We start from the raw sequence: 144,179 nt of genomic DNA, 5'->3' as shown, positions 1-144,179 counted from the left end.
ATGCTTCATACAAGCTAATATACAGATATAACATATGAATTTAATCCAGAAAATTAACCACATACACTCAATATGCGAACCATTATGCCAATATTCATCCTCATGCATAATAATGTTATTCAGCATGCATTAATCTCAACATGTAATAATCAAGGGCTAGGCCCTAACAGTATCTCATGCATATGTCAACTCAGTTCTCATGCCCCATATAAATAAGCAGGCAAACAGGGCATTCAAACATATATTCAAACATGTCAATCATTCATACCAACTAACCCTGAGTCGAGCTTGTCACTGACAGCGAGCGTACATGTTCGGTCATTCTCTAGAATCAATAAACCTTGGCTCGCTCTGATACCAAGTTGTAATGCCCTACTTCCTTAGAGCCGTTACTAAGTGAGTTTTTTAAGACAAAACAGTGTGCAATGAACTCGCTAACTCAGGTTTTGAAACAAAAGTGTGACTAATTAAAAGTTAAGGCTGTAATCTTTGAAAATGCGTCGTTTCATTAAAACTTCTATTATTAAACATTTTGGATCCCAAAATAAGGTTTGAAAACTAATTACATCTTGAAATAAGGTTACAGTTGAGAAATCATAAAATCGTAGATTATTACAGCCATTTTCGAATAAACCCCCCAACCAAAGCAGTCGGGCAGGCCAAACATGTACGCGTCGCTTCACGCTCTCCGTACTCATGGTTGGTTGACTCAGTCATTGCCCTTACCTGCAACACAGAGCACCCGTGAGCCGAACCCCAGCAAGAAAACTCATGCAGAACATAACATATGCAATGTATACAGTTTATCATAACAGATAATCCACAAATAAACAAGTCAACCATTAGACTAAGCAAACACGGCCATGCCGCCCCAGAAACCTTACCAAAGCCCTGGGGTATCAGTTCTCACCGCGAGGATAACTCATGTATCCCTTGGGTCCCACCCTGAATATAAGCATCCCATGTGCTGTGAGTTACTTTCGGCCCCACGGCCGTACCCGGCCTACGCCGCACTCGGCCCTTGCCGTTCATTTCAGTACAATCACACATATAGTACATTCGAAATAATCATTCACACACATCATGAATCATTTAAGGTTAAACATTTGCACCTAATACAATCTGGGGCCATGCCCTGCAATCACACAGTGGGGCCATGCCCTAATCTCGGGTGTTACGGTTTTCTTACCTGTATTCCGAGCCTCCTGATGCACTAAAGCCGCGAGCACGGTCCTCTAGCACGAGCCTCACCAATAACCTAGTCACAACACACAAGAGACATCCCTCATCACTAATCAAATCAAAGACCGCTTCCCAGGACCAATCCCACACTCTCGGGACTCCCAAATCCCTAAAACAGTTCATCGGAAACACCCCCCGAACCCCCGGAGCAAAAGCTCAAAATGCAAATTTCCAACCCCTGAAAATGGCCTAGCGCCGCGGCGCTGCCCTATAGCGCCGCGGCTCCCAGCAAGACATAAAGCCACCCTCGCCTGGACACAGCCTCGCGCCGCAGCGCTCCTTCGCGAACCCAGAAAACTGGGTTTTCTCTTGCGTTTCCACCGAGCTAAAACCTTCCCAAATCAAACCAAACCAATACCCAAACCCCAAAATCAATTTCAAACTTCATATGAACAACCTAACAACCTATAGGCACTAGATACAAGACCAAAACATCAACACACTCAAGAATCCACCCCTTGATTCCTATTTTTAGCAACTCAAACCAAAAACTCAAACACACTAACTCAAGCTTTAGATTCACAAGTTAAAACAGAAATTAATCATAAAATATGCACAAGATCCTTACCAAAAGTGGAGAACCCACACAAAGTCCTTGATCTCCTCCTAGACTCCCACTTCTCCTTCTCTTCTTCTTCTTGCCCTAACCTTCTTTCTCCTTCTCTTTCTTCTCTTCAATTTCTATCAAGCCTCAAGTGACATAAATGCCCAAACCGAACCCCCCTAAATCCCAGCTGAATTTTGTCTATAACCCTTGCCAAAAGACCATTTTACCCTTTCCTACTAATCCTCCTTGGCTAAACCTCAAAGGGCACTTAAGTCATTACACTTCATTCCAATTCTATCACTTTTTACCTTAAAACTTGTTACCCACAGCAGTAACTAATGGTTACCCAGGTTACTAAATCTCCAATAACCATTACCCGCTAAATCTCAACTTAACCATAAAATTCCCAAAGTACCCCTAGGCTCCTCCCGAGCCGGGTATAGAAATCCCGTTGTGACTCTTAAGTTAACTAGCTCTCTAGGACCGTCTCGGCACGTGCATCACAATAATAAAACCACACCCACGTGGTACAATTCACAGAATACAATTATCACATACCAACACAGTTATGCCCAACATAGCCAAAATTACAATTACGCCCTTCTAACACGATCCGGGCCTACATGCATACTAGTAAACATAGCCATGCATCTCAGTTAAACAAATAGCCAAATAACATGCTTTAAATCATAACCATGCATTTAACTCATAAAATCACACATAAATCCCAACCTGCCCTCCTGGCACACTAATCAAGGCCCTTAAGCCTTATTAGATAATTTGGGTCGTTACATTGATTATGTAAATGTGGTCATGGATTGATTATTGAATGCTTAGTAAATCTTGCTCACTTGTGCATGGTACTGACTAATTAGTCAGAATTGGTAAAGGTTTCAATATCAATTGTGAAGCTGTGACTTATTAGTCAGGTTCAGCAGTGGTACCGGGCATTGGCCACACAGTGCTGACTCATAAGTCAGGACGGTCTTAGCGGGTTCAACGCAAGCCAATAAATATTATATCTAATCGACATCTGCATTATATGACTCAGAAGAGCGTTAATGCTGGACCGACCTCAAGTTCGATGAAAACTAAAAGCGATTGTGTGACTTACCCATCAGTCTCTCATCTGTTTAAGCAAGTGACTTACCCACCAGTCACTCATCTGTTTAAGCTAGTGACTTACCCAGCAGTCACACATCTGTTTAAATTAGTGACTTGCTTGTCAGTCACTCATTATGGTTTACAAGAACCTCAAGTGTTGAATCACTCATCTTTTAAGACCTATAAGCTCTGTGTGATTATAATTATAATCAGTTGTTAATATCTATATTCATTACTGTATTTTCTCGCTGGGCCTTGGCTCATGGGTGCTATGTGGTGCAGGTAAAGGGAAAGAAAAACTCACCCAGCCTTGAGTGGAGTGCTTAGGCGGTGATGTGTACATATGCGGCCGCTTGACCACCACGGCCAAGGAATTCTCAGAGGAACTAGGGGGTTTACCCTATTTTTGCCGCTTAGGTCGGAGGGTTTGTAAATTTAAAACAGTAATGACCATTTTGAGTTGTAAATAACTTGTAAAAGATTTTATGCGCCCATGAATAGTTTTATGTATTTAATAAAATATATCATTTCCTTTTTATTGGTTTTCCACCTTAGCCTGTTAATAACACTTAGATGCACGTTTTTAACCAAAGGACTAGGGTAGCGAGTCAAATTTCTGGTTCACCGTTCACCATAACTATTCTAGGGTAACCAGGGCATTACAACTTGGTATCAAAGCATGCCAAGGTTAGGGTTCCTGTAGAGCATGTACACACATCACTGAAATCATGCTCAACTCATGGTTTGGTAACTATTTATGTAGTTATATGTATAACTACTTAAGTATGGTATATATGCTTTACCAGTATGCATGAGACACCATGTTAAACCTGTGCCCTGAAATACTACATCCTCAGCAAATGTGTGCTAATTAGTACTGAGATTGCTGGAACATACTTATCTATATGGTTGTTTATGAATTATTATGCGATACATGCTAAGTGCTAAATGCTATAAACATGTATCTGCCTGCATAATTGAATGACTGTGGAATATGATAATTGTTTGCTTGTTCTTGGACCGTAAGGTGGCAAGAGGTTTAGTCATTACTACCTGACTGATCATTATAATATGATATTGATCATTGTTTCAGCAAGGTAACAGATAAGAATGAATCCAGGGCAGACAGATACTTCAGCTGGCCAGAGTGATCAGGGCCAGAATAATAATAATAGTCAGGGTCAGAAGAATGACCAGTCACAGATTCCATAGCCAGCTCCTGTAAACTGGCAGCAGATAATCAGTGATTTGTAGGCAACTGTGTTGAGACAGGGAGAAGAGCTTCATCTCCTGAGACAACAGCAAGTGCCTGTAGTGGCCAGTGTATCAAAGGCACCTCCTGTGTCGATGTCAGTGGCAGAACAGCTGCCTGAGGTTGGAAATAAATGGGAGCCTCTTTATGAAAGGTTCAGGAAGCAACAACCTCCAGTTTTTTAGGGCAGTGCAGATCATGCCAAGGCAAAATTATGGATGAGTATGATTACCACTATCCTTGACTTCATGAGGGTAACTGGTAATGAGAGGGTGGCCTTTGCCACTTATATGCTTCAGGAGGATGCCCGGATTTGGTGGGAGGTGATTACCCAGACCAGAAATGTAAATGCCCTGAGTTGGGAAGAGTTTCAAACTCTATTTAATGAGAAGTATTATAATGATGCTATCAGGGCAGCTAAAGCTGAGGAGTTTATTGGGCTACTTCAGGGAAGTCTGTCAGTCACTGAGTATGCCATAAAGTTTGATCGTTTGGCAAATTTTGCCATGCAGCTGGTGCCCACTGATGGGACCACGAGAGAGAGATTCCTTCAGGGGCTATAGCCCAGATTAGCCCATGACGTATGTATCACCACCGTGGCTGGGGTTACTACCTATGCACAGGTGGTTGAGAAGGCACTCACAGCTGAGAGTGCAGAGAACAAGATCTGGCATGACAATGCATCCAGGAAGGATTTCAGGAGGACAGGTCCTCCATTTGTGGGTTCTGGTAGGGGTGTAGGCCCCAGTGAACAGAAGAGGAAGGTTCTTGACACCTTCCCAGTTCCAGGTCCTGATAGACGGCCTTGTGGTATTTCTATGGGTCGTCCAGGGGGTAGTGAAACCTGGAAGACTCGTCCTGAATGCCCTAGATGCAAGAGGCATCATTTGGGAGAGTGTAGGGAAAAGGCCTGCTATTAGTGTGGAGCAGTACGTCATTTTAAGAAAGATTTCCCTCAGGCAAGAAAAGAAGAACCCAGGAAAGTGGACAGCTCGGCCCCAGCCTGAGTGTTCGCATTGACACAAGCAGAAGCTGAGGCTTCTCCCTCAGTTGTTACAGGTCAGCTTCTTAGTGTTGGAACCCCTTATAATGTATTGATTGATTCTGGTGCTACACACTCTTTTGTTGCTAGTAGTATTATTGATAGATTGTGTAGACCCTGTGATTTTTATGCTGTGGGGTTTGGAACTTTGTTACCCACTGGTGAGTTAGTGGTATCCGGGAGATGGGTCAGATCTTTGCCAGTGACAATGGAAGGCAGAGAGTTGTCAATGGATTTGAGATAGTTGGTTATGAATGACTTTGATATGATATTGGGTTTGGATTGGTTGGCAAAGTATGGGGCAACCATTGATTGCAGAAGGAAGGTGGTCACCTTTGAGCCTGAAGGTGAGGACCCTTTTGTGTTTGTTGGTACTGTGCACGGACCTCGTATACCTATGATTTCTGTGTTGAGGGCTAGGGATCTATTGCAAGGAGGTTGTGTTGGATTCTTAGCCAGTATGGTTGATACCACTCAGGTCGTGCCAGTGAAACCAAAAGAGACCAGACTTGTTTGTGAATTTCTCGATGTGTTTCCAGAAGATTTGCCAGGGTTGCCACCACACAGGGAAATTGAGTTCGTGATAGAACTGGCACCTAGGATGGAGCCAGTGTCTAGAGCACCTTACAGAATGGCCCCAGCTTAGTTGAAAGGATTAAAAGTGCAGTTGCAAGAACTGTTAGATTTGGGTTTTATCAGACCTAGCTTCTCACCTTGGGGTGCGCCAGTTCTGTTTGTAAAGAAGAAGGATGGTTCTCTGAGAATGTGTATTAATTACAGAGAACTGAATAAGCTAACAATTAAGAACAAGTATCATTTTCCAAGGATAGATGATCTGTTTGATCAGTTGCAAGGTAAGAAGGTATTCTCAAAGATTGATCTTCATTCTTGTTATCATCAGTTGAGGGTCAAGGAAGGAGATATACCGAAGACTGCTTTTCGTACCAGGTATGGGCATTATGAGTTTTTAGTTATGTCATTTGGATTGACTAATGCCCCTACTGCATTCATGGATCTGATGAATAGAGTGTTCAAGGATTATCTGGACCAGTTTGTGATCGTCTTTATCGATGATATTCTTGCATATTCTCAGACTGAGTCAAAGCATGAGCAGCATCTGAGGTTGGTTCTACAGAGACTGAGGGACACAGGTTGTTTGCTAAGTTCAAGCAATGTGAATTCTAGTTATCTCAGGTATCCTTTCTTGGGCACATTATCAGTAAGGAGGGGATTAAAGCAGATCCAGTGAAGATTGAAGCGGTCAGGGATTGGCCAAGGCCAAAGAATTCTTCTAAGGTTAGAAGTTTCCTTGGATTGGCAGGTTATTATAGGCGTTTCATGGAAGGTTCTCAAAGATAGTTAGTGCTTTGACTAAGATGACACGCAAGAGTCAGAAATTTGTGTGGTCAGATAAATGTGAGAACAACTTCCAGGAACTGAAGTAGAGGTTGATTACAACTCCAATTCTGAGTCTTCCAACATATCAGGAGAAGTTTGCGATTTATTGTGATGCTTTTCATCAGGGTTTGGGCTGTGTTTTGATGTAATTAGAGAAGGTAATTGCTTATGCTTCTCGTCAGTTGAAGGAGTATGAAAGGAGATATCCCACTCATCATTTAGAGTTAGCGGCTGTGGCTTTTGCTTTAAAGATATGGAGGCATTATCTCTATGGAGAGAAGTGTGAGATTTATACAAACTACAAGAGCCTGAAATACTTCTTCACCCAGAAAGACCTGAATATGAGGCAAAGGCATTGGCTGGAGTTAGTAAAAGATTATGACTGTGAGATTTTGTATCATCTGGGAAAAGCCAACGTGGTAGCTGATGCTTTAAGCCGGAAGGGTCCGTGATAGATTCATGGTATGAGGCTGATAGCCAGAGAGTTAGCAGACGATATGACCAGAGCTAGTATAGAGTTGCTAGTGGGACAGTTGGCTAATATTACGCTATAGTCTACGCTGTTGGAGAGGATTAAGGAGGGTCAGCTGAGTGATCCACAGCTGATCAAGATTAGAGAGGATGTTCTGGCTGGAGCATCCAGAGATTATACAATGTCTGAGTTAGGCTTGTTGAGATACAAAGGGCGGATATGTGTTCCGTTAAACACTGCTTTGAGGCGAGAGATTCTGGATGAATCTCATACTACACCTTACTCTTTGCATCCAGGCACCACGAAGATGTATAAGGATGTGAGATCATTGTATTGGTGTCCGGGGATGAAGAAAGATGTAGTAGAGTATGTGGCTAAGTGCTTGACATGTCAACAGGTCAAGGTTGAGCATCAGAGGTCGGCAGGGTTATTGGAGCCTCTGGATATCCTAGAGTGGAAGTGGGAGGACATCACGATGGATTTCGTGGTGGGCTTACCCAGGACTGTTGGTCAGCATGATTCTATTTGGGTGATAGTAGATCGCTGCACCAAGTCAGCTCACTTTCTGCCAGTGAGGACTACTTATACAATTGACCAGTATGCAGATCTCTATGTGAGAGAGATAGTGCGCCTCCATGGAGCACCGAGGTCGATCGTGTCAGATCGAGACCCTACTTTTACTTCCAAGTTCTGGGGGAGTTTGCAGAAGGCCATGGGGACACAATTGAAGTTCAGTACTGCTTATCATCCTCAGACAGATGGGCAATCTGAGAGGACGATCTAGATATTGGAAGACATGGAACGGGCATGTGTGCTGGACTTTGGTGGAACTTGGAATAAGTATTTGCCTTTGATAGAGTTCTCCTACAACAACAGTTATCAGTCTACCATTGGAGTTGCACCTTATGAGATGTTGTATGGTAGGAAGTGCAGATCTCCCATTCATTGGGATGAGACGGGTTAAAGGAGATACTTAGGTCCTGAGGCAGTTCAGAGGACCAGTGAGGCCATTGAGAAAATTAGAGCTCGGATGCTCGCTTCTCAGAGTAGACAGAAGAGCTATGCAGATCCCAAGCGCAATAACATGGAGTTCCAAGTGGGAGACTATGTCTTCCTTAGAGTCTCGCCATGGAAAGGGGTGAGAAGGTTTGGGAAGAAGGGCAACCAGAGCCCTAGATTTGTAGGTCCATTTGAGATCCTGGAGAGGGTTGGTAAAGTGGCTTACAGATTGGCTTTGCCTCTAGCGTTGTTGGCCGTGCATAATGTGTTCCATGTTTCAGCTCTATGGAGGTATGTCTCTAATGCAAGCCATATTTTGAGTTATGAAGATCTGGAGCTTGAGCCAGATCTCTCCTTTGAGGAGCAACCAGTTCAGATACTTGACAGAAAGGATAAGGTCCTCAGGAATAAGGCGATACCTTTGGTTAAGGTATTGTGGAGGAACAGCAAGGTTGAGGAAGCGACCTGGGAGCTGGAGTCAGATATGCAGAGTCAGTATCCCGAGCTGTTCAGGTAAATTTCGAGGACGAAATTTCTGTAAGGAGGGGATAGTTGTAATGCCCCGAAATCCTTAATGCAGTTTAATGGCTGGATTAGTAGGTCGGGAGGGCCATAACTGTTTAATTATGCCATTAATTGATAATATGCATGTTTATGTGAATTATATTATAATATGATGTTAAACGCATGCATGTGGGTCCACATTTCATGACAGGGGTGCTTTGGTAATTTGGTCCGTTGAGGGCATAATTGTATATTTGAATGCATGTCGGTGATACATTGTTGAGGCCACATTATAATGTGGATTTGTTCGAGCAATCCGGCATGAGACGATCTTGGAATATTGATTAGCGGTCTAGTCATAACGGGTTCAAGTTCGGGGCTCGGGATGAGTCTCGGGGTGATTATAATGATTAGAACGTTGCCAGAAATTAAAGGGTAACGAGATATGAATTATTGGTGTTTGATATTATCGAGAATAGCGGGAATTGGAGAGCGTTAATTATGACTAACGAGATAGGTGGGAAATACCAATTTTGTCCTTGGGAGCCTTTGGAAACCCTTTATTGACCTTGGGGTATTTTGGTCTTTTTACCCCTAGGATAGATATAAGCCATTCATGGCTGTAGAAATGAAGAGAAACAAAGTATATTCAAGAGCTTACCCGTACCTTCCTTCTCCTCCATTCACTTTGTGATTTTTGAGCCCTTGTTGAGGATTCAAGCTTGGGAAGTAAGTCTTCGGAGTTGGGAGAGTTTTCTACCATTGAACAGCATCACAATCTGAGTTTAAGGTAAGTTTCTAGCCACTAGTTCCTTGGTTTGCTCTGTTTTAGTTTTAGTTTTCAGCTTATGGTTTTGATGTGGGAAGTTGGAATTAATGTAAGTTTTGGTTGGTGTTTAGCTTGGGTTTTGATGAGGGTGTGATGTAGATCAAGTTTAAGGGTTGTATTGGACGTTTGGGTGGTGTTTTGGTTTGGTTTGGAGGGTTGGTTTCAAGGACAATCACAAGGGAGGAAAAACCAAAGTTTTGGCTGAAGTACAGGTTGGGCCGCGGCATGGCCAGGGAGGGTCGCGGCCCTTAGTGGCATTTTGGCCAGAAATGAGTTTTTGGCTCGGGGATTCTAGCCTTAGGCCTCGGGATCGATCCTACTACACGGCTTAGTAGGATTCGATGTCTCGGAGGCTAGGTTTTGGTTTGGGAACCTTTGTTATTCATTTTATTTATGGAATCCCATAATTGGTTATGACCAGGTAACCGCTAAGGGACAAAAAGACAGGTCGTTCTTATATTAATTTTTGCTCGAACTAGAGGTAAGAGACATGCACCCCATATGTGACATGCATGGTTGTTCATGAAGCGCGTTGATTATGTAAATGTGGTCATGGATTGATTATTGAATGCTTAGCAAATCTTGCTCACTTGTGCATGGTAATGACTAATTAGTTAGAATTGGAAATGGTGTCGGTATCAACTGTGAAGCTCTGACTTATTAGTCAGGTTCGGCAGTGGTACTGGGCACTGGCCACACAGTGCTGACTCATAAGTCAGGACGGTCTTAGCGGGTTCAACGCAAGCCAATAAATATTTGATCTAATCGACATCTGCATTAAATGACTCAAAATAGCATTAATGCCGGACCGACCACAAGTTCGATGAAAACTAAAAGTGCTTGTGTGACTTACCCATCAGTCACTCATCTGTTAAGTTAGAGACTTACCCATCAATCTCTCATTTGTTTAAGCTAGTGACTTACCCACCAGTCACTCATCTGTTTAAGCTAGTGACTTACCCAGCAGTCACACATCTGTTTAAATTAGTGACTTGCTTGTCAGTCACTCATTATGGTTTACAAGAACCTCAAGTGTTGAATCACTCATCTTTTAAGACCTATAAGCTCTGTGTGATTATAATTATAATCAGTTGTTAATATCTATATGCATTACTGTATTTTCTCGCTGGGCCTTGGCTCATGGATGCTATGTGGTGTAGGTAAAGGGAAAGAAAACCTCACCCAGCCTTGAGTGGAGAGCTTAGGTGGTGATGTGTACATATGCGGCCGCTTGACCACCACGGCCAAGGAATTCTCAGAGGAACTAGGGGGTTTACCCTATTTTTGCAGCTTAGGTCGGCGGGTTTGTAAATTTGAAACAATAATGACCATTTTGAGTTGTAAATAACTTGTAAAAGATTTTATGGGCCCATGAACAGTTTTGTGTATTTAATAAAATATATCATTTCCTTTTTATTGGGTTTCCACCTTAGCCTGTTAATAACACTTAGATGCACGTTTTTAACCAAAGGACTCGGGGGTAGCGAGTCAAATTTCTTGTTCACCGTAACTATTCTGGGGTAACCAAGGCGTTACAGAGAGGTTCAGGGAACACGAGGAGCAACCCTTCCTGGGCACAAGACACCTATTATGGCGCAAGACGTTGGATGTGCCAGGCGCTGGTTGTGCCGCGAGAGGCGAGCCTCATGAGGTGTGGCCTGTCCTGGGCGCGAGGCATGTTCACTAGCGTGAGGTGCAGGCTTCGCAAGACGTTCCCCTCCTGGGTGGGAGGCGTTTGTGGCTTCAGTGAGGAAGGGACCTCGTGGGGCACTTAGGAGTGCTGCCTAGATTGTGGCCTCATGAGACCTATAAGCGCGAGCCCAATGGAATGACTAAGTGACCCTTAGCCAGTTATTTCTATATGGGGTCAGACCTTTTCTGTATAGACACTAGAATGGCATAGTCATCACAAGTCATAGCTATTGTGTCTAAACCTATCCAAAACAATGCCTTCATCAAACCTCTGACGCCATTGTACTAGTGCTTGTTTTAAACAATATAAATATTTAACAAGCCTACACACCTTATCTTCATTTCCTCTTAGAACAAACCTTTCCCGTTGTTCTGACAAACCTTTCTCTTCATCGAGGTTACAATTTAGGAATGTTGTTTTGACATCCATTTGATGAAAATATAGGTTTCGTATTGATGATAAGGCAAACATTAGTCTTCTTGAAGTTGTCCTTGCTACTAGTGCATAAGTATCAAAATAGTCTATACCTTCCTTTTGTCTATCCCTTTGGCCACCAACCTTTCTTTATAGACTTGGATGGTCCCATTAGTATGATATTTTCTTCTGAATAACCACTTACAACGTATTGACTTTGATCTTTGTGGTAGATCAAAAATCTCCTAAGTGTGGTTAGAAATAATTGAATCCATCTCATTATTTATTGCCTCCATCCAAAAAGTGGAATCCCTTGAAGACATATCTTCCTAGAAGGCTTTAGGATCATTCTCTACTTGAAGTACCATCAGATAATTCCAAGTTCCTCCCTTGTGATTTCTCTCTACTAAGTAAAGAGTCTCAACTTGTGTGCTTTTATCTTGTGATTATATCTCTTTAATTCTTTGGCTTCTTCTAGGCAATAGTTGTTGATCTACAACCCTTGAAGGTAACTCCTCTTGATTTCCTTCTAATGAGATCATTTCTTAAGGTTTATTGTCACTATACAATAAGTTCTCAAAGAACTCAACTTCTCTTGATTCAATTATGACATTAGATTCCAAGTATAATATCCTATAGGCCTTGCTATTTGAGGCATAGCATAAAATACACACTTAATGGCCCTTGGCATTACACACATACCCTTTCCCCACTAGGATAGCTTTGATGCCCGATTTCCTTAACATGTTTCCACTTATAAGATTTCTACTCATATTTTGAACATGCAACAAATTTGTATGAAGAACTTTCTTTCTGGATTTGAAGTAGAGTTCAACATTTCCCTTTCCCATCACCTTGGATTTATGCTCGTTCCCCATTTGGATTTCATGCCCATCCTTTGTTTCTTCAAATTTCTTGAAGATCTCTCTATCATAAGTTACATGAATGGTAGCACAAGTATCATACCACCATCTTTGAACTTTTCCTTGGATAGAATTCACCTCACTCCAGGTTGCAACAAACTCCTCTTTGGTTTTGTTGATCTTGGATCCAAATTTGGTAGGTTTTCATAACATGCATCCTTGCCAAGTGACCACTTTTGATATAAACAAAACAAGGGCCTTTCACACCCTTGAATTTCCCTTCATTCTTCCTTGGGGCTAGGTAATTGTTCTTCCTTAATTGGGGCTTCTAGGCCTTCCATTTTGATTGAAAGGTTTTCTCTATGGCATTTTCCTTGGATGTCCCTCAATTATACTCTTCCATACACTTGTCTCTAGAATGAGACTCGTCTTTAATCCTTAGGTGCATAAGGATTTCTTCCAAAGATATCTCCTCATTCTTATGGAGAATCTTCTTACTATAGTCCCTCCAAGATGGAGTCAACTTGGCTATTCTACAACCCACTATAAAGGACTCTGACAAGGTTATCTTAAGAGTTTATAACTTGTTCACAATTACATGCAATTGATGTACTTAAGGGGTTCCCATCAAGAAATTTGAATTTCATATATTGAGTTATGAGGAATTTCTTAGTACCTTCTTCTTCAGTTTTGTATTTCTTGTCAAGTGCTTCCCAAATTTCCTTTGTCGATGTAGTGTTGGAGTAGAGATCATAGAGGAAATTCGAGAGAGTGTTAAGAATTGGCCTCGGCATATGAGCTCATCTTCTTTGCGCTTCTTCCTTTCTTTCATCACTTCTTGAGAATCATCATTATTTGGTGCACCCAAAGTCTTCGAATCTTTGTAAAGTATGTAGAGAACCTTCAAAGATGTAAGAAGGAACTTTGATCTTGTCTTGCCATCAAACAAAGATAGTACCATCGAATCGATCTAGTCTCACTAGATATTACGACATGAACTTGAGGGATGAAATTGATGAACTTTCCTCCATAGTGTTTAGGTTAGAGAAGAATCTTAAATATAAACAATCTTTCAAGATATAACTATGGTTTGGGAATAGAGATTTTTTATTGTTGGGGATAGTCATTTTGCCTTCTAGAAAGGATTCGCAAACTGGAAGAGTTCAAACATATAGTTCCCACAATGGTCCATCTTTTGCTAACCAGTTTTTTCTACCTAGACCAATATGACCTAGTCTTAGATGCCATATATATGTGTCATCCTCTTTGGATACTTTTTGTCTTTTTGACCTTTTGGTTTAGCTACCTTAAATAACTCAGAGTTATCAAGTGATCGTTCATTTGGCTTGAGCATATACAGTCTATTTGTTTGTTTATCTTCACAAATTTTGAAACCTTTCTTCGAAATAAAAATCACATTATTATCAAAAGAATCATCAAAACTTAGTTTATGTTTCTATTAAATTCAGGAATAAAATAAAAATTATTCAAAATAAGAATATTGTTCCCAAAAACTAAACTGATTGATCTCAATGCTCTTACTAACACGAGCGCTCTACTTCCAACTCGCATAGTCACCTCGCCATCAGCATGTTCCCTTGATGAGTCAAGTATTTGCATTGAAGAATAAACATGGTTAGTGGCTTTTGAATCAATGATCCAGGATGACATATCTTCTTCCACTATACAAGCTTCAAGTACAAGTAAATTAGATTTACCTTCCTTTTTCAGCTGAGGGAGATACTTGTTACCATTTCTCTTCCAATGACCTACAACTCCAAAGTGGAAACATTTTCCTTTTGGTTCCTTCTTTTTGGACTATTTTCATTCTTGTTCTCCTTGCCCTTTGGTGTCTTCTTTCCTATCTTGGACTACTTTCCCTTACTCTTGTCCTTGTCATTGTCATTTTTCTTCTTCCTCTTCTTGGTTTTATCCTCAGAGGATGAAGGTTTTCCTTCAGTGACATTTGCCTCTGCCTCTTTAGTTATAGTTTTGTTAAGAGACTCAAATGTGTGTAGTTCATTCATCTACTGGGTCATGTTGAATTCCAACTTATTTATAATATAGTTTGTTGTGAACGCAGAGAAAGCAGGAGTGAGCGATTCAAGTATGATTCTTACTTGAGTACGCTTATCAATGTCAGCCCCATGTATTTCTGCTTCATGCATCACGTTGACAATGCTCAAGACATGTTCACGCAGATAAACACATTTCTTCAGCTTAGTATTCATGTGGTGCTAGTAACCTCATATCTACTTTGATCAGAGTGTTTCCCAAACATGGCTTACAGAGACTCCATGATCTCAAAAGCAGTATCCATGGGTTCATGTTGTTTTCAGAACATCATTCATACTCATAAGCATGTAACACTTGTCATTGTTTTTGGATTGAATCCAAGCATCATATTTGTCCCAATTATTTTTAAGGGCATTGGCAGCGGGCTCTTCAAGACATTCCTCGGTGAGGAAAAATTTATGATTCTCACAAGTCAACATCAGATTTAGATTTTATTTCTAACTTATAAATTTATCACTATTAAGTTTTTTTTTAGCAAGAACAGAAATTATTCATTAACTAAAATCAAAAGATGGGTACCATAAGAGGGCGTCTGTCCCTCTGAAAAATAGTGGAGATTTGGCTAGAGATTCTTGCTTATTTTGCCCAACCATCGGTTAAACTATTGTCTATTCTACTAACATAATTAAAGCTACAATAACTAAAACTAAAAATTAAATTAAATGTCTTTTCACATACTTTTTAAGGCACCAACCCTAACAGTTCCTGGGGCCAAAAGGATCTGGAGTTGTCATAGCATTATTTTCTCCATCCTCCTCAGCTTTCAAAAGATCTTTGCAAACTTCCTAAAACTTTGGCTCTTCCTCATCGAGATAGCTAAGATCCAAATCAGGATTTTCCAGCTACATAGAAAACATGGATATGAACCCAACAGAGTTGGCCAGTTTCCAGTTGGCCTGGATCTCCTTAGCTAACTTGGCCACCCAAATAACCTGGTAGGTGATGCATGCCTAATGCTCATATTCTTGGTGCATCAGGTACATTTTTTCCTCCATTAGCGAGACCACCACCTTCTTGGCATCCTTCCGTTTGTCGAGAAGTGTATCCTTCTCAGACCCAAGAAGAGCTAGGGTAGACTCTTTCTCGACCAATTCGATGCGCAACTTCTGCGGGTCCTTCGAAAAAATGGTCTGCTCCCACTTATGCTACACGAGCTCACTTTAGCTTTATTCAAGAGCTCCGAGTAATGAAGAACCTCCTGGTGAAGCTGCTTGGTGTCCTACATCAAGCCCTTGATTGCCTTCGTCTACTGGAGAAATAAACATGTGAATTCTAATAAAAACTAATGTAGGAAATTGATTGAGAGTAAGACCCTCACTAGGACAACAGTCTGCGATGAGTCATTTCCCCGCACCTACGAGGGGCAATGCAACCCATAATGTCCCCCACCATGGAAAGCAGCCCACCTACAAGGGGGAATGCAGCCCATATTGTCCCCCACAATGGAATGTAGCCCTGACGCCAAAGGTCTGATTTCCTCGCCCAAACCTTGGATGTATGTTTTCTGACCCACTTGGACTCAAGGCACCAATAGGAGGTTTCCTCTTCTACTCTAACAAGGTGGGAGTCGTGGCAGCCGCAACCATTTCCCTATCTCCATTGAGCGGATGAAATTTTCTTGGGCCTAAGGCATCTGGGCCACATCCAAAAGATGGAGCAACTCCCACTCAGTGTCAGCGGTAATCAAAGCTGAAGGCGAGCTAGTAGCAGGAGCTAGGGGTACCTTCTCAGCCACCCCAGCAGAAGGAACGGAAGAAGCTAGTTCGTCAGGGTGACTTTGCTTAGCAGCTGTCTCACCCAATGACCCCCTAGCGAGAAATAAAATATTTTTCATCTCGATGACAGCCACGGTGTCCGTAAGGGCTCCGAGCTCATGATGGTCTAGCAATTCATCGACCCAATCGAGGTAATCTATATACTTTTCTCTGTCCACCAAAAGGTCGGATACCCTGTGGATGTCTCCTCAATGATGGTGAAAAATATGTATGGTTAGGATTTTGACGCTCGTCAACATTCCTGGGAACAAGTAAGGTAAAATCATCACCTTCCTCTGCAACCTCCACTTGCCCCAAGTTATGTAGTGGCCGTCAGGGCCTCTCCACACGAACAAAATCAAGGGCCTCTAAGGAGTCTGCAACAATTTCGATGTTTCGCTTATTAACCCCGTTTGCCCTTGGCTACGATGAATCATCCCAAATTAAAATCTTCTTCAGCCTCGCTCATAAAGGGAATATCGGTAGAGAGTCTGGTGGCTTCATCCAACCCATCATTCGAATGGTCGTCGTCATCTCCATCCAAGTCTGCAACACCCCCCTCAACTACAACGGGATGGATTATACAGCTCCTCCTCTGCAGGTGTACAAGGCCCAACATGTTTAACATTTCCACTCATTGATGGGGACCAAGAATCCTACCCCCTCAAGATGGATAGTAGTGGTCAACTCCATAATGTCTCTCTCTTCGTGGGCAAAAGAGATATGGCCTTGGCCCTTGCCAAGTACTCGTCAGACCGCGCGTAGGGACATATCACAAGGCAATGCATTCACCAGGCCATTAGAAAACCAACACAAAAAAGCAAAGTCTTATATGGGAAAGATAACCCTACCTACTCTGTTGAACGATAGACGCAAATCAAGGTTGCCTTGGCGATGGTGAAGAAAAACTAATTTTTGGCCTTCTGGGGATGATTCATTTTGTTGTGCAAGGTCTGATAGGGACTGTACCACTCCTCCAAGCTGTAAGAACCATCCTCCTCCCTACCTTTCTTTCTCTTGGGGTGGATTTAAAATGAAAGTGGTAGTGAATCTCCTCCGGACTGAGCATATCAAATCTTTCTCCTTGCACAGCCAAAACAATGCAGCAATGAGTTGGTATGCATTCAGGATAAGCTAGAAGGGAGCAATCCAGAACCATACGAGCACATCAATGAAATATTGATGTAAAGGAAGGGTGGCCTCTGCTTCCAAATCGGTTGACTCTATGCTCCATACCCATTGTAGGAGTAGCATGCCTACTCTATTCGATCGGCAAGCCAATTCATGAAGCCCTGGGGTCCCACCCTAAAATGCTTCTCGATGGATTCAAGAGCCTAGATAGGTTGTGTCTGAGACACCAGAAACTCATATTTGAAATTGGTCACCAAGGACGGGGTAGCCCACATGTCCAACTTAGGATCTCGTACCTCCGCAGGACACGAGGACTCCCCATGTTCTGTTCTTGAATCCATCACACCTGGGATAGCTGGATATTCCCACAAAGGTATATGGTTGTTCGAAAGTCATGATGACTCGGGTGCATTCAATGAAACCTCGTTTTCTCCCCTACCATAACTTTTGATATTCCCTAGCTGCGGTCACCTCTGATTTCCTAATGGCTGCCCTTTCCCACGATTCATACTGTAGTTGAAGGTTCTACATTAATGGGGATTCCTCAACTATGAGAACCTTGAGGTCTTCACCCAAGAGAAAAAGGAACACTGAGTCAAAGGAATAGTATCCCTACTGATGTAGCTCCTCGAGTACGGGATCACGGAGCATCTGGAAAGTAAAAATGAGCAGGTAAGTACTTGGTCAAAGAAAGTAATACCAAAGTACCTAGCGGAACGTAAAGGTATTTTTCTTGCTCGTGAGGATGGGGAACGAAATCCCAAGTCACGGGGTCAAAAAAGGATTCCTCAAGTTCTCACAACAACAAGCTCTTATATGGAAAACTTTAATATTCACAAGGATAAGTAAAACCCTTACTCACAAGTAACCGAAATCTTGGAATCGAGGCATCTAATGTGTTATAAGTTATTCTATCTACTTAGGAATGTTCTACTCACACCCAGGACAAAAAGAATCTCATATACATTTAGAAAAGAGGGGAAACAGAAAACTTAAGTAGTAAATATCTCAAGAAAGTTTAAAAGGTCGTCCTCACCCGAAAAAACTCCATTCGCAACCTGTGAATCACCTCGCAAAGGAATGAAGAAATCCAATGGCCTCCAGACTGAGAGTTGAAAAAGGCTATCACGGAAAAAATTTCTCTGCTGGTTTAATAGTTGTAATGGTGAAAATAAAAGTTATGAACTGGAGAATGAAAACTGAAGAGGCTAGTATGCATAAAGGTTCCCTTTTTTGGTCAGAGAAGTTGTAGAAAACAAAAACCATAATTCTGAGTTTGCATTGTAGCGCCCCTGCCCTTGTTTCGAGTGCCCCTGCGATATGCAGGGGGATTTTTGGGTGCCTCTGCCTATTTGGGTGCCCCTACGCCATGCAAAGGAAATTTTTTGGAGCCTCTATCTTGTTGGACACCCCTGCCCTATAACCATTTCATCATATGTCATTTTTAGGGCATGGGAAGAGCTTGGTGGCTCGGGGGATGATTCCACCACCCCGTTTGGTGGAATTCGGGGTCTCGAGGGCATGGGATTGGTCTTGAATTCAGTAATTGGATTTTATTCTTAACGGGATTACTGTTTATGGTTGTGACTAGGTATACCGCTAGGCTTGGGGAAGGATCATGCTCAGGGTCATACCATTATTTGCATAGGACCTTAGGTAAGAAAACTACACTTGGGTTGTGATTAGGGCTTGAGCCCCGGTTATTGAACATGATTATAATCATGCCTTTGAATATCTATTAAAATATGAATGACTATGTTATGTCCGAATTGCATACTTGATTAAATCTGATTGAAAAGCTCAGCTTATAAGCTGTGGTAGACATAAGCAGGCAGAATGTAGGCCATTATGGTTGGACCACCTTTGGAAGTGCGATATGCACTTCTCTAGTTCTGAAGCCGCTTGAATAAATGAAGTGTGGTATACACTCATGTGACTCTATGGTTGCATAATTGAGTTAAATGTCTGCTTGAGTTTGGTTATTACTCCTAAGCATGCTATATATGATCTGTTAATTATATGTATCTGCTTGTTTAAGTTTTCTTGTTGAGCCTTGGCTCAAGGGTGCTATGTGGTGCAGGTAAGGGTAAAGAGAAGCTAGAGCAGCCATGAGTTGGAGAGCTTCAGGGGTGGTGTGTACATATGCAGCCTACTCGACCACCACGGTCGGGATTTCTATTGCGGAGCTAGGGTTGAGTCCTATTTTGCCGCTTAGGTCGGCCTTTTTTTTGTATTCTTTTGAGATGTAATTAAATTTTAAAATATTTTGGGATCCCATGTACATACTTGAACTTTTTAATGGAAAATGATTACTTCTTGACCAAAAATTCTAACACTTGAGCCACTAGTTAATTTTAATTAAATGTTTCAGTCTAAATGACTCGCTTAACGAGTCTAGCACTATTTTAAATATACAGTGTAACAGTCTCGAATTAGTAGGGTGTTACAATAAAAAAATTCCACACTATTATGGCTAAACATATCTGAAACATTGGCTGCATCAAAATTTTCATGACATTGTTTTGATGCTTATTTTAAACCATATAATGTTTTAACAAGTCTACATACCTTATGTTCATTTCCTTTTAGAACAAATCCTTTCGGTTGTTCCATGTAAACCTCCTCATCGAGGTTACCATTTAAAAATGTCCTTTTGACATCCATTTGATGAATATATAGGTTGTGTATTGATGATAAGGCAAACAACATTGTTATTGAAATTGCCATTGCCATTTATCCATAGGTATGAAAATAATTTATGCATTTCTTTTGTCTAAAACCTTTAGCAACCAACCTTACTTTAAAAGTTCTGATATACCCATCGGTGTTACATTTTCTTCAAAATACCCACTTACAACCTATTGGTTTTGATCCTTGTGGTAAATAACCAATTTCTAAAGTGTGTTAGATATAATTTAATCAATCTCATCATTTATTGTCTCCTTCAAAAATATGGAGTCTCTTTAGGACATTGCTTCTGGGAAGGTTTCAGGATCATCCTCTACTTGAAATACCATTGGATGCTTCCAAGTGTCTCCTTTGTGATTACCCTCTACTAAGTAAAGAATATACACTTGAAAGCACTTGTCTTGTGATCCTACCTCTTTAAGCCTTTGGCTTCTACAAAATGAGATAGGTTTTTGAGGTTTGTTGTCACTATTTAATAAGTTCTCAAAGAACTCATCTTTTCCTTATTCAATTATGTCATTAGACTCCAAGTCTAATAGTCTATAGGCTGTATTATTTGAGGCATAGCCAAGAATACACACCTTATCGCCTTAGGATCCAACTTGGTCTTAGTAGGTTCAATGCGCTTTTAATAAGCGGGCACCCCCACATTTGAGATACCCTAGGTTGGGTCTCTTTCCTTTCCATTTCTCATATGGTGAAATTTTATTCTTCTATAGATAAATCTAGTTTATTATATGACAAGAAAATAGCAAGGCTTCTCCCCATAATACAAAAGTCAAATTTGCATGCAATTGTTCTATTCACCGCTCCTATCACTTCTTTTTACTTTGATTTTCTTTTCCAATTGGTTTTCAACCTAGGCTTTAAAATTTTAAACATGCTAAAGGCTTCATTTTTATTCTTAAAGTAGGTAAACATATGTGAACCTTGAAAAATCATCAATAAAGGTAATAAAGTATCTATGTCCACCTGTAGTTATCATTTCTTTTAATTCACATAATTCACTATATATCAAATCTAACAACTTAACTTTTCTTTCCACACTAGGACAATGTTTCATAACCATTTTAGATTTAACACATAATTCACCTTTATCATGCTTAACACTATCACATACAATAAAACCACATTTAATAACTCTTTCAATTATCCTATAACCAATATCACCAAGTCTATTATGCCATAAAGTAATAGAATATAACATGAAGAGCTAGAAATATTATTGTCAAATTTAGTGTCTTGAATACACAACTTAATCATCCCATCACAAACATACCCATTTCCCACAAAGTAGTTTCCCTTGGACAAAATGAGCTTATCGGAATCAAACATCGCTTTGATACCCGATTAGCTTAACAAGTTTCCACTTACAAGAATTCTATTCATATCTGAAATATACAAACATTTGTAAGACTTACATTCTTTCCGGATGTGAAGAAGAAATGCATATTTCTCTTGATCATCACCTTGGATCTATACTCCTTACCCATTTGGATTTCATAGCCATCTTTAGTCTCTTATAAGGTTTTTAACATTCCTCTATCATAAGTTACATGAATGGTGCACAAGTGTCATACCACCATCCTCGTACTTTTCCTTGGATGGAATTTACCTCAATCAAGGTTGCAACCAACTCCTCTTCAGTTGTGTTAACCTTGGATCCAAATTTGGTAGACTTTAGGAACTTTTATTCCCTAGCCAAGTGACCACTCTTTCCAAAAACAAAATAAGGGCCTTTAATACCATTGAATTTTCCTTCATTCTTCCTTGAGGCTTGGTGGTTGACCTTCTTCAATTGAGACTTCTTGTGAGTTTTCCCTTTGATTGATAGGGTTTCTCTATGGAATTAGCCTTGGATGTCCCTCCATTGGAATCTTCCATACGCTTGTCTCTAGATCGAGACTCATTTTCAATCCTTAAGTAAATTAGGATTTCCTCAAAAGATATCTCCTCATTCTTCTAGAGTATCTTCCTCCTATAGCCCCTCCAAGATGGAGGCAACATAGCTATTATAGCACCCATTATAAAGGAGTCCGAAAAGGTTGTCTTTTGAGTGGATAGCTTGTTCACAAGTACTTGCAATTCATGCACTTCAGGAAATAGGGGTTTTGCATCAAAATATTTAATTTCCATGTATTGAGTTATAAAGAATTTCTTAGTACCTTCTTCTTTGTCTTTTAATTTCTTGTAAAGTTCCTCCCAAATTTCTTTTGTCAATGTAGTGTTGGTGTAGAGATCATATAGGTGATCCGAGAGAGCATTGAGGATGTGATCACGACATATGAGTTCATCTTCTTCACACTTCTTCTTCTCCTTGATGACTTCTTGAGAATCACTGTCCATAGGTGGACCTATTGCCTTCAAATCCTTGCCCAAGATATAGTAGACCTTCAAAGTTGTGAGGAGAAACTTGATCTTGACTTGCCAACGAACAAAATTAGATCCATCAAAGTTATCTAACCTCACTAGATCTTAAGAAATTAACATAAAGATTGAGATTGAGGAGTTTTCTTCCTTGGTGTTTGAGATTAGGATTTATAAAAAAATTGAACCCTTCGTATAAACAATTTAGGAATAGAGAACTCTAGGGTTTGGGAAATAGAGATTTTTTATTGTTTAGATTTTATAAACACAAATTGAATACTGTAATTTAAGAGAATTAATAAAAATATAACAATATACACAATGGAAGAATAATACAAATTAAATCAAGAGAAATAAAGGACCTTTGTAGAGAGAAACCCTAGTTACATAAAATCGTAAGGTTTTGATTTTATGTGATAAGCAATGGAGATGACAAAAAAGTTTGACGCAATTGGAATAATTGTCCAAAAATCTCTATTTATAGCCTCCCATATGAGATTGCTTGAAACTACTACAATGGTGGAATGAGATTTGGACTAACAAGTCTTGGTCTTCAAATAAGTCAATCTTAATTGATGAAGATCTAGGAGAAATCTAGTAATCTTGATAGTTAGAGAGATAGTAGGTTTTAGAGAGAGAGTGGAGAGTGATCAATTCATCAAAATCTCATAGGAACCCCTTAAATAGTGTATGAATCATCATTAGTGTTAACCAATAAGATTATACCATGTTGAAATGGGTTCTGGAGCCAAACCACGTAACTGTATGGCTCCGTATGGACGGCCCATGCGATGTGTTTCCTGCATGTAGGTGATGTATCGCCCTCATACAAGTGTTGTATCTCATGTCTGGGCTTTCATTAGACAGGCGATGCAAAGCCATTGCCACTCACTTTTCACCACATACATCACCCCAAAACACCTCCAAATTCCTCCAAAAGTTTTGGGTACTCTTATATACTTCACAAAAATACTTAGGACCCGAAAAGATAATTTTTAAATGCCTACAACAAAAGTCAACTCGCACATGTTGACTTTAGTGAAACTGTAATGGTTTTCCACCTCTTTGTGCCCAATTTCCCTATATATTTAACCAAACAAACAACAAAGATTATGAACAGTAAACTATTCCAAGAACATCAAAAACAAACAAAGAACAATGAAAACTCTTCTGGGCTACAAGAAAAGAAAAAGAGTCACTTGCCCGAAGTTCCTCACCACACCACTTGATAAATTGAAGAAAACAAGTGAAAAGTTGAAAAATATTGGACCCCCTATTTGACTTATATAGAGCACAATTAGTGTATCTACAAAAAGCGGAAAGTTTAAATTTAAACTAGGAACAATATTGCAATCCTAGAATTGAGAGTTCAAGGGATATATGCTAACAGTCAACCTTGCTTCCAAGAGGCCTATCCTTGCATCCGAAGGTCGGCCATACAACCAACCTCTCTACATGAAAACCCAAAGGCCTAAAAAAATGCACAAAAATCCCATGGCGCTTAGGGGTAGACATCAATTAGGAATCATAGAATGCTCGACCAGGGTTGAACGTTGGGTTTTGTCTCCACACTAAAACAAAGCTTAAAATTTTGCATAGGGGCCCTCCACCTAAGGTCAAGTGTTGGGTCTTGTCCCACGTACAGGGGCACTTCACCCAAGCAGAGCACATGCTGTTGTCCCCACACCGAGACAAAAGCTTAAACCCTCATACAGGGAGTGCTTGGCCCAATATGAGCCATACTTTTGTCCCAGACAGGGACAAAGCCTGATCCCTTGTATAGGGGGTGCTTAGCCCAAGGTCAAGTGATGGGTCCATGATTCTATATAGATATGCTCTTACCAAGGTCGATCGCGGGCTTTTGTCCCCACGTAGCGACAAAGCTTGTGGCGCCTGTACAAGAGAGCTCAACATTGGTTGAGCGTAGGCTTTATTGGAGCATTTTTATCCTGTCACGAGGCAATTAATTTTGCAGGACTTGCCTCTATCTTTCCTAAACAAAGCACTTGACCCAATACCAAATATAGGCTCTTATACTCCTTGACGCCCAACTTCTTAATCATGCCCATGCATTTCAAAAATGACAATTAGACTTTAGTTATACCACTCAACCCTATCATACTTAGAGGATCTCAACTCTGCTAGTTGTTAAAACTCAAAATTATTTCACACTTGATTGGAACACTCAAATCATACTAGAAAAACACAACCACGTGTTCCAATTTGAGACTCTTAAATACAAGCACTTAATGCTCTTCAACTTGAGTAAAACCCAACTAAAAGAGCAAGGGACTAACTATAATGACCAATACTTGGCTTAGGCCCAACACAAAGCCCCACTAGCAAAACATGTCTAGGTCCATATGTACTAACTAATCAAGTCAATAAAATAAAGACCGAATGCTATAACAATCACATCCATATTGGGCCCCAACCATGCACCTTGGATTGTAATCCAAATCGAACTATTAGATAGGCTCAACATGTATTTGGATCTAACAACTAAATGAAAGGTGTTGTTAGTTGAAGGTACCGAGTCCTTAATTGAACCTAGAAAGTAGCGGTCTTTCTAAAACAGGGAGGGAAGACAACGTTTACAAAGGCCAAAATTGGAAAAGTACATATAGTGTTGGGAATTTATAGCTTTACACTTTCTTAATCAACTATAAATAATGGGAAAATGTAATATGACAAACCCTAGATGTTAATCAAGATCCTAATTGAAAGTATGAATGCAAATCTTGATAATAAAATAAACATATTCAATGTATGAATGCAAATCTTGATATTTAAAGATTATATGATTAAATGATTATAACATAGATCTAGAATCATTTAATCATCAAAACTAACAATAATGAACACAATTAAGGAAGTAAAACACAATGGAAGAATGTAATTACAAAGTTAAGTGTTAGAGAGATACAACCTTGCTTTGAGTACTTGAATCTTCAAACATTGGGGAACAACTAAGGCTTATACATGAATTGGTATCACTGTTGAAAACCTCTATTCCAAGCCTACCTTTTCTTCTTGAAGCTTCTCCAAGATAGAATGAGATTAGCAATTGAAAAATTCTTTGAAACTCACCAATTCAAGCAATACTTAGTGAGTTTCTTGGAGAAAACTTATAATATTTGAGAGCTAGAAAGAGAGGTTAGAGAGAGAGTTGAAAAGTGTGATCAAGACTTTTCAACTCTAATAACCCTTATTTGTAGTGTAGGCACCGTCGTTAAGTCCAACCAATAGGAATAGAGCTTTTAAACACATCATTTCGAGTTAAGTCACACATCTGTATGGTCTTGTACTAACTGCCCAGGCAATGTGTCGTAAGAGGTTTTGTAAATGGATCTGCCAAGTTCTCACTTTCTTAAGATATGAGATCGATATGATTCCATCTTGAATTAATTGTCTCACATACCCATGTCTTAGACTTATATGTCCATACTTCCCATTATATATATGCCATTACAGGGACTAGCTAATGTGGCTTGACTATCACAATGTATCAAGATAGTCGATATTACCTCATCCGTATAAATTGGGATATGCAACATGAGATCCCTAAGCCACTCAGCCTCTTTCCTGGTTGCCGCTAGAGCTATAAACTCGACCTCAATGGTTAAGTGTGAAATACATGTTTGTTTCTTGGAACCCCAAGAAACCGCTCCCCCTCTGAGCATAAACACCCAACCAATTGTGGAGAGATTATCGCCCACACTTGATATCCAAGATGCATCAGAATATCCTTCAAGTATCTTCGAGAACTTTGAATATTGGAGGCCTAGCTTCTTGGTCCTCTCAAGGTACCTTACTAACTGCATATGCAATATTTGCTCTTGTATAATGAGCGGCGTACATTAGACTCCCTAATGCACTTGCATACTCAAGTTGAGCCACTACTCTACCATTATTCTTTTGAAGCTTTATGCTTTAATCAAATAGTGTGTTTTCCTCATTGATTATGAGATGACTAAACTTGTCAAGAACTTTCTCAACATAGTGTTCTTTACTTATGGCATAACCCCCACTATTTCTTCTCACTTTTATACCTAAAATGGTATCGACCTCTCTAGGCCTTTCATCTTAAAAGTGGAAGATAGAAACCTCTTTGTTTCTATTATGACTTTCATCTCTCTACTGAAAATCAACATATCATCATCATATAGACATGACAAGATTAGATAGCTATCACAAGTCTAAACCCATTCAAAATTATGGCTTTATCAAACTTCTCATGCCATTTTTTCAGTGCTTTTTTTAAACCATATAATGATTTGACAAGGCTACACACTTTATGTTCATTTCCCCTTTGAACAAAACCCTCTGGTTGTTCCACATGGATCTCCTCATCAAAATATCCATTAATGAATGTCATTTTGACATCCATTTGATGAACATAAATGTTGTATATTGATGATAATGCAAATAAAACTCAGATTTTTGTTGTCCTAGCAACCTATGCATACGTGTCAAAATAATCGAATCCTTCCTTTTGTTTAAACCATTTGGCAACTAATCTTGCCTTGAAGTTTTGTCATGTACCATTTGTGTGATATTTACTCTGAAATATCCACTTCCACCCAATTGGTTTTGAACATTGTGGAAGGTCTACCAATTATCATGAGTGGTTTGACATAATTGAATCCTTCTCATCATTTATTGCCTTGTTCTAAAAAGTGGAGTCTCTCGAAGACATTACTTCTTGGTATATTTTGGGAACATCCTCAACTTGAATAATAATAATAGGAAATTTCCATGTGACTTCTTTAAGATTTTCCTCTACTAGGTAGAGTGTCTCCACTTGAGAACATTTCTCATTTGATCCCAATTTTTAAGCCTTTGGATCTTTCCCTTAATGAGATTCTCCACCACGTAAGAGTTCTTAAAAGTTGTTATCTGTGAATATGGGACATTATCCCAAAAACCATCAAACACTAAGCCACGAAGTTTGGCCTCGCTACGCCTAAGGGCCTCGCCATGCGAGGCCGAGTGCATAAGGCACCCCGATGTAAGGGTCGCCAAGGAGTTACTTGAGGCAAGGTGCGCAAGGCACCCAAATGTAAGAGCCTCACTATGTGAGGTCGGGTGCACAAGGCACCCTCGTCTAAGGGTTTTCGAGGAGCTACGTGAGGTCGGGCGCGCAAGGCACCCCAATGCATAAGTGCCTCACTATGTGAAGCCTAGCAAGGCCCGAGGCACAAGGCACCCTCGCCTAAGGGCCACTGAGGAGTTGCGCGAGAATGGGTGCACAAAGGTCTTTGCATGAACAAGGGCTTCTCATAGCAAGGCCCGACACACTTATGCGAGGTTGACGTCAACAAGGGCCTTTGCGTGAACAAGGCCCTCGGATAGCGAGGTCTGGCACACCTATGCAAGGCTAGCATAAACAAGGAAGGCCTTCTGCATAAGCAAGGGCCTTGCTATGAGAGGCCTAACTCACTCATGTGCCTAGCTGCCAAGACGCATGCAAGCATCCCACCATGAGGTCCCTTTGAACAAGGGTGAGGCTACATTAAAGAAACCCATGTTGCCCTACTGAAGTGCCCATAAGTTCTCCAACATTTAGGGCAACTAAAAGATACTTAGAGTAAAGGCATATCTTGTAGATACAAGAACAACCATCAAGTACGATACATACATACAGGTACAAATGTACTAGCTTGAAGTTTTCAGATTCGTGGCCATGACATTAGTATCAGAAAAATATTGGTGGTACAAATGAGTATAAAGAGCGGTGGCATTACATGCATGCCTCTAACCATGTAACATGACCGACACCACAACCCTCTACATCATTACCTTGTCCCCAGGGACCACCATGTATTAGAGGCCATTAGAGCTCAACTATAAATTGATCTTCCCCCCTTAGACAAAGGGGTTGGAAAATTCATTATATACTCAGGCAATTAAGCAATATACGAGTTCTTGCTCTATAGTTGTTCTGCATTTTCTTCTTCAAGCTCTTTCTAAGTTCCTTCTAAGTTTTTTGCTTACTAAGATTTGAGTTTTTTGACCTAACATCATTGACGAGTTCTTACCATCAACAACGATGCCTAACCCTTCACATTTTTGAGCCCTCCTTGGCACCCGTGCTCAAAATGTTGAATGTCTAATGTAGTTCCACTAGTAAGACTTTCCTGTTTTTTGTAGTGAATCAAAAAGGTCACCTTCTTTGACCTTCTAATGTAGTTGTAAGTCCTCCTTGCCTATATACTTACGAATCAAAGAGGTTGCTTAGTTTTCCTTATAATGTAGTAGATGAAATATTGTCATATGTGCCCTTGTACTCTACTCGTTATGAATGAATATGTTTCCTATCTTCCATATTATATTTTTTTCTTTATACAAGCACGTATCTAACTCTTGTGCACCATTGCCAATTGATATTGTCAAAGTGTATACAAAAGTATAGTGATCAAAGTGTTGAACGAGATGAATCCCGCCAACCACTTGTGGGGCATAATACATAACAAAAGAAAAAAAAATACTTACAAAGTATCTCTCAAATTCATGAGGATTAGCTACCCTTATGGATATCAAGGGAGTCAAAGGGTTCTACAAGGACAACCTTGTGATAAAGGCTAATACTTCCACGGGAGGTAAGGCCTCAAGGAGGACGTTCACCGATAAGCCTAGAGTTGCCACCAAGTCTGCAACGACCCAAAATTACTAATGAGGCTTAAGGGCCTTGATTAGTGTGTCGGGAGGGCATAATTGGAGGTTAAGAGAATTAATGGTAAGAAAGCATGAATAAGGGTATTGGATAAGCAGTGCGGGCCCTGTTTGGCCGGTAAGGGTATAATTGTAATCTTGGCCCGTTAGGGCATAAACATGATTGTGTGTGTGTGTGATAAATTATTAAGACCACATTATTATGTGGAAAGGTAGATATATATATGTATGCATGTGTGTTTGTAGCTTTCGACACGAGGCGATCCTAGGGCTAGATAGCGGGAAAAGTCACCACGGGGCTTAACAGATGACTTTGGATAAGTCAGGGGTATTTTAGGTATCGGGTAGTTATTTAGACTATCGAGTTATGAAAATAAATATATGGAGATATAGTTGAGGCTAGGAAGTATAAGCAGGAATATTGGGGAATTTTACTGTTTTTCCCTCGGGGACGGTTCCGGCACCCCGAGCCACGAGTTTGACCTAAATGATAAGGTTAGACTTAAGAAAACAGTAGAACACAAATAAACCAACCTTTTTCTTTCTTCTCAGCTCTTTTCTCTCTCTCTCTCAAGGAAACTAGGCAAAACCACAAGGAAAGAAAAAAAAAGGGAAAACCAAGTGGATTGAGCTGGGAATTGCTGAGAATTCAGTGGGGATTTAGAAGCTCAGTTCAAGGATTATCCAAGAAATCTTTAATCAAAGCCAAGGTGAGAATTAAACTGTGTTTTGAATTTAGAAACTTTGAGCTTTTGGCTGAGTAGTAAGATGATTGTGTTATTGATGATTTAGAAGCTTAAATTTGAGTTTTGTTTGGTTGGTTTTAGTGTTTGAAGTTCTTGAGTTTCAGAGATTGAAACATGGATATTAATGAGTTTTAGGTTGGGTTTTCTGTTGAATTATGCTGTTAAAGTTATCTTAAAAGTGTTGGGAATTATTGATATTGAAATAGGGAGCTTTGGGATGATTTTGGGTAAGGTTTAAAGGTTGGAAATGGTGGAAATTCTGGGCTCGAAGGGAAGGGTGGCGGCTCTGCTCTAGAGTGCTGCGGCCCTAGGATGAAGATGAGCCAGGAGGGCTCGGCCAGGGGTAAGCGTCGCAGCGCCCAAAGCAAGGGTCGCGACGTGTGTCTTCTTCCAGGGAGGGATTAGGTTCTGTTTTAGGGCAGGGCCGCGGCTAGGCTTCAAGGGCCGTAGCCCTAAGATGTATACTTGAACATTTGGGGTTTTAAAGCACGGGAATCTAACCTAAAGTGCTCAGGATCGATTTCACCACCGTGTTTAGTGGAATTCGATTTCCCGAAAGATAGTTTTGTACTCGAAAACCTATATTTGAATATTAATGGAATCCATTTTCTTGGTTATGACTAGGTGATAAGCTAGGGCTCGGGAAATGGATCGTGCTCGGGGGTCGTCCTTTCTAATTAAAGCACTTGGAATTAAGGTAGGAAAACTGCACCTATATAGGTGGATAGGATGGGACTAAGTGTTCCCTATATTTGTATGTGTTGTTATGTGATTGTGGTAAACCATGTGAATATGTTGGAACTAAGAGTTCCCTATAATTGTATGAATGTCATGAGGTGGTATTAAGCCACTGGGACATGTGATAAATAGCCTAAGGGTGCCGAAATCAATACTTGCGCACATGGTGCGGCTTAGACACTGGTATCCGAGGACAGCTTATTAATCACTGAGCTCAGTTAAGCAGGCCAGAGTCAGTGGGTATGTAACTGGGCTTGGCCTAAGCGAGCCAAAGACAGTGAATTAAATAGAGGGTGCGGCCTGCGGGCATTAACCCTAGTTATTTCTTAACATATGTTCTATTGTTGATTATTGTGTATGACTTGATGAGTATCTGGAGCTGAATTATTGGTTATTGATCAGTGTGCTACCTTGAATGTATTTTATGGCTTGCTGGTAACTGATTAATGCCTTGTAATTATTGGATTATGCTCTATGAACTGTTTAGCTGCTAATACTGTTATGTTATGATATTATGTTTTCTTGTTGGGCCTCGACTCACGGGTGCTGCATGGTTCAGGTAAGGTAATTTGACCATGGGTTGGTGAGCTCTGGGGGAGAGGTGTACATGATCAGCTGCTCGGCCACCACGGTCGAGGAATTGTACAGGGATGGGAACCTAAAACATATATTTTGCCATTAGAGTGGCTTGGTTATTTATTTGTTATTGAGAATTTTGTATTTACGTTATTTAAACCTTGTCTTGGGATCCCATGTATCAAACATGTATTTTAATAAAATTTAATTGTTTATAACCAAAATTCTTTTTAACCTAATTTGTTTATGTAATTAGATACACATTTTGATTTAAATGACTTGATTAGCAAGTCTTGCACTATTTCAAACACACGGTGTAATGGTCTTGGTTATCCAGGGCGTTACAACTTGGTATCAGAGCGTCCTAGGTTTAAGGGTTCCTGGAGAGAGGCTGGACATGTACACTTGCCGCTAAAGACAAGCTCGACTCAGGGTTCTATAATTGAATATATGAGATGGTATGTTTAAGCTTTTGATCGAAGTATGAATGTATTATGTTGTATGACCATAGGGAGCATGAGAACTGATAGGGCCTGGCCCTTGACTATTATTGCATGATGAGATGGAGGCATGCTGATCAGCATTGCTGTTACATGTGTGTGAATATTTGAACAATGGTTTGCATATTTTGAACAATGCTGAATTTATATGCTATGCTTGTCTATTGATTTATAGGAAGCATGAGAAGGTGTGAATAAACATGGCAGCAATAAATTTTGTAGCTAAGTGCGTAGAAATGTGAATTAATGTCTATTATGTTCTATGTGTGTATGAATATTGTGATTACTTGGACCTGGATGTGGTTTGGTTCGGAGTGTGAACCTCAGGGTTGAGAAGTTTAGTTAGCAGTGGCGGATGAACTTAGATTGTTTGCATCCAGGATGGTTAAGTAGACCTAACATCGTAATACAGGAGGGTTATAGATGATAATTGGGGTTGGAAACCTCCATCTACCCTGAAAGTCGCAAAGATATTCGCTAGCATATGAGTAAATGGTGTTGGTTTAGTATAAGGATACAGACAGATAAAGGATATTAAATGGAAGGCCTAAAAGGCACTATCCTCTGGTTTGAAGAGGAAAGTTTGGGTTTGCCTAAAAATTATTTAGTGGATGGGCAAAGCAAATTCCATTCTTGGTTATATAAAGGTGAGAGGTCATAACTAAGGGATTATGCTAAGTACTAGTGGTAGGAGGATGCTAGGAAATGGTATTCAGATTGAGATATTGGCATGATGGATTGGAAAGAACTCAAATGGGGATTCAATAAAAGAAGTTATAAGGACACAGTCTGAGCTGTGGAGATTAATAAATCTATGAGCTTGATTTGAAATGATAAGACAACGACAACATATGTTAATGAGTGTTAGGAGTTGGATACTTCATTTTGGAAATTTATACAAGCGGTGGTAGTTGGGAATAATGACCCATGTAAAGGTTAAATTCTGAAATGGTTCAAGGTGACAGGGCCGGTCCAATGTATCAGATCTTCGGTTGTATTTGAGCAGCAGAGAGGGCCGTGTTATTTGAGATCTGTGGAATGAGGTATCAAGCATGAATGCTACAGGGCAAGGGATGCAAAAGATAGTACTTCTATTGGTAGAATTCAGTAAGGACAGATTCTCAATTATCGAGGTAGAAAGACCCTAGACAAAGCTAGGGCGCCTAGCTTGTGATAGGAAAGGGGTCTGATTGAAAAGGTAGTTGTCAAGATGGTGACGGGAACCAGGGAGGTTATTTGGTATGCACCTGAGGCAGAGGACGCCACCTGAGAGAATGTCAGGTGAAGGCACAACTTCTACATGAAATAATTCGATATGTTATGATTGATTTCCCATGGTGAGGGAACGGAAGACTAGAATGCCTTGTTACATTCGATGTTCGAGGCTGGTTCCTCGAAGATGAGTATTTAACTGGATAGTCTATGTTTTAGTCATGTAACGAGTTGGAAGAATTCAGTGTTAAGAATGTTCCGAGAGAGAGTTAGACATAGAGAATTTGCCTCATGGGTACTGTGCGAAAAGCTGAAGATAGTAGTATTTATTGAGGAGGAATTAGAAACTTCTGGCAGATGAATTGGGATACAAGTAATCAAGAGGTCCGTAGTGAGATCAATAGAGTTCATCATAAGGAAGCCTCAACATGAGTCAGAGTGAAAGTGAATCTGTTAAGAGACAACCATGGATTGTAGGGGATATCATCTGGAGTATTTTAATTGGACTGAATGGAAACTAAGCTGACCAGTGGAAAATTTAGATGGGTATATAAGGAAAGATTGGATGTACTTCAAGGTCGGACTACAGGTAGGTTTGGTATCAAGAATGTTGTGGAAGACGGTACTGGTTGACAGAAAGAATTACTGAAGCAATTAAAGAAATTTGACCTTGGATTAGACAGAGAATCATACTGCAGGGATTGTTAGCATTGTCGGTTAGGAATGAAAAGCTTTAATGTTGGGTACAAGACGGGACAATGTCTCCAGGAATTGATCTACGATATGGTTATTACCAGCTGGAGATCAAGGAAAGAGACATTTAAGGAATCACTACTTGTAATGAGTAGGGTGTGAGGAAATTGGTAAAAATGGTTCTTAACTGGTTCAAGCTTCAGCTACACAGGTAAGTCTTCTTTAGGTTTACATGCGGTATGTCAGATTACTCTCCAGTCAAAGTGAGAAGCAAGTGACCATTATGTTGAAGACGTTAGCACTAAGGAAGCAGGGTCACAGGTAAGGTTCTATGAAGTGTCAGTTTGGTTTCGCCTGGGGTACTCAGAGTAGAGCTACCAGAAGAAGGGACAGGTATGAGGAGAATTGATCTGAAGCCACAAAGAAGCTACTGAATAATGGTTGAAGAACAGGAAGCACAACGAGATTGGCAAGCGCGTCATCTATCACATAAGTATCTTCGCAGACAACTACACCAGAGATTGGAGGAACGGTAAAACTTGAAGTTAGACTGAATGGATAGTGTCAAATCAGAGTTCAGAAGACACGGTAAGAATTGATTAGCACTTGGTGATGCAGGAATACACGTGTTATGGTTGGATATGGAGGAGTAGCATAAATAAGCGAACTTCTGATAAAGATATAAAACTGTGAGGGTGCACCACAGGTTGGGGCACGCCCAGGCTCAGACTGACACGAGGATGGATCAAACCTCGCGGGAGGTAAAAGAATGGGAACGTGGTGGATACACATGGAACGTTAAATTGACAGTTTATGCGTAGTGTAAGGTACTTGAGTGTTTGGTCATTGGTAAGAAGGATAATCTTGAGACTAAAATTTAATGGAACGCAGTAGATGGATGGTTGATGTTAGAAGTCCTCGACTGTACAAGGAGGAGATTTAATTGGAGGCGGATCTCTTACCTGAAAGGTATGTGTCAGTTAAAAAGAATGCCACAAATTACAATGGAATGGGCAAGGTAACGATTGAGATGGGTATAGTATTAGTGTGTGGTGATGAACATATACGTTTTCTTTGGATAATGGAATCCAGAGTTTTGGTTTTGTGGAAACGGGGAAGAACCCTATGAGTATAATACAAGATAAGGTACAAGGATCGGATGAATGGTCCAATGAGAGGTTGATGTGGAGATGAGAATTATAGGTGGGTGTCATTCCACCTCCTAGGGTTTGATGTACCAGGAGGTTTTAGCGAATGGTAGAATTTGGTATACTCGAATATTGAAAAGTAAAATAATATGATGATGGATCATAAGAATGGACCACATTAGACTGTAAATAAGGTGATTGAACACGGGAGGAGTTGTAACTCAGCTGAATGAGATAGCATAATTTGGTTTGTATAAATTAGTAATGAAATAGAGCATTGGTAATGTTGAGTTGAGACCCTATAGTTTCTAAACTATAGAAAGGGACCAGAGAGCGAAGAAAACAGAGTGGGAATCTGGAATTACTGATTGATTGCAGATAGGATAGCAATCTGAGGGCTTAACAATTATGTTAAGGGATTAGGCATTGAATGTGCAACATTTGGGATATCAAGGAAAGTATATTCTTTGATGAGACAGTCACGGTATTGGATGCTGGAGTACAACTAAGGTGACACGACATAGGACATGAAAAGATAGAAAGCAAGGAGTACTATATAAAGTAGAGAAATGAAAGACAATGGATACTACAGTTTAGTATTGGTTCAGGGAAAGACCAAAAAGGATGTTGGAATCCTTAAGGCAAGAGTTTCTGATTTTCTTAAAGGACATAAGAACTTGAATGTTATTAACTTTAAAATACAAAGTTCCAGGAGGAGAGATTTGTATCTCTCTAAGTATGTGCAGACAAGGGAAGTTCTGACTTTCGATTCAACAAGAATTTTAGGGTTGTATTAAGGTTTAGGTCGGGGGCCTATAAGCTGAGCTCACCTTGGTAGGGGTGATGACTCATTAGTATCTCTGGTAATGAGAACAAATCAATGAAGTGATTGTTGTGAACTAACAGACTCTCGGGATTCAACAGATCTAATGTGTAAGTAAAAGTTAAAGAAAGTATAATTTTCAGACAAGATCATGTGAAACAATATTGTTACTCACGTTTGAGTATCATCAAAGATTAAGAGTAAAGGCATTGGACCTTGGGAATTATAGTCAAAGGTGTGAGGTTTACTGTCTGATGTGTTCAAGTAAATTTCGAGGACGAAATTATTATAAGGAGGGGATAGTTGTAACGACCCAAAATTACTAATAAGGCTTAAGGGCCTTGATTAGTGTGCCGGGAGGGCATAATTGGAGGTTAAGAGAATTAATGGTAAGAAAGCATGAATATGGGTATTGGATGAGCAGTGCGGGCCCTGTTTGGCTGGTAAGGGCATAATTGTAATCTTGGCCAGTTAGGGCATAAACATGATTGTGTGTGTGTGTGATAAATTATTGAGACCACATTATTATGTTGATAGGTAGATATATATATGTTTGCATGTGTGTTTGTAGCTTTCGGCACGAGGCGATCCTACGGCTAGATAGCGGGAAAAGTCACAACGGGGCTTAATAGTTGACTTTGGATAAGTCAGGGGTATTTTAGGTATCGGGTAGTTATTTAGACTATCGGGTTATGAAAATAAATATATGGAGATATAGTTGAAGTTAGGAAGTCTAAGCAGGAATATTGGGGAATTTTACTGTTTTTCCCTCGGGGACAGTTCCGGCACCCCGAGCCTCGGGTTTGACCTAAATGATAAGGTTAGACTTAAGAAAATAGTATAACACAAATAAACTGACCTTTTTCTTTCTTCTCAGCTCTTTTCTCTCTCTCTCTCAAGGAAACTAGGCAAAACCACAAGGAAAGAGAAAAAAAAAGGGAAAACCAAGTGGATTGAGCTGGGAATTGCTGAGAATTCAGTGGGGATTTAGAAGCTCAGTTCAAGGATTATCCAAGAAATCTTTAATCAATGCCAAGGTGAGAATTAAACTGTGTTTTGAAGTTAGAAACTTCAAGCTTTTGGCTGAGTAGTAAGATGATTGTGTTGTTGATGATTTAGAAGCATAAATTTGAGTTTTGTTTGGTTGGTTTTAGTGTTTGAAGTTCTTGAGTTTAAGAGATTGAAACATGGATTTTAACGAGTTTTAGGTTGGGTTTTCTGTTGAAATATGTTGTTAATGTTATCTTAAAAGTGTTTGGAATGATTGATATTGAAATAGGGAGCTTTGGGATGAGTTTGGGTAAGGTTTAGAGGTTGGAAATGGTGGAAATGCTGGGCTCAAAGGGAAGGGCCGTGACTCTGTTCTAGAGTACTGCGGCCCTAGGATGAAGATGAGCTAGGAGGGCTAGGCCAGGGGTGAGCGCCGCGGTGCCCAAAGCAAGGGCTGCAGCGCGTGTCTTCTTCCAGGGAGGGCTTAGGTTCTGTTTTAGGGCAGGGTTGCGGCTAGGCTTCAAGGGTCGCAGCCCTTAGATGCATACTTGAACATTTGGGGTTTTAAAGCACGGGAATCTAACCTAAAGTGCTCGGGATCGATTTCACCACCGTGTTTGGTGGAATTCGATTTCCCAGAAGCTATTTTTGTACCCGAAAATCTATATTTGAATATTAATGGAATCCATTATCTTGGTTGTGACTAGGTGATAAGCTAGGGCTCGGGAAACAGATCGTGCTCGGGGGTCGTCCTTTCTAATTAAAGCACTTGGAATTAAGGTAAGAAAAATGCACCTATATAGGTGGATAGGATAGAACTAAGTGTTCCCTATATTTGTATGTGTTGTTATGTGATTGTGGTAAACCATGTGAATATGTTGGGACTAAGAGTTCCCTATAATTGTATGAATGTCATGAGGTGGTATTAATCCACTGGGACATGTGATAAACAGCCTAAGGGTGCCGAAATTAATACTTGCGCACATGGCGCGACTCGGACACTGGTATCCGAGGACAGCTTATTAATCACTGAGCTCGGTTACGTTGGCCGGAGTCAGTGGGTATGTAACTATGCTTGGCCTAAGAGAGCCAAAGACAGTGAATTAAATAGAGGGTGCGTCCTGCGGGCATTAACCCTAGTTATTGCTTGACATATGTTCTATTGTTGATTATATTGTATGACTTGATGAGTATCTGGAGCTAAGTTATTGGTTATTGACCAGTGTGTTGCCTTGAATGTATTTTATGGCTTGTTGATAGCTGATTAATGCCTTGTAATTATTGGATATGATCTACGAACTGTTTAGCTGCTAATACTGTTATGTTATGATATTATGTTTTCTTTCTGGGCCTCGGCTCACGGGTGCTACATGGTGCAAGTAAGGCAAGTTTACCATGGGTTGGAGAGCTCTGGGGGCGAGGTGTACATCATCAGCTGCTTAGCCACCATGGTCGAGGAATTGTACAGGGACAGGAACCTAAAATGTATATTTTGCCATTAGAGTGGCTTGCTTATTTATTTGTGATTGAGAATTTTGTATTTAAGTTATTTAAACCTTGTCTTGGGATCCCATGTATCAAACATGTATTTTAAAAAAAATTAATCGTTTATAACCAAAATTCTTTTTAACCTAATTTGTTTATGTCATTAGATTCACATTTTTATTTAAATGACTTGATTAGCTAGTCTTGCACTATTTCAAACACACAGTGTTACGGTCTTGGTTATCAAGGGCATTACAAAGTCATCTAGCCAAAAAGGGTCCTAAAGAGATGCTTGTAAAAATGAGTCAAAAGGTTCCACAATCTCGCCTAACTGTCTCGCGAGGTGTGCTATCAAGGTGTGGCCTCGCACAATGTCCTTGTGAGGTGAGGTCTTGGGACATGATCTTTAGGGGCTTACCAAGGTAACACCAAGTTGCGACCTCTAGAAAATAGGCCTCGTATGTTCTCATGTAGACCTTTAGCATAAGCCCATCGCATAGAGGTTTCGCGTAGTGTATCTCTCACGTAGATGTCTCTTGCAATGTACCTCTTGCACGGGGTATCTCTCGCGACATGGATCATGAGGCATGTGAGTCTTGTAATGCCATCACCAGTCGAGACCAATCGAAATAGGGTCTCGCATAGGAGCCTTGCATGGCAGACTCAAGAAGTATTGCGAGACATGACATTGTATAAGGGTGCTGCAAAAATTAGTCCTGCATAGAGGTATGTTTTTTCCTGAGGTACGATCTTGCATGGAGGGGGTGACCCTCACGCAAGGAGTGTAGTTATTCTTTGTGAGATAGTTTTTCTCTTCACTTGAGGTGATCTGAGTGTTAGAGTGTTCATCATATTTTTCTATTGTTCTTATGTCATTCTTTTGTTCTTCTTGTTTTTATTTTATTTGTCTTGTTATTATTTTCTTGAGTTTATAATCTCATTCTCTTCTACTTCTTCGTATATCTATTTTAGTTGTATTTTGTGCATTAGAGTTGTAACTTTATTTTATCTATTCTATTGTTTGCTTTCTAGAAGGAGACTTTTAAGTGTTCTTGTAGACTTATTGTGATGCTACACTTACTACTCTCTGGCAGTAGTGTAGTGGGCTTTCTTTTAAACTGAGTATAAGGGAAGTGTAAAACATTTTCCCTTTCTCTCATTGGTATGAGACTTTTAGAAGTCCGATTTGTTCTATAGTTTGGACCTTTGAGAAGCCAAATTTTTTTTAGTGTGGGACTTTGAGAAGCCCTGTTTTCTTTTGTGAAGAATTTTCGCAAGTCCTCTTGGACATAGTGCCTATAGTCTTAGTGGTGCACCCTAACTATTTTATAAGGACATGTTAACCCTTTGGGTCTTTTCCATCCTTTTATAATTTTGGCGTGCACGTTTTATTTTCTTTCGAGAAGCGTCCTTCTCGTTGTTGGGCATAGAACTATTTTCGCAAGTGTCTTCTTTCAAACCCTTTTTGTCCAGTCGACTCAAGTCGATCTAGACTTATATTAAGGACCCTTCTTGGGGTTACCCTTTTTTTTATGAGCCAACGGCAATAAGGCCGAGGCATGTCTCACAGAGCCAAGGGTCATGAGGTTAGGGCATCGTGTAAAGTGGTCATCCTTTATGGTGACTACCCTTGTATGGATGTGCCACTTTTGAAGCTTCCCTTTTTTATATACTCTTATGACGTCTATAAGGGTAGCTACTCCTTATAGACACCATGGGCTCTTTTTTTTTTACTAGCGCTATACCCCGAGGTGGTTGGCGGGATTCATCTTGTCAAACACTTCCATTATTCTACTCTCATGTGTATCTTGGCAATTTCAATTGACAATGACTGTGTATGACTAAACTAAATGATTTGAATAAGATATATGATTCCTATTACACTAACGATGAGTAAAGTGCATATACGTGTATGGACGCCATGCACGTATTTTGTCATGAGGTCAACTATGGTGACCTCTTTGGCTTAGCACATACTAAGCTAGATAGGGATGCTTTACTACTGCATTAGGAGGCTAACTAGGGTAACTTCTTTGATTCATTATATCAAATATGAAACCTTACTAGATATTCCCACCCAGATGTGTATATTAGCGGGAATTACTTGGGTTACATCATAGGTATTTTCCCCTTCGCAACTATTGATATCATGAGCTTTCAAAGCTTGGTGCATCTTCATAGCGGGATGTTGTAGCGTTCTTTAGTTTCTTAGAGTGCTCGTGGGTGTTTATGAATGGTGGTTTAAAATGAAGTTCCGGTCATTCTATCCTCAAATCATCATGGCCATCTTCCACTCGGATGTACTTTAGAGCTCTTTCATAAAAGTCACCTAGGTCTTCTATCTCTCTCTTGATCATGATATCCCACAATCTGCTCTTCAGATGTACCCATACAGTGATGGAAATTTTTATGTAGTCCTTAGGTAACTTTCCCACGTTAACTACTTATGTGTTGAAGCGTTGAATGTACTTTCTCAAACTTTCATTCTCACCTTGTTTTACATTGGCGAGGCTCGTGGTGAGTGTCATGTATTCCTGCAAGGCACAGTGCTGCCGAATGAATTCCGCTATGAGTTGCCTCCTTGAGGAAATTTTCCCTGGACCTAGCTCTTTGAACCACTAGTAGTCGGCTCCTCTTAATGTGATTGCAAAACATTGGCATCTAGCCTTCGCGGAGACTCCTTTCAATTTCATAAGTCATTAAAGGCATCCAAGTTACATTTTGGGTTTCGTAAGGTGTCATACACAGTTCATTGAAGTGGGATGGGAGAGGTTCTGCTTGGATCTCTCTTCAAAATGGAGATTTCTCGTCAAATTTATTGTCACCTAGCTGTCCTTTTGGCATAGATGCTATTTTGCTTCTAAGATTCTTCATTCTCCTGTCTAGCGCCTTCCTCCTTCTATTTAATGAGTTCAAAAGGTCGTTGGTGAACGGGGCTTGTGTTTTTTCTTTCTTCTTTGTTGGGACATGTCTCTCTCGTCCATCGATGTCTTCTTGGGGGCGAAGGTGTTTGCACCATGTGGTTGCTCCCATTTTCTTGACCACACCATTTTCTTGAAACCTCCAAGGAGTTTTGAATGCGGGGGATTGCTCCTAGAAATTTGGGTCCTCCCACCATCAACGGGGAAGGTTGTTTCCTTCCTTCTCTATTCCTCCCTTGCACGCATGGCGGGAGGTACATCAGACTTTGCTTGTGTTATGCACTTGATTACCTCCAACATTTTTTCAATTATTTCTTCTAACTTTTGGTTCTTTTTGTGTAGCACATCTATCTATCTTTCACAGGTTCGAGTTCTAGAACTTGAGCTCGTCGAGTACACCTGGTTTGTGTTTTTCTCCGGTTGGCAAGTTGAGGGGTCAAGACCACATTGGCCTGAGCAGGGAACCATAGATGACCTAAGCTGAGGTGACATCTCAAAGTTCCTGCCAGGAGCGACTGGTGGTGCTGGAGGAGCCACAGAACGTGGTATTACTGGAGAAGATATTTCTTTCTCACCATGGAACTATTGAACTTCCGACACACCTCCATTTTCCAGTGGCGAAGGACTTCTCATAGACACTTTCAGCCTGATTCCGTCAAGATGAACATATACGACCTGGAGGCGTTTTGGCTTCCTTGGCATAACTCTTTGATGGAACATATGGAAGAACAACTAATTGGCACTTGTTATTCCAAAAGAAGGTGCCAAACTATTGACGGTGAGAACTTGTCAACAAAGTTAGGTCAGAAAACTCAAAGATTGATAAGAAAGTAAACTTAGAAAGAAAACTTGAAGTAGAATTGCAGAGAAAAAATGGAGAAAGCTTGTATATTTCTCTTAGAAAAGTCTAGTGTTACAAGAATTTTCCAACCCCTTTGTTTGAGGGGTGATGATCTATTTATAGTATAGCTCTAATGGCTCATGATACATAGTGGTCTCGGAGGAAAAAATAGTACAAGGTTACACCATCAATGGGCTGGCATAGGTAGTAATGGTGCATACAGTCGTGGTGTTAGCTCAAGTACATGGTCAGAGGCATGCAAATGGTAGTGGTGTTGTCCTTAGTCTTTGTACTAATTCGTACCATCACTACTTGTCTGATACGAATGTCAGGGATGTGGTAATGGAGGTTCCACGAGGTACTATGTAATGCCCCACATCACTATGGTTGCTTCCTAGAATTGCGACTGACCCTACAAACCAACACGAGTCTTTCCACTCGCACGCTTCCTGGGAAAACATCCCAGGAGGTCTTCCACCATGAAACTACTCTAGATCAAGCACGCTTAACTTTAGAGTTTTCAAGTGATGGGCTACCGAAAAGAAGATTCATCTTGTTTGCATAGGTAGTACCTACCAATCCATTTAAGCCTTCTTCAACTATGTAGTCCCATAGCTACACAGTCTTAGAATCATCACACTTAACCTTCCCCAGGCGGTGTGGGATTGCATAGCTTTACCCAGTCTTTCACCCTACGGATCACGAGATATTGACTGTCACAATCACCCACCCTTAGGGATCCTACGTCCCCATCGGCCACACTTCCGGCTGGGTCAAGACTCCGATACCATTTGTAATGCCCCACGTCATTATGGCTGCTTCCTAGAATGACGACTAACCCTAGAAACAAACACAAGTCATTCCAGCGTGCTTTTTCCTCACTCACACGCTTCCTTGGAAAACTTCCCAGGAGTTCACCCATCATGAGACTACTCCAGGTCAAGCACGCTTAACTTTAGAGTTCTCAAGTGATGGGCTACCGAAAAGAAGATGCATCTTGTTGGCATAGGTAGTACCCATCAATCCATTTAAGCCCTCTTCAACTGTGTAGTCCCATACTTACATAGTCTTAGAATCATCACACTTAACCTTCCCCAGGCGGTGTGGGATTGCACAACTTTACCCGGTCTTTCCCCCTACGGATCACGGGATATTGACTGTCACATACTATTCATGTACTGCCAGTACTTGTCTAGCATGGATGCCTTGTTCGTATTGTGTGCACCTCAGACCCATACATACCTTATTTGATATCCTTCGTACTCAGGCTTTGTCCTCATTTGTCTTCCTTGGGGCTGGTTTGGCCTTTTAATCGTACCTCTCCACACTTATCAAAGCTGATGTGTGGCTTCCTTCTTGGGAGCCTACTATGAACAAGCAATTGTGTTTTAGCAAGATTGATAAAAGTGCCCTCACTAGATGTTAAGCAAGTTGTGCCTAGCCTGTGGCACATGGGTCATGTAACACGTCGTGGCCTCAATAGTGAGGAATACATCTCAAAGGGGGTACTCATGAGGTGATGGGTGAAGTTGCTTGGCCTTGCAGGAGAGGATTGTGGAACAAGCGTCTCAAGAGATGGGCAAGGGGAGCAAGCGCCTCTCGTTACGGGCACGCAGAATAGGCGTCTTGTAAGATGGGCACGCGGAGAGAGTGCCTCGCGAGATGGGCGCACGGGACAGGCGCCTCGCGAGACATGCGCGAGGCAAGTGCCTCGCAAGAGATGCACGCAATGCATGAGGTTAGCGAGATGAATGCGAGAGGGGTGTGCAGAACAGGCACTTGAGGGCCTCGCGACAGGCCTCACACCTCGGCCTCGCAATGCAATTGGGATCTCGCGACATCACCCTTGAGGGACTCGTGACATGGGAGTGTTTCGTAGACTATGGTTTTGTGAAACCCGTAGGCGTGACCCAATGGAATGACTAAGTGACCCTCATCCATTTATTTCAACAAAGGATAATGATATATTGCTTGGTGGATTTTCGACATCCACACAAAGGCCTTGGGGCCAAGATACGCTAGAGGCTCACTTTTCATAGACACAAAGACCCGCGTGAAACATGGTGTCGCGTGATTATCTAGGAGCTTTGGACATGACTTGCGGTCTTTAATTGGTGTGAATTTTTCCATCCACAATTATCATTATCAAGAGTTCAAAGTTTGATCATCCCATCACTTGAATAACATTTTCCCACATAAGTGCTCAATTTAGTCAAAATGAGTTTACCAGATTCAAACTCCATTTTGATACAAGATTTACTCAATAGACTTCCACTTACAATGTTTCTAGTGACGTCAGGAACACAGAAAACAATAGTTAGGGTCACTTTCTTTCCACTATTGAAGAACGCATTAATACAGCCCCTTCTGAGTGCCTTGGATCTCTTTTCATTTCCCATTTGGACTTCAAGTCCCTCCTCTGGTCTTTCAAAGATTTTGAATAGATTTTTATCATAGGTCATAGGTTGCATGAATGGTGGCACAATTATTATACCACAATCTTTGCACCATGACTTGGGTTGCATTAACTTCACTCAAGGTTGCAATGATCTCAACATCAATTGCATTGACATGTTAACCTTCTCATAAGGTTGCATTAGTCTCATCACTACATGCATAAACTATGTCAATTCTCTTTAGGGATATGATGCATTCCTCATTGAATTTCATTAAAGTCACAACAATCTCGTCATCAATTAAAGTGACCCAATTAAATTCATTTAGTAATGTAGTGATCTTAACATCAATTGCCTGAACCCTAATCCTAGTATGATTTATTTTATAATTACCATATCTCACATGATGATCAATAACTTTACAACCAAAACATGTATAACAATATCCCTTAAATTGTTCATTAACATTCACCATTGTACTCTTAATATAAACAATAAACTCAAACTCACAAAAATATGGCAGCAAACACATTTCATTCAAATTGTTGGAATCTACTCATTTAGAAATAAGGAATTTCATTAAACCAATCTCCTTGAGTATGTAATCCCATTGAGTTCTCTCATCCTTTTTTGATTAAGACTTTGAATCCATATGCACATAGAACTTTCTTTCATATCTCATGGTTATGTGTTCAACACAAAACAAATCTTGAAACCAGGATTTAAAGATTGTAGAAGATGAACCAATTTCCATTATTGTTGTTTATACAGAATACAAAAAAAAAAAGTAATTAGAAAATAAAGATTTTGATTGTTGAGAATTTATATCTTTACACTTTCTTAATTAACAATGAATAATGGGAATAATGCAATATTACAAACCCTTGATGTTAATGAAGATCCTAATTCAAAGTGTGAATGCAAATCTTAATATTTAAAGATTTTATGATTAAATAATTATAAAACAAATCTAGAACATTTAATCATCAAAACTAACAATAATGAACACAATTAAGTAAAACACAATGGAAGAACACAATTACAAAGAGTGTTAGGGAGATACAACTTTACTTTTATTATTTGAATCTTCAGACTATGGGGAACATCTAAGGCTTATACACGAATCAATATCGTTGTTCAAATACTCTATTCCAAGCTTTTTCTTGAAGCTTCACCAAGATAGAATGAGGTTTGGGAATGAACAAGCCTTTGAAACTCACCAATTCAAGCAATAATTAGTTATTTTCTTGGAGAAAACTCATGATCTTTGAGAGCTAGAGAGAGAGAGACAGAGAGAGGTTAGAGAGAGTTGAAAAGTGTGATAAAGGCTTTTCAACTCTAATAACTCTTATTTGTAGTGTAGGTACAATCATTAAGTCCAACCAATAGGATTAGAGCTTTGAACACATCATTTTGCACTAAGTCATGCATCTGTACGGTCCTGTATGGATCGCCCAGGCGATGCATCGCTTGCTAGGTGGTGATGCATCGCTTGCTAGCGATTTTACCTCCTAGGCACTTTTAGGCGATGCGTCGCCCCCCACAGGTGACGCAACTCGGATGCCTCTGTATTAACGCCGTAAGCATGACTCTAAAAAGCTTCCAAATGCCTCCAAACTTTTTGGGAATGTTTGGATACCCCAATGTATCATTTTAGACCCATAAAATTCACTTTTAGATGCCCACTACACAATCTCATATTTTCACTTCAACTTAAGTAAAAATTCGTTAAGTATTTCGCACATCATTGTGTAAACAACTTAACTATTATATTTAACCAATACCAACATATAGTCCTCAACTAACTAGAGCAATAATAACTTTCCCTTCGAAAGTGGGGGAAGACCACTTATCTAGGAGCACGTCTGAGGGGTCAACCATTAGTGATGCACACAAGGCGGGGAATTGGAGGGGCGTCCTGTCCCTGTCCCCATCCCCATTCACAATTTTAATCTTTTTCTTTGCCACCATCCTCGCTTATTCCTTATCGGGGGCAAACTGGGGAATTCTTGTTGGGGCAGGGAACCCATTTATTTAAAAGATAAATTTTTAATTAAAATTTCATAATAAAATATTGTGGATTATATAAAAATAAAATTATTAACCAATATTTATGATTTAAAATACTAAGATGTGTCCCAAATAAAATTTAAAATCTTTAAAATGTTACTAATATGTTGTTGGGATTTGTGCCATTAAAGCATATTTTCGTGTGAACGATTATTGTTAATTAAATAAAGTTAATGTTTTACACTCATATTTGTTTTTAATTATACAAGCCATTTATCATGAGGATCCAATATTATTGATGTAGTCTTGACTTAAGTATATGTTTAATGATATACATATATATATACAAGAGGATTTAATTCAAGATAATAATATAAAATTGTCTGTAATTGCTAAATAAAGTGAGAGATTTATTTAATAAAGATTATGAGTACGGTCTATCTTCTATTTAAGATAGAGTAGTTTATCCTGATTGTTAAGTGTAGCGACACAAAGAGACAAACATACTGTATACAATATAGATTGTATAAGATTGGGACACGATAAAAGAAATAACTTTTGATAATCTCCATTAAAATATAGAAGTTTAACATTCAAAAATCAATGTTCGTTTGAGACTTGACCTCAATCCTAAAGTGAGTACTGGACTCATGTTTGTGCTTTTATGACTTTTGACTTATCGAGTAAGATTTAACATTTTTACAACCGAATTCTTGATATCTTGGAGTCATAGAATATCAAGTGGTCGGAAACATACTTTATAGATATGGAATCTGCTCCTTACTTTAATAAAAGTAAATTAGTTTTTCCTTTTAGTGTTGATTTGGATCTTGAACAAAGAGCGCTCAATTTCTATTCGAGAACACAAATTTCATTCTATAATTAAATGTATACAATAATGTTCATTAGAGGATGAATGGAAATAATTGATAAAGACATAATTTGAGAGGCTAATGGACATTAAGACTTAATTATAATTATGAACAACTAGCGGAGGGTCATAACTCATGTAAATCATTTGACAGCTTAATAGTTATGGCTTCTAATAATATAAGACTATAGTTTTGACAGTTCAACTATGAAATTCAAGAAGAATAATTCATAGTTAATAAATTAATTATTAGAACTAAGAGTTAGTGAAATTAATTAAATTATTGGAGCTTAGAACTACGGTTCAATACTGTCCTCATACTAGCTCGATATCACAGAGGTAGGATTTTGGTATTAAAAGGTGTTGACCCTCGATTAGCCAATGACACAAAGTCAAGAATATGACCTACGTCCCCAGTGATTGGTAATGACCTACGTCCACTTAGTGATATTGTTAATATTGAATCTTAAATTCGTGATCAAAGAACTAGGGTTCTTGAGTTTCACAAACCTTAGACGTAATACAATAAGATGGTAACAACCCACTTTAGCTCTTTTCTCTTAATCTTAAGCAAAAAAGCTAATTAATCCCCCCCCCCCCTTCCTTGAGCTATTTCATGCATATTTATAGACTCAAAGAGGGTTACACATGCTAACGTATCCTATCTTTCCTTAATAATCGTGTATCAAGGATAATTATGAAGAAATATTCAAATGCAGTTAATATTAGATTACAAATTAAGAAGGAAATAAATCAGGCTTCACGACCATCCTGGTCGTATAAAAATTAACACTGACGATGAGGCGCGCTTCTGGTCGATAGTCGAACAACACCTTTGCCCTTTAATTCTGCCACGTGTCAATCTATGTGTAAATAATCTTTGCCACGTCATCAAAAACCATTTTTGGGTAAACAAAAGGAAATAATTAAAAATAATAAAGTATTATTTTTAATCTCACAAATGTATAATATTTGAGAAATAACATTTAAAATATTATTTATGAAATAATATTTAATGGCAAATAAAATTATATTGATAATTTTGTGAAATTAATTTTGATAAAAAATTAATTTAATCATAATAAATTTTGTGGTATAATTGTACATTGCATAAAATAATATGATAAAGACCCAACAAATAGCATTTTATAGAGATAGAATACCACAGGGCCCAAAGCCATGTTATTGGCATCAACCACAATCAAAATGGATTGTGACCCACGCATAGGCCCAATGAGATTAAGGCTAGGTCTTCTCTTGATTGTTCTATAATTAGAACATAAAATTAAGGAGAGAAGACAGATGATGATTCACGTTATTTTTCCAAGAGAGAAAAATAGAGAACTTTGTTCTCTCTATTTTGTGAGAAGAACATTTTTTTCATGTGTTGAGATTCAAAGTGTATTCTCTTGTATCTTACCGAATAGCATAGACCTCCACCTATCTCCTTCTCTTTGTGTGAGCAATAGTATGGAAGATGGTTGGTTAGGAGGCTAAAATGTTATTTGATCTACACGTGTTCTACATCTAGAAATTGTATTTGTAATTTTCTATCTTATTCAGATTCATGTCTCATGAGAAAGATCTCATTCCAGTTATGGTTCCTAGAATGATTGACCCCATGCTTTAACTAATTGTTATTATCGCATATAAATGTTATCACATGCTTCCGCAGCACTATCAATCACATGATCAAAATCTAACAATTGGTACCAGAGCCAAGGATGAGGTCATGTGTCATGAATCTGATCAGTTCTTACTTTGAATGTATGAACACGTAGAGTACATGTTTTATGAGTGGGCTTAAGGGGTTCTTATTTCTATTATATTTTGAATATGTTAAATGAATGTGTTGAATGGGATTGATTGTTAACTGTATGATTCTCTTTGAATTTGGTTTTATTCTTCATATTTTACTTAGATTCAATGTACACCTATACTGTTTTATTAGGTATAGGTTCTTTATAATTCTTTAATTTTAAATGTTTTAGAATTCTATTTATGTTCTTGAATGAGATGTTATTCAATTAGATTGGATAGCATCAAAATTGTTTTGGATTTTTTTAATTAAAAAGGAAAAAGTGCACATGCAATTCTGAGCGCCGCAATGCTCATGCGATTCCATGCACAATCGTGGCAATGAGCACCACGATGCCACTTGCACAACACCGCAAGGCCCCATCCGAGTCGGCAACTTCAAAATGTAGTTGTCGTGATACACAATTTGTGCAACAAAAGGAGCTTAGTTTTATTTATATTATTTAATTAATATGATTAATTATTTAATTTTAAATCAAATATATATTTTAATATTAGATATTAATATATTTGTCAGAAATATTTGTGTAGTTGACTTAGTCTTTTTGTTTAAGAAACAAAAAGAATATTCTCATCCTTAAAATTTGGGAAGTTGGTGATGGTTACCAAATTTAAATTAATTGATTATTTTTTAATTAATTAATTTTGAAATTATTAATATTGATTAATTAATTTAATAATATAATTTTGGGAATCAAGATATTAATGTTGTCTTGATACCAAACTAAGAAAGTCAATTTTCATTTTTCTCATAATTATATTAATGGGAACATTTGACTAAGGGTGAACATTGAGCTCGAAAAATATTCCCGGCCTAAACCCTACAAGCCCGAAAAAATGAAAAACCCATTTCTGGCGGGTTGAATCTGATCTGAACCCAATTATATTCGGGTCGAGTTCAAGTTTTAAATATTCATTTTTCGGATTTCGGGTTTAAACCCAAAACCTGAAACCCAGTCAAAAGTCGATGTCACTTAGTTTTCTTATATAATATATATTAATACACTCATATATATATATGTTCTTTTCCAAACCCTATACCTAATTTTCCATGTCGTGCAGTACTTTCTCTCTCTTTTCCTCACTTTTTCTCTCTAAACGCAGATTTCAACCTTTGTCATTCCCTCAAAAGATTTTTTAACTAATAACTAGGGTATAATATTTTTGGGTTTTTTTTACTCTTTCCTCTTGATCTTTGATCTGAAATTTATTTTATTCCTTTGAGTTTTGCTTTATGCTATAAGTGGTTTATGTAGAGTTTGCCTACCATTTAGGTTTTATAGATTTTTCCTAGGATTTTGTTTATATATGTCACTGTAACATCCTCCTAATCAAGGATCGTTACATTGTGTATTTTAAATAGTGCTAGACTCGCTAAACGAGTCATTTGTCTATAACCATGTAACTTAATATGATTAATGATTTGGGGTTAAAAAGTTTTGTCAAAAGGTATAATCATTTCACTAAAACGTTTACTTCCATACATGGGATCCCAAACTAACATTAAAAAGGTTAGTTAGAATCGAAAAGTTACAACAAGGCGACCTAAGAGTGAAATAGGGTTTGACCCTAGTTCCTGTGAGAAACCCCGACCGTGGTGGTCGAGCAGCCGCATATGTACACATCGCCACCGAAGCTCTCCTACTCATAGATGGTCCAGCTTCCTTTTCCCCTTGCCTGTACCACATAGCGCTCTTGAGCCAAGGCTCAACAAGAAAACTTTAAACATGCTCATAAGAAGTTAATAACACGTTACCATATCATAATAAGCATGCCTAGTAGTAACAAACCCTACTCATGCATGCATACCATTCATATAAATGACTACATTTTCATATGGGGGTCAGTTTCCCTAGGTAAATGATTAATAAATCATGCTAGGACTCATCACCCAAGGAAATGGGACTAATAAGTCACCCCAGAGCCTAACCAGCCTTGGATCTAGCCCAGCATACCTAGCGCTAAATTTTCCACGACCATTGGGTCGGACAAGCATATGATACACTCCTGATTAGGCCAAAACCATTTCGACCAGATCTCAGTGCGCTATTGCCACCCTTGACTTATGAGTCAATGCTTTTTGACCAACACTCAGCGCACTCTCGCTTTTCTTGACTTATAAGTCAAGTCTTTTCAATGAGATAATGCAAAGACAAGCATATATCATTTAATCATTTACCCAGATACAGAGCATTCAACATGATTAATCAACAATCACAAGCATAATCATAATCACGTTCATTCCCAGGGGCCCAAGCCCTATTCATATCCCTGTTTAACAATCGAGCTGAGCCCTAATCACGTACATCACGTATTGGGCGCAGTTTTCTTACCTTTGGTCCAAGCACAAGTAAGATATGAACGGCCCTCGAGCACGATCCTACCCCGAGCCGTAGCGATAACCTAGTCACAACCATAAATAATAACCTCATTAAGATTCATTCCCTAAAAACAAACTACGGGAGCACTCCCATACTCTCAGGACTTCCAATACCACCCAACGGGGTGGTGGAACCATCCCCCAAGCCCCCAAGTCCTCCCAATCTCTAAATATGGGTTTTCCTGAGATTGGTCCAGTGCTGGTGCATCAAAGGGTAGCGTTGGGGCACCAACCAAGTCAGAGTGCCCCTTAGGGCTTCCCTTGCATAGCGCAAGGGCGCCCAATTCCTGCACAGGGGCACTGCCCTGCGAACCCAAAATCCCAGGGTTGTCCTTTGCTTTTATCCTAAATTAAAGCCACCAAAATCTCACCTAAACACTACCCAAACTCACAATTCAACCTCAGAACCTCATCAATACATTAACAACAACAAAACCCAAACTCACACTTGATCAAAATCCCATCAAAAACTCAAAACACGTACTTGAGCTTCAAGGCTCAAGAACACCTCATGAACATGAAGAACTTACAGCAAAACTCAGAGAATTCCTACCTCAAACTAATGGTGCCCAAGCTGACCCTTAGCCAAACTCTTGCTTCAACCTTCTAGTCCTTCAGCTTACCTCCTTCAAAAATCCAAAAATACCCAAGGTGCTAAGAGAAAAAGAAAGAAATCGTATTGAGGGAGAGAGAAGGAGCTAGAGTGTTGGATATACTTTGTTTTGGGGTTTCCTTCAGCTGAAGAAACCAATAACTTAAGTCTCTATTTTGGCACAAAATGATCTAAATTACCCTTAGCCTAAGCCTTGCCTCCATATGCCCCCAAGGGCAGATTTGTCCCATTACCCGTTATCCCGATAATGTACTAAATACCCAAAATACCCCTTGACTCATCCCGAGTCAGGTATTCGGTCCCGTTGTGACGTTCCCGCTAAATTTCTCTCTAGGATTGCCTCATGCCGAGTAACCTAAATATATCAACATAATGATGTGTTATTACACATATATCACACGTATGCACATATACTCCAAATATACCCGTATCGGGCCAAATTACGACAAAAATTCCTTCCGATGAGAAACGGGCTCACATGCATATTTAATACATATACACATGCATATCTAGTCATATTATAATATAACTCACGTAATCTTATAATGATACACTTATATATCACATAAATACAAATTTTCTAATTAAATCACATAATTTCCATAATTTGGCATCCTGGCCCCCTAATCAAGGCCCTGAGCCTTATTAGGAAATTTGGGAAGTTACAACGATCCCCTCCTTACAGGAATTTTGTCCTCAAAATTTTACCTGAACAGCTCAGGATATTGATCCCGCATGTTGGACACTAACTCCCAGGTCGCCTCATAGACCTTGTTGTTCCTCCATAATACCTGAACTAAAGGTATGGTTTTCTTCCTCAGGACTTTATCCTTCCTATCTAGTATCTGGATTGGATGTTTCTCATAGGAAAGATCTGCCTGCAGCTCCAAATCCTCATAACTCAACACATGAGTCCCATCTGATACATACTTCCTCAACATGGAAATATGAAATACATTGTGTACGGCCGACAATGTCGGAGGTAAGGATGACCTATAGGGCACGTGATCAATCTTCTCCAGGATCTCAAACAATCCTACAAATCTAGGGCTCATCTTTCCCTTCTTCCCAAATTTCTTCGCCCCTCTCAGAGGTGAAACCCTAAAAGAGACATAGTCTCCCACTTGGAACTCCACGTTCCTCCGCTTTGGGTTTGAATAACTTTTATGTCTATTCTGAGACACAAGCATCCAAGCTCTAATCTTTTCAATAGCCACAGTGGTCCTCTGAACTGCCTTAGGACCCAAATATTTCCTCTCACCCATCTCATCCCAGTGAATGGATGATCTACACTTCCTACCATACAACATCTCATAAGGTGCCACTCCAATAGTAGATTGGTAGCTATTATTATAGGAAAATTTTATTAGAGGCAAATATTTACTCCATGACCCTTCAAAGTCGAATTTACATGCTCTCATCATGTCCTCCATTATGTGGATAGTCCTATCTAATTGACCATCAGTCAGAGGATTGTAAGCTGTACTGAACTTCAATTGCATACCCATCATCTTCTGTAAACTTTCCCTGAAACTTGGAAGTAAAGATAGCGTCCCTATCAGAACCGATAGAACTCGAAGTCTCATGAAGGTGTAATGTCTCTTTCACATAGAGATCTGCATATTGGTCAACCGTATAGTTCATCCTCACTGGCAAGAAGTGAGCTGACTTCGTATACTGGTCCATAATGACCCAGACTAAAACATGCTGGCCCGCTACCCTGGGTAACCCCACCACGAAATCCATCGTGATGTCCTCCCACTTCCACTTTGGGATACCCAAAGGTTGTAGTAGCCCCATTGGTCTCTGATGCTCTGCTTAACCTACTAACAGGCCAGGCACTTTACCACTTACTTAGTCACGTCCCTCTTCATCCCAGGCAAGCACTACAAAGCTTTCATATTCGGGTACATCTTCATGGTGCCTAGATGTAGAGAATAAGGGGTAATATGAGATTCATCCAGAATCTCTCTCCTGTTCCCAGTGTCCATCAGAACTCAAATTCGATCCTTATATGTCAATAAACCCATAGCTAACACTGTATACTCCTTAGCTACTCCAGCTAGTACAACCCCTCTAATCTTTCCTAACTGTGGTCACTCAATTGTTTCTCCTTTTGATCCTCTCTAAAGGAGTATATTGAAGTGTAATGTTTGCTAACTGTCCCACCAGTAACTTTATTCTAGCTCTGGTCATATCCTCTGCTAACTCTCTGGATATCTGTCGGAAGACTCAGAACTGGAGCTTTAATCAATCGCCGCTTCAGTTCCTGGAAGTTGTTCTCACATTTATTTGACCACAAAAACTTCTGATTCTTGCGTGTCAATTCCGTCAATGAGGTAGCAATTCTTGAGAATCCTTCCACAAAATGCATGTAATAACCGGCCAATCCAAGGAAACTCTTGATCTCTGAAGAGTTCCTTGGCCTTTGCCATTCTCTAACTATCTCAGCTTTAGCTAGGTCCACCTTGATCCCATCCTTACTAACAATGTGACCAAGAAAAGTCACATGTGGTAACCAGAACTTACACTTTTTTTTAAACTTCGCAAACATTGTGTGCTCCCTCAGCCTCTGTAGAACCAACCTGAGACGTTGCTCATATTCTGCCTCTCACTGAGAATGTAACGCCATACTTCCTTAGAGTCGTTACCATGTGAGTTAAAAATGTGCCATTAGTTTGCTATTCAAGGTTTTAGGCTAAAAGTGAGACTAAACTTAAATAAAGCTCATTTAACAACATTAATTATAAAATTTGGACATTCATTAAAATTACAGAAAGTTATACAGATGGGATCCCAAAAAAATACTATTTAGAAAATTTTATTACAACTCAAAATATACACACAATCTACCTAGGCGACAAAACAACCATTACAGTACATTTTCCCAAAATAACCCTGGTCGTGGTAGCAAGGTATGCCGAACTTGTACCCGTCGCTCCACGCACTCCGTACTCATGGTTAGTTGGCCTTCCCTTTGCTCTTACCTACACCATAGAGCACCCGTGAGCCGAAGCCCAACAAGGAAACTCAACAAAAGCATATAACATATATATAACAATCGACAGTATACAACAAAACAGCAACAGGCTAAACACATAGCGGCTAACGCTGTCTTCACCGAGAGGGTGGACACAACACCCTAGGAGGGTCTTGCCCTAATGACCTGCACTCAACGTGCTCAACGCCAATCCCAAACCCTTGCTGTACCCGGCTTCTTGCCGTTCTCGGCCTTCGTCGTTCCCTGACTTCACCATTCACTCACAAACATGCATATTATAGCATAATAATCACAGATATTCACAACTATATTAAGCATAAATAATAGGGTCGTGCATAGAAATACAAACAATAGGGTTGTGCCCTGCTCTACGGGTACAATAATTTTCTTAACTCTATCCCGAGCTATTGAGTACCGTGATCCCGAGCACAGTCCTCTAACCCGAGCCTCGTTGAAAACATAGTCACAATGCATTCATAACAATCATCCATCAAACCTTAAACCAATAAATAACTTCATAATATTAATCTAGCCTCCGGGACCTTGGATTATACTAATCCGGGTAGTAGGATCCTTCTCGAGCCTTAGCATTCAAGTACCTAAGCAAAAAACCTTATTTTTTTTCCTTTCTTTCAATTTAGGGTCGCGACCCGCTACTTAGTCAGAAGCAAGGCCCTCCCTGCTGGAGACACGGGTCGCGGCTTGCTCCTCAAGGTCTGCGGCGCCTGGGCAAATCAGAGGCTTCTCTAGCCTCTTCGAGCATGTGGGTCGTAGCGCCTGAAGAACAAAGCTGCAGCGCGATCCCAAAACCCAAAAATTCTAGCTATTTTCTGCATTTTTCCTCAAGCCTAAACCCTAAATTCATACACCAATCATCAACCAAACATAGAATTAAGCCTAGAATTCTTATCCTTATAGCCTAAACATTACAATGAATCCATAAGAAACTTCATACACTCATCAAACACCCACAACCAACCTTAGAATCCATTTCACATGCAAACCTATAATTCTAGAAAAATTCAGCAGAAACTCAAACAATTCAGTGCCAGATTTCTTACCTCTGAGATGAGTTCAATCCTTGAGCTACTCCCCAAGCATTACAAGTCCAATTCTTCAACTTTCCTTAGCCTAAAGTCCCCAAAGTTCATTAGCCACCAAGCAACAATGAGAGGGAGAGAGAACCGAGAGAGATAGAGAGAGAGAGAAACTGAGAGAGACTTCTGTTTTTTCCTAAATCATTCTAGAGTCTCAACATCTAAGCCATGTTTATCCCTTTGCAAAAAGTCCAAAATGCTCTTAAGCTTATCTTAATCCTCAAGTTCCATAAAGGGAAAATTTGTCACATGCCACATCCCGCTATGTCCTCGAGTATTCCTATAAATCCCCAGTTAATCCTGACATGTCCAAATAATTGCTAAATTACTACCCGTTACCCGATAAATTTCGAACACTAACTGTGTTCCCAAAATACAACCCTAGGATCCTCCCGAGCTGGGTATTCGACCCTATTGTGATGATTTAGCTAAATTGCTCCCTAGGACAATCTCGGACCGTGCATCACAAATATATCACCACTCACTCGTGGTATCAATCATGATAGCCAAATATATCACATGTATGCCCTCAACGGGCTAAAATTACAAATATGCCCCTGATAACCAGATGGGTCCCACATGCATATTTAATTCACATAAACATGCATTTCTAATCAGATAATCATTAAATTCACATATTAGCATAATTAAATCAATTATTGCCCTCCCAACATGTTAATCAAGGCCCTAAGCCTTATTAACAAATTTGGGATGCTACAACTTTCCCCTCCTTACAGAAATTTCGTGCTCAAAATTACCTGAATAACTCGAGATATCAATCCCACATATCTTTCTCAAGTTCCCAAGTCGCCTTTTCTACTTTTCTATTCCTCCACAACACTTTCACTAAGGTGATGGTCTTGCTCTGCAATACTTTATCCTTTTGGTCTAGAATCTGAGCTAGCTTCTATCATACGATCAATCTTGATCTAGCTCCAAGTTTTCATAACTCAGCATGTGCGTAGAATCTAATACATACTTCCGGAGCATGGATAAATGAAACACATTGTGAACCCCTGATCGAGCTCGAGGCATCGCCAATTTGTAAGCTACCTCTCCAACCCGTTCTAGAATCTCAATGGGGCCAATAAACCTAGGGCTTAACTTGCCCCTTACTCCAAACCGTTTCACTCCTCTCAATCGCCTCATTGGTCCTCTGAACAACCTCAGGACCTAGATATCTCCTCTCACCCATCTCATCCCAAAGGATGGGTTATCAACACTTCACCCCATATAACATCTCATACAGAGCCACTCCGATAGTCGCCCGATAACTGTTATTATACGAAAACTCAATCAAAGGGAGATACTTACTCCAAGATCCCTAATTATCCAACACGCAGGCTCGCAACATATCCTCCAATATCTTAATCGTCTTCTCAGACTGTTCATTTGTCTGAGGATGATAAGCGCTACTAAACCACAACTGTGTGCCCATAGCCTTTTGCAGGCTCTCCCAAAACTTGGAGGTGAAGGTGGGGTCCCTGTCAGATACTATCGACCTTGGATCCCCATGTAGTCGTACAATTTCCTTCACATACAGTTCAACATACTGCTCCATAGCATAAGTTATCTTAACAGGAAAAAAGTGGGCTGACTTGATGTACCTATCCACAATCACCCACACTGAATCATGTTGTCCCATGGTCTTCGGTAATCCAACCATGAAGTCCCTGGCGATATCCTCCCATTTCCACTCTGGAGTCCCTAGAGGCTGCAGCAACCCTGCTGGCTTCTAATATTTAGCCTTTACTTGCTGACAAGTCAAACACTTGGTCGCATAATCCCCCACATCCTTTTTCATTCCTGGCCACCAATATAACCTTCTCAAATCCTGGTACATCTTTGTCGTACTCGGGTGTAAGGAATAGGGAGTGATATGAGACTCATCTAAAGTCTCTCGTCGGATACCAGAATCCATCGAAATGAAAATCTGACCTTTGTTCCTCAATAAACCCATCTCTAAAATGGAAAAGTCCTTAGTTTCCCCGGTTAAGACTCCCTCTGTGTGTTCCCCCAACTGGGGATCTTCCCCATGTGCTTCCTTGATCCTCTCAAGGAGCATAGACTGAAGAGTGATGTCAGCTTGTTGTCCAACTACCAACTCGATACGTGCTCTAGTCATCTCTTTAGCTAACTTATCTGATATATGCCTCGAACTGAACAACTATCCTGGGCCTTTCCGACTCAACGCATCAGCCACCACACTGGCCTTCCCGGGATGGTATAGAATATCGCAGTCGTAATCCTTTACCAATTCCATCCAACGCCTTTGGCACATATTCAGATCCTTCTGAGTAGAGAAGTACATCAAACTCTTATGGTCAGTGTATATTTCGCACTTCTTGCCATATAAATAATGTATCCAAACCTTTAGTTCAAATACCACCGCCCCAATTCCAGATCATGTGTGGGATACATCTGCTCATACTCCTTCAACTGTCTTGACATGTAGGCTATCACCTTTCCAACTTGTATCAGTACACACCCGAAACCCTGTCTAGTAGCATCATAGTTGACTACAAACTTCTCATTGTGTGACAGCGAACTCAATACTGGAGCAGTGATCAGTCGCCGCTTCAACTCCATGAAACTATTCTCACACCTGTCTATACATACATACTTAGTCTTCTTACTCGTCAGTTCGGTCAATGGTGTGGCTATTCTGGAGAATCCCTCGACGAACCATCAATAGTACCCTACCAATCCCAAAAAGCTCATAACCTTTAGTACAATGCTCGGCCTAGGCCAATCCTTTTCTGCTTCAATCTTACTTGGGTCAACCAGAATCCCCTCCTTACTAAAAATATGATCCATAAATGTTACTTAGGGTAGCCAAAACTCACACTTGCTGAACTTAGCATATAACATATGCTCTCTCAACTGCTGTAATACTAGGTGTAGATGTTTCTCATGCTTTGTCTCTAACTGAGAGTACATCAGTATGTCATCAATTAATATGACCACAAACTTGTCCAAATAATCCTTGAAGATCCTATTCATCAAGTCCATAAAGTCTGCTGAGGTGTTGGTTAATCCAAAGGACATGAATTCATAGTGCCCATACCTCGTGCAAAAAGTGGTCTTTTGTATGTTCTCCTCTTTAATCCTTAACTGGATGTAGCCTGACCAAAGGTCAGTCTTAGAGAACATTGTCTTCCCTGTAACTGATCGAATAAGTCATCGAACCTAGGCACTGGTTACTTATTATTAATGGTCAACTTGTTCAACTCTCAGTAGTCAATACACATCCTTAAGGATCCATCCTTCTTCTTGACGAACAACACTAGAGCACTCCACGGCGAAAAACTCAATCTGTTGAATCCCGAATCTAGTAACTCTTGCAACTGAATCTTCAGTTCCTTCAACTGTATCGGAGCCATTCTATAAGGTGTCTGAGATACTGGCTCCGCCCCTGGTGCCAATTCAATGATGAACTCAATCTCTCGGTGTGGTGGCAACCCAGGCAAGTCTGTGAGGAACAAATCAAGAAACTCACAAAGGAACAAATCAGGAAACTCACATACCAGTCTGGTCTCATCTGGTCCAACCGGAACAACTCTGGAAGTATCCACAATGTTTTCAAGGAATCCAATGCAAGCCTCTTGCATTAGGTCTCTAGCCTTCAGTGCCAAAATCATATGTACTCGCGGTCCACTCACTGTTCCCATGAATACAAAGGGTACCTCCCCTTCTGATTCAAAGGTCAGCATCCTGCGCTTGCAGTCAATCATTGCCACGTACTTTGATAGCCAATCCATCTCTAGGATCATATCAAAATCATCCATTGCTAGCTCAATCAGATCCACAGAAAATTCCCTAATGTCTATCTCTACTGCAATGCTCTAACCCATCTCCTAGAGATTTCCAGTTCCCTAGTCGACAACAAAGTCTGAAATCCCCTGGCATACAAAGCACTAGGTCTACAAAGTTGATTTATCACTATAGCAAAAACAAATGAATGAGTAGCCCTTAAGTCAATCAATTCAGTAAAAGAAGAACCAGCACTAGAAATCTGACCTATCACGATCGAGGGGCTAACCTCGGCCTCAGTCTAGGTCAAGGTAAATACTTTGGCAAGAGTGAGAATGTCACTCTGTTTCGGCTCTTCCTTCCTGGCTTGTGGGCAGTCCTTCCTCAAATGACTGATGCTCCCATAAGTAAAGCAGACCTTGATCCTGCACTCTCCCTGATGTCATCGTCTACACCAAGGACACACTGGAAAATTCCTCCAGTTGTCTCCCCCGCCCTGACGGCCACTGAAAGCACCCCTTGCCCTCCTATTCGAGCCAGGAGGAAGAAAAGAATCTGGGGCCTCTCTCTTCTATTTACTGGGGCCACTACCCCAGCTAGATCAAGTAAAAGGAGGCACCATCCTCTGAGCATCACGCCTAGCAGTGCCCTCTCTCCTAATCTGATCCTCGGCCCCCCCAGTTGTAAGGGCCTTCTCCACTACCTGAGCATAGGTGGTAGTTACCGGATCCAAAGTTATCTTGACATCACGGGCGATCATCACATTCAATCCCCGCACAAACTGATATCTTTGTGCTATGTCAATAGGCACCAAATCCGACACAAACTTTGCCAATCGGTCAAACTTCAAGGCATACTCATTAACTGTCATCCGGTTTTGAGTCAGGTTCATAAACTCATCTACCTTCGCAGCTCGGACTACGACACTGTAATATTTATCATTGAATATATTTTTGAATTTGTACCAAGTCATGACTGCATTATTCCTTCTCTAAGACACAACATCCCACCAGATGCGGACATCTTCTCTCAACATTTAGCTAGCACAAGCTACTCTCTCATTCCCTTCCACCCTCATGAAATCCAAGATTGGAGAAATCATGTTCATCCACTGCTCTGCCTGCAGTGGATTTGTACCACCCTCGAAGGTGGGAGGTTATTGCTTCCTAAATCTCTCATACAAAGGTTCCCACCTATGCTCCACAGCAGGCTGGGCTGGCACTGGTATCACAGCCTGTGGAACCTGTAATCCAATGCCCTGAGGAGGGGTCTGCCGCCTCAATTGTCGAAGCTCTTCTTCTGTCCAGTGAAGTCTAGCTTCCATATCGGCATATAACTGTTGCCAATTCAATGGGGTAGGTGGAGGGTCTTGACCCTGGTTTTCATCCTCAACCCTATTGCTGCAGAGTTTGATTGATCGCCGAGGCATTATTGCAATATGCCTGCAATCAATGATGCCACAAATTAGGCATGAGAACAACATCCAAAACCACCTCCCAATCTCATCAATCAGCCACAACCAGCTAGCCTAGAAGTCACACATAGCATAAAATAATCAAGGGGGCCATGCCCTAGCATCATGTATATATCAACACATTCATCATGCTCTATCTATCTATACAGGAAAACTCAAGCAATCAATTAAGCATATAATTCATTAAATACCAACAAACCCTGAGTCGAGCTATTCACTGACAGTGAGCGTACATGTTCGGTCGATCTCCAGGAACCATAAACCTTGGCATGCTCTCATACAAAGTTGTAACACTCTACTTCCTTAGAGTCATTACCATGTGAGTTAAATGTGCCATTAACTCGCTAATCGATGTTTTAGGTTAAAAGTGTGACTAAACTAAAATAAAACTCGTTTAACAACATTAATTACAAAATTTGGACATTCATTGAAATTATAGAAAGTTATACAGTTGGAATCCCAAAAAAAATATTGTTTAGAAAATTGCATTACAACTCAAAATATACACACGGTTGACCTTGACGACAAAACAACCATTATTGTACAACCCTTGCCGTGGCAACCAGGTAGGTCGAACATGTACATGTCGCTCCATGCTTTTCGTACTCATGGTTGGTTGAACTTCCTTTTGCCCTTACCTGCACCATAGAGCACCTGCGAGTCAAAGCCCAGCAAGAAAACTCAACAAAAAAACATATAACATATACATAACAATCAACAGTATACAACAAAACAACCAACGGGATAAACACATAGTAGCCAACGCCGTCCCAGGTGCTTTACCAGCCCTGGGTTCGCAGTCTTCATCGAGAGGGTGGATACAGAACCCTAGGAGGGTCTCGCCCTAACAACCTGCATTCAGCATCCTCAACACTGATCCCAGCCCTTTACCGTACCCGGCTTCTTACCATTCTTGGCCTTCTACATTCCTGGTCTTCACCGTCCACTCATAAACATGCATATCATAGCATAATAATCTCAGATATTCACAAATATATTAAGCATAAACAATAAGGTCACGCCCTGAAATACAAACAATAAGGTCGTGCCCTAGTCCATGGGTACAACCGTTTTCTTAACTATGTCCCAAGCTATCTGAGTACCGCGATCCTGAGCACAGTCCTCTAACCCAAGCCTCGTTGAAACCCTAGTCACAATGAATTCATAACAACCATCCATCAAACCATAAACCAATAAATAACTTCGGAATATTAATCTAGCCTCCTGGACCTTGGATTCTACTAATCCGGGTAGAAGGATCCTTCCCGAGCCTTAACATTCAAGTTCCTAAGCTAAAAACCTAATTTTTCCCCTTTCTTTCCATTTACGGTCGCAGCCTGCTACTTAGTCAGAGGCAAGGCCCTCCCTGCTAGAGGACACAGGTTGCGGCTTGCTCCTCAAGGGTCGAGGTGCCTGGGTGAATCAGAGGCTTCTCCAACCTCTTTGAGAATGCAGCCCGCGGCTCTTGAAGAACAGGGCCAAGGCTTGAGCCCCCAAACCCCGAAATTCTAGCTATTTTCTACATTTTTCCTCGATCCTGAACCCCAATCATTAGCCAAACTTATAATTAAGCCTAAAATTATTATCCTTATAGCCTAAACATCACAACAAATCCATAAGCAACTTCATACACTCATCAAACACCCACAACCAACCTTAGAATCCATTTCACATGCAAACCTATAATTTAAGTAGAATTCAATAGAAACTCAAACAATTTAGTGCCAGATTTCTTACCTCTGAGATGAGTTAAATCCTTAAGCTACTCCTTGAGCATTACAAGACCAATTCTTCAACTTTCCTTAGCCTAAAGTCCCCAAAGTTCATCAGCCACCAAGCAACAATGAGAGGGAGAGAGAAAATCGTGAAAGATAGAGAGAGATTCTGAGAGAGACTTCTGTTTTTTACTAAATCATTCTAGAGTCTCAACATCTAAGCCATGTTTATCCCTTTGCCAAATGTCCAAAATTCCCTTAAGCTTATCTTAATCCTCAAGTTCCACCAAGGGCAATTTCGTCATATGCCACATCTCGCTAAGTCCTCGAGTACTCCTATAAATCCCCATTTAATCCCGACATGTCCAAATAATTTCTAAATTACTACTTGTTACCCGATAAATCCCGAACACCAACTATGTTCCCAAAATAACCCCCTAGGCTCCTCCCGAGCTGGGTATTCGACCCCGTTGTGACGATTTAGCTAAACCGCTCCCTAGGACCATCTCCAATCGTGCATCACAAATATATCACCAATCACTCGTGGTATGAATCACAATATACACATATATCAAATTTATGCCCTCAACGGGCTAAAATTACAAATATTCCTCTGATAACCAGATGGGCCCACATGCATATTTAATTCACCTAAACATGGATTTCTAATCAAGTAATCATTAAATTCACATATTAGCATAATTAAATCAATTATTGTTCTCTCGGCATGCTAATCAAGGCCCTAAGCCTTATTAGAAAAATTGGGACACTACAGAGAATAAACCAGAATATCATCAATGAAGACGATCACAAACTGATCTATATAATCTTTGAACATCATCTTCATTTGATCCACAAAAGCAGTTGGGGCATTAGCCAATCAAAATACATGACTAAGAACTCGTAATTCCCATATCTAGTATGAAAAGCAGTCTTTGGTATATCTTCCTCTCTGATCCTCAGCTGGTAGTAACCAGATCGAAGATCTATCTTGGAGAATATCGTCTTACCTTGTAACTGATCAAGCAGGTCCTCAATCCTTGGCAAAGGATTCTTGTTCTTGATAGTTAACTTGTTCAGTTCTCTATAATCGATACACATCCTCATAGAACCATCCTTTTTCTTTACAAATAGGACTGGTGCATCCCATGGTGAGAAACTGAGTCTAATAAAACCCAAGTCCAACAGTTACTAGAATTATACCCTAAGTTCTCTCAACTCTGTTGGGGCCATTCTCTATAGTGCCCTAAACATTGGCTCTATCTCTGGTGTCAGTTCAATAACAAACTCAATCTCTCCGTGGGGTGGAAATCCTGGAAAATCTTTTGGAAACACATCCAGAAACTCACAGACTTGTCTAGTCTCATTTGGTCCCACTGGCACGACTTAAGTGGTATCTACCACACTGGTTAGGAATCCTATGCAACCACCTTGCAATAGATCTCTAGCTCTCAATACTGATATCATAGGTACACAGGGTCCATGTACAGTGCCAAAAAATACAAAGGGTTCCTCACCCTCAGGTTCAAAGGTTACCATCTTCTTCTCGCAATATATTGTTGCCCTTTACTTGACTAATCATTCCATATACAAGATCATATCAAAGTCGGTCATAACCAACTCTATCAAGTCAACTGATGAATCTTTTCCCACAACAATCTAACCCATCTCTTAAAGTTACCAGTTCCTTAATAGAGGATAGGGTTCCAAATTCTCATCACAACATAACCATGTAATCTAGACACTAAGTCTATGCCTCTACTTGATCCAACAAAACAAAGAAAACACAACCATAACCAATTTGCATAATGTAAGAATCCGAATTAGGAGGCTGATCTGTCACTACTAAGGGACAAGCATCAGAATCTGACTACGTCAGAGCGAACACTCGAGCTGGAGTCAAGTTGTCCGCCCCCTTTAGTTCTTTCTTCCTCAGCCCTGGGCAATCCCTCCTGAGGTGCCCAAAAATCCCACATAAGAAACATGCCCTTGCTCGGTATTCCCCCAGATGGTGCCTCATTTACCAAGCGCATTCCGGGTACAGTTTCTAATCCTTGCCCTCACCCTAATGGCCAATCTGAGCATTTCGGAACCTCTTTTCTAGTCCAAGGGTACTGAATATGTTGATAACTTTTCTTTTCTAATCACTGGGCCTCTGCCCCTGCCAGATCCAATAAACGGAGGTATCATTGCCTGAGCTCCGCGCTCTCCGGTGCTCTCCCTCCATATCTCATTTCCTGTGCCCTCAACAAAAAAAGCCCTCCCTACCATCTAAGCATATATAGAGATCTCATGTACCGGGGCGATTCTAATGCCCTGAGATATCCCAGAATTCAATCCTTAGATAAATCGTTCCTTCCAAGCCATGTCCTTGGGTACCATATCAAAAGCAAACTTGGCCAATCCATCAAATTTGTTAACATTCTCTGTTACTATCGTATTTCCCTAAACCAGGTTCAGAAATTCATTTGTCTTCGCAGTCTTAACTGCATCACAATAATATCTCTCATTAAATAACTGCCTAAATTCCTCCCAGTTCATCGTAGTTGTATCTCGCATCTCGGATACCACTTCCCACCAAGTTCTGGCATCCTCTTGCAACACATACGTAGCACAGACCACCCTATCGTGACCTACTACCCCCATAAATTTGAGGACGGTACTGATCATGCCCATCCATTGTTCAGCTATACATGGATCTAGGCCTCCCTCATAATTTGGAGGGTAATGTTTTTGAAATCTCTCATACAGTAATTCCCACCTGTTCTCAACCCTGGGTTAAGCCAAAGCTTGTATCACTCCTAACACAATGAAGGAAGAGGAATTCTCTGACCGAAACTGCTATTTCAACCACCTGATCTCTTCATCTTGCCTTTGCAATCTTGCTTGCATGTCTGTAAACACCTGCTGCAAATTCTGATGGGCAGGCAGAAGGCTCTGGCCCTGGCTATAATTTACAGCCTCAACATAAACATCGTCGAGTCCCATTAACTGCCTTGGGTACATAACCTCTATGTTCGTCTACATTCAATGACTTGACCCATTAGGCATGATGATCACATCCAGAAGCCTTCCCATGGAAGAACCAAACAACACCATAATCACATATAACTATAGTACTAAAAAACACGCTCATAAAATTCATGCATCAATCATTAGGCGCTACTGTTCCCAACATAAATATCATACTCTCTACTCTAGCATGCAGGCAAAGCATCCATATATAAACTGAGTAGGAAAGCATAAAATCATATCAACAGTCAAGGGCCAGGCCCTATCAGAATATCTCATGCTTCATAATAAGGCATGCAGTTAAGGCATTTATATCATATTTAAGTAGTTAAACACATAACCACATAAATAGTTACCAAACCCTGAGTCGAGCTTGTCTTTAGTGGCCATTGTACATGCCCAGCTTGTCTTCAGGAAACCTTAACCTTGGCACGCTCTGATACCAAGTTGTAACGTCCTCCTAATTAAGGGTCGCTGCACTATGTATTTTTTAAAAGTGTTGGACTCACTAAACGGGTCATTTGGCCATAACCATGTAACTAAATATGATTAATTGTTTAGGGTTAAAATTTTTGGTCAAAAGGTATAATTATTTCACTAAAATGTTTACTCCCATACATGGGATCCCAAACTAACATTTAAAAAGGTTAGTTAAAATCGAAAGGATACAACCAGCCAACCTAAGCGGAAAAATAGGGTTTGACCCAAGTTCCTCTGAGAAACCCCGGCCGTGGTGGTCGAGCAACTGCATATGTACACATCGCCACCGAAGCTCTCTAACTCATGGATGGTCTAGCTTACTTTTCCCCTTACTTGCACCACATAGCACCCGAGAACCAAGGCTCAGCAAGAAAACTTAAACATGCTCATAAGCAGTTAATAACACGCTAAAAAATCATAATAAGCATGCCTAGCAGTAATAACCCTACTCATGCATGCATTCTATTCAGATAAGTGACTGGAGCGCCACATCGGGGCTCGTTGCACTAACTAAATGACTAATAAGTCATATAGTGGCCCAATGCCCTAGGATATGGAACTATGGAGTCACCCTGGGGCCCATTGCCCTATCCTCTGTATAACCAGCCTTGGAGCTGGCCCAGCGTACCTGTTGCTGAATATTCTATGACCATTGGTTTGGACAAGCGCATGATACGCTCCTAATTAGGTTTATCATATCAAGACCCAACTCTAGGATATGGGACTAATAAGTCACCCCAGAACTAATAAGCCTATGATGCGCTCCTGATTAGGCCTAACCATTTTGACCAGCGCTCAGCGTGCTATTGCCGCCCTTGACTTATGTGTCAATGCTTTTTGACCAGCGCTCAGCGCACTGTTGCCGTTCTTGACTTATAAGTCAAGTCTTTTCAATTAAATAATGCAGACAATCAAACAATCATAGGCATAATCACAATCATGTTCAGTCCCAGGGGCCCAAGCCCTATTCATATCAATGTTTAACAACCGGGTCGAGCCCTAATCATATACATCACGTACTGGGTGTTGTTTTCTTACCTTTGATCCAAGCATAAGTAAAATATGAACGACCCTCGAGCACAATCCTGCCCTGAGCCCTAGCGGTAACCTAGTCACAACCATAAATAATAACTTCATTAAGATTCAAGCCCTAAAAACAAACTACAGGACCAATCCCGTGCTCTCGGGACTTCCAATCCCACCCAACGGGTTGGTGGAACCATCCCCCGAGCCCTCAAGTCCTCCCAATCTCTAAAAATAGGTTTTGTTGAGACTGGTGCAACACTAGGGCACCAAAGGGTAGCGTTACGGCACCAACCAAGTCAGAGAGCCCCCATAGGGCTTCCCTTGCATAGCGCAGGGGTGCCCAATTCCTCCGCGGGGGTGCTCCCCTGCGAACCCAGAATCCCTGGGTTTCCCCCTATTTTTATCCTATATTAAAGCCACCAAAATCTCACCTAAACACTACCCAAACTCACAACTCAACCTCAGAACCTCATCTATACATTAACAACAACAAAACCCAAACTCGCACTTTATCAAAATCTTAAAACCCATATGTGAGCTTCAAGGCTCAAGAATACCTCAAGAACATGAAGAACTTACAGCAAAACATAGAGAATTCTTACCTCAAACTAATGGTTTGCAAGCCCAAGCTGCCCCTTAGCCAACCTCTCGCTTCAACCTTCTAGTCCTTTAGCTTTCCTCTTTCCAAAATCCAAAAATCCCCAAGGTGCTAAGAGAAAAAGATAGAAATTGTATAGAGGGAGAGAGAAGGAGCTAGAATGTTTGATATACTCTGTTTTGGGGTTTCCTTTAGCTGATGAAACCAATAACTTAATTCTCTATTTTGGCACAAAATGGCCTAAATTCCCCTTAGCCTAAGCCTTGCCCCCCAATGACATATTTGTCTTTTGTCTCATACCCCGTTAATCATAATTAACGCCTTATAATTCATGTTACTTCCAATATCCTTGAATAATTACCAAACAATTTCCCATTACCCGATATCCCGATAATGTACTAAATACCCAAAATACCCCTTGACTCACCCCGAGTCAGGTATTCGGTCCCGTTGTGACTTTCCCGCTAACTTGCTCCCTAGGATTGCCTCGTGTTGAGTAACCAAAATATATCCACATAACAATGTGGTCTCACACATATTTCACATATATGCACATATCCTCCAAATATTCCAGTAACGGGTCAAACTAAAAAAAATTGTCCTTCTGGGCACACATGCATATCTAATCATATTATAATATAACTCACGTAATCGTATAATGATACACATATATATCACATAAACTCATATTTCAAAATTATATCACATAATTTTCATAATTCGCCATCCTGACCCCCTAATCAATGCCCCAAATCTTATTAGGTGATTTGGGACATTATAGTCACTAAGTAGGGAGTTATATATATATAAATCTATATATGTGTGCTATTATTTATATTTTGTTTGTTTGTTTTCCTCTGATATTGATATTATTTCTCTTTCTTTTTTGTCTCATTTTCTCATTTTTTCTCTCTAAACTCAGGTTTCAACCTTTGGCTTGATCAAAGGGCATCGGTGGTCCGATCTTGCTGAACATTTGCAAGCAGCTCACGACACAAGGATATTCATTCTAAATAGTGGAGATTGGATTTGACTCACTTGTTATTGAGTTCTGGGTTTGTGAAGTCTATCTTTTTTTTTGGATTTTGTTTTGATGTTTGGTTAGATTTTGGTCTTTCCCTCTAAATATTTTTTTTACTCTTTTCTCTTGATCTTTGATCTGAAATTTATTTTGTTACTCTGAGTTTTGCTTTATTATATAAGTGGTTTATTTAGATTTTGTCTACCATTTTAGTTTTTATAGATTTTTCCTATGATTCTCTTGATTTTGTTTATCTGTGTCACTGAGTAGGGAGTTTATATATATATATATAAATATATATATGTCTATATTTGTGCTATTATTTATATTTTATAAAGTTTTTTCTCTCATAATTATATTAATTATATTGTTTCTTTTCTTTAGATCATTTTTTATCTTAACTTGGAATTTCCTAACATTAACTTTTTTTCAATTTGGTTTTGTGATTTCATATCAAATTAGATTATTCCTTATGCCATTTTTCTTTACTCATGAAATCTTGAATTTTTTTGAGACTTACTTGCCCTTATTTATTATTTATTCTATAGTTGCTGAGAAAATTATATTGGTTGTTGAAAGACTATTTGATAGATGGAGACTTGAAGAGTTGAAGTTGTAGAGGATAATGTTAAAGATGTTTGAAGGATAAGAGAAAAGATTATGTTATTATAATTTGTATTTTTGAACTTTATACTATATTTTCCTTGTGTTTTATGGATATTTACAAGTTTTGTGGACATTTAAAAGTTTAGTTTGCTACTTTGTTGTATGAATTAAAACAAAGTTTTTATAATATTGTTTTATAATTCGCACTAAATTGTATTAAAAAATGTACAACTTATCAAGTTTGTTTTAGGGGAAACAACTTGTCACATTAAACAAAAACAAAGAAATCAAGTTGTCGTTTTAGAATTTCCTCTTCTTATTTTAGTAAAAGAACTATTAAAAGTAAAAACAAATTAAAAGACCCTATCTGATCAAACCCAAAATCTGAAACCCTAAAAATAGAAAAATCTGAACAAGCGGGTGCGGTATCAATTTTTCACATCCGAAACCCTCAAAATCTGAACCCAATACACACAAAACTTGAAAATTCAACCTGTGTGCACCCCTACATTTTACTATTAAATTAGTCAAATACTTTGTTTATGAAACAAGAATATTAATATTCATTTTCAAATGAAAAATGGTTTGTTTATTGAAATCAAATATTGGTTTAAGAAACAACTAATAATAATTAATAATTAATTTTCATTTAGAGAAATTGAAATTTTTCTACACCTTACTAGAGTAAAAATTTTAGTTTATAGAAACTAACTAATTATTAATCAAATATAATTTGAGGAATAATAATCCCAATAATTGTAATTATAATAATATTTTAAGACACTATTTATTATAAATAAAATAATCTTAGAATTATTTTTCCCATTAAATAGTAGTAGTTTTAAAAACTATCAATTATTTATTTAAATAATTATGAATTATTGTTTTCCAAAATTTGATAATAGTTTTGGAAAGTATTAGTTATTAATTAGTAATTTATGAATTTATTATTTAATAAATTGTAACCACTTTCCATTAGTTTTTAATTAATAATTTATGAAATTATTATTTTAATAACAAAAGTTTAAGAAACTTTTATAAATCCTAATTTTGGAAAGTAGGTCATGTCACTAGGATTAGGGTTTAATGAATTCATGAACCTGGGATTAGGGTTTAATTTAGAACCTAGGATTAGGGTTTAATTGTGCAATTCTGGATGGCCCATAACAAAGGATGAAGATCATGGAGAATACAAGAAGCTTTGATGACCAAAGAATGCCTTGGTGTATCTTTTTTTAATTTCTTTTAACATGTATATAAGATCACCTCACATGCCATATAGAATAGGAACACCCACTCATTGTATCATTAAAATGGCATGCTATGTATGCATGTTAATTTTTATAAACGTGTCTCCTAGGATAGAAAAGTAATATAGTTATATTTTTATCATAAATGGAATCAAATAATGTGAATTAGATTTAAGTAGTTAAGTTGGGTAATATCACATTAATAGCATGTCTAGATTACCTTAATATATTTTAGGGTTATTAATGAATTTAATACCTAGGGAAAACATAGTTTAGAATTCATTAGTAATTATTAGTAATTATTCTAAATTTGGTAATCATATAATTTTAAAAGTGTTAAAATTCTGATTGTATAAATGATTTAGATTTAATAGTTAAATTTTGGTAATAGTCACTTAGTAATTAAAATATGAGACATTTTAATAGAAAACATTTTCTTTCTAAAATATTGAGTGGGAGAAGATTATAAGGCACTATAACCTACAGTCTCTACTATTGGTTGAAAAGTATTAGCTCTAGTCAAGGCCTTGAGACAACTTTTCTTTCGTCCTCCCTATCAAAAGGTGTTTTGGCTTGGATTTTAACAGGTATTGTAATGCCCTACTTCCTTAGAGTCGTTACTAAGTGAGTTAAAAATGTGTCATTAGCTCGCTAATCGAGATTCTAGGTTAAAAGTGTAGTTAACTATAATAAAAGTTTGTTAAAGGCATTTAATATAAAAATGTGGTCATCCATTGAAAATGTAAATAGTTATACATTTGGGATCCCAAAATATGGTTTAGAAAATATATTACAGATCAAACTACACACATGGTCGACTTAGGTGACAAATCTATACCAAAACATTACATCTTCCCAAATTAACCTTGACCATGGCAGCCAGGTAGGCCGAACATGTACCCGTCGCTCCACACTCTCCATACTCATGGTTGGTCGACCTTTCCCTTGCCCTTACCTGCACTATAGAGCACCCGTGAGTCGAAGCCCAGCAAGAAGACTCAACACAAAACAAATAACATATGCATATCTATCAACATCATATAACAAAGTAGCCAACAGGCTAAACACATAGCGGCCATGCCGTCCCAAGACCTTTACCAGGACCTGGGTTCACAGACTTCACCGAGCAGATGTCTCCAACATCCTAGGAGGGTTTCGCCCTAACGGCTTGCACTCCGCATGCTCAACATTATTGCCGGCCCCTTGCCATTCTCGGCCTTCGTCGTTCCCAGCCTTCGCCGTTCTTGGCCTTCGTCGTTCACTCAAAAATATGCATTACATAGCATAATATCAACAGATATTTAAACATATACTAAACATAAAAAAATAGGGCTACACCCTACAATTCAATCAATAGGGTCATGCTCTACAATACAAACAATAAGGCCACGCCCCACTCTACGGGTACAACAATTTTCTTACCTGTGTCCCAAGAAATCTGAGCACCGCAATCCCGAGCACAGTCCTCTAACCCGAGTCTCGTTGAAAACCTAGTCACAAGATATTCATAATATCCATCCATCAATTTCTAAACCATTAAATAACTTGGAGATATAATTCTAGCCTTCGGTTCCTTGGATTCTACCAAACCGGGTGGTAAAATCCTTCCCGAGACTTAACATTTGCGTTCCCGACCTCTAAACCTTCAAACAGCCAATATCTTGCATTTGAGCAGCGGCCCAGTCCCTTAAGTGTAACGCCATGGTTATCCCTGAACAGTTACGGTGAACCGAAAATTTGACCCGCTACCCGAGTCCTTTGGTTAAAAACGTGTTCTAAGTGTTATTAACAGGCTAAGGTGGAAAATCAATAAAAAGGAAAGGATATGTTTTATTTAATACATAAAACTGTTCATGGGCCCACAAGAACATTTACAAGTTATTTACAACTCAAAAAGGTCATTACTGTTCCAAAATTACAAACTCGTCGACCTAAGCGGCTAAAATAGGGTAAACCCCCTAATTCCTCTGAGAACTCCTTGGCCGTGGTGGTCAAGCGGCCACATATGTACACATCACCACCTAAGCTCTCCACTCAGGGCTAGGTGAGCTTTTCTTTCCCTTTACCTGCCCCACATAGCACCCATGAGCCAAAGCCCAGCTAGAAAACACAGTATTGCATGTAAGCATTATTAAATGATTATCATTATAATCACACAAAGCTTATAGCTCTTAAACAGATGAGTGAATATCACTTGAGGTTCTAGAAAACCATACTGGGTGACTGACAAGCAAGTCACTAATTTAAACAAAAGAGTGGCTGCTAGGTAAGCCACTAGCCTTAAACAGACAAGAGACTGATAGGTAAGTCTCTAACTTTAAACAGAAGAGTGGCTGCTAGGTAAGCCACTAGCCTTAAACAGACAAGAGACTGATTGGTAAGTCTCTAACCTTAACAGAAGAGTGACTGATAGGTAAGTCACAGAAGCGCTTATAATATTCATCGAACTTGAGGTCGGTCCAGCATTAATGCTCTTTGAGTCATCTAATGTAGATTCCGATTAGATCTAATCTTTATTGGCTTGTGTTGAACACGCTAAGGCCGACCTGACTTATGAGTCAACACCGTGTGACCAATGCCCAGTACCACTGCCGAACCTGACTAATGAGTCACAGCTTCATTGTTGATACTGACACCTTTGCCACTTCTGACTAATGAGTCAGTACCATGCACAAGTGAGCAAGATTCGGTAAGCATTCAATAATCAATCCATGTCCACATTTACACAATCAACATGCCTCAAGAATAATCATGCATGTCACATATGGGGTGCAGTTTTCTTACCTCGGGTTCGAGCGAGAAATAATATAAGAACGACCCTTGAGAACGATCAACCTATAGATTCATTAGCGGTTACCTAACCATAACCAATTAGAAACCATCAATAAAGTAAATCAATGAATGGTTCACAATCTAAACCACACTCCCGGGATCAATCCCTCACTCTCGGGACTCTCAAACTACTCAAAAGGGGTAAAGGAACCAACCCCCGAACCTTAAAATCCATCCCGAGCCCTAAAAACAACACATCCTGAAATTGACCTAACGCCTAAGCATTGCCAACCAGCGCTGGGGCGCTGCCCCAGAAACAAAGAGGGCTACCTCTGCCCTGTATAGCGCTGAGGCGCTAGGACTGGCGCTGGGGCGCCAACTTCAGACCAGCAGCTCCCCTGATTTTCCCTCCTTGCAATTCCCCTTGAAACCAACCTTCCAAACCAATACCAAAAACATCCAATTCAACCCCTAAACCTCATTTACATCACCCCCTCACCAAAACCCAATCAATCTTACGCAAAAACTCCCATTGATTCCAACTTTCCAACTCAAAATCTATAGGCTGAAAACTAAAAGAAAAACAGAGTATAACTTAAAACTCATGGACAATTTCTTACCTCCAGCTGGTTTTGAATCCTCCTTAGTAGATGAACTAAGTCTATAACCTCCAAGCTTTGATTTCCTAGCTTGATACTTCAATTTGGGACCAAAAACTTCAAAGGGAGATAGAGGGAAGATGATGTACGGGAGAGGAAATCTTGCTCTATTTTTGTTCTATATGTTTCTACAGCCAACTTAAACCATGTATATCCTAAGCCAAATGACCCTAATGCCCCTAGGTCATTTAAAGCTTCTAAAGTCTCCCCAAGGGTAAAATCGTCATCTTTCACCTATTTCGTTAATCATAATTAACGCTCTCCAATTCCCACTATTCTCGATATTCCCAAACACCAATAATTCATATCCCGTTACCCTTTAATTCCCGGTAACGCTCTAATCATTAAAATCTCCCCGAGACTCATCCCGAGCCTCGAACTTAATCCCGTTATGACTAAATCGCTACCTAATATTCAAAGATCGTCTCATGTCGAATAGCTTGAGCAAATCCACATTATAATGTGGCCTCAACAATATATCACCGGCATGCATACAAATATACAATTACGCCCTCAACGGGCCAAATTACCAAAATACCCCTATCATGAAATGTGGACCCACATGCATGCATATAACATCATATTATAATATAATTCACATAAACATGCATAGATTCATTTAATGGCATAATTAAACAGTTATGGCCCTCCCGGCCTACTAATCCAGCCACTAAATCGCATTAGGGATTCGGGATATTACATTAAGGGCCGCTACTCGAGCCTCCAAACCCAAATTTCCCATGCATTTTCACGAGCTAAACTCCCTGAAACTTACTAATTACAAGCCTTAATCCTAGAATTCCACCTCGGATTCATACCCAAACAAGATCACTAGTTTTAACATCCAGAAATCCAATAGAAAGCCTCATCATAGCCTAAATTCAATCACCCAAGCTCCAATTCCAAAACTTTAACAAAAGAGAGAAAGTTTAAACAAAAACATGCTTTAATCCCATGACTCTGAGTTAACTTCGGCCTGAGCTAAATTCCAGATGCCACAAACTTCGATTCTCCCCAAGTTCAGCAAACCTCTAGCTTCAAATTCCTAGGCTTGATTTCTCCAAAATTTTCAAACACCAAAGATCAAGAGAGAGAGAACCGACTGTGAGGGAGAGAGAGAAGCTAGGAGAGACTTTTGTTTTCCTTATAAATGATCCTAGAACCTCAGCTGCCTAAGAGATCAAACCCCTCCTTAGCAAAAAGTCCAAAATACCCCTTAAGCTTATCTAAACCATCAAGTGCCACCAAGGGCAATTCTGTCATTTGTTAAATCCTGCTAATTCCTCGAGTGTTCCTATAAATCCCAGTTTAATCCCAACATGTCCAAATAATTACTAAATTACTACCCATTACTTGATAAATCTCGAACACATATTACGTTCCCAAAATTCCCCTAGGCTCCCCCGAGCCGGGTATTTGACCCCATTGTGACTTTCTAGGTAAACTGCTCCCTTGGACCGTCTCGGATCGTGCATTACAAATATATCACCACTCACTTGTGGTATCAATCACAACATACATAAATATTATATTTATGCTCTAACGGGCTAAAATTATCGATATGCCCCTAATAGCCAAATGAGGCCCACATGCATATTTAATTCACCTAAACATGCATTTCTAATCACATAATCATCAAATTCACATATTAACATAATTAAATCAATTATTGCCTTCCCGGCATGCTAATCAAGGTCTTAAGCCTTATTAGAAAATTTAGGACACTACAACTGTCCCCTCCTTACACAAATTTCATCCTCAAAAGTACCTGAATAACTCGGGATATCGATCTCGCATATCTGTCTCAAGTTCCTAAGTCACCTCTTCCATTTTGTTGTTCCTCCACAACACTTTCACTAAGGCGATGGTCTTCCTCCGTAAGACTTTATCCTTTCGGTCGAGAATCTGAACTGGCTTCTTCTCATACGATAAATCCCGATCTAGATCCAAGCTCTCAAAACTCAGCACGTGCGTAGAATCTGATACATATATCTGCAGCATGGATACATGAAACACATTGTGAAATCCTGATAGAGTTGGAGGCATCGTCAATATGTAAGCTACCTCTTCAACCTGTTCCAAAATCTCAAAGGGACCAACAAACCTAGGACTCAGCTTGCCCCGTACACCAAATCATTTCACCCCTCTTGAGGGAAAAACTCTGAGAAACACATGGTCACCGACTTGAAATTCTACGCTCCTGTGTCTCAAGTTTGAGTAACTCTTCTGGTGACTCTGAGAGGTGAGCATTCGAGCTCTAATCGTTTCAATCACCTCATTGGTCCTCTGAACAACCTCAGGACCTAAATATCTCCTCTCACCTGTCTCATCCCAATGGATAGGTGATCCTCACTTCCTCCCATACAACAACTTATATAGAGCCACTCTGATAGTCTCCTGATAAATGTTGTTATACGATAACTCAATCAAAGGAAGATACTTACTCCAAGATACCCCAAAATCTAGCACACAGGCTCGTAACATATCCTCCTGTATCTGAATCGTCCTCTCAGATTGTCCATCCGTTTGAGGATGATAAGCGGTACTAAACTGCAACTGTGTTCCCATAGCCTTCCGCAGGCCCTCCCAAAACTTGGAGGTAAAGGTGGGGTCCCTGTCAGATACTATCAACCTCGGTGCCCCATGTAGTCGCACGATTTTCTTCCCATAAGTTGTCCTAATAGGAGAAAAGTGGGCAGACTTGGTATACCTGCCCACAATCACCCACACAGAATCATGTTGTCCCATGGTCTTTGGTAATCCAACCATGAAGTCCGTGGTGATATCCTCCCGTTTCCACTCCGGAATTCCTAGAGGCTGCAACAACCCTGCTTGCCTCTGATGTTCATCCTTTACCTGCTAACAAGTCAAACACTTAGCCACATAATCCACCACATCTCTCTTCATCCCCGGCCACCAATACAGAGTTCTCAAATCTTGGTACATCTTCATCGTACCCGGATGTAAAGAATAGGGAGTGGTATGAGACTCATCCAGAATCTCTCGCCAGATACCCGAATCCATCGGAACGCAAATCTGTCCTTTGTACTTCACTAGTCTCATCTCCGAAATAGAGAAGTCTTTAGCCGCTTCGACTAAGATGCTTTCATTGTGCTCTCTCAACTGGGGATCCTCCCCCTGTGCCTCCTCGATCCTCTCAAGGAGCGTAGACTAAAGAGTGATGCTGGCTAACTGACCAACCACCAACTCTACACCTACTCTAGTCATCTCTTCAACTAACTTATCTGATATATGCGTCGAACTGAATAACTGTCCCAGGCCCTTGCGACTTAGCACATCGGCCACTACATTGGCCTTCCCATGATGATATAGAATATCACAATCGTAATCCTTTACCAATTCCATCCAACGTCTACAGCGCATATTTAGATCCTTCTGAGTAAAGAAGTACTTCAAACTCTTATGGTCGGTGTATATTTCGAACTTCTCACCATATAAATAATGTCTCCAAACCTTAAGTGAAAATACCACCGTCACCAATTCTAGATCATGTGTAGGATATTTCTACTCATACTCCTTCAATTGTCTCGATGTGTAGGCTATTACCTTTCCAGCCTGCATCAGTACACACCCTAAACATTGTCTGGAAGCATCACAATAGACTACAAACTTCTCATTGTCTGACGACAGACTCAATACTGGAGTGGTGATTAGTCGTCGCTTTAATTCCTTGAAATTGTTCTCACACCTATGTGTCCATACATACTTAGTCTTCTTACGCGTCAATACGTTCAATGGTGTGGCTATTCTGAAGAATCCTTCGATGAACCGCCGATAGTACCCTGCCAATCCCAAAAAGCTCCTAACTTTTGGTACACTGCTCGACCTAAGCCAATCCCTCACCGCCTCAATCTTACTTGGGTCAACCATAATCCCCTCCTTACTGACAATATGACCCAGAAATGTTACTTGGGGTAGCCAAAACTCACACTTGTTGAACTTAGCATGTAACGCCCTCCTAATCCATGACTGTTACACTGTGCACTTATAATTGTGTCAGACCTGCTAATCAGGTCATTTGGCTTAAAATGTGTAAATGAGGTTAGTGACAAGGGTTAGGGTTAAAAATTTTGGTCAAAGAACCATTGACTTTTATTCCAAAATCTTTATATAACATGGGATCCCAAAAGATTACAACACAACTGTTAAAAAGGGTAAATACATAACAAAACTTACATCAGCCGGCCTAAACAGCAAAACAGGGCTATAAACCTAGTTCCTCCGAGGTAACGTCGCCCGTGATGGTCGAGCAACCGCTTATGTACACGCCACCACCGAAGCTCTCCAACTCATGGCTGGTCAAGCTTTCCCTTTCCCTTACCTACACCACAAAGCACCCGTGAGTCGAGGCTCATGAAGAAAAACAAAACGTGAAACAACAGAGTAAATAACTTTAAATAACCATTCAACAATAATCAACCATATTAACTCATAACCAATATCATTTAGTTCAAATACACGATCATTGCATCGACCTGGGGTCGTGCCCTATTCAGTTGGCTTTTATTCCAACCCTTGGGCCAATTCCCTAGCTAGATAACCATAGAGTCACCTGGGGCCTCACCCTTAGCTCTGTCTCAGTAGCCATAGAGCTAGCCCAACCCCCGTGGTTCATCTTCAACCTTAGAGTCGACCAACGTCATAGTATGTTGCTAGTTTAGGCCAACACCTCGCGACCAGCGCACAGTGCACTATTGTCGTCCTTGACTCATAAGTTAAGCCCTGGTCCAGGATTACAAACCTTCCTTATAAGAAACAAATGTGGATAGGCACATCCCAACAAATTAAGCACATATTCATGCTAATCATATAATCCCATTGGATAACCACTTCCATAATACTAAACATATTCACATGACGGGGCCACATGCCCTAACAATAGAATTCATGTAACAAGCATAAGCACTTAAGCATCCATCAACGAGCATTTAGAAAAATAGCCTATTAAAACCAACCCTGGGGCCTAAGCCCTAATCATATTAATAAATAACAAACGGGCCAAGCCCTAATCACATAGAACACGTTCCGGGTGCAGTTTTCTTACCTTAGGTCCAAGAAAGTGTAAATGAGGACGACCCTCGAGCACGATCCCAGTTTTGAGCCCTTACCGATACCCTATGTCACAACCATAAAATATGATTCTATTAATATAGAGTGCTCAAAGGCTTCCGAACCAAGTCCTAGCCTCTGGAACCTTGGGTTCCACCAAACCGGGTAGTGGAAACAATCCCGAGACCCTAAGGTTAAGTTCCCGCGCTCAAAACCTTCTAGGGGTCCAAAATCCCCTTAAGAGTCGCGACCCTATGCCCCCATTATTAGGAACGAGTTTCCTAATACGCAGCAGAATGGTGGTGGGGTTGGTCCAGTGTACAACAAAAATTTTGTAACATATTTAAACTACCTTTAAATATGTGGATCCATTAACATACATACATTAATCATAAGCAAGATAATAATAGAAATCATACCTCTTGAAGCCTATCAAGTGTCCTTGCTATGTTTTCAAATTTACAACGATCTCCCTATCCAAGTTGCTCCTTAGCACTCACACCAAGATCTTCCAAAGTGTTCTCTACACCTCAAGAAGTGTGTGGGCACTTAGAAAATGAAGGATAGTTTATTTGTGATTCTACTTGATGTACTCAACACATGAGATCAAGAGAATAGGCCTGAGAATTGGTTCTTTATTTTTCAGGGAGAAAAAACTATCATTCTATTTTTCACAGAGTGAATGTTCTGAGTTGTCACACAGTACACTCTGAATATTTTCTGATTAGTTATACTTAAAAGAAAATATTCACATTTAAAAAATAAATCTGTAACCAACTTAAAATTTACTTTTTAAATAATTAATTATTTTATTAATGAAAATATCCAAAAACCAATTTTTGAATTATTCATTAATTAATTAAATAAATAAAAATAAAAATTCTATCCCTGAAAATAGCAGTACACGCACTGTGTGTGCACGTGTAGCATCCCTCTTTTTAGGGATGTTGGTTTTTTCAATTTTTATTTAATTATTTATTCAAACTTCTTTGTCAGATAAGATCTAACAACTTGATAACTAATTCAAATTTAAATTAAATACCCTTTTAACTAATTATCAAATATAATTAAGTATTGGAATAAATATTAATCTTTTAAATTCAAATCCAATTTGAACTTATCAGATTATTATCTCCCACTCAAATAAAGATATTTAATTAATTCGACCAATTAATTAAATCCAATATTTTTGAAAATTAATATTTAATTTATTATAATTTCTACAATTATAATTAATTAATTATTTAATTAAAATTTGAAATTAATTTAATTATTCAATATAATTTCGAATATTATACAATAATTAAATATTAATTAATTTCATTAACTACAACTAATTTGTAATTAATTAATTAATCACTATTATCATATAATTGCATATTTGGCCTGAAGAACACATTTCTTCTCAAATATGTCTTTAAACTATTTTTCCCTTCATATCAACTCTTACCTTGAATAGTGTTGATCGAGCCGCTATGAGGACCTATGGATCTATAATTCCAAGCTCCAATAAATATGAGATTATTAATTAAACTCTTTTATTAAATAATCTTAATTTATTAATCTCATGATTATTCCACTATAAATATGAGATTGCACTCTTGTAATTATAGACATTTCATTTACTGAGTACTTTATAATCATAAAGCGTCCATTGATATAATCATTGCATACAACTTGACCCACTAATAATGGTTCATTGTTAATCGGGAATAAAATTACCGTTTTACCCTTTTAATTATCTCTTGTTTCCTTAAGTACCTTTGACTTTACTAGTGAAGGTTAATTCATAACTAAATTATGAATTTGAGCTCAATAACCTTTCAGTCCCAAAAATCAATCGTTAAGAGAACCATCATTCAATCTCTTGCGAGAAGGCATAGATTCCATATATGTATACTATGTCCCCAACCATCTACATTAATGAGTTCACAAAACAAAAGTTTCTAGCCTGATCGTTCTGACAGACCCTAACAAGTGAATCAAAGAACTCATATAACATAAACAGGAGTTCATAGTAACTTCAGGATTAAGATCTATTTGTATATGATCATCAGTTGATATATTTAATTATTACTTCGAAACGGTATTTAACTAAGTATTAATAAACATATCTGGTCCAGTTTTATATATTCTCTAATATATAAAGCACCTCCACTAAAGTGTCCTACCACACTAGTGATCCGGATCTAAATCACATGTATTCATAATACTAATGGACCGTACTTCCAGTAATTAATCTAAAGATTCCATAACTTTATTTTACTGCGAACTATTCAAGTTCATTTATCTCAAACACAATCCTTCCGTACCAATACGTGTTTGAGATCACATATATGAACTTAGGAATTTTCCTGATATTTACATAATATTATCACAGAATAATATAGTCCATAAAATATATGCATAACAAATTCAATTTTGTTTATTTATTTCATAAAACAATGTCTACTACATATGCTTTCAGGGCACATTTCCAACAATCTCCCACTTGCCCTAAAGAAAATGATGCATCTCTCTCATTCCCATGTTTCTTACATGCTCCTTAAAAGATTTTATGGATAAAGTCTTTGTGAAAGGATTTGCAAGATTATGCTCTGAAGCTATCTTCATAACTTCAACATCTCCTCGATGAACTATCTCTCTTACCAAGTGATATTTCCTCTCGATGTGCTTTCCCCTCTTGTGACTCTGTGGTTCCTTTGAGTAAGCTACCGCCCCACTGTTGTCACAGTATAGGACTAGTGGCTTATCCACATCTGGTACAACTTCCAGATCGAAATAGAAATTTTTGAGCCACACAGCCTCCTTAGCTGCTTCACAAGCCACTATATACTCGGCTTCCATGGTGGAGTCTACAATGCTGGTTTGTTCAACACTTCGCCAGACTACCGCTCCTCCTCCAAGAATAAACACTGATCCAGAAGTTGATTTCCGACTATCTCTGTCTAAATGAAAATCAGAATTAGTGTAACCAGTGGGGTTCAGGTCTCCACCTGAATATACAAGCATATAATCTCTAGTATTTCTAAGATACTTGAGAATATTCTTTACTGCAGTCCAATGACTCAGTCCAGGATTGGATTGATAATGGCTGACTATCCCTACTGCATAACAAATGTCAGGTCTTGTACACAACATGGCATACATTAGACTGCCTACTGCTGAGGCATAGGGATATTATCTCATGTCTTCCTCTTCCTGAGGTGTTTTTGGACACTGCTCTTTGGAAAGGAATACTCCAGAACGGGTTGGCATATCACCCTTTTTGGAGTTTTGCATATAAAAGCATACTAGCACCTTATCAATATAAGTTGCTTGAGACAATGCCAAAGTTTTTTTCTGTCTATCTCTAAGAATCTTAATGCCCAGAACATACTTGGCTTCTCCCAAATCATTCATTTGGAATTGTTCATCTAACCAATTCTTTACTTTTGATAATGATGTTACGTCATTTCCAATCAGTAATATATCATCAACATAAAGAACGACGAATACTACTACACCATCTTTGATTTGTTTATAGACACAAGGTTCTTCAACGTTTTGTTCAAAACCAAACATTTTAATTGTGTCAGCAAATCTAAGTTTCCAAGATCTAGAAGCTTGTTTGAGTCCATAAATGGACCTAAGAAGCTTGCAAACCTTTTGCTCTTGACCTTCTAATTCAAACCCTTCTAGTTGAGACATGTAAATGGTTTCGTCAAGGTAGCCATTCAGAAAAGCTATTTTGACATCCATTTGCCAAATCTCATAATCCATGCACACAGCTATGGACAAGAGTATACGAATGGATTTTAGCATGGCTACAGGAGAAAAAGTTTCTTCATAGTCAACCCCTTCTTTCTGTGTGTAACCTTTGGCTACAAGCCTTGCTTTGAAAGTCTCTACTTTCCCATCTGCTCCTCTTTTCTTCTTGAATATCCACTTGCAACCAATAGGTTTGATATTCTCAGGTTGATCTTCAAGAACCCAGATAGAATTGGAATACATCAATTCCATTTCTTGGTTCATGGCTTCTTGCCATTTGTCCTTGTCAGAATCATTCATTGCATCTTTAAATTGTCAATGGATCATCTTTGTTTGTGTCAGACACAAGCATTTAAACTTCGTGTTCATAGCGTGTGGGTTGCTTACTAACTCTCCCACTACGACGAGGTTCACTACTATTCTGACTAGAACTAGCAGTTTCCTCTTGTTGTTTTTCATTGGTTGTTGCTGGTGACTTTGCAACTTTATTCGAGACCATCTCCTCCAGAACAACCTTACTTCAAGGTTTGTGGTTATTCACATAGTCATGTTCAAGAAAAGTTGCATTTGTCGATACAAATGTTTTATTTTCTTTTGGACTATAGAATATTCCACCTCTGGTCTCTTTGGAATAACCCATAAACATGCACACTTCAGAGTGTGATTCCAACTTCCCAGTCTTTCCTTTAAGCACGTGTGCAGGACACCCCCAAATTCAAAAATGTTGTAAACTAGGTTTACAGCCATTCCATAATTCTATGGGTGTATTTTGGATAGACTTAGATGGAACAACATTTAATATGTATAGAGCACATTGAATCGCATAGCCCCGGAATGACAGTGGTAATGATGAGAAACTCATCATTGATCTAACCATATCTAATAACGTTCTGTTCTGTCTTTCTGAAACACCATTTTGTTGTGGCGTTCCAGGTGCTGTGAGTTGGGATTGAATACCATGCTCACACAGATGGTCCTTGAATTCAAAATCCAAGTACTCTCCTCCTCGATCAGATCGAAGAGCTTTTAGCGACTTACCTAATTGCTTTTCAGCTTTTGCTTGAAATTCTTTGAACTTTCCAAAAGTTTCAGATTTTCTTTGCATTAAGTATAGGTAACCATATCTTGAATAATCATCAATAAAAGTGAAGAAGTATTCATAACCTCCTCTTGCTTGTACATTAAGTGGACCGCAAACATCCGTATGTACTAGCTGAAGTGGTTCTGTAGCTCTTGAACCTTTAGCAGAGAAAGGTCTCTTGGTCATTTTGCCTTCTAGACAGGATTCACAAACAGGGAGAAATCCAATAGATAGTTCTCTTAAAGGACCATCCTTTACAAGCCTATTTATTCTGTCTAGACCAATATGGCCCAATCTCAAGTGCCACAGATATGCATCACTATCAGAATCAGTCTTTTGTCGTTTAATAGATCTAGTATTAGCTGTTTTAAATAATTCATAATTATTAACAAATTTCTCTTTATCTTGCAGTTTATAAAGCCCATTGATAGATTTTGCAGAACATATCTTAAAACCATATCTTGAAATAACAATCGAATTATTATTAAAAGAGATTTTAAAATATTGTTCATGCAACATAGAAACATAAATTAAGTTTCTAGAAAATCCAGGAATATAATAAACATTTTCTAAAACAAGAAATTTATTATTCTCAAATTCCAAACGGGCTATTCCAACTGCTCCTGCAGAGACAATCTGACCACTGCCTACCCTCATAGTCACCTCTCCATCAGCAAGCTTCCTCGTTGAACTAAGAATCGGAAGAGAAAAGCATACATGGTTAGTGGCTCCTAAATCTACTATCCAGGATGAGGAATTATCTTCCACTAAACAAGCCTCTAACACAAGTATATCAAATTTACCTTCTTTTTCTCTTTAAGGTCAGCGAGATACTTTGGACAGTTTCTCTTCCAGTGACCATTTTCTCCATAGTGAAAGCAAGTCCCTTTTGGGGTCTTCTTTTTGGAGGTTTTAGTGTTCTTGTTCTCTTTGCTTTTTGGATGACTTTTTAGGCTTCTCACATATTAATATAATGTTCAAGTTTGATTTCCATTTCATGTAGTTTTCACCAGTCAACTTTTCATTAGCAAGTAAAGAAGATATAGGATTTGAGCTAGACATTATTGCTGAAAATAAATAAATAAACAAAATGAATTTATGCATATAATAAATATCAGTTATTTTCGGAATAGTAACGTGATGCGTGAATGTAACAAAAAACACATAAAAAATAATTACTAATTCCACGATTAATTAATTTTAACATTAATGGACCAGCCTTAGGGTAGGTCAAACTAATTCTAAATTAATTTTGAGACAAGTTCTCAAATTTATAAGTGAAAAATTAAATCAATATTTCTCTTTTGACTTATAAACAACCGCTTTTTTTGGTCAAGAATACACTAGTCTGCTTGAAAGCCTAATGTACCTTGTGAGTGTAACCCATTATTTTAGATCAATGACTTAACTCAAGAGTGTGCCTTAGGGTCAGTCAAACTTGAAATACATCATTAAATCCTATTCTTGAAAAATAAGTTTGCCTTGAGAGTAACACAGTCGGAAGCCTTCCTTAGGGGGACACAAGCAATGGTGCCGCGAGGCCCTCTCCATGTTACCTCGGTGCTAACTAATAATGGAGACCATGGGACTTATTGTCATAACTCCCTCTCCCACTCACTATTTTAGAATATCTGTTTTCTCAAAACATCCTATGTTTTTTAATTGGTTGTAAAAATAAAGTGATCTATTTTTACCAAATGATATTCTAATAATTACTAATCAAATTAAGACACATTAAAATTATAGAACTATGTCCTAATTAGTTCAATTTTATTTTGCTATAATTACTAAGAATATCATTTATAATTTAATAAAATAATTTTATTAAATACTAGAAATTAAACAACTTTTAAAATCTATTTCCGCTCTTGAACTAGTTAAAAACTAGATTTATTATTATATGGACCAGCATATAATCACATGGGAAAATCCTAAGGCATGTTTCTACTCATATGAGATGCATGCACAATTTTAAATAATGTGTGGGTTATATGTATGGCATGTCAAAAATGGCATGATAAAGTATTAAACAATTTAATCACATTCAAACATTTAAATAAATAAATACTAACTAAATAAATAAATGTGGGCCGGGTGTCTTGGGTATTTCTAGAAAAAATTACAACACTTAAAAAATTATACACAAAAAATGTAAGAAACTAAATAAGACCTAAAGAGATCTCTATCTCAAACTTTGGGCCTTCACAAGTAGTCTTGATCCATTAAGCCACTTATCCATTTAATTTTGAATTCAAATAACTTTTAATTATCTTAAACAAATTTTAAGAATAATTAACTTGGGCTTAATGCCCGATAAGTTATTAGGCCCATATTTGAATTTGGGCTCATACAATTAATTCAAAAACAATTTTAATTATGGGTTAGCTTAATTAAGCCCATAATTTAAATGGATAATTTTTTTATGCAAGCCCTAGGGTTTAGAAACCCTAGGGCGGCTGCATATAGTGGCACGGCAAAGGGCATGCAGCTGGCAGCTGGGAGGTGCGGCTGGGGCGCACAAGCTGCTACTGGGTACGCACACAGGGGCACGCGGCTGGGTGCGGCACGCAGGGGCGCACGGCTGGGAGCTGCTGCAGCTGGCACAAGGGCGCGCAGGGGTGCAACTAGGCAAGGTGCAGGGGCGCGCGCTGGGCAGGCTGCTGGGCGAGGCACAAGGGCACACTCCTGGAGTAGGAGCAGCTGGCGCAGGGGCGCGCTAGGCAGGCAGCACGCAAGGGCTGGGCGTGCATGCGGCTGGGTGAGGCTCAGAGCCCGGGGCTCGGGCCTTACAGAATTTTTCAAATAATATTAACGCTGAAAAATAAAATTACAAAATTCTAATGCCCCAAAATGGCTTACATTTTTCATCTAGAATTTTAAGAACATTTCCTAAACTCAAAACACCATATAATTAACGACCCTTAAGAACAAAACAATAATCATACATACATCCATCTAGTCACATATATTACAATAACATAAGAATGCATATTATGCCCACACAGTAATTAATGTATGCAGAGATTAATGACCACTCTTGTACCAATTGTCAGGAACGAGTTTCCTAATACGCAGCGGAATGGTGGTGGGGTTGGTCCAGTGTACAACAAAAATTTTGTAACATACTTAAACTACCTTTAAATATGCGGATCCATTAATATACATACATTAATCATAAGCAAGATAATAATAGAAATCATACCTCTTGAAGCCTATTAAGTGTCCATGCTATCTTTTCGTATTTACAACTATCCAAGCTGCTCCTTAGCACTCACACCAAGATCTTCCAAAGCGTTCTCTACACCTCAAGAAGTGTGTGTGCACTTAGAGAATGAAGGATAGTTTATTTGTGATTCTACTTGATGTACTCAACACATGAGATCAAGAGAATAGGCCTGAGGATTGGTTCTTTATTTTTCAGGAAGAGAAAACTAATGTTTTATTTTTCACAGAGTGAATGTTCTGAGTTGCCACACAGTTCTCTCTGAATATTTTCTGATTAGTCATACTTAAAAGAAAATATTCAAATTTAAAAAATAAATCTGTAACCAACTTACAATTTACTTTTTAAATAATTAATTATTTTATTAATGAAAATATCCAAAAACCAATTTTTGAATTATCAATTAATTAATTAATTAAAAATGAAAATCCTATCCCTGAAAATAGCAGTACACGCCACACACAGTCCATGGACTATGTGTGCACGTGTAGCATCCCTATTTTTAGGGATGTTGGTTTTTTCAATTTTTATTTAATTATTTATTCAACCTTCTTTGTCATATAAGATCTAACAACCTGATAACTAATCAAATTTAAATTAAATACATTTTTAACTAATTATCAAATATAATTAATTATTTGAATAAATATTAATCTTTTAAATTCAAATCCAATTTGAACTTATCAGATTATTATCTCCCACTCAAATAAAGATATTTAATTAATTCTACTAATTAATTAAATCCAATATTTTCGAAAATAAATATTTAATTTATTATAATTTCGAAAATGATAATTATTTAATTATTTAATTAAATTTTGAAATTAATTTAATTATTTAATATAATTTCGAATATTATACAATAATTAAATATTAATTAATTTCATTAACTACAACTAATTTGTAATTAATTAATTAATCACTATTATCATATAATTGCATATTTGGCCTGAAGAACACATTTCTTCTCAAATATGTCTTTAAACTATTTTTCCCTTCATATCAACTCTTACCTTGAATAGTGTTGATAGAGCCGCTATGGGGACCTATGGATCTATAATTCCAAGCTCCAATAAATATGAGATTATTAATTAAACTCTTTTATTAAATAATCTTAATTTATTAATCTCATGATTATTCCACTATTAATATGAGATTGCACTCTTGTAATTATAGACATTTCATTTACTGAGTACTTTATAATCATAAAGCGTCCATTGATATAATCATTGCATACAACTTGACCCTCTAATAATGGTTCATAATTAATCGGGAATAAAATTACCGTTTTACCCTTTTAATTATCTCTTGTTTCCTTAAGTACCATTGACTCTACTAGTGAAGGTTAATTCATAACTAAATTATGAATTTGAGCTCAATAACCTTTCAGTCCCAAAAATCAACCCTGAAGAGAACCATCATTCGATCTCTTGTGAGAAGGCATAGATTCCATATATGTATACAATGTCCCCAGCCATCTACATTAATGAGTTCCCAAAACAAAAGTTTCTAGCCTGATCATTCTGAGAAACCCTAACAAGTGAATCGAAGAACTCATATAACATAAACAGGAGTTCATAGTAACTTCATGATTAAGATCTATTTGTATATGATCATCAATTGATATATTTAATTAATACTTCAAAACAGTATTTAACTAAGCATTAATAAACATATCTGGTCTAGTTCTATATATTCTCTAATATATGAAGCACCTCCACTAAAGTGTCCTACCACACTAGTGATCCGGATCTAGATCACATGTATTCATAATACTAATGGATCGTACTTGCAGTAATTAATCTAAAGATTCCATAACTTTATTTTACTACAAACTATTCAAGTTCATTTATCTCAAACACAATCCTCCCGTACCAATACATGTTTGAGATTACATATATGAACTTAGGAATTTTCCTGATATTTACATAATATTTTCACAGAATAATATAGTCCATAAAATATATGCATAACAAATTCAATTTTGTTTATTTATTTCATAAAACAATGTCTACTACATATGCTTTCAGGGCACATTTCCAACACCCATGCCGCGGCCCACCTCCAACCAGAGGCCCAGCCTCCCCAACCAACAGACACGTGTCGCGGCCCAGCTATAGTGGTGCCGCGTTCTGCCCTTCTCCTTGGCCCCCATCTACTCTAGAGGGTCGTTGCTCACCAAGAAAAGAGTCGCGGCCTGACCCCTTCGAACCCAGAAAATCCTCCATTTTCAGCAGCTAAACCTAAGCAAAACCAACTCAAAAATCACCCCAAAACATAATTCAATTATCCCAAACACTCTAACATGTTCCAGCAACAAAACCCATCTGAAAACTAGCTTCAAAACTCATCAAAATCACACCTTAAATATTTGAACTTCAAAGGCTCAAGAACACTACAAACCAGCCAAGAAAAACACAGAATTTAAATGCTAAAACCTGAATTCAAGGCTTACCCTTTATAATGATTGAATCCCTCGAGACTTAAGCTTCAATTCATGTGATCCTAGCCCAAAATCTCCTTGGTTTCTAGCCGCGAATTCCTTAATTTTCAATGATATTTGCTTAGGAAAACTTAAGAGAAAAACAATTGAGTAGAGAGAGGAAAAGAGTCAGTTTAGGTAGAATTCTAGGTGTTTCTTACATTTGTCTTATCTAACTTAACTGACTTTAGTTAATCCCAAGGCTCGGGGTACCAAAAACGTCCCTGAGGGAAAAAACTTTCCCCGATATTCCCTCCTAAACACTCTAACTCCAAATATATCTCCGACTATTTATTTTCATAACCTGATAACCCAAATAAATATCTAATACCGAAAATACCCATTGACTCGCCACGAGTCAGGTATCGGGTCCCATTGTGACTTTCCTGCTAATTTTCTCCCTAGGATCGCCTCATGCTGAGTAACCCAAATAAACCCACATAATAATGTGGTCTCTCACATATATCACATATATGCACACAAATACACAATTATGCCAGCAACAGGCCAAATTACCAAAGTCACCCTTCTAATAAGAAGCGAGCCCACATGCATATTTAATATCCCTAAATATGCGCATTTAATCATAGTATCACATAATTCACATATTATCAATTAATATAGAAATTAAACACGTATTTCCATAAATTTCCAACTTGGCCCCCTAATCAAGGTCGTAATCCTTATTAGGTAATTTTGGGATGTTACAACTATCCCCTCCTTATGAAATTTTACCTAAACAGCTCGGGAAACTGAGCTTGCATATCTGCCTTTAACTCCCAGGTCGCTTCCTCGACCCTGCTGTTCCTCCATAATACCTTAACCAAAGGTATAGTCTTGTTCCTCAGGACCTTGTCCTTCCTATCAAGAATCTGAACTGGTTGCTCCACATAAGACAAGTCTGCCCCCAATTCCAAATCCTCATAACTCAGCACATGAGTTCCATTTGACACATATTTCCTCAACATCGAAATATGGAATACATTATGCACACTGGACAGTGCATGGGGTAAAGCCAACCTGTAGGCCACCTGCCCGATTCTCTTTAGGATCTCAAACGGTCCCACAAACCTAGGGCTCAGCTTGTTCTTCTTTCTGAACCTCTTCACCCCTCTCAGAGGTGAAACCCTAAGGAACACATGGTCTCCCACCTGGAACTCTATGTTCCTCCGCTTTAGGTCAGAATAACTCTTCTGCCAACTCTAAGAAGCGAGCATCTGAGCTCTAATCTTCTCAATAGCCTCAATGCTCCTCTGAACTGCATCAGGCCCCAAATATTTCCTCTCACCCATCTCATCCTAGTGAATGGGCGATCTGCACTTCCTACCATATAGCATTTCATAAGGTGCCACTCCGATGGTAGACTGATAACTGTTGTTGTAACAAAATTCTATGAGAGGCAAATATTTACTCCAGGACCCTTCAAAGTCCAACACACATGCTCTCAGCATGTCCTCCAATATCTTAATAGTCCTCTTAGACTGACCATCGGTCCGAGGATGATAAGCTATGATGAACTTCAGCTGTGTACCCATCGCCCTCTACAAACTCCCCCAAAACTTGGAAGTAAAGATAGGATCCCTATCAGACACGATAGACCTCTCACATAGAGATCTGCATGCTGATCAATTGTGTAATTCATCCTCACTGGTAGAAAATGAGCTATCTTCGTGTATCGATCCACAATGACCCAAATAGAATCGTGCTGGCCCACTGTCTTGGGCAAGCCTACCACGAAATCCATCGTGATATCTTCCTACTTCCACTCTGGGATATCCAGAGGCTGTAATAGTCCTGCCAACCTCTGATGCTCAGCCTTGACCTGCTGACAGGTCAAGCACCTCGCTACATACTCTGTCACATCCCTCTTCATCCCAGGCCACCAATATAAAACTCTTAGATCCTAATACATCTTCGTGGTGTCTGGATGAAGAGAATACGGGGTGGTGTGAGATTCATCCAGAATCTCTCATCTGATCTCGATGTCAATCGGAACACAGATCCGACCCTTATACCTCAGTAAACCCATACTCGATTCTGAATAGTCCTTAGCTACTCTAGCTAGGACGTCTTCTCTAACCTGCCCCAACTGTGGATCATTTAGTTGTCTCTGCTTGATTCTCTCCAAGAGAGTAGACTGTAAAGTGATATTGGCCAACTGGCCCACGACTAACTCTATCACTGCTCGAGTCATCTCATCAGCCAACTTCCTCAATACCTGCCTGGTACTATATAATTGTCCTGGCCCCTTCCGGCCCAAGGCATATGCTATGATGTTGGCCTTTCCAGGGTGATAGAGGATCTCACAATGATAATCCTTTACTAGCTCCAACCAATGTCTCTGCCTCATGTTCAGATCCTTCTGGGTGAAAAAGTACTTCAGGCTTTTGTGATCAGTGTATATCTCACACTTCTCACCATACAAGTAATGCTGCCACACCTTCAGTGCAAAAACTACTGCTGCCAGCTCTAAGTCATGTGTGGGATATCTCTTCTCATGATCCTTCAACTGACGTGATGCATAGGCAATCACCTTCCCAGTCTACATAAGTACACAACCCAGACCCTATCTCTAAGCGTCACAATAAACCACAAATTTACCTTGATGTGTAGGAAGGCTCAAAACTAGTGCGGTGATCAAACTCTCCTTGAGCTTCTGAAAACTATCTTCACACTTGTCCGACCAAACAAATCTTTGATTCTTGCATGTCAACTCTGTCAATGATGATGCAACCTTGGAGAATCCTTCCACAAAGCACCTGTAATAACCCGCCAAAGCCAAGAAACTTTTGATCTCTTAAGCGTTCTTCGGTCTTGGCCAATCTCTGACCGCTTCAATCTTCGCTGGATCCACCTTAATACAATCTTTACTGACTATGTGACCAAAGAAAGTCACATGTGGCAACAAAACTCACACTTCTTGAACTTCGCATACAACTTGTGCTCTCTCAACCTCTGTAATACCAATCTCAAGTGATGCTCGTTCTCTGTCTCCGTCCGAGAGTATATCAATATATCATCGATGAAGGCGATCACAAATTGATCCAAGTAATCCTTGAACACCCTATTCATCAGATCAATAAATGTTGTCGGGGCATTAGTCAATCCAAATGACATCACCAAAAATTCATAATGCCCGTACCTGGTGCGGAAATCTGTCTTCGATATATCTTCCTCCTTGATCCTCAGCTGGTGATAACCGGATCGAAGATCTGTCTTAGAGAATATTGTTCTACCCTATTACTGGTCGAACATATCATCAATCCTTGGCAGAGGATGTCTGTTCTTAATAGTCAACTTATTCAGTTCCCTGTAATCGATACACATCCTCAGAGAACTATCCTTCTTCTTCACAAAGAGAACCAGTGCGCCCCATCGCGAGAAAATAGGCCTGATAAAACCCAAATCGAGTAACTCCTGTAGTTGAACCTTCAGTTCCTTCAGCTTTGTTGGAGCCATTCTGTAAGGTGCCCTAGAGACTGGCTTTGTCCCTAGCATCAACTCAATCCCAAACTCAATCTCCCTATGTGGAGGTAACCCTCGCAAGTCCTCTGGAAACACATCCAGAAACTCACAGACTAACCGAGTCTGTTTTGGTCCCACTGGCACGACCTGAGTGGTATCCACCACAATAGCTAAGAACCATATGCAACCTCCCTGCAACAGGTCTCTAGCTCTAAGTACTAATATCATAAGTATACGGGGTCCATGCACAGTGCCAATAAAAAAAAAGAGGTCCTCACCCTTTGGCTCAAAATTTACCATCTTCTTCTTACAGTCTATCAATGCTCCATACTTCTCTAGCCAATCCATACCAAGAATTATGTTGAAATCAATCATCTTTAACTCCACTAAGTCAACTGACAACTCCCTACCATCCACTGTAACTGGTAATGACCTAATCCATCTCCTCGATACCACAAATTCTCCAGTAGGAAATACCGTACCAAACCCCACAGAAAAGAAATCACATGGTCTGCACAACCCATCTATAATCCTACTAGCAACAAAGGAGTGTGTAGCACCCAAATCAATAAGAACAGTGTAAAAGGTTCCAACACTAGAAAGCTGACCTGTAACCATCGAGGGACTAGCCTCAGCCTCTATCTGGGTCAAGTTGAACACCCGAGCTGGCGTCAAGCTATCCACCTTCTTCGGCTCCTCCTTTTTGGCTCTTGGGCGATCTTTCTTCAGGTGCCCCGTACTACCACAAACAAATCAGGCCTTCGCCCTACATTCCCCAACATGGCGCCTCCTGAACCTAGGACACTCTGGGAATGCCCTCCATGTCTCACCGCCACCCTGGCGGCCCATCTGTATACCCCGTGGCCTTCTATCTGGCCTTAGAACTGAAACTGTGTTTCAGGTCTTCCTTTTCTGATGGGGCCTCCACCCCTACCAAAACCTGGAAATGGAGGTCCCGACCTCCTAGAATCTCTTCTGGCTGCGTTATTACGCCATATCTTGTTCTCAGCGCTCTCAGCTGTAAGCGCCTTCTCTACAACCTATGCATAGGTAGTCATTCTTGGCACAATAGTAATACGAACGTCACGGGCTATCATAGGTTGTAAACCCTGTAGAAACCTCTCTCTTCTGGTCCCATCAGTGGACACCAGATCCCCGACAAACTTTGCCAATCTGTCAAACTTCAAGGCGTAGTCAGTCACTAACATGTTACCCTGAAGTAACCTACTGAACTTCTCAGCCTTCGTAGCCTTAACCGCGTCGTTGTAGTATTCTCGTTGAGTAAGGTTCAGAATTCTTCCCACTCCATAGTGGTAACTGCTCTATTCTGGGATACCACCTCCCACCATATTCGGGCATCCTCCCGAAACATATAAGTGGCGTAGGCCACTCTCTCATTACCACCTACCCTCATAAAGTCCAGGATAGTTGTTATCATGGTCATCCATTACTCAGCCTTCAGTGGATCAGAACCGCCCTCAAAAAATGGAGGGTGTTGCTTCCTGAATCTCTCATATAGGGGTTCCCCCTGTTTGGGGCTGTGCAACTACCGATACATCAGGTTGTACCACTGCTGGTATCGCGGTCTGTAGGTTCCCTGCTGGAACTTATTATTGTCTCAAGAGGAAAATCTCTCTAACCTAGCTTGCATATCAGCAAGCACTTGGTGCCAGCTCTCTGCAGCTGGCAGTGGGGCCTGTCCTTGATCATTTCCTCCACTGGCCTGTAACTCTTAGCCAGCCAGTCTCTCTGACCTTTGAGGGTTCATTCTGACACTCAATTCACCCTACAGAGATCAAATCGGCCATTAGGTAAGTCATAACTATACCACTTGCTGCCTGACGGTCCAAGATCATCAGATAACATACATATGCAATGATAATAAGCATGTCATCCCACAATAAATATATACATTCATAGTGCTAATTAGCACCTCCTGATATCCATCAACAAATAACAATACACATAGGCATATCCAAGTATTTTTCACCAATCAAACATAGCTAATATGCATCTTATTTAACATTCATGCAACAGTCAAGGGCCAGGCCCTATCAAATAATCCTATGCTTCCTAAACAGGCATGCAGATAAGGCATCCATATCATGTTTAAGCAGTTAAACATATAAACACATAACAACTACTAAACCCTGAGTCGAGCGTGTCTTTAGTGGCGAGTGTACATGCCCAACCAGTATTTAGGAACCCTTAAACCTTGGCAGCTCTGATACCAAGTTGTAATGCCCTCCTAATCCAAGATCGTTACACTGTGTACTTAAAATTGTGTCAGGCCTGCTAATCAGGCCATTTGGCTTAAAACGTGTACTGAGGTTAGTGACAAGAATTAGGGTTAAAATTTTTGGTCAAAGAACCATTGACTTTTATTCCAAAAGCTTTATATAACATGGAACCCAAAATATTACAACAAAACTATTAAAAAGGGTAAATACATAACAAAAGTTACATCAGCCGGCCTAAACGGCAAAACAGGGCTATAACCCTAGTTCCTCCGAGATAACCCTGGCCGTGATGGTCGAGCAGTCGCATATCTACACGCCGCCACCGACTTTCTCCAACTCATGGCTGGTCAAGCTTTCCCTTTCCCTTACCTGCACCATAAAGCACTCGTGAGCCAAGGCTCAAGAAGAAAACAGAACGTGTAACAATAGAGAAAATAACTTTAAATAACCATTCAACAATAATCAACCATATTAACTCATAACCAATATCATTTAGTTCAAATACACGATCATTGCAACGACTTGGGGTCGTTTCCCTATTCATTTGGCTTTTAAGCCAACCCTCGGGCCAATGCCCTAGCTACATAACCATAGAGTCACCTGGGGCCTCGCTCTTAGCTCTGTCTCACTAGCCATAGAGCTAGCCCAACCCCTATGGTTCATCTTTGACCTTAGAGTCAATAAATGTAATAGTACATTGCTAGTTTAGGCCAACGCCTTGCGACCAGTGCACAGTGCAATATTGCCATCCTTGACTCATAAGTTAAGCCCTCATCTAGGATTACACACCTTCCTTATAAGAAATAGATGTGGATAGTCACATCCCAACAAATTAAGCACATATTCATGCTAATCATATAATCCCATTGGATAACCATTTCTATAATACTAAACATATTCACATGACAGGGTCACATGCCCTAACCATAGAATTCATGTAACAAACATAAGCACTTAAGCATTCATCAACAAGCATTTAGAACTATAGCCTATTAAAACAAACCCTGGGGCCCAAGCCCTAATCATATTAATATATAACAAATGGGGCAAGCCCTAATCATATACAACACGTTCCGGGTGCAGTTTTCTTACCTTAGGTCCAAGCAAGCGTAAATGAGGATGACCCTCAAGCACGATCCTGGTTCTGAGCCCTTAGAGATACCCTAAGTCACAACCATAAAATAGGATTCTACTAATATCAAGTGATCAAAGGCCTCCGGACCAAGTCCTAGCCTCTGAAACCTCGGGTTCCACCAAACCAGGTAGTGGAAACAATCCCGAGCCCCTAAGGTTAAGTTCCCGCACTCAAAACCTTCTAGTGGTCCAAAAACCTCTCAAGATTCGCGGTCCTATGCCCCCATGTCGTAGCTCGCCTCCAATCAAAGGCCCAGCCTCCCCAACTAGCAGACACGCGACGTGGACCAGCCATAGTGGAGACGTGACCCACCCTTCTCCTTGGCCCCCATCTGTTCTAGAGGGTTGCGGCTCACCAAGAAAAGAGTCGCGGCCCGACCCCTTCGAACCCATAAAATCCTCCATTTTCAGTAGCTAAACCCAAGCCAAACCAACTCAAAAATCACCCCAAAGCATAATTCAATTATCCCAAACACTCTAACATGTTCTAGCAACAAAACCCATTAGAAAACTAGCTTCAAAACTCATCAAAATCACACCTTAAATCTTTGAACTTCAAAGGCTCAAGAACACTACAAACCAGCCAAGAAAAATATAGAATTTAAATGCTAAAACTAGAATTCAAGGCTTACCTCAGATAATGATTGAATCCCTCAAGACTTAAGCTTCAATTCATGTGATCCTAGCCCAAAATCTCCTTGGTTTCTAGCCCCAAATTCCTTAATTTTCAATGATATTAGCTTAGGAAAGCTTGAGAGAAAAACGAGTAGAGAGAGGAAAAGAGTCGGTTTAGGCAGAATTCTAGGTGTTTCTTACTTTTTTCTTATCTAACTTAAGTGACTTTAGTTAACCCCAAGGCTCGGGGCACCAAAAACGTCCCCGAGGGAAAAATGGTAACTTTCCCCAATATTCCCTCCTAAACACTCTAACTCCAAATATATCTCCAAATATTTATTTTCATAACCCAAATAAATATCTAATACCCAAAATACCTCTTGACTCGCCCCGAGTCGGGTATCGGGTCTCGTTGTCACTTTCCCGCTAACTTGCTCCCTAGGATCGCCTCTTGCTGAGTAACCCAAATAAACCCACATAATAATGTGGTCTCTCACATATATAACATATATGCACACAAATACACAATTATGCACACAACAGGCCAAATTACCAAAGTCGCCCTTCTAATAAGAAGCGGGCCCACATGCATATTTAATATCCCTAAATATGCGTATTTAATCATATTATCACATAATTCACATATTAACAATTAATATGGCAATTAAACACGTATTTCCACAAATTGCCATCTCGACCCCCTAATCAAGGCCCTAAACCTTATTCGGTAATTTTGGGACGTTATATAGCATATAACTTATGCTCCCTCAATTGTTGTAATACCAAGCGTAGATATTGCTCGTGCTTTAACTCTGACTGAGAGAATACCAGTATGTCGTCAATGAATACGATCAGAAACTTTTCCAGATAATCCTTGAAGACCTTATTCATCAAGTCCATGAAGGTTGCTGGGGCTTTATTTAATCCAAAGGAAATTACCGGGAATTCATAGTGTCCATACCTCGTGCAGAAAGCGGTCTTTGGTATGTCCTCCTCTTTAATCCTTAACTGGTGATAGCTTAACCGAAGATCAATCTTAAAGAACACTGTCTTCCCCTGTAGTTGGTCAAACAAGTCGTCGATCCTAGGTAGTTTGTACTTATTCTTAATGATCAACTTGTTCAACTCCCTGTAGTCAATACACATTCTTAAAGATCCATCCTTCTTCTTGATGAACCACACTGGAGCACCCCATGATGAAAAACTCAGTCTGATGAATCCCGAATCCAGTAACTCTTCCAACTGAATCTTCAACTCCTTCAACTCAGCCGGAGCCATTCTATAAGGTGTCCTAGATACTGGATCCACCCATAGCGCCAACTCTATGATGAACTCAATCTCCCGGTGTGGTGGCAAACCTAGCAAGTCTGCGGGGAAAAAAAATCAGGTGTAGCGTCCCAAATTTGCTAATAAGGCTTAGGGCCTTGATTAGTGTGCCTGTAGGGAAATAAGTGATTTACTATGTTAATATATGAATTTGATGAGTATGTGATTAGAAATGCATGTGTTAGGTAGATTAAATATGTATGTGCGCCCCATTTGGTTGTTAGGGGCATATTTGAAATGAGTGGGTATCTTGTGCCAGCTACATGTTTAGAGAGGATGCCCACATCTAGTTGGATGGGGTAACTCAAAGAAGGAACGTTGCAGCTATAACCTTGGAAGAGTTTAGAAACATTTTCAACGAGAAGTATTACAGTGTTGCAATCTGAGCTGCGAAGGTTGACGAGTTTACCAACCTGACTCAGAACCGGATGAAGGTTACTAAGTATGCCTTGAGGTTTGATAGGTTGGCAAAGTTTGCGCTGAATTTGGTGCCAATTGATGTGGCACAAAGGGATAGGTTTATGCGGAGATTGAATGTTATGATCGCCCATGATGTTAAGATAACCTTGGATTCGGGTATGCTCAGGTAGTGGACAAGGGCCTTATAGCTAAGGGTGCCAAGGATCAGATATGGAGAGAGAGCATGGTTAGGCGCGATGCTCAGAGGATGGTGCCTCCTTTCACTAGATCTAGTCGGGGTAGTGGCCCCAATGATCAGAAGAGAAGGGCCCCAGATTTGTTTGTTCCTCCTAGTTCAGATAGGTGGGCGCAGGGTGTTTTTAGTGGCCCTCAGGGCAGGGGTGACAACTGGAGGAGTTTCCCAGTGTGTCCTCGGTGTAGACGACGACATCAGGCAGAGTGCATGATCAGGGTTTGCTTTATCTGTGGGAGTGTCAACCATTTGAAGAAGGACTGACCATAAGCCAGGAAAGAGGAGCCGAAGCAGAGAAACAGTCTCGCTCCTGCCAGAGTATTCACCTTGACCCAGACTGAGGCTGAGTCTAGCCTTGAGGTCGTGACAAGTCAAATTTCTAGTGCTAGTTCTTCTTTTACTACATTGATTGATACGAGGTATACTCATTCATTTTTGTATGCTAGAGTGATAGATCAGCTGTGTAGACCTAGTGATTTGTATGTTAGGGGATTTCAGACATTGTTGCCGATTGAGGAACTGGTAGTCTCGAGGAAATGGGTTAGAGCATTGCTAGTAGAAATATACAATAGAGAGTTGTATGTTGATCTGATTGAGTTGGCGATGGATGACTTCGATATGATCCTACAAATGGATTGGTTATTGAAGTACGGGGCAACGATTGACTGCAAGTGCAGGATGGTGAGTTTTGAACCAGAAGGGGAGGTACCTTTGTATTTGTGGGGACAGTTAGTGGATCGCAAGTACCTATGATTTTGGCACTGAAGGTCAGAGACCTGATGCAGGAAGGTTGCATAGGATTCCTAGCGAACATTGTGGATACCTCAAGAGTTGTGTCAACTAGATCGAGTGAGACCAGATTGGTATGTGAGTTTCCCACAGACTTGCCAGGGTTGCTGCCACAGCGGGAGACAGAGTTTATTATAGAGTTGGTGCCAGGGGCGGAGACTATATCTAGGACACCTTATAGAATGGCTCCAGCAGAGTTGAAGGAACTAAAGATTCAGTTGCAGGAGTTACTTGATTTGGGGTTCATCAGACCGAGTTTCTCTCCATGGGGTGCTCCATTATTGTTCGTCAAGAAGAAGGATGGATCTCTTAGGGTGTGTATTGACTACAGGGAGCTGAACAAGTTTGACCATTAAGAACAAGTACCCATTACCTAGGATCGATGACTTGTTTGACTAGCTACAGGGTAAGACAGTATTTTCTAAGATTGGCCTTCGGTCAAGTTACTACCAATTAAGGATTAAAGAGGAGGACATACCAAAGACTGCTTTCCTCATGAGATATGGACACTATGAATTCCTGGTTATGTCCTTTGGATTAACCAACGCCCCAGCAGCTTTCATGGATTTGATGAATAGGGTCTTCAAGGACTATTTGGACAAGTTTATGATCATTTTTATTGACGACATATTGGTGTACTCTTAGTCAGAGACAGAGCACGAACAACATTTATTCCTGGTATTACAGCGGTTGAGAGAGCATAGGTTATATGCTAAGTTCAGCAAGTACGAGTTTTGGCTACCGCAAGTCACATTTCTGGGCAATATTGTCAGTAAAGAGGGGATTCTGGTTGACCCAAGCAAGATTAAGGCAGTGAGAGATTGGCTTAGACCGAGCAGTGTACCAAAAGTTATGAGCTTTCTGGGATTGGCAGGGTATTATCGGCAGTTCGTTGAAGGGTTCTCCAAGATAGCCACACCATTGATTGAATTGACACAAAAGAAGACTAACTATGTGTGGACATACAGGTGTGAGAATAGTTTCAAGGAATTGAAGTAGTGACTGATCACCACTCCAGTATTGAGTCTGTCATCAGACAATGAGAAGTTTGTGGTTTATTGTGATGCTTCCAGACAAGGTTTAGGATGTGTACTGATGCAAGCCAGAAAGGTGATAGCCTACGCATCTAGACAGCTGAAGGAGTATGAGCAGAGATACCCCACACATGATTTGGAGTTGGCGGTGGTGGTATTTGCACTTAAGGTTTGGAGACATTATTTGTATGGCGAGAAGTGCATAATATACACCGACCATAAGATTTTGAAGTACTTCTTTACTCAGGGGGATCTGAATATACGCCAGAGATGGTGGTTGGAACTGGTAAAGGATTATGATTTTGATATCCTATACCATCCTAGGAAAGCCAATGTAGTGGCTGATGCATTGAGTCGGAAGGGCCCAAGATAGTTATTTAGTTTGAGGCAGATATCCGATAAGTTAGCTGAGGCCCAGGTATAGAGTTGGTGGTTGGTTGGTTAGCCAACATCACTCTTCAGTCTACGCTCCTTGAGAGGATCAAGGAGGTGCGGGGGGAGGATCCCCAGTTGAGAGGACATAAAGAGAGCGTCTTAGTCGGAGCAACTAAGGACTTCTCAATTTTGGAGATGGGACTAGTGAAGTATAAGGATCGAATTTGTGTTCTAATGGATTCTAATATCCGACGGGAGATCTTGGATGAATCTCATACCAATCCCTACTCTTTACATTCGGGTATGATGAAAATGTACCAATATTTGAGAACCTTGTATTTGTGGTCGGGAATGAAGAGGGACGTGGTGGACTATGTGGCCAAGTGCTTAACTTGTTAGCAGGTAAAGGCTGGACATCAGAGGCCATCAGGGTTATTGCAGATTCTAGGGATTCCAGAGTGGAAATGGGAATACATCACCATGGACTTTGTGTTTGGATTACCGAAGACCGTGGGACAACATGATTCAGTGTGGGTGATTATGGATAGGTATACCAAGTCTGCCCACTTTTTTCATGTTAGGACGACTTATACTATGGAGCAGTATGCTGAACTGTATGTAAAGGAAATTGTTCAACTACATGGGGCTCTGAGGTCGATAGTATTCGACAGGGACCCCACCTTCACCTCCAAGTTTTGGGAGAGCCTACACACGGCTATGGACACGCAGTTGTGGTTTAGTATCGCTTATCATCCTCAGACGGATGGACAGTCTGAGAGGATGATTCAGATACTGGAAGATATGATACGAGCCTATGTGCTAGATTTTGGAGGATCTTGGAGTAAGTATCTCCCTTTGATTGAGTTTTCATACAACAACAGTTATCAGGCGACTATCGGAGTGGCTCCGTATGAGATGTTATATGGGAGGAAGTGCAGATCACCTATCCATTGGGATGAGATGGGTGAAAGGAGATACTTGGTTCCTGAGATGGTTTAGAGGACCAATGAGGCGATTGAAAAGATTAGAGCTTGAATGCTCGCCTCCTAGAGTCGCCAGAAGAGCTACTCGGACTTGAAACGCAGGAGCGTAGAGTTTCAAGTCGGTGACCATGTGTTTCTCAGGATTTCTCCCTCGAGAGGAGTGAAACAATTTGGTGTTTGGGGCAAGTTGAGCCCCAGGTTTGTTGGCCCCTTTGAGATTCTATAACGGGTTGGAGAGGTAGCTTACAAATTGGCGATGCCTCCAGCTCTATCAGGGGTTCAAGGTGTTTTTCACGTGTCCATGCTCCGGAAGTATGTATCAGATTCTACGCACGTACTGAGCTATGAGAACTTGGAGCTGGACCAGGATTTGTCATATGAGGAGAATCCAGTTCAGATTCTCGACAGAAAGGATAAAATATTGAGGAACAAGACCATCGCCTTGGTGAAAGTGTTGTGGAGAAACAGCAAGGTAGAAGAGGTGACTTGGGAGCTTGAGTCAGATATGCGGGACTGGTATCCCGAGTTATTCAGGTGATTTCGAGGATGAAATGTCTGTAAGGAGGGGATAGTTGTAGCGTCCCAAATTTGCTAATAAGGCTTAGGGCCTTAATTAGCGTGCCTGGAGGGAAATAAGTGATTTATTATGTTAATATGTGAATTGGATGAGTATGTGATTAGAAATGCATGTTTAGGTGGATTAAATATGCATGTGGGCCCCATTTGGTTGTTAGAGGAATATTTGTAATTTTAGCCCATTGAGGGCATAAATGCAATATTTGTGTATATTGTGGTTGACATCACGTGTGAGTGATGATATATTTGTGATGCATGAATCGAGACAGTCCTAGGGAGCGGTTTAGCTAGAAAGTCACAACGGGGTCAAATACCCAGCTTGGGAGGAGCCTAGGTGAATATTGGGGATATTATATGTGTTTGGAATTTATTGAGTAACGGGTATTAGTTTGGTAATGTTTCGAACATGTCAGGGTTAAATAGGGATTTATGAGAATACTCAAGGAGTTAGCGGGATATGCCAAATGATGGAATTGCCCTTGAGGTTAGTATAGGAGTTTTATTAGAAGAAGGGCCAAAATGGTAATTTGGCCTTAAGAATGGATAGACTTGGATGAAGAGAATTCTTTCACGTTACTCACACTTTAGCATTCACTTGAATCTTTTGGAAGCTTTAGAGGAAACTAGAAGCAAGGATAAGAAAAGAAGAAGAAGAAGAAGAACAACTGGTTTTCTTTGGGATCAAGGGAGGAATTCAAGGCTAGAGTTTGGAACTTTGGGAATTAATTCAGAGACTTAGTAAGCTCAAAGGTAAGCTTTTTAAACTCAATTCTCTCTGTTGAATTTTGTTGAAAGAATTATGCATGTGAGATGAATTGTGAATTTCTCTTAGTTATTTGGAGAAGTCTTGGTGTTGTTTATGAAATGGTTTGGATGTTAAGCTTATGGGAACAAGGATTTTGGGTGTAGGCCTTGAATTGGGTTGATTTAGAGGGTTTAGGCTTGAGAAAAACTTGAGAAAAATGGAGTTTTTCTAGGTTCGGAAGCTTGAGCCGCAGCCCAAGGCTGGGTAAGCCGCAGCCCAAGGCTGGGTATGCCGCGGCCCGTGTGTGCGTGAAGGCCTGGGGTGGCCTCTGTTCTTGAGGCACGCTGCGGCCCGTGTCTCCCAGCAAGGAGGCATTTTTCCTCTATTTTGGGGTGTGCTGCGGCCCTTAAGGGGCTGGGCTGCATTCCTAATTCAATTTATTGGGTGTTTGTAGGTTTATGGCTCGAGAACCCAAAAGTTAAGGCTCGGGATGGATTTATCACCCGAATTGATAGAATTCAAGGTCCCGAAGACTAGAATTATATCCCAAAGTTATTTAATGGATTAGAGCTTAATGGATGGCTTTTTTTGATGCATTGTGACTAGGTTTTCAGTGAGGCTCGGTTTAGAGGACTATGCTCAGAATTTTGGTGCTCAGGATGCTTGGGACACAGGTAAGAAAACGGTTGTACCCGTAGAGCAGTGGCCCTATACTTTGTATTGCAGGGCATGGCCCTATGTGATTGAATTGCAGGGCGTATGTATTTGTGTTAAGTATTTCTTGATTATATGCTATGTATTGCATACTTGTGAATTAACGACAAAGGCCAGGCACGGTGAATGCTGAGAATGGCAGGAAGCCGAGTACGGAAAGGGGCCGGGAACAGCGTTATGTACGTAGAGTGCAAGGTCGAGTATGGCAAGGGGCTGGGAGTGGCATTGAGCACTTGGGGTGCAAGCCGCTACGGTGAGACCCTTCACGGATGCTTAATTCATTCTCACGGTGTAGACCGCGAAACCAGGGCCTGGTAAAGCGCCTGAGACGGCATGGCCGCTATGTGTATAGCCTGTTGGCTACTTTGTTATATGTTGATTGAGAGATATGCATATGTTAATTGTTTGTGTTGAGTTTTCTTTCTAGGCTTCGGCTCACAGGTGCTCTATGGTGCAGGTAAGAGCAAAGGAAAGGTCGACCAACCATGAGTACGGATAGCGTGAAGCGACGTGTACATGTTCGGCCTACCTGGCTGCCACGGCCATTGGTATTTTTGGGATATGTGATGTATTAACCTGAATTTTGTTGCTTAGATGACCCTAAATGTATTTTGAGTTGTGAATATTTTCTAAACAGTATTTTAGGATCCCAACTGTAAAACTTTCTGACATTTTCAATGAGTATCCAAATATTTTGTATTTTAATGACTGAGAACGGGTTTTATCTCAACTTAGCTACACTTTTAGCCTAAAACCTCGATTAGCGAGTGATTAGCACGTTTTAAACTCACTCAGTAACGGCTCTAAGGAAGTAGGGTGTTACATCAGGAAACTCACATACCAGTCTAGTCTCACCCAATCCAACGGAAATAACTCTAAAAGTATCTACAATGTTTGCTAGGAATCTTATGCAACCCTCCTACATCAGGTCTCTAGTTTTCAGTGCCGAAATCATAGGTACTCGTGGTCCACTAACTGTCCCCCTGAATACAAATGGTACCTGCCCTTCTGGTTCAAAGGTCACCATCATGCGCTTGCAGTCAATCGGTGCCCCATACTTTGCTAACCAATCCATCCCTAGGATCATATCAAAGTCATTCATCGCTAACTCAATCAGATCAATAGACAGGCTCCTACTGTCTATCTCTACTGGCAATGCTCTAACCCATCTCCTAGAGACTACCAGTTCCCTGATTGGCAACAAATTCTTATATCCCTTAGCATACAAATCACTAGGTCTACACAGTTGATCTATCACTCTAACAGACACAAATGAATGAGTAGCCCCCGAATCAATCAATGCATTAAAAGAAGAATGAGCACTAGAAATCTGACCTGTCACGGCCGAGGGGCTAGCCTCATCCTTAGTCTGGGTCAAGGTAAATACTCTGGCCGGGGTGAGACTGTCGCGCTGCTTCTTCACTTCCTTATTTGCTTGTGGGCAATCCTTTCTCTAGTAATTGATACTCCCACAAGTAAAGAAAGCCCTGATCCTGCACTCTACCTAATGTCATCATTTGCACCGAGGACACACTGTGAAATTCCTCCAGTTTTCTCCCCCGCCCTGACGGCCACTGAAAGCACCCTGTGCCCTCCTATCCAAGCTATGAGGAAAAAAAAACAGTCTAGGCCCTTCTATTCTGCTCACTAGGGCCACTACCCCAGCTAAATCCAGTAAAAGGAGGCACCGTCCTCCGAGCATCGTGCCTAGCAGCGCCCTCTCTCCATATCTCATCCTCGGCCCCCTCATCTGTAAGGGACTTGTCCACTACCTGTGCATAAGTGGAGGTCCCAGGATCCAAAGTTATCTTGATGTCACGGGCGATCATGACATTCAATCCCTGCACAAACTAATTTGTTCGTGCCATGACAGTCGGCACCAAATCCAGAGCGAACTTCGCTAACCGATCAAACTTCAAAGCATACTCAGTAACCGTTATTCGATTTTGAGTCACGTTGGTAAACTCATCAACCTTCGCAGCTCATAATGAAACAATGTAATACTTCTCATTGAAAATGTTTCTGAACTCTTCCCAAGACATAACTGCAATATTAATTCTCTGGACACAACATCACCCCAGATGCGAGCATCTTCCTCAACATGTAGCTAGCACAAGCTACCCTCTCATTTCCTTCAACCATCATGAAATCCAGGATTGAAGAAATCATATTCATCCACTGCTCTGCCCGCAGTGGGTCTAGACCACCCTCGAAGGTAGGAGGATGCCGCTTCCTGAACCTCTCATACAAAGGTTCCCATCTATTCTCCACATCAGGCTGGGCTAGCACTGGTGCCACAGCCTGCGGAACCTGGAATCCAACGCCATAAGGAGGGGCCTATTGCCTCACATTCGAAGCTCTTCTTCCGCTCAGTGAAGTCTTGCTTCCATCTCGACAAATAACTGTTGCCAACTCGGTGGGGCAGGTTGTAACGCCCTACTACCTTAGAGCCGTTACTAAGTGAGTTTAAAATAAAAATCGTGCTTTGACTGACTCTAAGTGGTTCCTAAAACCAAAAGTGTGAATAAATCAGAGTTTAAGGCTGTACTCTTCGAAAATGATTAGTTTCATTGAAAACGTTAAATGTGAAACATCTGGGATCCCAAACTGAGGTTTGCAAAATATTTACAACTCAAAAATAGATTTACACTTGATCAGTTATCAAAAGAATGATGTAATACAGCCATATACAAAATGCCCCCAACCAAAGCAGTCGGGCAGGCCGAACATGTACGCGCCGCCCCCACGCTCTCCATACTCATGGCCGGTTGACTGACTCTTTGCTTCTACCTGCCACACGGAGCACCCGTAAGCCGAAGCCCAGCAAGAAAACCCAAATAATACATAACATATGCAATTCATATAGCTGGCATAATTCACTGATAAATAGGAAAATCACCAATATAAACAAGCACGGCCATGCCGCCCCAGAGGCCTTACCAAAGCCTGGGGTTTCGGTTCTCACCGCGAGGATAACTCATGTATCCCTTGGGTCCCACCCTGAATGTAAGCATCCCATGTGCTGTGTGTTACTTTCGGCCCCACGGCCGTACCCGGCCTACGCCGCACTCGGCCCTTGCCGTTCATTTAATCATAATCACACATATAGTACATTCGAAATAATCATTCACACACATCATGAATCATTTAAGGTTAAACATTTGCACATAATACAATCTGGGGCCATGCCCTGCAATCACACCGTGGGGCCATGCCCTAACCTCGGGTGTTACGGTTTTCTTACCTTTAGATTCAGTAGCCTTGATCAACCTGACTCCTTGAGCACGATCTTACCCGAGCCCTAGCGCTTACCTAAGCAAAATCCACAAGTCAAAGTCATCACCAAAGTCCGAAACCTAGCCTCGGGACTAATCCCGAGCCCCCGGGAAGTCCTAGATCCCCAAAACCAAGTGGCGGAATCAAGCCCCGAACCCTAGGTCAAAATCCCTTCACAAAAGCCCAAAAATCCCCTCTGTGAACAGTGCAGCGCTACAGCGCTCAAAAGAGGGCGCTGTAGCGCTACAAGCAGAACCACCCTCACCAGAACAGGGCTAGCGCTACAGCGCCCCCTGCCTAGCGCTGTAGCGCTAGTTGCAGCAGACCAAAACCAAAAATCGCATCTTGCGATTTTCTTCCCCCATTTCGACCCCAAACTTGTCCAACTCTTTCTCAAGCCCAAAAACAAACTTATACACACCACACACTCATCCCAAGCACCCCATGAACTCAATCCCAAGCTCAAGCAACCCACAATTCAAAATCTAACCCAATGAACCCAAAAACCAGAAAATCACTCAAACAACAAGGATAGGGTCTTAGAAATCATACCGTGGGTGGAAATTCGACCTTGAACTGAACCCTAGACCTCCTTGGCTTGCACCTTCACAACCTTGACCTGTTTTCCCCAAAAACCCCATCCATTTAGCTCAAAAACACAGTTCAAAACCAGCAAAACCCTAAAACCGAAAACCTCAAGAACTTACCTCAAATCTCAGATTTGATCTTGCTAATCCCTTGCCAATCCTCAAGCCTAGCTTAGGATCCTTGATGCTCAGCTAACCCTAGCTTCCCACTGAGCTTAACCTCAAGAAAAATCAAGGGAAATGGTTGGGAGAGCCACAAACCGAATCTTCAAAGCCAAACCCTTCAGTTTTCCTCTCTTCCTTCTCTTCCTTCCTTCTTTCTTTTCAGCCTATGGTTTTCTCTACAAAATCCACTAAGTATAAAGACCTTCTTTATTTTATCTCTTACAAGCCTAATGACCAAAATGCCCTCCCTTACTAATTCTAAACCTTTATGCCCATAAAGGGGCATTTTAGTCATATTACCCAAATTCTCACTAATTCCTCAAGTGTTCCTAATAATTCCCGCTCGCTACCCAATACCATATTAATCATCAAATATATTCCCAGATTCTCAATTAAACTCCCCAGGCTTAACCCAAGCCTGGTACAGGTTCCCGCTTTGACTTTCCACTAACCCGCTCATTCTAGGATCGTCTCGAGTCATAGATCACAGGTATCAACATAGTCATGCCCAACATGGCCAAATTACAAATATGCTCAATCAGGTCTACATGCATACTAATTCACATAGTCATGCATCACAATTAATCACATAATCATATAACGTGCATTAAATCATAATCATGCATAAAACTCATTAAAGACACACACAGAATTCCTTTATGCCCTCCAGGCACACTATCCCAGGCCCTAAGCCTTAATACCGAATTTGGGGTCGTTACACAGGTGGAGGGTCCTGACCCTGGTAGTCATCCTCGGCCCTATTGCCATGGAGTCTGATTGATTGCCAAGGCATTACCATAATATGCCTGCAATCAATGACGCCACTTATCAGGCATGATAACAACATCCAAAATGACCTCCTAATTTCATCATTCAATCACACTTAGAAATTCTACATATCATAAATATCATACAACAATAAAGGGGGCCATGCCCTTGCATCATGCATAGGTCAACTCATTCATCATGCTCTATTAATATATTCAGGCAAACAAGGCATTTTAACAAACAATCAAGCATATAATTCATTAATTACCAACCAACCCTGAGTCGAGCATTTCACTTGCAGCGAGCATACATGTTCAGTCAATCTCCAGAAACCATAAACCTTGGCTCGCTCTGATACCAAGTTGTAACACCCTACTTCCTTAGAGTCGTTACTAAGTTAGTTAAAAACATGCCATTATCTCACTAATCGAGATTTTAGGTTCAAAGTGTAGCTAAACTATAATAAATATCGTTTAAAGGCATTTAATATAAAAATGTGGTCATCCATTGAAAACGTAAAGAGTTATACATTTGGGATCCAAAATATATTACAGATAAAAATATAAACATGGTTGACTTAGGCAACAAATCTATACCAATGCATTACATCTTCCAAAAATAACCCTGGCTGTGGCAACCAGGTAGGCCGAACATGTACCTGTCGCTCCACGCTCTCCATACACGTGGTTGTTCGACCTTTCCCTTGCCCTTACCTGCACCATAGAGAACCCGTGAGCCGAAGCCCAGCAAGAAAACTCAACACAAAACAGATAACATATGCATATCTATCAACAGCATATAACAAAGCAGCCAACAGGCTAAACACATAGTGGCCATGCCGTCCCAGGCGCTTTACCAGGCACTGGGTTCGCGGTCTTCACCGAGAGGATGTCTCCAACATCCTAGGTGGGTTTTGCCCTAACGGCTTGCACTTTGCGTGCTCAACGCCATTTCCAGCCCTTTGCCATACTACGCTTCCTCCCGTTCTCATCCTTCATCGTTCCCGGCCTTTGATGTTCTTTCACAAATATGCATTACATAGCATAATATCGACAGATATTTGAACATATACTAAACATAAAAAATAGGGCTACACCCTACAATTCAATCAATAGGGCCATGCCCTGCAATACAAACAATAGGACCACACCCCGCTCTACGGGTACAACAATTTTCTTACCTATGTCCTAAGCTATCTGAGCACCACAATCCCGAGCACAGTCCTCTAACACGAGCCTCGTTGAAAACCTAGTCACAACATATTCATAATATCCATCCATCAAGTTCTAAACAAATAAATAACTTCAAGATATAATTCTAGCCTCCGGGTCCTTGGATTCTACCAAACTAGGTGGTAAAATCCTTCCCGAGCCTTAACATTTGGGTTCCCGAGCTAAAATCCTTCAAACAGCCAATATCTTGCATTTTAGTCGCAGCCCAGCCCCTTATGGGTCGTGCCACGCTCAAGTCAGAGGCAAAATGCCTCTCTGCTGAGGGACACGGGCCACGGTTCTCCTAGGTAGACAGAGGCTTTCCAGCCTCTTCGACACACACCGGCTGCGGCGCCTGAAGAACAGGGTCGCAGCTCGAGCCTCCAAACTCATATTTCCCATGCATTTTCACGAGCTAAACTCCCTAAAACTTACTAATTCCAAGCCTTAATCCAATAATTCTGCCTAGGATTCATACCCAAACAACATCACTAGTTTTAACATCCAGAAATCCAATAGAAAGCCTCATCATAGCCAAAATTCAATCACCCAAGTTCCAATTCCAAAACTCTAACAAAACAGAGAAAGTTTAAACGAAAACATGCTTTAGTCCCTTACCTCTAAGTTAACTTCGGCCTGAGCTAAATTCCAGTTGCCACAAACTTCAATTCTCCCAATGTTCAGCAAACCTCCAGCTTCAAATTCCTAGGCTTGATTTCTCCAAAATTTTCAAACACCAAAGAGAGAGAGAGAGAGAGAGAACCGACAATGAGAGAGAGAGAGAGAAGCTAAGAGAGACTTATGTTTTCCTTCTAAATGATCCTAGAACCTCAGTTGCCTAAGTGATCAAACCCCTCCGTAGCCCAAAGTCCAAAATACCCCTAAAGGGAAATTCCATCGTTTGCCAAATCTCGCTAATTCCCTGAGTGTTCTTATAAATCCATGTTTAATCCTAACATGTCCAAATAATTACTAAATTACTACCCATTACTCGATAAATCCCAAACACATATTACGTTCCCAAAATACCCCTAAGCTCCTCCCGAGCCGAGTATTTGACCCCGTTGTGACTTTCTAGCTAAACTGCTCCCTAGGACCGTCTCGGATCGTGCATCACAAATATATCACCACTCACTCGTGGTATCAATCACAATATACACAAATATTACATTTATGCCCTCAACAAGCTAGAATTACAGATATGCCCCTAATAGCCAAATGGGGCCCACATGCATATTTAATTCACCTAAACATGCATTTCTAATCACATAATCATAAAATTCACATATTAACATAATTGAATCAATTATTTCCCTCCCAACATGCTAATAAGGCTCTAAGCCTTATTAGAAAATTTGGGACGCTATAAGTATACCACTTTGTGATAGGGTTTTGAGATGTATTCCATGTTTGACATATTCTATCGACGACGCTCATGGGTTAAGTCAAGCAACTTAAAATAGTAGGTTCGACTTACGAAAAATATATCTACCCTATTTGGATATATTTTTTACCAAAATAACAGTAATTGTTTATTATAAGGATATGAGATGTTTTGATATAATAACAATTGAGAGCATCTCGTTTTAACTAACAAGTGTTTGGCCTATCCTATGACGACACTTACCTGTGTTGGTTATCTCATCGTTGTACTTATATGAATAGGCTTTTGTAAATATGCATCATGTTTTTTTATTTCATTGTACGAATACTATGATCTATGGTGTATGAGTGTATGGTTGTATTTATTATTTTTCTTTTATTTAACTACAGTAATACAATGACTGGAGGAAACTCTCATATGTCCATTCTTGCTAATGACAAATTAACTAGTGATATTAAAAAGTGGAAAAGTAACATGAATCTTGTGTCAATGATTGAGCACACAACTCAGAAGCCTAGCATTAACGAAAGCAAGGGAAAAGAAGTTGCCCACTCCAACTACAAAGGGAATTCATCCCACTGTCATACAGATGGGTATTGTAAGAGGAATTGTAAAATGGATTTCTGTTAGGATTATGTCTTATGAGCACAACAAGAATATTGCAATTTAAGAGAATTAATCACAATATACCAATATACACAATGGAAGAATAACACAAATATGATCAAGATCAAGAAATTGCCTTTACAAAAAGAAACCCTAGTTACGTAAAATCATAAAGTTATGATTTTATGTGATCAAACAATGGAGATGAAGGTGAATGCTTGACACAATAGAATTGTTGTCAAAAAAATTCTATTCCTAGCCTCCCATAAGAGATTTCTTGAAGGTACTACAATGGTGGAATGAGTTTGGGATTGACAAGCCTTGTCTTCAAACAAGTCAAGCTTTCTTGATGAAGATCTTGGAGAAAACTAGTAGTATTTGTGAGATAGAGGGAGGAGAGTGATCAACTCACCAAAATCTCAAATGAACTCATTAAATAGTGTAGGAACTGTCGTTAGTGTTAACCAATGAGATTATAGTATTTTAAAATAATTTTTGGAGCCAAAAACACATAACTGTACGGGTCCGTATGGACGGCCCACACGACGCATCGCCTTCATGCAGGCGATGCATTGCCCTCATGCAATCAATGTGACACATGTCTGTGCTATCATAAGATAGGCGATACATCGCCTGTTGCACTATTTTTGACCTCGTACATCAATCCGAAACACCTCCAAATGCCTCCACACTTTTTGGGTACTTTTCTATACTCCAATGAAAAACTTTGGACCCAAAAAGGTGATTTTTAAGTGCCTACAACAAAAGTCAACCTGCTCATGTTGACTTTAGTAAAATCGTTATTGTTTTTGCACCTCTTTGTGCATAACTAATTTCACTAAGTATTTAAGCAATCCTAACAACCTCAGGCAGTTGAAGAAAAAAAAAAGAAAGTAAATATGATTTTCTAGACACTGAGGCCTTCTTAGTGGAGAATAATTGTAATACCTGGATCGTTGATTCAGGAGCTACTAGTCATGTATTTTATAATTTGCAAATGCTTAGCTCTTGGAGAGATTTAGAAGCAGAGTTCACACTAAGAGTGGGGAGAGGGGCTTTTGTTTCAACTAGAACAATGGGAGAAGCAAAAATTTATTTTGAAAATAAATTTTTATCTTTTACAGCCATATATTTTATTTCTCATTTCGAAAGAAATTTAGTTTCTATTTCTTAAGAAATGGTACGTGTGTTTGTAACGGAAATCTAATGGAATGTCTATAAGTGATAAGATCTAAAATGTCTTCACTACTCAATACTAAAATGTTCAAATCTGAACATATCTTTGGCACCTAAGACTAGGTCATATTAACTTAGATTGCATTCAAAGACTTGCTAAGAACGGACATCTAAGCTAGTTAAAAGTCGGAACTCTACTAGTTTGCAAATCTTGTTTAGAAGGAAAAATGACAAAAAGACATTTCTCTTCTAAAGGTGTTAGAGCTAAAGAACCTCTCGAGTTACGTAATATCCGCTTTCTCGAAAGGATAGTTTCGTAATTTTTTTCCACTAGGGATATTTTAGTCATTTTACATATTTTGAGTCTGGATATGTAAGAAAAGTTATTTTACAATAACATTCTTGAACTCTTAGGCATGAGTATATTGCGTGATGAATAATTTTTTTTTTAAATTTAATTATTTATTTTACTTATATTATCATTATTGTTGTGGGCATAATAACAATGATTATAATATGGTGTGGTGATTAATTTATTATTCTATGACTATTTTTATTATATGATTTATATTATTGTTGTTATTAATAAGGATTTAATAATAATAATAATAATAATAATATGGAAAATTTTAAGGACCACTATATCCCTCTATTAAGTGTAAGTTTTGAGGACAATTGGAGGATATAAAATTAGAGAATAATCTGACTAATTCGAAATTAAAGCGAAATTGGTTATTTCCTTTTAGTTTTTTTTTCTTTTGTTATTGAAAATTTACTTTTTCTTTTGATTTGATGAGAGGGATTCAACCAAGCATGATTGTTTCCTTTTCTATATTTAAATCACTGCTAGGGTTGCCTATTTTATCAGAATAAGTTGTGGGAAGGGCAGGGAGAATAAACATAGAAGTTTCAGTGAGTTTTCTTAAAACCCTAGACAAAGAAAGAAGAGATTTTAGGTTCTACACACTTGGGAAGATTTGGGATATTGTGCGTATTCTAGATCCATTATGCAGGATCTAAGAACAACTTTGGATGTGACAAAAAGGGTTGGAAGGGCCAGAATCAAAGAACGCCATTTTTATTCTTGAAAAATGATGTTCTTAGAAGATTTCGGATGTAGGGAAACATGAGGGGTTCTGGGTTTGTTTGGGGTGTTCAAAAAGCTTAGAAGGACCCTTATAAGTGTTTTGGACGTGAAAAAACCGATCGAAAATCTCTTAACCGTAATTTGGTGTTTTGAGCACCATTTTTTACGGTACACCAGTGACAAAGAAGAAGGTGGAAGTCTGACCACCTTGGGTAAATTTTCTTGTGTTTCGAATGGTTGGTTGAGCTGTTAGGACTCTTGGGAAAAACTTCCAATTGGTTAAGGCTGTCAAACCTCGAAGTAAGGTTGTACTTGAGGAGTTACTTGGCGATAAGATCGCACCACAACCGACTTTAGAAGTTGGAACAAAATAGACCATAGTTCAAAACTAGGATACTACCATAGTCCGTCATTATGGAATGGTTATAAGACAACACATTCGTTACACTGGATTTGGAGAAGCACAAGTTGCAATATCCAATGACAATGTGAGGGACCCCATGAATTTTAGTTAAGTAATGAATGTCTTGATAAGGAACAATGGCTCGAAGCGATGAAACTCGGGATGGAGTCAATGTACTCCAACTCAATCTGGGAACTTATAGATCAACCCCAAGATGTAAAAATCATTAGGTGCAAATGTATATACGAGGGAAAGAGAAGAGTTGATGGGAAAGTAGAGACTTTCAAAGAAAGTCTAGTAGCTAAAGGCTATACACAAGAAGAAGGTGTGGATTATAAATAAATATTTTCTCATGTGGTCATGCTAAAATCCATTCAAATCATCTTGTCCATTGCCAACCATTTTGACTATGAGATTTGGCAAATGAACGTCAAAATGACTTTTCTAAATGCCCATCTTGATGAAAGTATCTTTATTGTACAACCAGAGGTTTTGATAGAATAAGGTAAATAGTAAAAGGTTTGCAAATTGCAAAGGTCCGTTTATGGACTTAAGCAAGTGTCCAGATCATGGAACATAAGATTTGAGAAGGTTGTTAAATCTTATGGTTTTGATCAAAATGTTGACGAACCTTGTATATACAAGCAAATTGACAAGGACAAAGTGTTATTTCTAGTATTATACTTAGATGATATATTACTCATTGGTAATAATGTGAATAAATTATTTGACGTAAAAGTCTGGCTAGCCAACCAATTCCAATGAAAGATTTGGGAGAGGCAAGCTACGTTGTTGGGATGCGATTAATTCTTGACCGCAAGAAGAAGCTACTGTCACTGTCTCAAGCATCTTAAATAGATAAAATACTCGTGAAGGATGTGATGTAGAACTCCAAGAAGGGAAGCCTCCCATCTCATTATGGTGTTCACCTCTCTAAGAACCAATGTCCAAAGACACCCCAAGAGGAAGAGGAAACGAGACAGATACCTATGCATCTGCAGAAGGAAGCTTAATGTATGCAATGTTATGTGCCAGACCTGACATTTGCTACATTGTGGCTATAGTCAGTAGGTACAAGTAAAATCTAGGATTTGAACACTGGACAACATTCAAACACATTCTCAAGTATCTTAGGAGAACGATAGTCTATATGCTAGTATATTCTGGAGAGAATTTGATTTCAATCGGATATATAGATTATGACTTCCAATTCAACAAATACTGTTGGAAATCTAAGTCTGGATCTGCTTTCACACTTGAGGGTGGAGCAGTTATGTGGAGGAGTATAAAGCAAGCTTGCATTGCTGACTCCACCATGGAAACAAAATTAATTCACTCGCAAGGAAATGATAATGTGATAATTATTGGAAATCGATTAATTGTGAATTAATTAATTAATTAATTAACTATATAGTTTTATTTGAAAAACTTTATATTAGTTAAAATGAATATTAATCATGTTTGGATTAATATTCAGGAGAGTTTAATTATTATCTTATTATAAGATAATTATTTAAAAGTGATATTTTTTAAGATAAAGTTAATTTTGAATTAACTAGTATTTATTTTGAGATAAATATATTGTCTTGAAATTAATTAAACAAACAAATGAGAAAATCAGGGATAGAAAATAGTGACTCCATACACATCCCTATCCGTGAGATTTGAATTTCAAATTAATTTGTTTATTTAATTATTCTTTTAAATATGATTTAAATTAAATAATTAAAATAGGTTGCAAGTGATCAGTTTTATTTTAATTAAATAAAGATTAATTAAAATAATTTAATTATCTTTATAAATCTTAAAAGAATCGATTCTTTACTAAGTCAGTTGTTTCTAGGTTATTAGACTCTCTAAAAAAGAAAGAAACAATTGAATTCTCAAAATCTGAAATTCTAGAAGTTTCCATAGCCTTTCTCTTCTCAAACATCTCTAGATCTCATGTGCCGAGTACATCTAGAGAGCTTAAATCAACCTGTGAATCCTAAGTGCCCACAGATCTCCTTGTGTGTTAGAGGAATGACTTGGAAGGCAAAGGTGTGAGCTTTCATAAGGATAGGAAGATCATTGATTTTACTAAAATACTCGAGAACAATTAATAGGCTACGAGAGGTAATCTCTATTCCTTATACGTGTTATTTAATATGTCTATATATATATATGATCCTAGCTGGTATCAATGATTTTTTTTCAAAATCCCTTCCCTATTCATGTCACTACGTATTTTGATATTTTTCTTATTTAATACCAACATAGGCGTTCTATTGATTATTCTATATTTAGAACATAGCATCAAGGAGATAAGACAAATGATGATTCACGTTATTTTGCGAAGAGGAACAATTTTTCACGTGTTTACATTCAAAGTGTGTTCTTATGTATCCTACCAAATAGCATATATATCCACCTGTCTCCGTCTCTTTGTGCGAGCCATAGTATGGAAGATGATTCGTTAGGAGACTAAGACGTTATTTGATCTACACGTATTTTACATCTAGATAAGGTATTTCTTATTTTCTATTTTATTTAGAATCATGTCGCATGAGAAAGATCTCATTCTAGTTATGGTTCCTATAGTGATTCGATCTTGTACTTTCATAATTATTATTATCGCATATAAATGTTATCACATGCTTCCGCTGCAGTGTCAATCACATGATCAAAAACCAACATATACTACAATAACACATAAAGAAAGATATAATATACATAAAAGAAATATATATGTACTAGAAAAATAATTTAAAATTAAAATAGGGCCCATCAAAGCGGGGAATGCCATCCCCGCCCCTGCTCAATTTAACATTCAGGCACGAAAAATCATCCTCGCCCCCATATTAAAAATGTGCATCCCTGCAATTGTTCTCCTATGATGGCCAATGAAAGGACCACTGTCAAACTGGGAAATGGGACGACTCTTTGACAACGACTGCTATAGTGAAATATTGACTCACTCTCTAGACATTCTTATTCATACTTTTACATTTCGGTGAATAGAGTTCGATCTCTAGTCACTAGTCAACCATTGAAATAGGGAGTACTCATACTTTTCTTATATTTCTTTTACTTTACATTACAAACATTCAGACTTGATTATCATATAGCCTTCGATTGGCACTACCATGTGTCCCAAGCTTTCGCAATCTTCTTTACTCTTTGTTTTATAGATTGCTCATTGTAGATTTTGATATCTACACATATTCACTCATAATATTTTTTGTGTGTGACTTTTAAATGGAGCAAAGAAAGAAAATTAATATTTGGAGATAGAACTCGCATAGTTGGAAAAGTTAGATACATAATCGAAAAAAAATAGACTTTTACGTATTAAAGTTTTAAGAAATATAAAGAATGTAAATGAGATTTGAAAGAAAAAAAACACCTAAATTTAAAATAATATTTTTTTCACTTAATTAGATATTTTTTAGTTTTTTGACATGAATTTTTAATTTTTTGAAAATTAATATTGAAAGTAGATATATAATGTAAATATATTGAAAATAAATTTCATCAATCTGTATTTAAATCTTATATTTATACTATTTATAAAATAGAGTAGTACTTTTTTTTAACTAAATGAAGGAGTTTTAAATAGAGATTGAAGTTGTTGACTGCCTTTTTCGCTGTCAACTTAATCTGAGAGATCTAAACAAGGAAAAAATACAGGTTTTTACATTGTTTAGGCAATAAAAGAGCCCTAATCCACGAGTCTCTATTATTTAAGGAGCTTGAAGCTTGTAGTAGCAAGCTTCAATATGATTTTCAAGCAGCGTATATATTACACTGAGTACAGAGTTTCTCTCTCTAAAAAGTCAAACCCTTTACAAGGAGATACCCTAGCCCTATTTATAGGGGCTAGGATCATTAATGTTAATCATCTCTCATTAATATTAGGGTAATAATGTTTAGTTAATACATAAAGGGATGTGTAAAAATAAAGATTATGGCCCACGCGGATCCTACGGGGCCATTGCAGAAATTCACACCAACTTTATGGGGAACATATCTGGGACTGTCAGGGTGTGACACACTTTTGCCCATGTTAACCAGCGTTGTGGGAAATATTGATTGTCAAGTGTACGAACTCGACACCACTAATCGAGGATCACCAAAAAGCTATCAAACGATCCTCTCGAGGCCCACACCTGTAGTGATTGACACCTAGCATTAATTCTGGGCTCGAGGACTGGAGTCCTGGACTTAGAGAATGGCTGAGTGAGAGGGGCCCCTTGGGGTGCGACCTCACCTAGAGACATCCTCTCCCTAAGGGGAGACACCTCGAGGCATGGCCTCACCTAGAGGTATCCATGTTTTGGAAACTGGCTCAGAACGTGGTCTCACTTTGAGACATCCTCGCCCGAGAGAAGACCTCAGGGCTTGGCCTCACCTGGAGACATCTTCAACTTGGTCGGACTGGATCACATCGAGAAACTAGCACCTCGAGGACTTCATGGCCTATCGCTAATTACTCCTAATTGCCAGGTGTCGAATGACCAAAACACGAACAACATTTTCTCCCCAAGTCATCACTCGTCCCCGGACAGTGGAGACTTAGATTGAGGAGTAATTCAAAAAGGTATTTTGGAGGTGACGCTTGGGCTTCCTCTGACTTCTCTGAAAATTTTGTGCCACGTGTTGACTCCCTATTATTGGGCCCATCAATCCGTGCAATTAATGAGAAGTCCATTCCACTACTCAAAATGTCTTTTCGCTCCTTACCCAAGACATTGTTTCCCAAGGCCAATGATCATGATCCGTACCTTTTAGAATCTGACTGTTGGATTACTCTCAAGTGCCTACGTCTTGGGTAATCCGACGATTGGGCTGTAGGTGCTTCGAAATTTGAAACCCCCAACACTCTCTCTTCTTCCTTTAAACTTCTTAGTCCTTCAACCATTCCAGAGTTTCTTCTGTAAGTCTGGACAATTGGCAAGAGTCGTCGTACTTTTGGGCGAATGGCAAGTGATTCTTCAGAGTCTTAACCCATTTCAGCACTTATCGGCACTTTATCTCGAGTAAGTATTTACTAGTTTCGTGTTTGGGTTGAGGAGAAGTTTCGACCCTTTACAAATCTTTTTAGGAGCATTTTGGTGTTAAGAGCGGCCAAAATGGTCTATCGCCCACCTTGGGTAACTTTTGACTTTCTGGACACTAGACCGGAATTTGGAAAATTCCCAGATTCTGACAGTGTTCATAAGTTTTAGTGGTGTTTTCCGATGCTGATTTTTTGGCCCCGAGGACATCCCAAGCCTTTAGAAATTCTTTCTTCTCCTCCCCAAGCAGTATTCTTAGGGATTCTCGCTTTGACCCACCTTTCTTCGGGACATGGTGCTAACTGCTTGGTTTGTTGTTTCAGATGTCCGAGGAGCTTCACCAATTACATAAATAAGGATTTTACACCTTTGACACTTAGATCCTCCAAATGGCCCAAGAAGTGGGGCAACACCCCGAGAAGGGAAAACAAGTGGCTGGTAGCAGTCAAGCCCTCATAGTACGAGACGGATCTAACCCACTGGCGATGAGACCCCTTCGAGCCGGCCTCTTGGAAGAAGAGGCCAATGCAGGCCTGATGCCTTCAGACAACACCTACCCTGCCGCAGAGTTTGAGGCGGAGGACATCCCCAGCAAGCTCCAGCACTGAGGTGCCCTGGTGAAGATTCTCGACCACTACGTGGTGGATATCCATGAGATGCTAGTGCACCTAGCCCGGGAGGACGAGAGGGCGCACGAGAGCATTCACAGGCTTAGGCCCTGGAGTGACTCCCATCTACATGCTGGTTCAACCTTGCCATTGCACTAATACTATGTCGACTTCCTTAAGTTTTTCGGCATAGCTCCCTTTCAGTTGTCCCCGAATGGATATCGGGTACTAGTTGGACTCTACATTTTGTACAAGAGGTAGAATTGGCCCACCCCATCCCCCGCTAAACTATTGTACGTCTATAACTTTTAGCAGTGCTCAAAGAAGGGGGAGAAGGGTGGGTACTACACCCTGATGAAGCACACAATTCCAGGGAGAAGCTACAAAGCTCCGAGCGGCAATGAGAATCACGCTCAGAACTACAAGGATCAATTCTTCTGGGCGAAAGGATTCCCGACGAGGACCAATCCCACCCTACTCCTAGACTTTGCTATAGTTGGTAAGCACCTTTTTCCTCGCATAATTTTTTCTGATAGCATTTAGCTCGTAACTGATCCTTGATCTTACCAGGTCCCTATCACCGCACCCCTTTCGTTGACTCCTTTGACGAAATACTTCAGGTGATGAACACCCTTCCTGACGAGGAGTTGGAACTCCCCTTCCTCGTCACTGATGCCCATCTCTAACAGTATGTGCTACAGTAGGCGGGGCATAGCATAAGCCAGTGGTCCTTAACAAATTCAGGGACTTGAAGAAATCTCGACAAGTGGCGAAGCTACACGCGGACAATGTGGCGGTCAAGGCTTAGTTTCAATACATGCAGCGACTTTTTGAGGAGCACGCGGAGAGCGTCCTCGCCATCAAGGCAGCCATGGAGGCGAAGGAAGACAAAGAGCTCTAAGCAAAGCTTGAGGTAGGGATTGAATCATATTCCATGCCTCAAGGTAAATCCCCAATCATCCTTCATTATGCTAAGCATGTAGGGGATGGAACTAGTCCCGACCATTCATCATTTTCTCCCTCATTTCTTGAGTGCGGCCAAGCCTCGGGGCATCGTTGGTCTAAGGAGGAGTATCAAGACTACCAAGACCTCATCAATATGTTCCTCTACAATCCGAGGAGGAAGACACATCCCCAAGTTTTTGTGCCTCTTGGAGAGATGACGACCATGCATGCCATGTGTTTTTGTCAGTACGAGACCAATCTGACACATGAGATGGGTCGACTCATCCACAGATTCGCCCATTCTGTCCTCCACTCTGAGGAGCTTGATCGCGGTGGGGCTCCTGAGGAGATTTATACTTAGTTTCAAACACATTTTTACTTTTTTTTTGTTTTCCTTCCCTTCCGAGGGACTAATTAGTTTGTTTCCTTTGTGAAGAAAGCATGGGCCTGTCAAAATTGGTCAGGTTGAAGTATTAGAGGGTGTCAGGACCCTCTGATATAGACGTCCCAAGGGCATCAACCATGGTGCCCACACCCCTGTCCGCTGCAGCCCCATACCCAGTTGCCCAAGCATCCTCTGCAGTCGCTCTAGAAGGGGGATTATCTGGGAAGGGTAAGGAAATCCCTTCTGATGTGCCTGACTCCCCTCCAATTAAGGCACCTCGGTTGATAGTCTTCCGGGACCACTATGACGGGGAGGAGTTGGAGGTACACAGACAAGTTTTTGAGTACTACAGCGCTGGATCGAGGAGGGCAATAAGGACTTCAAACTCCTTGTTTAGTTTCTGCACAAAGATTGGCCAAAGAATCCTGTTATTTCTCCTTGTCACAAGAAGTTGGAGCCTCTACTCATGGGGAGAATAGGAGATAGGGTCGTTTCTCTTGGCGCAGAACTCCTGCAAGGGTTAGCGGGGTCCCTATGCAAGGTGCCTTCTAGCAGCTTCGCCCATTGTGGAAGCGATAGCGAGGTTTTGCTAATATACACCATTTGCCATTCTTCCTTGAGGGTAAGTCTCTTAATTTTTACCTCAGTTCAGTGTTTTATTTCTCCATCTCTTTGCTAATTTGATATTCTTATCTAACATACTGCGGCCCTTAACCAACGGCTTGGGAACATCATGTTGATCTGTCCTTTGAGCTAAAGGGGGCTCGGGAAGAACTGGCTTAGCTCTAGGAGACTGTGGTCCCCTTGGAGGAACATTCACAGCTCCAGAAAGAAGTGGAGGACAAGAGGGCCTATGTTCGCAAGGTGGAGGACCTACTGGCCACCGAGCGGTCAAAGTTATCCACTTTGAAGGAAACTTCCTCTAAGTTGTTGGATGATGTTGTAGGCCACACCCGGGTCGTGGAGGAGGATCTGACCAAAGCTTATGAAGAGCTTTGGTTGAGTCAGGCGGAGTCTTTTGCCCGTGTCGAGGAGCTGGAGAAAACTAGGAAAGTCACCAAAGACCTACGTCACCGAGCAGAAGTACTAAAGAAAGACCTCGATGTGATGATCGACGATACATTCTTTGTTGCGTGGCAGAGCAACAGAGACATGGATCTTTCATTCACCAAGGATCTTAACATGAAGACAAAGCTTGAGGCACATCTTGAGGCAGAAGAGGCCAGGGCAGCCCAAAAGAAGGAGGCCTTGGCATCGAGTCGCATTCCTAAAGCTGACCCTATGATTGAGATGGTGGCGGAGGTGCCCTCTATCCAAGGGCCTCAATAATTTTTTCTTGTATTATTTTTTAGGTAAGTAGCCCTGCGTGCCATAGTTTATTGGGGTGTAGAGAATCAACGCTCGAGCCCTCAAGCATTGTTGTAACTATTTTTCCATTTAAAGTTATGCAGCCTACACTATCTTATTCCCATGATTGCATTATTATTATTATCAAATTTGTAGACTCGAGTTCTTATTGACTTCTCTTAGTACCTAGACAATTTTATGTGCTTAGCATTGCTTTGTAGGCTCGCAGTCCTCAAGAGTAACTTTAAAGCTAGTTCAAGCGATTACTCGTCATGGCCCTACGTCCCCAAGTTCCAACGACTCAAGATGGGGCTTGCCTGTGGTACTTAGAGCTTGAGGATCTTCCTGCCAGTGTTAAGACACTTGCGAATCTATTGTTTCATCTTAGGCTCGAAGTCATAAAAGTAACTTTGACGTGACGACAAGTAAGGGCACTCGACTATCCTACACCATTGAGTTCCAACGACTCAGGCTTTAGGAGGTCTTGTACTGTAGGGTTCTGCCTTAGTGCTCAATACTTAAGACATTTAGTGTTTCCTTCCAAGCTCAATGTCCTTGAACGAAACTTTAATGTCATCCCGTTTCCCCGAGTCCTGATGACTCGGGGCTTTAGGGGGTCATCCACACTAAGCTATCTACCCCTGAGAACATGGTCACCGGTGGGCCAGGTTGGGATTCTTGATCTGTCCCCTGAGTGCACAGCTCGAGACCTAATCATGTGGAAGTTGTGAACTCAATATCACAGGCCTACGAGGCTGAGTTCCCTGCCCTTTGACTAGGTATATCGTGACACTCGAGTTTAAGCTCTCGAGATATGGCCCCAAGTTCCAACGATTCAGGCCTTTGTTCGCATCTCAAGATTATAAGACTGAGTCACTGCTCCTTGGGCACGGTGTCCTTGTGAGGTAACATCAGTCCATACTCACGCTACTTAGATTTTAATTACTCTTAGGGTCAATATCCCATAGAAAATTCTACTCAAGTCTTAAGGAGACTTATGCTAGTGCCCGAGTACCGACGACTCGGGCTTTCATTCACCTCTCGAGGATTAGGATTTGTTTACTACTCCCCAAATGCGCGTCATCCTCGAGGGAATATACTAAATCCAATCTCGCGTTACTTGGATCTTTTCGACTATGCATTTCTGTCAGGCCATTTTGCTATGGGATCTCGTGACATTAGAGGTACTCCACTCATCGACTAGCCAAGCTCCCCATGTCATGGACTCCCCGACACTAAATGTTAGGCGTCCCAAGTCTGTCCCGGGACCAAGTACATAGTACTCGGTCTTATGTTCGCAACATGAGACTAAAGGACATGATCAGAGCTCCTCGGGCGCAATGTCCATAGGAGGTTACAAATGTCTGTTCTCACGCTACTAAGATTATTTGTCTAGTCTATAGATGCTAAGCCCTACTCTGCTTGGAACAAGCATAGATTCTTGGGCCAGACTCGACTAGTTTCCTAGGTTTTTCTATCCTTGGGGTAGCGACACTAGGCCACTCCTCTTTCAACAAGCTTAGTGTAATGACCCAACTAATTCTAAGACTTTGGACCATTAAAACTACTATACATAGACATTATTCTTAAGAAAACATACATACGAAACATTCATAACTTTATTAAAAACTCTAAGGTAAATGTTGAAATACATAACTTCAGTGTATGGGATCCCATTGTTTGAAAAATAAATATAACTTTAACTTAATTAAAATTGTTTAGAAAACCAAGTGTGGAAAAATACATAGAAACATAATTAAAAAGACTGAAAACAACGTCGTCCAAGAATCGTTCACACAGTCCACCGAATCCATTCTTCCTCAATACATAACCCCAAGCTGCCATGAATCCTTCCGCCGCCATAACTATTTTCTTGCATGCATAAAAAATAAAGGAATGAGCCTAATTCCTAGCAAGGAAAATCTATTAATAACATAAACATATACTATAGCATATGACGTAAAAACGTATATCATATAGGACTACAATATTAATGGCCATTAACTCATTACCGTAGCATGTGATAAAACCATCTAGGTTCCCAGTCTACTAATCGAGGTAGGTTAGATCAAAAAATAGTATATGATAACCCATCTAGGTCCTCAGTCTACTAATCGAGGTAGGGTATATCATAACTCTACTCCACGATAATGATAAAAAATCTAGGGATTTGCTATTAAAGTAACTATAAGTCCCAAGTGAATAGAAAACATATTTATACATAGTACATAACATATCATAGCATATAGCATATAAACATATCATAACGCATATAATCTAGCCTATTTTCCTTACCAAAACCGGGATGTGAGAACAAGGATGGGATTTGGAACACTCCTAAAAACCAACAATGAGAAGGTGAGTATTTCCAAAAGAAGGAGATGAAAAAGAAATTAATCTAAACCACCGAGAGGAAGAGCTTATCGAAAGGAAACCTTAATTTCAAAGAACTTAAATACCTAACCAAGAATGGAAAAACAATGAGTTAGGATTTGAGTAAAGAAAACTAATGGAAACTAAAGAGTCATACAAAAATGAACATAAGATTAGGAATACCTTTGAATGTATTAGAACTGAACTACACCTCGATATAGAAAAACACACTATTTATCTTACTTCCCAAGTGTTTATAAAGCTTAAGATGATAAAGCTTATACCCCAACCCAAGTGTTTATCACTCAATAGTAAACCTAGCAGCTTGAAGGCTCTGAACACAGCTTGAAGGATGAGAGAAATGGCTGGGTACTAGGTCCAATTTATAGAGTTCAAGGAGTGTAAAGATCTTCTTTTAGCTTGAATAAAAATAATGAATATTACTTGAAAAACATTTGAATATTCGTTCAGCAGAGGCTTAAGACTCGGTCAAAACGTTTAGAGGCTTATCAAGAGGTTAAGGAATAAAATGAGCTCGGTTTCAAAAACGTTTGAAAAATTTGCCCTAGGGCCGATATATCGCCCAGTGTAGGTGATACATCGCTTGGGCTTATGCCCCGAGTGTTCTTTGATGCGTTTGCGCAAAGTTCACTTGTTTTCATATTCCCCGTGTGGAGATATATTGCCCTTATAGCTGCGATATATTGGCATACGTTGAAATATTATACACGTAATTGCACTCTTTCGGCGTAATTTGAATTGGGTAAACAACATTAACTGAGTCCTATAACGTTTTTAAAGTTGCTGGCAGGTTCTAGGGTTTTCAAATATTTCTTTTATAAAACTAATCATCAAAAATGCTTAATTTCTCAATAAACATGCACACGACAAGTGTCATGCTCTTATTAGTTTTATCTAAACCTTATAGTATAATAAGTAACATCTTTATAATCAGCTATATTAATCAAACCTTATGTTATTCTTAAACTATAGGTTAAACTTATAAAATCTATAAGTGTAGCTACGAGTGTTCAACTAAGTCCCGGCTTGAACCAAAATCCCCAGTAATAAACATACTATAACTACTACTAGCTATTACTATTACTACTACTATCTAACTAGCTAAGTAAAGTTCTGGGACTTTATAATTCTCCCCTACTAAAAATAATTTCGTCCTCAAAATTTACTTACCAAACAATTCCGGATACCGAGCTTGCATGTCCTCCTCTAACTCCCACGTCGCCTCTCGTTTAGAACTATTGCTCCATAGGACTTTGACTATCAGAATACTTTCGGACCGTAACTGCTTCATCCCTCTATCTAGGATGCTAACTGGTCGTTCCTCATAACTCAAGACTTTCTGGAGTGCTATCGTATCGTACTTGAGGACGTGAGATGGCTCTGACATATATCTACGCAGTATTGAGATGTGGAACACATTGTGGCTATCTGCTAGAGCTGGCGGTAGGGCTAATCTATATGCAACTGCTCCCACTTTGTCCAATATCTCAAAAGGACCTATAAAACGGGGACTAAGCTTGCCTTTCTTCCCAAACCGCTTCACACCTTTCATAGGAGATATCTTAAGGAAGACTTGATCTCCGACTTTGAATTCCACATCACGCCGCTTGGCATCTGCATAGCTTTTCTGACGGCTTTGAGTAGTGAGCATACACTTTCTAATCAGCGCTACTACTTCCTGAGCTTTTATAACAGCTTCGGGACCAAGAAGCTACCTTTCTCCTACCTCGTCCCAGTGTAACTCATAAGGTGCCATCCCGATGGTTGACTGGTAGCTATTGTTGTAGGAGAATTCGATCAGCGATAAGTACTTATTTCATGATCCTCTGAAATCAAGTACACAAGCGCGCAACATATCTTCTAAAATCTGTATGGTACGCTCGGACTGACCGTTTGTCTGAGGATGAAAAGTTGTACTAAGACTTAACTTAGTGCCCATGGTTTGCTGTAAACTTCCCCAAAATCTCGATGTAAACATTGATCCTCTATCGAATACTATTGTCTTAGGGATTCCATGCAATCGTACTATCTCTTAGACATAGATGTCTGCATATTGATCTGTTGTGTATGAAGTCTTAACAGGCAGGAAATGAGCAAACTTGGTTAGTCTATCTATTACTACCCAAGTTGAATCATGCTGCTTATTCGTTCGTGGCAAACCTATCACGAAATCCATGGCCATATCATCCCGTTTCCATTCTGGAATGCTAAGTGGTTGCAATAAGCCTGCAGGCCACTGATGTTCTGCTTTCACTTGCTGGCATAATAAACATTCAGACACATACTCCGCTATATCCTTCTTCATTCCTGGCCACCAATATATTGCTTTGATGTCATGAGTCATCTTGGTTGACCCTGGGTGAACTGAGTACGGGGTACTGTGCGCTTCTTCTAAAATCACCATTCTAATCCTTTGATCATTTGGCACGCATACCCGATCCTTATATCTCAATAACCCTTGACCTGATATTGAGAAATCTATGGCCTTCCCCTTTCTAACTACATCCATATTTGCTACTAATGTGTCATCATGCCCTTGCCCAATCCGTATATCTTCTAACAGACTTGACTGGATTGACAAGTTAGCCAGATTACCGATGACTACTTCTATTCCGGCACTGATCAGCTCTTGCTGTAGCAGCTTTTCTATTCCGGCTAGTGCTGCTATACTTCCATAACTCTTCCTACTTAGCACATCAGCAACTACGTTTTCCTTTCCCGGGTGGTATAGGATTTCGCAGTCATAATCCTTTACTAGCTCTAACCACCTACGCTGCCTCATGTTGAGCTCCTTCTGAGTGAAGAAGTACTTTAAAATTTTGTGGTCCGTATAAATCTCACACCATTCTCCATAAAGATAATGGCGCCAGATTTTTAATGCAAATACCACCGCAGCCAACTCCATATCGTGAGTTGGATAGCGTTGCTCATACTCCTTCAGCTGCCTTGAGGCGTAGGCTATCACCTTGTCATTCTGCATCAGCACGCAACCCAATCCTTGCTTTGACGCATCACAGTAGACTATAAACTTGTCGTTGGGTGTTGGTACACAGAGTACTGGTGCTGAGCATAGCTTATCCTTAAGCAACTAGAAGCTCTCTTCACACTTATCAGTCCAGTTGAACCTCTGATGATTCTGGGTCAAGTTGGTGAGTGGAGTGGCTATCTTATAAAAGCCCTCTACAAACCTTCAATAATAACCTACTAATCCTAGAAAGCTTCTTACCTCTGATGCGTTCTTTGGTCTTGGCCAATCTTTCACAGCCTCTACCTTAGATGGGTCTACTGCAACTCCGTCCTTGGATACAATGTGTCCGAGGAATGCTAGTAAGCCAAAATTCGTACTTCTTGAACTTGGCGTAAATTTGATGCTCCTTTAGTCGTAACAAGACCAACCTTAAATGCTCCTCGTGCTCGTTTGCGTCCTTTGAGTACACCAAGATATCGTCGATGAACACTACGAAGAATTTATCCAAGTAGTCCTTAAAGACCCTATTTATTAAATCCATAAATGCGACTGGAGCACTGGTAAGACCGAAAGACATAACTAAAAGCTCGTAATGCCCATAACAAGTTCTAAAGGCTGTCTTGGGAATATCCTCTTCCCGTACCTTGAGCTGATGATACCCGGACTATAAATCGATCTTTGAAAACATGGTCGCTCCTCGGAGTTGATCAAACAAGTCGTCAATCTGGGGTAGCGGGTACTTATTCTCAATCGTCACCTTATTCAGCTCGCAGTAATCTATGCACATTTGCATGCTTCCGTCCTTTTTCTTCATAAATAGAACCGGTGCTCCCCACGGCAAATGGTTCGGTCTAATGAACCCCAAGTCTAGGAGTTCTTGTAGCTGCATCTTTAACTCCTTGAGTTCAGTAGGTGTCATTCGGTACGGTGCCTTGGAGATAGTCTCGGTGCCTGGTACTAATTTGATTGTGAAGTCAATTTCCTGAGTCGTCGGGAAATACTTCGGGGAATTCGTTCACAATGCGGACGTCTCCAACCTTAAGTGGTGTTTCCTTTACCACATCTGTGACACCGGCTAAGTATGCTTGACATCCTTTTTCTATCATCCTTTGGGCTTTGAGAGATGATATAAGCGGTGTGCGTAGTCCTGAAACTTGTCCCAAAAAGCATATTCTCTGGCTGTCAGGAGTTTTGAATGTCATCTTCTTGCGTTTGCAATCGATGGTTGCACCATGCCTTGCTAGCCAGTCCATTCCTAGTATCACGTCGAAGTCTTTGATATCCAGTTCTATCAGGTTTCCTTCTAAGTCTACATCCTCAATTTTGATCGGTAAGCTTCGTATTATCCGTGATGATAGAACTACTTTTCCTGAAGGCAACTATGTTACAAACCTAGTTATAAATCTTTGACAAGGTTTGTCTATTTTTTCTATCATTCCTAACGAGATATACGAATGAGTGGCTCTCGAATCAAATAATACAGAACATACATTATTCAGGATAGAAACCTGACCTGTGACCACTTTATTGCTAGCATCAGCTTCTCCTTGGGTTAAGGCAAATACCCTGGCAGGAACCATCTTGTCTTCCCTTTTTCCCTCTGGCTTGAGCTGGGGACACTGCCTCTTTTGGTGACCTTCCTGACCACAATTGAAGCATCCTTTGGTGTTTTCTCGGCATTCACCAGGATGTTTCTTCTAGCATTTAGCACATTGCGGGTATTCTACATTACCAGGCCTATTTCCTCCATTATTCATCCATGCCCTTTTATTGCTATCGGGCTGCTTATTGTGAGAATGCCTTCTTTTCTGAGCGTTATTGTTGTTGCTGGATTGATTGTTGTTGTTGTTGTGGTTGTTGTTCCGACTAGTCTGAGGTTGACTCTGCTGTTTAGGCTCAGACTTACTGGCTTCTTCTTTACTAACATTTTCCTGAAGCCTTTCTACTTCTATTGTCGTTTCTAGAACATCGGCATAGGTGGTATTTCCTGGGTTTGCTAGCTTAACCCCTAGCTCAATCTTCGGTCAAAGTCCTCTAATGAACTTGGTCACCCTCAGAAGTTCAGTTGGAACCATTTCCGGTGCAAACTTGGCTAATCAGTCGAACTGCCGAACATATTCTGCCACTGATAAACTCCCTTCCTTCAGACCAGCAAACTCCTCGACTCTTGAAGTGATGACTGCCGAATTGTAGTACTTTTTGTGGAATAGCTCCACAAATCTGGTCCAAGTCATGGTGGCAACATCATGAGTCTGCTAAACTAAGTCCCACCATATTCTGGCATCTTTCTTGACCAAAGACGAAACGCAAGATATGCGATCCGTGTTGCCGAGATTCATGTGCATCAGGATTGGCTCCACATTTCTGAGCCATTCTTCCGCCTCGAAGGGGTTTGTTGTCCCTTCAAAGTTCGGAGAGTGTTACTTACGAAACCGCTCATAAATTGGCTCCATGTGCTGAGCTGGGTATGGCGCATAGTTCACTGTTGGCCATCCCCCATATGGACCAACTTGTTGGGGTGCTGGGGCCATTTGCTGAGGCTGTGGCGGAGGCAGAGGCTGAGCCTATTGTCGTTGTTGCTGCAGTAATTCCTCAACTTGTTGTCACAGCCTGGCAATTTCTACAATGCTGTCAACCGGCGGCGGCAGTGGTGCATTTCAGTTGGCAGTAGCACGCACTCCCCTTCTGCGAACTGGAGGGGCTTCATTGCTCTCAGGAGCAGCATTGGAGACACTAGCATTGTTGCGAGCAGACCTTCAGAGTGACATCTTTAGCAGAGTTCTAATAGTTGAGAAAAACATGTTAGAACTTTACCCTATAGGCTCTAAGGAAAAAACTTAATCTAAACAAACATAACTCGGACCTATAAATTATGATTTCTTATGGAAATAATATAAGCCTTCTTTATTATTTAAAGTGGGTTTCTATACTTAGAAAAATGAGCCATCTTTATTATTTCTAAGTCTGTTTCTAATCATCCTATATGACTTTTTTCTTAGGCTCGAAACTCATCGTTGTTCCAAAGTTAACCATATTGAGGGAGGACTAGGATCAGTAAAATCGTTCCCACTACTATGGACCCCAAACTCTCAATATAGAGAACCCGATTCATTGATTTGTATCCACCCTCATCGAACTTAGTCATTATTCATTAAATTTATTATTTGTTATGATTGCAAAAGAAAATCAAACTCGTACATGTCATCAAAATAACATTGATATTAATTTGGAAAAAAAAAAGTTTTCACTATTTACTATCACAAATGCAAATAAATAAAATAAACAAGGAAACTAATCTATTAAAAATCGGGATCTTCTAATTCTGATCCTTCATCTAACATATCATCGTCTATTTCTTCATAGTCATCATTATCTTGAGCCTCAAAATGCCCCCGAGGAAGATTCGTAAAAATTCTATGTTTTTGCTCATTTGTGAATTGAAATTCCATCTTAGAAGTGAACCTAAGTATGAGGAAATAACATCTCATAGCTACCGATAACTCATCTTCATCATCTATCGTCTCCCATATATCTTCTAAAGCTACAATCATAGTTGGATAATCTTTAAAGAGTCTAATTACTAAAACATATTGCTCCGTTGATCTCATCATGATCTGCTTAGTTTCTTGGAGGTGACCTATCTCCATGTGGAATAAAAGTAAGTGATTCTTTCTAGCACTCCTACGGTGTTTCTTGGTTCTCTAATTATTTTTAAGCTAATGCTCGGATATCTGCATAAGCTAATGCTCATAAGCTAATGTAATGGCTCGGATATCCTCATAAGCTAATGCTCCATTCATTTTTAACTAAAAACATAGAGGGGGAAATCGTTAGCTATACATATAAACATAATAACTATAACATAAACACTTACTTGGCGGTTAGATTTGGAGGTTAAGCGTGTGTATCAAGGAGAACTTCATGCAAATGAATCGTTGCTCTGATACCAACTGTAATGACCCAACTGATTCTAAGACTTTGGACCATTAAAACTACTATACATAGACATTATTCTTAAGAAAACAAACATACGAAACATTCATAACTTTATTAAAAACTCTAAGGTAAATGTTGAAATACATAAATTCAGTGTATGGGATCCCATTGTTTGAAAAATAAATATAACTTTAACTTAATTAAAATTGTTTACAAAACTAAGTGTGGAAAAATACATAGAAACATAATTAAAAATACTGAAAATAACGTCGTCCACAAATCGTTCACGTAGTCCACCAAATCCATTCTTCGTCAATCCACAACCCCAAGATGGCATGAATCCTTCCGCCGCCATAACTATTTTCCTGCATACATAAAAAAATAAAGGAATGAGCCTAATGCCCAACAAGGAAAATCTACTTGTTATCCAAAAAATAGGCGTAGATGACGCGGCAGACATTTTTAACACGTGGCTGAAACCTGGCAAAGGTGTTGTTCGAATATCGACCAGGGAGGTTCCCCTAACATAACATCTGGGTTTTATATACAACCAGCTTGGTCGTATACTACATATGTTTTGAGAAGATCTTGTACATTTATAATCATATCCGAGATTATCTCCCATAATTTCTGGGTACCCGATTATTTAGGAAGGAATATCTGTAACAAATTTATGTAATCCTCCTTGAGCCTATAAATAGAGAAGAAATAGCTCAAGGAGGGGAATTTTTGCTGATTTAAGCATCTGCTTTACAAGAGAATTATAGCTATTATCTTACGGTAAGGCTTGTCAAACTCAGAGAACCCTAGTTCTTTGATCACTCCTTCGAGAATTTATATCAATAATAGCTTAAGTGGACGTAGGTCATTACCAATTCGTGGGGCCGAACCAGTATAATTTGTTGTGTCGTTTACTGTTCTTTCCATTAGATCCATTTCAACACCTTCCATCACATCAAGCATTTGACTCCATGACAGTTGACCAAAACGAGGGTCAACACTACTAATAACATAAAACATAACATAGACATATACTATAACATATGACGTAAAAACGTATATCATATAGGACTACAATATTAATGGCCATTAACTCATTACCGTAGCATGTGATAAAACCATCTAGGTCCCCAGTCTACTAATCGAGGTAGGTTAGATCACAAAATAGTATATGATAACCCATCTAGGTCCTCAGTCTACTAATCGAGGTAGGGTATATCATAACTCTACTCCACGATAATGATAAAAAATCTAGGGATTTGCTATTAAAGTAACTATAAGTCCCAAGTGAATAGAAAACATATTTATACATAGTACATAACATATCATAGCATATAGCATATAAACATATCATAACGCATATAATCTAGCCTATTTTCCTTACCAAAACCGGGATGTGAGAACAAGGATGGGATTTGGAACACTCCTAAAAACCAACAATGAGAAGGTGAGTATTTCCAAAAGAAGGAGATGAAAAAGAAATTAATCTAAACCACCGAGAGGAAGAGCTTATCGAAAGGAAACCTTAATTTCAAAGAACTTAAATACCTAACCAAGAATGGAAAAACAATGAGTTAGGATTTGAGTAAAGAAAACTAATGGAAACTAAAGCGTCATACAAAAATGAACATAAGATTAGGAATACCTTTGAATGTATTAGAACCGAACTACACCTCGATATAGAAAAACACACTATTTATCTTACTTTCCAAGTGTTTATAAAGTTTAAGATGATAAAGCTTATACCCCAACCCAAGTGTTTATCACTCAATAGTAAACCTAGCAGCTTGAAGGCTCTGAACACAGCTTGAAGGATGAGAGAAATGGCTGGGTACTAGGTCCAATTTATAGAGTTCAAGGAGTGTAAAGATCTTCTTTTAGCTTGAATAAAAATAATGAATATTACTTGAAAAACATTTGAATATTCATTCAGCAGAGGCTTAAGACTCGGTCAAAACGTTTAGAGGCATATCAAGAGGTTAAGGAATAAAATGAGCTCGGTTTCAAAACCGTTTGAAAATTTTTCCCTAGGGCCGATATATCGCCTAGTGTAGGCGATATATCGCCTGGGCTTATGCCCCGAGTGTTCGTTGATGCGTTTGTGCAAAGTTCACGTGTTTTCGTATTCCCTGTGTGGCGATATATCGCTCCTATAGCTGCGATATATCGACATACGCTGAAATATTATACACATAATTGTAGTTTTTCAGCTTAATTTGAATTGGGTAAATAAATTTGAAGCTGTTGGCAGGTTCTAGGGTTTTCAAATATTTCTTTTATAAAACTAATCATTAAAAATGCTTAATTTCTCAATAAACATGCACACGACAAGTGTCATGATCTTATTAGTTCTATCTAAACCTTATAGTATAATAAGTAATATCTTTATAATCAGCTATATTAATCAAACCTTATGTTATAATTAATATTCTTAAACTATAGGTTAAACTTATAAAATCTATGAGTGTTCAACTAAGACCCGGCTTGAACCAAAATCCCCAGTAATAAACATACTATAACTACTACTAGCTATTACTATTACTACTACTATCTAACTAGCTAAGTAAAGTCCTGGGACTCTACACTTAGTTTCCTAGATCGTTCCTCTCGTGGCGTGATGCTGCCCTAATTCCATGCCCCTAAGTGATCCGAGGCTAGTCTGCGTTCACTTGTCCAGGCCAGCGAGCGGGTGCTCTTATAGATAGCATTAACAGAATAAAGGAAACCAAAAGCTATAAGCAAACAAACAAATTTCTTTTTTTACCATGTTTTATGTACACAGTTTCCATTAAATGTGCCTAGAGGCTACAAGGGAGATTATAAAAATTAACAAAGTTCACTGCTCATATTACTGGTAATACCGTCAAAGATGCTCGGCATTTCAGGCATGGGTTATCAACCCTCTATTTAGTCGGGCCAATTTGTATGTTTCTGGACATACAACACTCTCGACTTGGTATGGGCCTTCCCAGTTAGGTCCCAGCACTCCTGCACCGGGGTCTCAGGTGGCTAATAAGACTCTTCGCAACACCAGATCTCTAACCCCAAGCTTTCTATCCTTCACTTTAGAGTTGAAATACCTGGCCACCTTTTGCTGGTAGGATGCTACTTGAAACTAGGAAGCTTCACGAAACTCCTCCACAAGGTCCAGGGATTCTCGAAGTAAAGTGTGGTTTATGGTCGGGTCATACGTGTCCCATCAGTGCGTGGAGAATGCTACTTCAATCGAAAGCATGGCTTCATACCCATAGGCCATTGAGAATGGAAAGTGTCCGGTGGAGGACCTGGCCATGGTGCGGTATCTCAACAATGTCGTAGGTAGCTCCTCGGGCCAAGCGCCTTTCACCCGCTTAAGCCTTTTTTTTAAGGTGGCTTTAAGTGTCTTGTTGACTGCTTCCAATTGCCAGTTTGCCTGTGGGTGAGCGACGGAAGAAAAGTTTTCATGACTCCATGTCACTAACAAAAATCTGTGAACACCTTGCTATCGAACTGCAGACCGTTGTCGGAGACTATCTTCCTCGGAAGTCCATAGCAACAAACAATGTTCTTGATGACGAAATCTAGAGCCTTCTTGGAAGTGATAGTAGCAAGTGGCTCAGCCTCGACCTACTTCGTGAAGTAGTCGACCACCATTATCGCATACTTCACTCCTCCCTTTCCTCTGGGCAGTGACCCGATAAGGTTAATGCCCCAGACCGTGAAGGGCCAAGGACTCATCATTTGAGTGAGCTCATTCGGAGGAGCTTGAGCTATGTTGGCAAAACATTGGCACTTGTCACATTTCTTGACATAGTCCATCACATCTCCGTTCATGGTGGACCAGAAGTATCCCTGCCTCAAGATTTTCATGGCAAGGCTCTGCCCCCCGGTGTGGTCCCTGCAAAAGCCCTTATGCACTTCTCAGAGTATCATGTTGGCTTCTTGCTTGGACACGCACCGTAAAAGAGGCAATGAATATCCTCGCTTGTAAAACTTGTCGTCCATGATAATGTACTAGGGCGCCTAGTAGAGTAGCTTTCTAGCTACTTTTTTATCCTACGGAAACTCCCCTTAGACTAGATATTTAATTATGGGTTCTATCCACCCGTCCTGGGGCTGGATTTCCTCCACTTCCTCAGATCCTAAGATGCCCTAAGTAGACAAGTAGTCGTTAGGGACTACATTGATCAGTTCAGCGTCCTTGGTGGTTGCAAGCTTCGCCAAGGCATCGGCGTTCGAGTTCTATTTTCGTGGCACTTTTCAAATTGTGAATTTTCTTAAGCCATGCAGCATCTCTGGCCTAGTACTCCCTAAGTACTTGACTAACTACTAGTTGCGAGTCACTAAAAATCTCAAGGCCCTCGGCTTTAAGCTCGAGCGCAACTCGAAGCCCAGCTATCAGCGCCTCATACTCTGCTTCATTGTTGGAGGCATCGAACCCAAATCTTAGGGCGTTGTGGACCCTGTGCCCTTTGGGGAAACCAAAATGAGACCTAGCTCGGCCCCATTTTCATTCGACAACCCATCGACATACAACTTCCACGTGGGCCCTTCTATCAGAGCGCCCATAGGTCCCTCATGATTTCCCATGCACTCAACGATGAAATCTGCTAGCACTTACCCCTTTATGGTCGACCTCGGGAGATGAGCGATGTCAAACTAACTAAGTTTGATAGCCCACATCAGGAGTCTCCCAGATGATTTTGGCTTTTGGAGGACTTGCTGCAAAGGGTGGTTCGTGAGGACATTGATGGGATGCACCTGGAAGTAGGGCCTTAGCTTCCAAGAAGCCACCATCAGGCAGAAGGTCAGATTTTCCATGAGCGAGTATCTGGACTCTGCCCTGAGGAGCCTCTTGCTCACATAGTACATGGGATGTTGGACACGGCCCTCCTCAGGGACTAAGGTAGTGCTGATGGAATTCTCAGAGACAACCATGTAGAGTAATAGGGGTTCTTTGTCCATGGGCTTTGATAGGATAGGATGATTTTCCATATGAGCCTTCAGTTGTTGGAACGCTTGCTCACATTCCTCTGTCCATTCAAACTTCGGTCTTCCCTGGAGGATATTAAAGAACGGGATGCACTTGTCCTTTGCCTTGGAAACAAAAAAACTCAGAGCAGCAATCCTTCCAGTGAGGCTCTAAACATCCTTATGCCTTCGGGGGGATGGCATGTCGATCAGGGCTTTAATCTTTTCTAGGTTTGCCTCTATTCCCCAAGCACTGACGATGAAGCCCAGGAATTTTTCTGAGGCAATGCCAAAAGTGCACTTTTGCGGATTTAGCTTCATTCTGAACTTACGAGGAACCGAGAACACCTCTGCGAGGTCTCTCATGTGGTCGGGGGCCGTTCGGGACTTCACCAGCATGCCGTCCACGTACACCTCCATATTCTGCCCCAATTGCTCTTTGAACATTTGGTTCATGAGCCTTTGGTAGGTAGCCCCAACATTCTTTAGCTTGAAGGGCATCACCTTATAGCAGTAAACTCCCTTGTCTGTTTAGAAAGGTGGTGTGCTCTTGGTCCGTGACATGCATCAAAATCTTGTTATACCCCAAGTACGCGTCCATGAAGGACAAAAGCTCATACCCAGAGGTAGCATCGACCATCTGATCGATCTTCAGCAATGGGAAGCAGTCCTTAGGGTAGGCCTTATTTAGGTCGGAGAAGTATATGTAGGCCCTCCAAGTGCCTTTTGGCTTAGGCATGAGGACTGGATTGGATACCCACTTGGGATACTATGCACTCCGGATGAAACCTTTTGCAAATAGTTTGTCCACCTCCGCCTATAGGGCTTCCCTCTAGTCTGGTCAAATGTCCCCCGCTTCTATTGGATTGGAGCAACGTTTGGATCAACATTCAAGGCATGGAAAATGATATTTGGGTCAATGCCTGTCATGTTAGAGTGAGATCAAGCGAAGACATCCTGCTGTTCCTAGAGGAAGGCTAGGAGCAAGTTTTGGAATTTATCCTCCAGATTCTTCCCAATTTTGTTTCTCCTATCAGAGTGGCCGCATTGAGAACCAACTCCTTGACTTCCTCGATCGGCTCAACCACCCTCTCTTCTTGAACTCACGGGTCTAGCTCATCTGCCTCTTCTACCTACACTGCTAGTACTTCCGCATTCTCGGGAAGAAGCTATCCTCAAACCATCTCATCAACTACCATAATTGGATGTTTGAGGGAAACGTTGTAGCATTGCCCTGCCTCCTTTTGGTCACCTCAGACCGTGCCGATTCCCAAGTCCATGGGAAAATTCATGAACTCCCATTGGAGGTGACTGTACCGAACTCCACCAAGGTCGAACGCCCTAAAATGGCGTTATACGCAAAGGGACAATCAACCACCACGAAAGTGAAATATTTGAAGGTCTGGCGAGGCTCTTCCCCTAGTGTCACGGGCAACTTGATTTGACCCATAGGTATGAGACCCTCTCTCGAGAATCTGTAAAGAGTCAAGGTGCACGGGGACAGGTTGCTTGTGGTCAGCTTCATCTTCTCAAAAGCGGACTTAAACAAGAGGTAAACTAAACTCCCATTGTCCACCAGGATCCTAGCCACCATCTAGTTGGATACCTGGCTCACGATCACTATAGCATCGTGGTGCAGAAATTGAACTCTCCTACCATAGTCCTCGAAGAATGTGTGTAACGTCCCAAAATTCCTAATAAGGCTTAGTGCCTTGATTAGGGGGTCAGAAGGGAAATATTGGATTATTATGTGAATTTAAGTGATTAATTATGTGATTATGTGAATTACATGGGTTATTTTATAATATGAATGATTGTGCATGTTTACATGTGTTAAATGTGCATATAGGCTCGTTTCTGTTGAGAAGGGCATTTTCGTAATTTTAACCCGCTATGGGTATATCTGTAATTATATGTGTTATATGTTGAGCCCACATGGTTATGTGGGTATATTTGAGATATTCAGAAGGAGTCGATCCTTTCGAGCAAGCTATCAGTTTAGTCACAGTGGGGAATTTATACCCGGCTCGGGGCGAGCCAAGGGGTATTTTTAGTGATCTGGAGAGTCACCGGGACTCATTGTAACGTGAGTCATATTTTGGGAGAAATAGCAATGTTCCAGGTTTAGCAGAATTATTTGGGGAAATTCAGGTATAGAGCGGAATTAGATAGTGAAAATGACATTTTTATCCTTATGGGGTGTTGAAAGAGAATCAGATTGAGTGAGGGTATTTTGGTCATTTGGTATCGTTCATATATAAGGGTTCGGTTATGTAACGCCCTGGATAGCCAGGACCGCTACACTGTGTACTTATAAAGGTGCAGGACTTGCTAATCAAGTCATTTAGTCAAAACGTGTCACTAATCCATAAATGTGCTAGGGTTAAAATGGTTTTGGTCTCAAAAGATACATTTCATATATTCAAACAGATTTACATATGGGATCCCAAAAAAGAACAGTGTTTAAAAGTTGGTTTACAAAATTTCCACAATACAGACTTCCGTCAGCCACTCTAAGGCAAAACAGACATTTATATCTCTTCTGTTCCTGCTATCCTCTCAACCGTGGTGGCTGAGTAGCTGGTCATGTACATTCTACTCACAGAGCTCTCCAAGTCAGGGCTGGTCAAGTTTGCCCTTGCCTTTACCTGCACCACGTAGCACCCGTGAGCCAAGGCCTAGTAAGAAATCATAAAACACATCTCAACAATCATAACAAGAGTATAATCCTTTAAGCATGATCAAACACTTAACATTCCACATTAATCACATAGCATGTAATCGGAATCAAAGATGCTACCAATCATTAATAACAGTCAAACCACATAATAACTAGGGCTGACAACTTAGGCCGCACCCTCTGTTTACCCCACTGACTGCGGCCCGCTTAAACCGAGCTCAGTGCATAATAAGCTGTCCTCGGCTACCAATGGCCGAGCCACACCCTGTGCGTAAGTGTAACCTTTGGCACTCTTAGGTCGTTGGTTTACTATTTACATGGAATAATACCATCCTTTTCAAAGCATACATATTAGGGAACCCTTAGTCCCATTACAAATTCACAACCAGGTGCAATTTTCTTACCTTTGGCTTCCAAGTGTACTAGCTACGAGCGATGTTCCTTGAGCGTGATCCGATCCCCGAGCCCTAGCTTAGCACCTAGTCACAACCAAGATAAAGGAGACCATCAACAATCTTAAAAGAGCTTCTAGACAAAGTTCTAGTCTCCGGAACATTGAACTTCACCAAACATGGTAAAAGATTCAATCCCGAGCACCCTAGGTTAAATTCCCAAGCCTAGAATCTCAAAATCCCAAACTCCCTTAAGGGTCACGGCATTAGCAACCCATGCCGTGGCATGGCCCCAACCAGAGGCCTCCCAATGCCCACAAATAGACACGGGTCGTGGCCCTACTCAGACCATGCCGCGGCCCGCCCTCTTTCCTCAGCTCACATCAACTTCGAAGGGTCGCAGCTCACCAAGAACTATGTCACGGCCCGACCCCTTCAAACCCAGAAAAAACCTCCATTTTTTACTCTCAAACCTCATGCAAACTCATCCAAAACTACCCCAATTCCACCACTCAACTATCCAAAAACTTCCCACAAGATTCCAGCAGCATAACCCAGCTGAAACCTAGACTAGAAACCCATCAAAAACCTATTTCAATCACTGAAACTATCTAACTCAAGAACACAAAACCCAGCCATGGAAACACTATAACTTAGCCATTAAACTTTAAATTTGAGCTTACCTCAACTGCAGAACCAATCCTCCAAGAGCTTTCTAGGCTAACTTCCAAGGTTCTAGCCTTAATTTAATCTTCAAATCCAAAACCCAAAAACCACTTAGAACACACTCAAAATCACAGAATTGCATTAACAGAAAGTGGAAATCAATCCTTACCTTAGTCCTTGATTGAACCCTTAGTTAATCCTTGAGCTAATCTTCTAAATCCCGGCTTCAATTCCCAGAATTCCAGCCAAAACCTCTAAATTTTCTGTGTGTTTTCCTTTGAGAGAGAGAGAAAGAGGAAAGAGGGAGAGAGTCGGTCTATTTGATGTTCCACTGTTTTCTAAAATTTTCTTAAGTCTATCCTTGAGCAATAAAGCTAATCCCAAAGCTCGGGGTACCAGAAACATCCCCGAGGGAAAAATGGTAAAATTCCCCAACGTTCCCACCTAGACTTCCTAACCTCAAATATATCTCCAATTATTTATTTTCATAACCCGGTAATCTAAATAACCACTCGATACCTGAAATACCCCTTGACTTGTCCAAAGTCAAACATTAGGCCCCGTTGTGACTTTCCCGCTATCTAGCTTCCTAGGATCGCCTCAAGTCGCCCGCTGCAGATTTACCCACATAATAATGTGGTTCTCACAAACATAACATTTAACCACATCTATATTCATATAATCATACAAACATGCTTATCATGTAATCATGCATTAAATCAATAAATTCACACATAAACCAATTATGCCCTCCTGGCACACTAATAAAGGCCCTTAAGCCGTATTAGTGATTTTGGGTCGTTACAGGTTGTGTTCATTAACTCAGAAAACACTCAAGTCTCACTCTCACTCTCACTCTCGTTCTCTTTCTCCCGTTCACTCTTCACGCTCGTTAGCATTTTTGAAGGAAGCTCGAGTTTTAGAGCTCAGATTCAAGCAATGTTAGAGTCATAACGATTCTAGGGAAGATTAGAAGCTTGATAGCCTGGGAATTTAGCTGGAAACAAATTTATTAGAGGTAATTCGAGCACCTAAACTTCTAATTTTTTGTTTTCTTAAGTTTCTTAAGCTTGATTGAATTCTATGGTTTTGATGAGTTTTTAGTCCGTTTGAAAGTTGGGTTTTGCTACCTGGGATATATTGATGATGTTGTGGGATTGAATAGTGGGTTTGGTACTATTTTAGAGTGAGTTTTGGAGGAATTGGATCGGAGAAAAACTGGGTTCGCAGGGTCACGCCGCAACCCTGTTCTTGGGGCGTCGCGGCCCTCATAAATTCAAGAGCTTGGGCAGTTCCCTAAACTGCCATCGTGTCGCGGCCCGTGTCCAAAGAAAGGAGAGGCTGGGCTCTTTGACTTGTGGAAATCTGTGGTGCCTGTGAGGGGTGTGACGACTCAAAATGGAAATATTTTCCAAACTAGGTTTTGAGTGGCAGGGACTCAAATCTAAGAACTCGACATCGATTTTACTACCCGGTTTAGTAGAATTCGACGTCCTGGTGGCTAGGACTCGGTGTGGAAGCCTTTATTCGCTCATTATTGATAGGATTCTATATTATGGTTGTTAATAGGTTTACCACTAGGGCTCGAATTAGGATCGTGCTTGAGGGTCGTTCTTATTATATGTTGCACTCGGACCTGAGGTAAGAAAACTGCACCCAATACGTGTTATATGTGATTAGGGCTTGGTCTGATTGCTGAGCATTATTATGATTAGGGTTGGGGCCCCTACGAATGAGTGTGATTATGTTTATGCCTGTGATTATTTGATTAAGCATGTTTGAATGCTCGGTATCTAGATAATTGGTGAATGATGTATGCTCGTCTGTATTGGCTGGTTGAAAAGCCTTGACTTATAAGTCAAGGATGGCAATAGCGCGTTGAGCGCTGATTGAAAAGGCTTGACTTATAAGTCAAGAATGGAAATAGCGTGTTGAGCGCTGGGTGAAAGGATTGACTTATAAGTCAAGGGCGGCAATAGTTCACTGAGCGCAGACCGATATGGTTAGGCCTAATCTAGAGCGTGACATACACTTGACTGACCCTATGGTCATTTGGAAATTAAAGCGTCGGGTACACTGGGTCATCTCTAAGGCTGGTTATACAGAGGATAAGGCAATGGACCCCAGGGTGATTCTATAATCCCATGTCCTAGGGCAATGGACCCCTGTGTGATTTTATAGTCGCTTATGTGGAATAAGAAGCTCGGCTTATAAGTCGAGGATGAAAATAGCATGATGAACGCAAGTCATTGTGGCTAGGCCAACCCAGAAGCATGATATACGCTTGTACGGCCCCACAGTTTCCTGAAATATAAAGCGCAAGGTACTCTTGGCTAGCTCTAAGGCTAGCTAAAAAGGGAATAGGGCAAGGGGGGCCCTGGTTTGGCTTTATGGCCACTTGTTTACATTAAATTCGATGTGATCATTAGCCTTGAGCTATCAATGAATGTATGATATAACTGATTTTCAGCCAACGTTTTGAACGTGGGGTCGGACAGCCATCTCATTGAGCGTGGGACTGACCAGCAAAGCGTGTGGATCACAGGCCGTGAAGATGAGTTTAGTTTGGAGGGTGCAGTCCCCACTTTTCTAGCATGAACCGTGAGTGGAATGATTGTGTACGCATTGAGCTTGGTATGGTCGTTTGGCAGACCTGTTCTCCTGAGCAGTGTAATTGATT

The sequence above is a fragment of the Humulus lupulus genome, chromosome 3 (genome assembly GCF_963169125.1).
Source record: "Humulus lupulus chromosome 3, drHumLupu1.1, whole genome shotgun sequence".
In the NCBI taxonomy this organism is placed as follows: Eukaryota; Viridiplantae; Streptophyta; class Magnoliopsida; order Rosales; family Cannabaceae; genus Humulus; species Humulus lupulus.
The sequence above is the reverse complement of the archived record's forward strand: the minus strand, read 5'-3'. Positions refer to the sequence as shown.